At 49.2% G+C, this 144,179-nt stretch overlaps 3 protein-coding genes across 4 annotated transcripts; all 3 read right to left on the reverse strand.

The window, feature by feature from the left end:
• Positions 1-4,753: 4,753 nt before the first annotated feature.
• On the reverse strand, positions 4,754-35,674 carry si:dkey-199f5.8 (beta-1,4-galactosyltransferase 3). 2 transcript variants are annotated; one of them, XM_028822730.2, is made up of 8 exons: positions 35,412-35,674; positions 15,473-15,532; positions 12,223-12,802; positions 9,970-10,205; positions 9,698-9,885; positions 9,377-9,499; positions 7,344-7,448; positions 4,754-6,634 (listed from the first exon to the last, which is right to left on the reverse strand). In XM_028822730.2, the coding sequence occupies exons 3-8, from the start codon at positions 12,497-12,499 to the stop codon at positions 6,472-6,474; spliced, it is 1,092 nt and encodes a 363-aa protein (XP_028678563.2). In that variant the 5' UTR covers positions 12,500-12,802; positions 15,473-15,532; positions 35,412-35,674; the 3' UTR covers positions 4,754-6,471. The 2 variants fall into 2 exon arrangements, with proteins under 2 accessions (XP_028678563.2, XP_028678566.2); XM_028822733.2 differs by lacking the exon at positions 15,473-15,532.
• A 10,506-nt stretch (positions 35,675-46,180) lies between these two features.
• Positions 46,181-65,486, reverse strand: psmc4 (proteasome 26S subunit, ATPase 4). Its single transcript, XM_028822939.2, has 11 exons — positions 65,348-65,486; positions 62,964-63,062; positions 61,333-61,519; positions 56,644-56,790; positions 54,847-54,956; positions 53,259-53,352; positions 52,975-53,142; positions 52,130-52,206; positions 48,592-48,760; positions 46,794-46,849; positions 46,181-46,387 (listed from the first exon to the last, which is right to left on the reverse strand). Exons 1-11 carry the CDS (start codon positions 65,381-65,383, stop codon positions 46,274-46,276), a joined length of 1,257 nt encoding a protein of 418 aa, XP_028678772.1. The 5' UTR covers positions 65,384-65,486; the 3' UTR covers positions 46,181-46,273.
• Positions 65,487-73,253: 7,767 nt separating this feature from the next.
• LOC114667725 (uncharacterized) lies at positions 73,254-101,472 on the reverse strand. Its single transcript, XM_028823144.2, has 11 exons — positions 101,282-101,472; positions 95,176-95,215; positions 89,788-90,409; positions 89,521-89,590; positions 89,040-89,321; positions 85,806-85,835; positions 82,910-82,957; positions 79,378-79,425; positions 78,145-78,238; positions 75,670-75,719; positions 73,254-73,593 (listed from the first exon to the last, which is right to left on the reverse strand). The coding sequence occupies exons 1-11, from the start codon at positions 101,301-101,303 to the stop codon at positions 73,460-73,462; spliced, it is 1,440 nt and encodes a 479-aa protein (XP_028678977.2). The 5' UTR covers positions 101,304-101,472; the 3' UTR covers positions 73,254-73,459.
• Positions 101,473-144,179: the final 42,707 nt, after the last annotated feature.

Below are 144,179 nucleotides of genomic sequence, written 5' to 3' on the forward strand. Positions count from 1 at the left end.
GAGGGGGCCACAAATGTGCCACGCGCTGAGCAGAGAGACGACGGCAGGATGAATTTGGGTCTTTCATTCTGACTGGCCAGTCTGTCCCAGGAGCAGGACAGCATGCAATGACCAGTGCGGCACCTCGGACCCTTCTTATGGTAACCCCCCTCAGAGCCCCAGTCCTGTTTAGCCAACATCCCATAATAACAAACTATGTGCACCTTGCAGCCCTGCCAGACAGACCCCCAATGGGCTGGCACACTCCGCCAGCTGCCACCGGCCGGTCGAGGTCAGCAGGTGTGTCACCAGAGGGACAGGAGACCTTCAGGTCAGGCCCACCTCCATTCAGTCATCCAGCACTTTGCCTTCTTGCAGGAGACCACCAGGGTCACTGACCAGACCGAGCTTCTTCACACCCTGCCCACTCCCTGAAAGGCGCTATATAAGTGACTCTGTTCTATTAGCTTAGGCGGGCGCAGTGGTGTCTCCGGGTGCCTATGGTATCTCGACGTGTGTCACTGGCACGGGACACCAACAGGAGCCAGCTGACCACCTCAGGTGCCCACCACCTCCTAGTGCCAGCTGGCTGGCTGGCTGGCACTGTCCCTTCAGACTCGGACATGAAGATAAGCGAGACAAGGACTCACCTCCCTGGCGCTGGACAGGTCACCGCGTCCCCTCAGCCGCTCGCTCGCACGGCAGATCGCTCAAAGTGGAGTGGAGAAAGCCAGCGGACCACCAAGCCCCCTTCACCCCCCCTCTCTGACTCTCTCTCTCGCTCGCTCGCTCACTCGCTCTCCTTCAAAGCTGCCAGGCGCGACCAATGGGCGTCGAGGGCGGGCGTCACCTCAGAGCACCGAGTGGAAATCAAAGAAATGCCAAGCGGAGTGAGCAGCGTCTGGAGGAGTCGCTGAGGTCACCTGTGCCAGGTCCGGTGACGCAGTGGCCAGAACTACATAGCGCCTTGGCAGGGGTACACTCTTACGGTGACGCTCTCCATGTGACCCTGCACTGCCAACGCTGACAATTCTGACCCAATGAAAGTGGCAGGGGTTCAGTACAGAAAGGCGCTATATAAACATCTCTGCATTTAGTCCAGCAGGAGGCGGCGTTGTCACCCTGGCCTGTCATGTGGTGCAGTTCACAGGGGGCCAGACTTAATCTCTGGGCATCGGGGGTCCCGGTCCTCTCATACCATGCCATACCTCTCAAGACCCTCATCCGCTGGCAGTTCAGATGGCACCACACCAGGGCAGCAGGTGCCACTGCCACCCAGAGATGCCTGGAGGAGGAGGTCTTGCCACCTTACCTGCCCAAGGGCACACATGGCAGCCATCTCCTGGGAATGCTGCTGTGACTTGAGTGCAGCAGAAGTGGCACAATCCAGGGCACCACCTATGCCATGCCTGACACCCTGTGGAGGAGCAGCGGTTTGTTGCTTGACTGGATGTGCCCATTTGCCCACATGCCACAGTGCACTTTTACCGACTGCCAATGGGTGCCTGGTGATTTGCCTGTTTTGCCCAGCACAGTCACATCTGTGGTGCGTGTTTGGGGGCACTGCCAATGCCAGCACAGAGTCACAAGGCTACCGCACTAGTGCCTGACATGTGATGGCTGAGTGGAGTTGGCACTCGTGATTTTATGGGAATCCAAAACACATAATGACAGCCTGGTCCATCAGTATGTATGGCACTGCCATCTGACTGACAGGCATGAGGGTGAAGGCGTGGCAGCCGATCACAGCACAAACGGGGGTGGGGGGGTGGGGGGTGGACTGAGCTGCTGGCCGCTGGCGTTCCACCGCTCGTTCATCTGTGGGTTTCTCAACCTTACCAGCCGTGTAGCTGCCATTCTCACCTTCATCTACCCCGTCTCTGCCAAGGTGAGAGTGGCACGAGGACTGGCACCTGATTAAGGGGAGGCCGGTCTGGTTTTTTCTCCTCCTTTCCACCTCCTTGCTGGACCCTTTCATTCCCGCGGCTAATTGCCCACTCTAGCTGACCGCCTGATGAGAGGCCAGCCGTGGTGAGAGCAGGGCACTTATTTTTAGAAAGACCCTCTCTAATGAGGCGCCATGGGGGTACGAGATCAGCGCTCGCCTGAGACGACTCCCCCGGGAGCAAGAAGTGACGATGTGTGTCTGGCGACCTTCAGGGGGCTTCCAGTGCGCCACCATTACTGACGCCATTCTCACAACTGACCTGTACCTGTGGCCACCTGAGTGCCGCCAGAGTCCAGGATGGCTGGCCTTTTTTCCTGGCTTGTGGCCCAGCCTGGGGACTCTCCTGACATTGGAGCACTGGGGGTCTTTAAGTGCAGCCATTTGAGAGCGGAGGGCGCCCTCTGCTGGTGACTGTGAAAGTGGCCCGACTTGGAGTGGCTAAAATTCTGTGATGACACAAACTCAAAGCCACACCCCAAATGACTGCTCAAGGCCACCCTGAAACAGGACTGACTGGCATCAACATGGCATTCTGTGAAGAAAGTACCATTGCTTGGCACACAGTGGCCTCTCGGTCTTCTTCCATTTGCTGATCCGGAGTCGACTTTGGGGTTCGAGGTGACGGCCGCCTTCAGCTCATCCATGCCAGGACTGAGCTGCCCCGAGAGCTTCGTGCCAAGGCTGAATGGCTTTAATGGTAGCTGCCCCGCCCCTTCCACTGACTCCCCCATGACCGACTTCTCCTCATGACTCCACCCCTTCTGACTGGCCACACACACCTGAGCACCACTAGAGGGGGCTCGTCACACATAAAGAAAAGAGAAGAAGAGCCGTAAATCAGCGTGTTGGGCCAAACTCTGATGCAATACCTGCGATGTCCGCCAGATGGGGGTGTCGTCCTGCCTGGAATCGACTTTTTTTTTTTTTTTTTTGCTGAACAGACGAATGCAGCTGGCAGCCTGGCACTCCGGCGAGGTGGCGATGGTTGGTCCTTAAAATCGCCAACTCAGAGGTCCTTGTCTTGGCCTCTCTGATGTTCTGCGTGCCCACCTGGGGTCAGTGATAATGGCCAAGGGCAGCATTTGACGGAATGTCCCCTCCATACCGGCCATCTCTATCCTCACAGAGCGGCGGCTTTTGATTTTTTTTTTATGCTTCTTAAACGAAGCCCCCCCCCCCCCTTTTTTTATACGTGAAGGCGCGCGCCGTTGGCAGACAGACGATGCCAATTCGTGTCTGTGTTAAATACACCCCCCCCCCCCCCCCCCCCGGATGCTCCTCGGGTGGGCTCGTGCTAACGCTTGGTGCGTTACCTGCTGTAATACATGAGAGTGTCCACGAGAGGGGGTCTTGCTTAGCCGCTCAGTCCCCCCGTACCGTTTGAGGCCGCCGTTCGTCGCTCCTTTTTAAACGTGCCAGTCATGCCAAAGACAGCCGCGCCGCTGGCAGTGCAGAGGAGGGGACTTCATGTGGCACTTACTCTCCCTCAGCCCCCGTCTTCTAACTGAAATTACAGGCGCAGTACAAGCCAGACAACGCTAGGGGGCAGTAATGGGACAGCTTTCTCCAGTTTGTGCTTCTACTGCGACACGGGTGGTGGGCCGAGACCACCGTACACTTCTCAGTCACTCCACACAGCCATCTGCCAGAGCATTTATGCCACCGGGGCTACAATGCCAGCTGGCCCATGAGCTTAGCCAAGGCCAGGATCCTCTGGGGGCTCACCGGTACCCCACATCCACTTTGAGTTGCTTGACCCTCCACGGAGTGCCCGCCCCACCTCCCAGGCCATGTGGATGCCCAGCTGATTCCCACCGCTTCTGCCAGCATTTCTCCTACATGTGCAACCCGTGGACGTGGCACCATCCTTAAACTGAGCTGACTGACTGTTGCCCAGAGTGCCAGTCCCATTCCTGCCCCCGAGTTGCTTCTCTGTTTTCTATGCCCATGTTGGCACACCCTGCTGCTTCATTGTAATGGAACTAAAAAAAGTGTGTGGCATGAAGGGTGAGGCAGAGGTGCCCTGCAGGACTGGAGGTGCCACTGGAGTGGGCGACCTGCAGAGGAGGAACAGAAGCCCAAGCTGATTGTGACCCCGCTGGTGGGCACCAACTTCAAACACATGGCCAGGCACATCAAGGAGATGGAGGCTGCCTGGGGTGACCTGGAGAGGCAGAAGCCAAAGCTGAGCCTGGCATCTCAGTGGGCAGACAGGGGCTCCCCACAGATGGGTTGGCATTCATTTCATTCATCGTTGCAGAAGTTTGCCTTTGTGCCCGGCCCTGCACATGGTAAGTGAGTGAAGGGTGGGCTCAGCGTTGTGTATGCTCTCCTGCCCATGGCTTTGCCCAAGGTCCTGTGCCCGTCTGCAAGGTGGTCCTCTTTATTGGGTTTTGTTTCATCACAATGGCCCAGGATCTCCGCCAAGCCGACTCACTTTCTAGCAATGCTGCCATTTTGGGAATGCGTTGCTATGATGCCAGAGCTCGTTGCTAGGGGTGTGGCCTCAGACTCCCACCATGTGACATCATTGGCGTGAAGCCCACCCTGTCGTCCCTGTTTGCGGACCCCTCTGTGCCAGCGCCTTGTGTGTACAATTTGTCAATCATGAGAGCGTCCCAGCCTGTCCCCTGATGGGGGGGGGGTGGTCTCGCATTTGGACCCCAATTTGCACGGCCCTCGACTCTCTGAAGCCCCCCAGCAGGATTACCAAGTTCAGCTTCACAGGCCACTGGCCATTCTGGTGCCCCCCACCTGTGACTTGTCACAAAGAGCCACCAGCCCCCCAGTGGTGGTCACCTCACAGACACAAGGGACAGTCACACAGGCATTCAAAGTATTTTTATACATTCAATTGTTCCGAGCATTTCAGGGGTACAATAGGAGGGGGCCGCCGTGTCAGCTCGTGGTCTCCATGGCACCGGTGGGCCGCACTGCCCCCCCAGGGGTGCAGTCCCCTCATTTCAGCTCCGTTTTTGTAACATCAGCAAGCAAAATCAACAAAAAAAACAAAGTGAGCCCCCGGCATCCTCAGTGGTGTCCCCCCCCTCAGCACCCCCTTCAATCATCACGCCGACACCCCAAAGAACCCAAAAAATAAAAAAAAAAAAGGACAATCAAATAAATGGGGACAAAGGGCCCCCCCCCCCCAATTCACAAAACGATTAAATGAGCAAAGTGGGGGCGCCCCAAGAACAGCAGAGGGCCCGAGACCCCGGCCAGGTGGGAGTCAAGTCCCCAGGGGGGCCACCGTCCCCCTCAGTCCGCCAGTGGCCATCTTCCCACAATGCATCTTTAATGCTGGATGACCAGTCCCACCCCAGACTGGGGGGCTGCGCCAGGCCTGCTGGTTTTACGTGTCATGAGTGGACCCATGGGGGGGCGCCGTTCCTTCTGGTACTCCGAGGGCACAGCTGACTTGATGAGGCCTCACCAGGGATACCCAACGGGGCAGAACTGGCTGGTGTTTCAGTCGGAGGCTGCGGACCACCAATCGGCCCCCCGAGATGAACCTCATGAAAAGGCAGGTGGACTTGAAATGAAGAATGAAGTGAAGGGAGCAAAGATGAGCGGACCCTCCAGTTCTCCTGCGGCAGCACTGCGGACCCCCGTGGTCCTCGAGTTGTTCCCCTCCGCCATCCTCACTTCGCTTACCCAGTAGGACCGGCGACTGAAGCACAACGGACGCCACTGCCCACCGTGGAGTCCCCAGACTGCTTTTTAAGGCCACTTAACAAAGACCCCCACAGGGGTCCACCTGAACCATCACAAGTCTCGGCCCTGGGGGGGGGGGGGTTGACAGCATAGAAGAACCCTGAGCCCACAGCGGCACGTCGACATCTGCCAACAGCGGTCCCAGGTTTTGGTGGCAGTTAAGGCATACCTGAAGTGTGACATCCCCCCGCTCTGCCCACTCTGTAATTTAGGGCATCCATTGAGGACCCTGAAATCGCCCACTAGAAGAGTGAGGGGGCAGAGGAGGGCGGCTTATTGCGTATCGGTGGTCCGCCCAGAGGCACAGACTTAAAGCACTTTGTGAAAGGCGCCATACGGCAGCCCGGGTTGTGGCATGGGCAAGCCCGACAGAAGCTGCCCGCCCACAAGCCCACCTGCTTATTGAACTTCATGGCCAAATGTAAAGAAATTTTGAGATACAAAGAAACTTGAAGGGAACCGAGGAGTCAAAAAGAGGAATTGTGGGTAAAAAGCTGCAGAGGACCACCGCTGGGGGGGGGCGACTTGACCTCCAAATGGCACTGCGCCCTCAAAGCGGGTACAAAAAAAAAAAAAATAGATGTGGCCCAGGGTGGGCATCCGAGCCCCCCATGTCCAGAGAGTTTTAAGGCGTTTCGTAACAGACTGCTGTCCTCCAGTTCCACTTCACAAAGATTCTCAGTACAAAAAGAATTCAAGTAAAAGTGGCATCGTAAAAATGGGTGGCAGGAGCGGACGTCACTCCGCCTGGCAAAGTCCCTCCAGGAAAGTGACGGCCCCTGCGTCCCGCTCCCGTCCCCTAAAGGCGAACGTTGAATGGATGGACCTCGTCACCCGGAACCTCGCGTGTCCTTCCTGAGCCCCTTGTCGGTGCCCACGTCCACCGTGATGTTGGTGTACAAGGGCAGCACCTCCCTGGAGAGCACCGTGTACTCCATGGTGTTCATCCCGTCCTGCCTCCACGTTCGCCGCGTCTTCGCCAGAAGGTTGAACCTGCAGTGGGCACAGACACGAGGACAAGCGTGAAACAAAAGGACCCTTTCTGCAACCCCGTGCCAAGTCTGGACCCTCACCCTTCCCACCAAGAATGCGTCACCCGTTGTGAGTGGCTTTGAGGCCTGTGGTGGCAGGAATCCTGACAGGTGACATCCATGAGGGCCAGGAGTGCATTGGAGAGACTGTGACGAGAGTTCAAGGTGCAGTGCCACAGACCTCCAGACTGGCACCACAAGAACAGCCAGGACCAAAGGGGGAGGTGAAAATGAGGACTGCTGTGTGACAAAAATCAAACAGGCGACAGAGGCCTGGCATGCCTTTTAATAGTGACGTGTTCACGTCGTTTGTCACCAACCACCACACCCGAAGACCAAGAGAGAATCCAGAATTTCAGATGGGGTAGTAAAGTGGCACAGCTGCCACGTGGCACCAGCAGCACGTCGTGGCCACTTAAGTAGAAAGTCCACAGACACACAGCACTCGCAGCAGAAAAGACCCGAGTGGGGCACAGCCCACCAAAGATGACTACAGTGTAAAGCAGCCCGCTATGTCTTTGATGGGCAGAGCTGCAGGTCTCTGCCATCCTGGCACTGTCTGGGGGCACAGAACAGGCAGAAGTCCACAAACTAAACTGAAAAGGAACAAAGAGGTGGGCATCTGCTGAAGTGAAGAGGAGGGAGAGCTGGAGAGCCGAGACGCCTCTTACCTCTTGGGGTTCTCCTCGTTGCCCTTGTCGTGCTCGTGCTTGATCATTCTGTAGCGGCCCACTTGTACAGACGGGCGCGTGATGATCATGCCAGTGAGTGCCACCCTGGGGAGAGAGAGAGAGAGAGGCAGAGCGTGAGGAGGAGATACAAGACAGAGTCAACCTTTTATGTGTCCGTCACATGCAAAACCACAGAGGGGCACTGACATAGGGTCCTTCTAGCAAATCCCAGGTGAGGGTGCCAATCCATGGGAAAACACAGCATGGCACTCACAAAAGACAACATCCGACAGTGGCATCTATTGAACAACCCGATGGCTCCTCCAAAATCTTACGCCGCGGTGACCCCTGGAGTCCCAACCAAGCACTGCCCACTGAAGACCACCTGTGGTGCCCTCACCTTGGCACACGACCCTCTGCAGAGAGTGCCGCACTCTGTGAGGACCCCCTCAATGGCTCCAGAGTCTCTAGAATGTAGTAGCTGGGAGGACGTCACGTCGCTGTTTGGCTTCACTGGTAACGGGGTCTGCATGTGTGGCCCTTGAAACTCCTTACCCTCTGCACAGTGGCGCCGCTGATGCCAAAGGGGGGCTTACTCTGTGCGGCCCTCCAGAAGTCCACAGAAATCTCCTTGGTTTGAACAACTGGCCCGACAGCACAGACCATCCGAGGCTCCTCTGAGGTGCAGCCCACCACCACGGAGCTGGTGTGGAGAGGTGGGCACACAGCCCGAGGCTGGGGGTTAGGAAATGGGACGTCACCAAATAGGAAGGGGACACGGGGCCAACCTGAGCGACTGCCGGTCTGTGAGCTTAACACGAGAGAAGACCCCAGTAGGAGAGGACCGTCGAGTACCCACCATGGGGCTGATGCAGATTTAGTACCCGTCCTTCAAATGACACGTTTGGCGACAGTCACCAGCACACAGCCCGACGTCACAATCAGAACAGTCCAAGTGGGTGACTCTGCCCCCCGAGTAAATGTCACTCTTCCATAGACAGACGTGAGCCCCCATAGACCCCGTCTTGTCATTGCACTCGATCGCAAAGTCACCAGGCCTATCACAGCACTCCGGTCAGCCAGTGTCACATGCATCGGTGTCACTGTCATGCAGTTCATCTAATGGTTCAGTTTCATTTGGTTCTCAAAGTGGCCTTACAGCTTCTCGTTTACACGCCATTGGTTGGTTTGGATGCAGGCTCCGCCCCACTCATGAATATTAATGAGTGCCTAGTAATAGCTATGATTTTTGCTGCCTGGTGTTGTTATATCCACTAGATGGCAGCAGAGTGCTGTCCGCAATGTCACTCGGGCGTGACGCTGCACATCGGACCTCAACGCCCCGACTCGAGAGACCCTCAGGCTTAACCGTCTTTACATAGGAGTCGCCCAAGAGGAGGGGAGTCCGTGCAGAAAGAAACCCGTGACGTGCCCTTTGGGGGTCTAAAGCTGAGAGGAGAGGAGAGGGCAGGCTGTCCACCCTGTGAGGGAGAAGGTGGGCACTTGTGACAGGCACTTTGTTTTACAGTGCCAATGTAAAGGCCGCAGACTCCGACAAACAGACAGCATCCTCCGGGTGTGATCATCTGCCACGCCACATCACTTTGAGGCGCGCCAACAAACCCTGAGCCTGGGTTGCCCGCCTTTACGTTCATCACACATCCCTGCATGAACGTTCACTTCACAACAGCTGGGCTGGCATCACCCCCGGGTCTGCCAGAGCGGTGTGGCATTTAGACGTCACACAGAGAGCGCGGCTTCAGCTGACAGTGGCATCACCAGCCATGCCCACTTGTGCTCCTAGAGTGGCTTCTCCTGACCCTTTTTGAGGAGTGCATTGAAATTTGTGGGCTCAGAAGGCTGGCCGGCCACTTGAGACGATCGGTGGTCCTTGTCACGGCCCCCCTGTCCCCTAAGTGACTGACAGGAGGTTTACTGTATATAGCGCCTTTGCTGTGCTCAAAACCAACCCTTCACACGGGCCCAAGACCCTCATTTGCCCCCTCCGAAAGCACAGAGGCTGGCACACCCACCTGATGGCGATGTCGTCGTCCTCGCCACCCCAGCCCCAGTAGTTGTTTGGGAAGCCGTTGATCTTCATGTACTGCTCTGGCGTCAGCGCCGACACTCCGCCGAAGTACGAGTTGTAGGGGAGCCTGAAGGACACAAAAGACGAGTTTGGTCAGCAGGGAAGGAGGCCACTGGGTGGCAGGCCGGGCATCGGGAGAGAGGGGAAGATGAGGGGCACGAGCAAGAACCGCTGGTCGGGCGACCACTCCACCATGGGCAGGAAAGCTGGCGGAACGGAGCGGGTGAAGGGGCAGAGGTGGCAGCAGGCCTGCCCGCCTGCTTACTTGTAGCCGAACTTGTCCATGGCGATGGAGGCGTGCTTGGGGTGCTCGTCGCACACGTAGAGGTTGCGGTCGTCCTCCGGGATGAGGTCCACGTCATGGAAGAAGAGGCAGCTCCAGTCGTCGTCCCGCATGGCCTCCTTGAAGCCCACGTTCAGCAGCTTGGCCCGATTGAAGGTGTAGTTCCCAGCCTGAAAGGAGAGACAGACAGTGAGAATGGCGGCGAGAGGGGCACGGGGGGCGCCGAGCAAGCGAGCGCCAGCCAGGCTGCCAACCTGGTGGATGATGTAGATGGCGTAGTGGAGCTGCTGCCGCTGCAGGAAGGGGTGCAGGTAGTAGAGCAGGTACTTGAGGTGGACCTCGCGGTTGCGGTGCGGGATGATGATTGCCGTGCGGTGCTTGGACTCGCAGTCCGGGGGCTTGTAGTGGCCCCCCATCGTCACAAACGGGTTCTTCTTCTCCACGTCCGCCATGGTGAGCTTGGAGGGGAACAAGACCCTGAATGGGCCACCTGAGGAGAGGAGGAAAGAAGGACAGGATGAGGTGGGCACAGGGCATTACTTGTACAGTGCCTTTCACAACGTAGTGGGTCATATCCACTTATTATTACTGTGCCCACTCTACCCAGCTTGCCCTATAAAGTGCCTTTCACAGTCAGTGGGCACATTGGTGGAGTTTGCTGTGCCAACGTCTGCAGGTTTGGTATTTGAAAAGTGGCCTTGTTTGTCAGAGAGCGGTGCCCGTGATCCAGCAAGTGCCTGCTAGTCAGCAGACCTGGTGGTCTCTGTGGCACTGGTAAGAGTGCCCACCTCCAACTGAACAGGACCAGCCTGCCCGATGCCTGCAGCTCACCTACTCTCGAACCTGCCCGCTTTCGAGAGGTCTTGTGTGCCGCCTTCTGCCCTGTGCCACAAAGTCCACCTCAACAAGCCCTGCCCGACTGAATGACACCAAGTAGACCGGACCAGTCAGTGGGCAACATCAGGCAGACCCTCAAAAAGTCAGTCGGGCGCCAGTCCATCACAGGGCAAGCACACACATGCCAGCTTACTGACAGATGAAACCCCCAAAGGTGTCCAATCCAAAAACGAGGATGGGGTTGGCACAGCTTATAAATCACAAGGCTGCAGATTCAACTGCTGGCAATCAAACTGGGATGGCACATTGAACCCGTAGGTGAAACAATAAGGAGGCACACACGGGATGGTAAGACAGATACCGTCTTCTGACATCCGTGTGTGTGTGGGCACTCAGTGGGCAAGTCAAGCTGCGCCGCCCTAGTTGTTGGGTACTATATGAATAAAATGTCTCATCATTACTACTTCTTCATGCCAGGCCACATAAGTTACACTGTGCCACCCACTTTCTTCACCCGGGTCAGGTCCTGTGAGTCAATGCCAACATGTAAACTGAATGTGATGTAACTGAACTTGGAGGGCCTGGTGACTGCCACAGAATCTTTTGGCCAAGGTGACTGGCACGAGTCCACTAGGTGATAGTCGTGGTGGGGTGGGGGAGCGGGCAGGCCAGGGAAGGAGCTGGAGTCCAGTGTGCCCCTCAAGAAAATGAAAGATGTGGCACCTCAGACGTGACACAGCCATGCCACCGTCACACACGAGCAGTCTGGTCGCCTTAGGCAGGATGGCACACTGAGCCAGTGGTGGGCACCGATAAGCCTTTGCACTGCTCACCTGCTTAGCCACAGAAATCCTAGCGAGCTGCCAAGTGTCCCTCACTACACAGAAAATCAAGGAGCCGAGGGTCACGTGGTGGGCACAGAGCCCCAGGGAACACGTGGTGTCAACTGCCAACAGCTGGGGAGACTTGAGGGAGCCACTGCTGCTCAGCCCCCCGGTGTGGCCCGCTGCTCCCCTGAGGCCAACCACCTCAGCCTGGCGCTCCTCCACGCCAGACGTCTTGGCAGTTTCCATTCTGCTGACTTGGCAAACCACATTCAATTTCGTAAAACGCTCCGTGAGTTGGCACTGCCCTCGATGACTCACTGTAAAGGCTGGCAGGAGCCTACGGGTTCTAAAATAAAAGGTGAGGGTGGACAGGATGTGCCCGTCGGTCCTGCAGAAGTCTGGGAGACCAACAAAGATAACCTAAGAGGGCGGGCACTGCTGAGCTGAGCAGCCCACCCAGTGTGGGGGTCTCAGTCCATGATGATAGACATGGAAGAGGACAGTGAAGGGTTAATGTAGATGGCACACTAAATGACAAAACCAGAGAACATCAGCTGGGGTCTGTGATAAGGACAGTGAGGGGGACACTTACACAGACTGGCCGAGAACCTGCACCACCTGGGGGTCCACAGACGACCCGAGGGCAAGGAGGGGGCAGCACATGCACGACCACTCAGGGCCTACCAGGACTGCCCAGCCATCGGGTGGTCTATGGGACAGGCGGGCAGAGTCACAACGGGGACCTCGAAGACGAAGCTGCCCTCACAGACGGCGAGGGGCAAAGGGACTGGAAGGACACGGAGCGGACGCAGTGGCAGCGTTACCGTGGCGAGGCGTACTCACCGACGTAAGGCGACTTGTCGGGACAGAAGGGCAGGTCCTCCTTGCGCACAAACGGCTTCACTATAAGGCTCAGGTTGGCATAGATGTCCCCATGACGGCTGCGGTTTCCCGTGGCGTGCGGCTGCTCTGCCAAGTCACTGGTGACCAAGTTGTCCTTCCAGAAGATGCCAATAAAGTACGCCACCCGCTTGCGGTAGCCCTCCCGGTACAGCATGGCCATGACCACCAGCTGCACGCAGACCAGCAGCATCAGGTAGCGCGCCTTGGAGATTGGCATGGTCAGCTGCTTCAGGTGCTCATCAAGCCTTAGAAGACGACAAAGGTCCCGCTGGAGGGGGCACTGCCCTCATAAAGGCGGGTGACTCGAGTTCAACGGCCTCAAAGGCACCAAAGGGGAAAGAAAACGTCCAGCAGATTCCGTAACCAAAGATCCGTCCGTCCGCTCGGGTCCTTGGCAACGTTAAAAAGACGAGGAGGTCACCTCGGGCCTGAGGGCTTCACCAAGACGAGAGTCCCGCCACGTTGCCAAGGTCTCCCACACGCCGGTGGTCTGCTCCAGCGATCCTCCCATGGCCCAGACCTGCAGGGTGACACAAAAGGAGCAGTCAGGCACCGAGAGGGACGACGTGGCAAGAAAGAGGAGTGGCCAGCGGCCCTTAAGTGGCTTCAGTTACCACGGCAACTTGGAATTTAATGATACGCACCCGCCCTGCCACGCCCGCCCTGCCCCCGCCACTAAGATTGCCTTTCAGCGCACGACAAGTGCAGCGGTCTCAGGTGACCGGGCGAGGTGGCCATTCAGGGCATTCCACTTGACTTGTCGCTGCAGCACAGTGGCATGTGACGGCCCACCTAACTCGCCAACGACAAAGCAGACCTGTTCAGCCGCTCAGATCAGGATCACAGGGGGCCCTGCCCGGGTGGCATTTGACTCGAGGAGGGCATCAGCCCCAGACCAGTCGATTATAGTGCGCCCTCACTCAATCCGGACCACCTTAAATGGTACAAGGAGAACATGCTGGCACCACACAGGAACTGAACCTGGCACTAGATGCCAGTCTGTAACGGGGCACCCTTACCATTGCTGCTTAACCCCCTCACCTGCAGGACTCTGGGATTCGAGGCACCCTGGTATCGCCGAACCCCGTCTTCTCCCCCCGGGTTCACCCCCCAGTGGCCCAGATTTTCACATTAAATGGCTTGGGGTGGGTGACCCCCCACTGCTCAGAGACCCTGAAGGACAGCAGTGGCTCAAAAGGATGGGCAGAAGGGTATGCCAAGGGGTGAAGTGGGTGACAGGTCAGAGGACCCAGCCTGGTTAAGTCACGTCTGAAGCCGGTGACCTACGCCAACTCGTGCCCAGCTGCCCAGTGTCTGTGCTTTCTATTACTGGTACCTCTAGGAATGCCCAGAGAGTCAAATATTTTAGTAAGGATGAGCCAACCAAGCCTCTGAAATCTGCCGCGGGCACTGCTGCTTCAGTATGCCAAGCTGGCTGGAAAAGCCGGCACTGCGAGCTTCCTGGGGGCATTCCAAACGGGTTTGACCAGTGCAGCGGTCTGTCCACTGATAAGGACTTGATCTACCAGACGAACGTGTTGACTGCCGCGTCGCCAGGAATGCCAGAGTGACTGTGCGGACCGCGTGGCCTCAGGCTGCCAGCCGACTTTTATTAAGGCACTTCCTTGATGCGAGACGCGTCTCCAGCTTGGCTTAAATGGGCGCCGTCCAGCTGGAGGCCAGATGGCACAGACGTGCAGCTGCTCATAGGCCACTGGCGCAGCGGTCTGCCAGGCGGATGTCGGGCTAAGACTGGAGGACGATAGTGCCCCTTTATGTTGATGTGCCATCTAGACATGCCTGCTTACCCGTCACTCGCGTGGGCTACTCATCGTCATGGGTTCAGCTGGTGGGGGGCTAGCGAGGCACTTTGGCACTGGAGTCACAACTCAACCTGCCAACACCAAAACAAACTTGGCCTTGGAGAGTCTTCCTCAGTCCACCCAACTGGCGAGTTACCTGATGCCCACAGAGGACCATCTTTGACATGGCACCTCTCTCTCTCTCTCACCCAACCACAACCTAAAGGTATGAAGTCCATCCCACTGGGCAGTCCGCGCCAATGCCCAGCCACTCGGCCTGTATAGCGCCTTACAGCAACAGGCCGGTGTCCCACATCAGTGAATATAGCGCCTTGAAGCCTGTCAAAGTCCGCCACTATATGGCTGGCGCCTTTGACCCCCCCCCCCCCCCCAAAGTGCTTACTCTGTCAAGACTGTCGGGCTGACCAGCCTTTCAAAGTGGCACGTAGGCACCATGACTTGAAGGACCCCGACTCAAGTCACCAACGAGTAGTCGGCTGACCCCTGGACGAATATTTGGGCACCAGTCTCATGCTGGGCGTTACCATCTCAGGCCACTAGTGGGCACTGCCTGCTCATTTCCACAGCTGAAGATTCTTCTCCGAGTCTGAAGAGCAAAATCCTCGCTCCTTAAGGCCTGTGCCCTTTACCTAGGGTGGTACTTGGTACTGCGCCCAGCAGGGTTTCTAATGCCAGGTGTTGGCAACTCTGCCCACTGTGAGCTCACCTTTTGTGCTCAGACAATTTGGCAGCAAGTTGACACCTCAGGGAGTTGGAGGAACACAAGAAGCCACAGAAAAGCGAGCCGAGGCCTTTGTCAGGAACACAAAAGGCTGGCAGACCCAAGCAGGCGCCGCTGGAATCGAATTCTCCCTTCAGGCCGGTGCCCGCCTCATCTGACTCGGCGCCATGTTGCCACGCGGCTTTGTGTTTGTGTAGGCCTTGGGGCAAAGAACATCCGGTGTGCCAGGGCCAGCTAGCTAGCAAGGGGGTTGGGTGGGCTAAGAGTGAGTGCCTCGAGGGAAACAGGAGATTGCCTAGATTGGGGGGGTGCACAGCCTGGCAGGTTCTGGCGAGGGGCACACTCACCCACACATGGGCAATTTGGAAGTTCTAGTCAACACTGGGGGGTCTGTCTGTCTGTCATATAGCGCCTTTCTGGTCTCCCTTTCTATGATGTGAGGCTTCAATGAAACCCAAGGTTAATGGTCAAGGACCTGCGGGTACTGAGCCAGCCACCTCTGTGCCAACCGGTTTAAAAGCAGCTTCACACAATGCCATCCAGCCTCCAGAGTTAATCAGTGTCAGATCTGGGGGTCTCGCCCCTGCACTCTGTCCGTGACACTTGAATGAGCTGAACAGATAGACACCGAGTGGGAAGTACCAACCTGCAGGGGTCCTCAACCTCAGCGATGAAGAGGAATTCCGTCACTTGACTGGAGGCGAGTCTGGGGGGGAGATAAAGAGACACACAGATCGGTGACCATCAGGACCGTCTTTCTATTGTCACACTCCAAGCCCACCCTATCACCCCCCCAAATCTTCCTTCTTTGTGTTTCACCTCCTAGCCCCACCTTTGCCACACCCCTTTCCTGTTTCAAGCCCAACCCTCCTTCTATAGTCTCAACCCACCTCTTTTGCTGATAACGTTAGGCTCCAAGCTCCTCCCCTGCCACGCCCCAATTTTAAATGACCACGCCTTCTCCCTCGTTTCAAACCTAAGCCCCTCCTCACCTTTGTATTTAAATTCCACACCTTTTTTGTGTTTAAACTCCAAGCCCCTCCCTTGCCACACCCCACTAAGACCACCCTCATTTATCACACCAATGGCTGCGCCTTTCCAAAAAGCCCAAGAAGGGCCTTAAGGCTCCACCCATGGGGTACCAGAGGCCACACCCGCTCTCCCCGAAAGTCCCCCTGCAAAGCCACAGACCTCAAGACGACCACAATGCCAGTCGCTAGCCGCACGGTCACCCAGTCCTGTCCGTCCGATCGATGGCAGCGCATGCCAGGCAGCTTCACATCACAGGGAGCGACTCATCCCGGGAACGCCTGTGATCATCTGCTCCAGCGAGGACCCCCACACGAGACCGCCTCTTCATTCGGAGCTGCCAGACGTGAAACATCTGGAGCGCCACAGCTGTGCCAGAGGAGCCGGGGGAGGGGAGCCAGAACGGCAGGCGGGCCACAGATGGGGGGGCTCTGCGCTGCATCACCTCACCAAACGGCCCTTCTATCAAGAGCCTTGGGGTGGGGACTGGCATAATGAGCACCCACTGCCCCCCAAGGTGACCCTTGGAAAGTCTCCTCAACACGTGCACACGGGGCAAAGAAAGGCGCTACATAGACGCATAAAAGCCAAACAATATCAAGAGTGCAGATGGTCAGTGTGGCACTTTGCCAACCTGTGTGCCAACTATGGAATTAGAGTCGGTCTGAAGGTGTAAAGAGATGGCACGCATCAGTGAAGGCACTATAGAGAGTCACTGATCCACTGGAAGACCCTCGTCAAGCCCCCCAGTTGATTCCACCCTGGCCTGTCCCGATGACGCGACTCGCCAGCCTCCCCTCACGCAACGATCTCCAGCTGTCCCTCAGGAGCCCTCCTTAAGCCTCGGGCATCTCTGGCTTCGCCACTAATGGCCAATTAAATCAGAGGTCATGGGCCGCAGGGCGTGCAACACGAGAGGCGAGCCACACAATCTGGACAGCTAAATTGGCGCCAGTGGCGAGGACACATCATTAACTCTTTACAGATGGCATCCCCGATGCCCCAACAAGACCGAGGAGATGAGCAGATGGCAGTCCTGGCCACGCCCACTCTCCTGGTCCAATCGCAGCCAGACACCGACCAGCCCCGCCTCTTCACACCCTCATCTTCACACATGTGTACCTACAACAGAGAGGGCATGGTGCCACCCGTCATAGGCCTGTGACCTCCTGGTAGATGGCATGAATTTACGAAAATACACGTCCATAAAAAACTAAAAATCTGAAATGTTCAGCTGCACATTTAAAAACCACCAATGGGTTGGTACATTCAAGTGTCATTCAAGTGTCCCCTTAATGTGACCTTAAATCGCCAAAACCGGCCAAATCCAAAGGGAGCATCCGACAGGCAGCTCATCAAAACGTGGACCAAGTAGACCTGTGCCACCTGTGCCCAAGAGACCCCTGAATAAACACACAGGAATGTCGGAATGAAGCCACTAAAGCTCGCGGTCTGGTCTGGACTCGTCTGAAGTGGGTAAGTGTGGCTGCCATGCACGGGCATCAGCTGCCCAGGGGCACTGCTGAGAGCCTGGTGACTGGCACCTCGCGTATGGAAGGAGGATTCTGGAGAGCTGGGAGCAAAGCGAGGCCGAGGGTCCACGCCAACCAATGACACCGCAAGTCAAAGAAGGAAGCCCACCCGACAGCCCCTCGAGCTCCTAAAGGCCCCCAGTAGGTTTCAGTTTTCGTGTTTCTTCTCCTTACAGGCTGCTAATTACAGAAGTCGGCCACCAGCAGCCCCCCCATCACGCCGACTGACTGCAGGAAGCCGAAATAACAGTGATCACCGTAATGAGAGCCTGCAGGAGATGGCACTTCACAGGGCACCCTGGCACTTTGCTCTCGTAAGACTGGCGTGGGTTCACAGCGTGCACTTGGCCTCCAAAATGAGCAAATTGCACGTTGCGGGCACCAGGCAGAGGTGGCTCAAAATTGCAGCCCTTCAGCCGCACTCCCCCACACCAGATGACGAGAGCGGGCATGGCCTGCCAGTTTGGACTGGTATAAATCTGACTGTGCTATATGCTAGTGCTGGCCTCTCAGGGGGCCCCTAAAATGGTGGGATGGCAGGTGTGTGGTGACAGAGGGCTGGCAGTGGGGTCTGGTGGCCAAGGTGCTGCGCTATAAAGTGCACTGTAGGGGGCCACTGTATGACTCTGGGCAAGGCGCTATATACAATGTCACTTATACGTATAGACCTCTCCATCTCAGATGGTCACAAAGTGACACAGACAGTCATTATCGTCACGTGTCTTATGTGACAATCGACAGACATGAGAGGTGCTATATAAATGAGAGCGATCGAGCGATGGATGGTAAAGGTGCCATTTACAGGGTCAGGAGTGTCATATGGAGTGTCACCACACTCCAGTGCCAGTCACTGACAGGTAGGAAAGGGGCTCTATAATCTAAACAGGTACCTCTGTGTACAAAGGCGCTATATAATAACAAACTCCCAAGAATGGGCTGGATTGGCAAAGCGCAGCCCCCACGAGGTGCACCCCCTGTAGGGTCAGGGGTGAAAGGCGCCATATAAAAGAGATCTCGGCATCAAGTGCCCCTTTCCATTCTCACCGTCTCTTTATTCAGCTCAGGCACAGCAGGCCACTCAGACCAACAGCACGGGGGTCCCAAGAACACGCAGAGACCCTCAGAATGGCAGAATATAGAGAGACGGGCACAGCAGCCAAGTGCCCAGGTGAGCAGAGCTTATGCCACGGCAATCAGCAGAGTTTTAAAAAGATCAAAACAGGCAAATGTGCCAAGGCGGCCTGCAGCACAAATAAGCGGCGCTAATGCGCCTCCGCGGCGGGTTCACGGGGTCATCAGCTCGGCTTAATGTCCTCCCCGAGCTTTCAGAAGTGGCGCTAATGAAAAACAAAGTGCCAGCGATGACAAACAAACGCGCGCCTCCAATGCAGCAGGGAGCTCATTACCAGCCGAGCTGAACATCGCAGCCTCCCTGGCACCAGGGACACGAGTGCCGTCGTCTGGGGACGCCCGAGCCGGCCACCATCAGCCACTTTAAGAGCGCCTCCCGATCAGACAGCGCCCCCTGTGGTCCTCGAGACGGGCAAAGGGGCGGAGCTAGTGAGGGGAACAAATGAATGGGTGGGGACCGGCTAAGCTTAATGGGCGGAGCTAGAGAATGGCATCAGCGAGTGGGCGGGGTCACGATGGACGACGACTGGCAGGGCTACTGAGGCAGGGCAGAGACAATGACCCAGTGGTGGGACAAACGGGCGTCCAGAGAGAGACCCGTATAGCGGCGAGGGTGTGGGTGGGCTACCATGACAGAGTGTTTGGGTTGCCAGTGTCCTGCACTTGGCTTGTCTCCATGAACTGGTGGTCTTTCTGGCCCCTTCATTTGTCCACTTTACCCCGCCAACTGTTTAAACACCACGCCAATGCAGAACTTGAACAAAGCGCCTCCCAAACTGGCAGAGAAACAAACAAAGCAACAAGCCTTCTCTCTGAAGTGAAACTCGACGACGTGGCACATGACTGATACCTGGCAGGAAATGACACCGAAGCCTTCTGGCCAGAGGGGCTTTTGGTGACAGATCTGCCCCTGCAGGTCTGTCAGGATTTGATGCCAAGTGGGCGGTGATGAGTGACAGACAAAGGCAGAGGATTTGCGCCCACTAAACCTAGAGATCCTCCAAAGCGGTGAGACAGGAGCGGGCAGAGCACACCGTCCAGGTGACTTAAGAGGGGCCTCGTCATTAATAGTGCCATCAAAGAAGGCAGCCAGGTGAGGGTCGAGGGTGTGAAGCGCAGAACGGTAATACGTGTGTATCTGGGGACAAAGTGCCAACATAAGAGAGACCTCAAACAAATGAGATGTGGTGGTCCATACACCCCTCCAAAATGAGACCTGCCCCTCCCTCTGCCACCTTACCACGTCGGGCAGCCTGTCTTTGTGTGGCCAGTTTATTAGGTATGCCTCCCACTGCCACCCTAAGCCCCCCTCCATCTTCTGTCACATCTGAACAGGATCACCTGACACGTGGACGATTCTACCAATGTGTAAGTACGAGGATGGCAAGGCTATTCACGAGAGCACAAGTGGAGCACTTAGGCTAATAAATGGCGTGACTGGCACTGGGCCTGTGCCATATCAAACATGCAGGAGGCAGGCAGCCAGCCAGCCAGCCAGCCGAGGCCTTCACGTGTCACACACTTCTTTGTAAAATGAGCTCTTGGGGACATGAAATACCATCCAGTTACGACACCAGCTGGCAAGCAGACGGGCACAACAGGCCATCTCAGGGCACAGCACTTGCTGGAGTTTATCTCAAATGGGTGACAACAGCCCAGGACAAGAATGGGCACCTCTGGTGGGCATGGAGGCATCAAACTGGGACCACTGGACTGTTGGGGGGAATAAAATGGCTACCCTTTGGCATTATGCCAGGGGCCTTACGTTTTTCTGCTTCCGTTTTTTAGTTTGTGGTCTTAGGGCTTCAGCGGACAGCAACTCAAAAAGTCCAAAATCCTCGAAAGCCTAAACCGGAGCAGACTGGCATCGTCCCGTTCACTTTTCTTCTTCATCTTGGCAGGCTCCCCCTCTGTGGTGGCCTGGCAGGGTTTGCCTGGTGCCAGTCCTCTGTCCTCCAGATGCCACACTGCGGCCTTGGACTGTCCCCACGCAGCTTACTCTGGGATGGATACCACATGTGCCAAAATGAAACCAATAAAATAATAAAATGGCAATTAGGATATAATCACATGCAAAAGTTCACCGATATATATGCAAATGAGTGAATAAATTAAACAAAAGTCCTCGCATTATAATGAATGTCATCGTTTTACTCGGGTCCAAACTCCACTTGTCATACATTTTGCCAGCTGCACTGCCCGTCTGAAGTGGTCTGAAATCAAAGTAACCTCAGCGTTAATGTTTGCTGTGCACCATCTGTTGGAATGTACTTTGTAATGCATCTCGTCATCAAATGCCTCACCTTAGTCATTCCAGCAGATGGCGCATCACAAGCCTCTGTACTCATAAAGCGCATTGTGCAAGACTAGCTGTACGCCATTTGTGAAAACTGTGTTAATGTTTGGGATGTGCCACCTGTTGGAATGACAGAGCCCCTTTTGTTAAGGTGGATTACCACATCTTTTATTTCAAAATGGCCTCATTTGTAAAGCAATGTGACCTTTCCAGATGGCACTTTTAGTGCCGACGCCATTCTTTTCGTGGAGATCTCGTCGCTTGTCAATCACGACCAACAGGCTGAACCTGTTCCTTTCCAACTGGCTAATCCCTCATTGTTTAAGTTTAGCACTTCTGCATTGATGCCATCGAGGCAACAAATAAAGAGACTGGGGTGGCACAGGCAGTGGGTGCTTTCATCAAACGATACGAAAACGGACGTCCAAAGCCAAACTGCCCTGTTAGACGTTCTCACCCCTGGCAGGAGACGCCCTGCTGCTCACCTCACGCGGACCCCCGTGGGCCACAACGACAAAGGGGCGATACATCAGGGACGGACGAGTGGGCTTCCCAACATTCACATCGAAGGAGCGGCGTGTCCCCCCGTTGGAACGCAAGTTAAGGAGCGGTAAAGATCTCTGGCAGCTTACAAGCAGAGAAAGAGTCATCGACAGCAAAGGGTTAAGCGGTCTGTCTCGACTGGCAAGTGACAAAATCATCAGGAAAACTGCGCTGGCATTCACACAATGAAACAAAGACCATCTTTAAAAATGGGGCCATTCTGAAATGAAATCTGGGTGCCCATCTGGCTGCCACGTCCGTCATTCCAACAGATGGCGCATCAGGCATTGACACTGCTTTTGTGAATCCCATACCACATGGCATAGGACAGAAACCCTGTGAGGCACCATCTGTTGAAATGACAAAGCAATTTATTACGACAAGCATTACAAAGTACATTCCAACAGATGGCGCACTGCAAACACATCGACTGCTCAGCAGCGAGCTTCGTGCCAACTCCCTATTGTCTCAACACTCCTCGACTCGCTCAGAGACTTTCCTCGACTTTTGCTTGGGATTTCTTTCATTACACGCACCAGCAGCGCCTGCCAAATGCCAAGATAAAGTCCTGAGGAGACCCCCATCATCGCCCCAAATTCACAGGAATTTAAGAGGTGACAAGTGGGAACTATGAACCCCCCCGACCCCACTGGTGAACGCCATTGTACTGGGACGGTCGGACCTCTCACCACCCGCCCCACATGTGAGGCCTCAGGATGGCACATGAAGCCCCCCGCCCTGCACCGACGGCTCGCGTTTCTTCCTGCCTTTCACTGAACAAGTGGCTGCCACTTCGCGTCTGGCTCTTGTGAAAGTGACACCCTTGTCACACAGCAAAACCCTTCAGGCCGAAGCCACTGCAGGCGGCCATTTTGATTGCAGGGAGAGGACGACAACAGGACCACCAGGTCCACGAGCCACTCGGCCCAACCAGCTCAGCTGTCCTCCCCACACGAGGCTGGACGATGTGACACCAAGTGACATTCTGAAAGTCCCTCACACTACTTGGTCTTTTTGTGAAGACTGCCCACCGTGAACTGCAATCCAAGCTCAGAGTCCCACGATGCACTGAGGAGCTGCAGACCACCACACTACACTCGCCAGGAGCCCCCCCTCACCGCGCCAGCCCAGCCCGCAGATGCCAAATCCACTGCTGTCACCAAGTTGTATTTTATGAGGCAGAAACACAAAGGGGGACATTCATAAAAATAAAAGAATTAAAAGAGCTCAGCTACCCTCCCAGACTTCATCCAAACTGGCACTGCCAGTCGAGTCGCCAGGCTGCAGCACTTCACGTCAGTTATATGGCACCCTTCAGATCCCCTCCTGAATTCTACGGCGCCCACTGCATGTGTGCAGTAGGCCCGTCTGTCTGCCCGGTAGCTAAGCCTTACCATCCGCCTGGGCCATTATGCCCCCCTACACATATATAGTGCCCTTCAAGCCCAACCCCTCCACGATGTGCTTCTGTTGCCTCACACATCAGTCTGTCACACTGACGATTTCCCCAATCCCCCCGTAGTCCCACCCTAACCGATACCCAGACATAAAGGGCATCACCTAACATACCGAGACGGCAATGCAGGGACGAAAGGCGCTATATCACACACAGCCCTGGCACAAGCGAGCGTGTGGCTGCCCATTGACCCCCCTGAATCAGGATGGGCTGGCGTGTGACCGTCTGCCCCTGACCGCTGTCCTGGTGACCAACCTCAGCTTTTGTCTACGCTGAGGGGCTCTTCATGGCAGTGCCACCCCAGTGACCCTTAATCAAGAAGACCTTCTGAAAGTCACAAAAAAATGAAGAAAGTGTCCCAAAGTGTCCCGTTAGTGCGAGTCACACAGTAACACTACAACAATGAGAGCGGGGGCCCTCACTTAGTGATCTCAAATGACCCCCCCCCCCCAGTAATGCCAAGCACTGCACAGACCCCTTCACCTTCACACGGACCCCCAGCATTGACGACTGCAGGCACATCGAAGTGAAGCCAACAGAAAACGTCCTTCTGCCCAGAAAGGAGCCAACTGACTGCTGCAGCGCCACACACCACCGACCAGGCCAAGAATCACAGGACCCCGGTGCCATCTTCCTCAGCGCCCCCAAGGCAAAAAGCCCCTCATGTTCTGTTCACACACACACACAGGCCAGGCTACGGTGGTCCGCCCTTCTGGGCACTTTCTGGCTTAGACGGCACGTTGGCTCTCGCGTGCGTGGAAGACTTGAGCCTTCGTTATTTACGGCACCGAGCCACAGCGCCCGCACTCAGCTGGAAAGTAATTAGTGAAAAGTGGCGCTGCCCAGGGCACGGTACAGAGGCAAAAACAAAAGCAACAATGCCAGGGGGACGAGCGCGTGCTAAGAGACCGTCGCCAGGATACCGACACGCTCGGCGTCTGCAGCGCAGCCACCTCTGTCTTCACAAAGCGCTTCACATCTGTCTGTCACCCGGGCACAACCCGGACACTGGGGGGCACCAAAGCCAGAGTGGAAAAAGAAGTGGACGAGAACACCGAGAGAACACGCGACTCTCAACCCCACGGGCAGCGGACCACCGGACACACTGAGCCAGGCCCGAGTGGGCACTCCGTTTAGAGCTGCCATGTCAGGACCTCCCCCAGGAGGACTCAAGACGAGACCCCTGGCCCATCAAGTTTCTCCACCAATTAAATAAATGAAAAGCGCAGACCTCCAGGGACAAGGGGACAACTCCCAGCTGTTCAGGGGACGCTTCCTGGCCGGACTCCCAATCCAAATCAACTGACAATACAGTAGGGGGGCCTTCCTGTCCACACGACTGGTATACCCGTGGGCACCCTTTGTGTTTTATTGTCATCCAGAATTTATATTTCATAAATAATCGAGACCCCCCACCTCAAACCAGAAGGCGTGGACAAGAAACACATTTGTGTAACAGTCCAACATCCCATCCTGGGTCCACTACCACCAACGTGCCCACAACACCCTGGCAGATTCCTCTTCTGGCCAACCTGTGCCCTCACACAGAACAAAGGGAGCGCCACACAAATCAATCCGTCAACATGCCAACGTGCTAATCAGCGAAGGCTTTAATCTCCACAGAACAGAGGGGGCTTCACCTGAGGGTCCTTTTATCCTTTATCCACAGCACCACATGGATCAGATGAAGAGGTGCCAAGGCTGCAGACTGGCACACGGTGGGCCACACCACGGCGCCTCACAAGGGATCAAATCGTGGGGCACTTTAAAGAGGAGGAGGAGGGACAAATCAGAACGGACGAAGACCACCACAACTGAGGCGGCCAGTGGGCGGTGCGTCAGCCGGGGTTGCGCTCTTTTACGAAGGCAGAAGCGAATGGGCAGAGACGCGGGTTCAAGTCTGTCTGTCCATCGTCGTCTTCTCCTTCAGATGTTTGTCCTGCCGCTCGAAGGTTTTTGACTTCCAGAGCCATTTGTGCTCCAAGTGTCACCGCTGACAAGGAGGACAAAAAAACGTGTCACAGTCGTGTGCAGTGCCACTCCTCACCGCCAGGGTCGGCTGCTACAAACTTAGTGACTTTAATAACAGTTTAAAAAAGAAGAAGAAGGAGTCACAAGATGCCAGCTGCCCATGTGAGCGGTCAAGTTGTGAGCTGCCACTTGGCGCTTCACAGAGGAGACGTGCGCTCGGCGTAACCTCAGTGAACTGCGCCATGTGCGCCTGGCAGGCTCCGACACACTGGTTATGCTGGCATGGCTGGTCGCGTGGAATGGGCACAAGTTGTGCATTTCGGGCCCCCGTCTCGTTTCGGTTCTTTTGTTTTTATCCACCTGCGTGACTTTCGTAAACTCGCGTTGCCGCCCATAACAAAGAAACGCTCACCTGCTACGTCACACTTGACGTTTTGGTGCCCAGCACCCCTCCAGCGCAGCCTCTTCTCTTAACGCCTGGCACGTGTTGACCAAGCTGCGTGGTCTTCATTCAGAATGGACTTCGCTCCGAGCCCCACGGCGCTTCCTTTGCCCCTCCTGCCCGTCACTTCCATGCACAATGTGCCCCTTTGACTTTATTTTAACGAATGGCGGCTCATCTATTAAAATTTAACAGGCGCGTTTGTTTATTCAAATGCCCCCCTGAGCGAGTCGCACGAACGCCAAAGGCTGCAAACGTCCAGGAGGGGCACAGACACATTTCAGGGAAAATCACACCTGGCAGACTGTCCTCGGGCACCTCCTGCCAGCTTGGCTTTGTCAGGGTGCCACACGTCAGCCGAACTGTGGGGGCAACGAGGATGGCATGGGACCATGGGGGGGGGGGGGGGCTCCAGGGATCACAGGTGACACCAAGTGACAGTCTACCTTCACTTTAATACTGCAGGGGACGTGAAGGCGGCCCACCTAACTTTGGACTTCAGCCCTGCGAGTTCTGAACTTCAAATGTGCGCCCTGACTGTATGGGGGGGGGGGGGGGACCCGGGGGGGGGGGGACCTTTAACAAAGACACGTCACTTGTGATGACGAAAAAAATGAAAATCTCAAAAATAATCACAAAGCACCCAATAAATCAATCAAAGACATTGGCATCTCTGGACTTGTGCTCCCTTGCTGTTCCTTTGAGCTTTGCGTTTATTTCCACGTCTCCAGAGTTCATCAGAAGTTCCTGTCCTGCCACCTATGACACCCAAGGGTCACACCGAGTGGGTGACGAGAGCCGCCAGTTTTCCAAATGATGCCCACATACTGGAGCATGTGGTCTTTCACGAGGAACGCCTGGCATTTTGCGTGTTTTCTGTTGCCATCTTACAGTATCTCAGGGTGCCACCGTATTGAGCAGTGGCACACTTTAAAGACTGGCGCCACAGGTCCGTCACCGTCACGCCTGCGAGTTTGGGTGGTGATGAAGGAGCAGACGGACTCTGCGGGTCTCCTCCATCACTCAGCGCGAGGCTCAAGTAAAGCTAAACAGCCAGGCTGCCTCGGGCCGAGATCAGGATGGGCACCGTTATGACCATAAAGCCCCTCCGTCCGGCTCCAATAGGGGGCAGCACAACTCCTGAATCCAACAGCCGAGTGGCAAAATGGGGCAGAAGATCCAAAGGACGAGGTCAGAAGAAGAGCAGGAGAGCTCAAGGGTCACACCAGCACAGAAATGAGGAGCCGGGCGCTCCTGGCATGGAAGGGTACTGGGGGGGCAGGTGGCAAAAGTACACGCAATTTAAAAATAAAAAGGGGGAATCAGGAAACGATAAATTCTCCAAACTGAAAGCCAATCACAGCAGAGGCTCGTTCTCGGGTAACACGCCAAACCTCTCCAAACGCGGACAGACAACGCCAAGCTGTGAGCCTCCCTTGTATGTATACCTTGGTGGCATTGCTGGGTTCGGGGGCACACCTCAATGGACACCCACTTCAAACACCAAGTCCCCGTGGACTGTGGCGTCATCTCAGGGGTGACTCAGACACCACGCACAGGCTGGTATGGCACCCTGGTAAAGCAGAGGGCACAAACCAGAGAGCCGGGGCAGACCTCAGTGGCGCGATGGCACGGGAGGAAGGCGTCTGATATCTTGTGCCACCTTGTGCCCCACAGTAAGGCGTGACCCCGAGAGGCCCTGCTTGTGCCAAGCCCTGTTCAGTTTTCCGCCTTCTTTCTTTTTATTTCTTGCCCCCCCCCCCCCACTAAATTGAACTTCGCACATCGGGGTTACACGACACCAGGGTCCCCGAAACAAGCGATTCAGAGTGGGGGTCACAGGCCAAAGGCACTATATGAAGGCTGTCTGTAACGACACACAGCTGTACACAACGGCCACCCGCTCATCCAAATCCAGTTATGGACAGCATCGCGTGCCAACACCAGGTGGGCACACTCACGCTGGGCTAGTCTGGAGTCACCAGTCCACCAAACACACACGGCCCTGGGCACAAACCTGGCATCCCCGGAAGAAAACCCACAGTGGCAGGCAGTGTGGCACAGCAGTTAAGGCTTTGGACTTCAAACCCTGAGGGTGCCCTGCTGCGGGCACTGTGTGACCACGAGTGACAACAAATGGAAAAAGAAAGAATGGAACAGATGGCACCTGAGACGCTGCAGGGCACCAAAAGTAAACATTCAAGACATGGAGGGAACCCCAACAGGCTGTGGCATTTGAGCTCAGGATGGCAGCAGTGCCAACACACTGGCTGTTAGGATTTGACCAGACGTCTCGAGCCCACCAAACCACGAGGCTAAACATTTACTTTAGCAATAACTCCAGTTACTTGGGAATATGCCAGGGAGACACCCAGGCCTGCTTTTGACTTTCTCTTCCAGCCCACAAGCTCAATGTGCCCGCTGTCTGGATGAGAAGGTGGGCATCACGTCACGTCAGCCACAGCCTCCTGGTGTTGGGGATTTGTGCCAAAGTGGGAACAGACGAGTACTGAAGAGAGAGCGGCACACGTCCACCGAGACCCCTCAGACTCCAACCTGGTGCCCCTCCATGTGCCCTGACCACATGGCCTGGGGGGAGGGGGCGTGGCATGGTGAAGAAAAAGAGAATGTGATTGGCTCAGACATCGCAGTGTCTTCTGGGAGACACACCTGCTGTGAAATGTGAATGAGAGGCGCAGCGCAAAGTCTTAAAAATAAAAAATCAATCAATAAGTAATCAATCAAATCAATCAATAAGTAATCAATCACGTCCACTAAGTCACCGGCCTCAGCCCAACCTCTAAAGCTCCGGCACTCCGCACGCGAGACGAGGCCAACGAGCCCCTCAGTGAGATTGGGGGCCGACAATCAGAGTTTGGTCAAAGTCGACCCCTCAACGACCCCCTCGTCACCTTTATAGCCCCCCAAACACCGAAAGCACTTGTTGAAGCGGCTGGAATCCTGCCAGCGTCACATCAAAGAGAAGTGACACGCATTTGTCACACACCTTAGTGCTTACTGTGACTCGCCGGTCCCTGCGCTGGTCAGAGGCTACAGGGCTCCTGATGAAGACCCCCGTCCAGTCTGACCTGTGACCCCTCAGCACCGGTGGGCCACAGGGACCTCTGGTGGCGCGACTGTCAGACTTGTCAAACGTGCGCAGGTCGGCCTCGTTTCAAACAAAGCGGTGGGGGGCAGCCATCAGAATGTGGTCCTCAGCAGTGAGACCCCCAGGAGCGGTGCCATTAAGGGGTCTGGCCATTGGGATGACAGAATCGTGGAGGTCTCTGGGCCCTGTGCTGTCACACAAGCTCACCTGCGTTATTAAGAGAGCCCACCAGAGAATGGCGTCCTCGTGTCAAAGTCCCCCAAGCAGTGAGGGTCCAGTTCTACTGAGCCGTCATGGAGTCCATTCTGAGCTGGTTGGTGCCGCTCTGCTCCGACCCACCCAGGGCAGACGTCTCTGTGCAGTGAAGGGTAAGACGAGGCGCCCCCTAAAGACGAGACAGTAATGGGACTACACCTCAGGGACACCTCTCCGCCGGCGGCTTTGCTTTTTTGTGCTGCCCTCGTACCCCTCGGATCATTTTAGAGTTGATCTTCTGTATTCTGTGCAATCGAGACAAACTGCGAGCACAAAGCAGAGTTCCTGGCACATCAAGTCAACTGTCACTGTCACATTTACCTGCCCATCTGCACTTTTAATGTGCACATCTGTTCAAAGTTTAACCACAGCATCGCCACAGCAGGGCTGAATTTGGCACAAACCGAGTGACATCTCAGGACTCGAGGGACTCTGCGGTGACCTTAAGTGGGGCTGCTAACTTCAAGCTGCTCATTTAACGGGACGCCAACAAATGTAAAGTGGCACCACTGTGCAGTAATACAACGTAAGGGGGGGGGGGGGCAACGTCATATTCACGAATGAAAACTGAATGACGCCACTCCACAGCTGAAGGACTGGCACACCAGTGCCCGCTCGTTTAGATAGAGGACACACACGACAGACAGACAGATGAAGGGCACACTGTAACGGATATTCGGGTAGACATTCTAGAAACGTACAGCACACGTGACACACACCATACATCAGGCAGGTCGCTAGATGTGACAGGCACTATATATGACAGTGAGACAGGAGTTGACTCTGGACTGGCGCTCGCGGTGCGTTAGCCATCTTGTCTCAGAGCTCCTGCCCTTATTTAAGGGCGCTATATAAAATCAAGAAGGGATCCACGTCACGTAGGACTCTAATGTCGTCTTCTCCGGCCGGTGTCGCAGTTCTGATGTCACAACGCACTTACTCCACGGGTCTGTGGCTTCAGAGCACCCTGGCACGGCGCTCGTGTCACCTACAGATCGGCCTTTTGGTGTAACGGGTGAATGTGAAAGTCCATTCTTGACGCATGCGCAGGAGCGCGGCTGTCGGCCCCAGCCACCCGAAGATCAGAGTAAGGTTGAGAGCCCCGCCGCTGACTCGGGGACAGCACGACAAGTCCCTCATTTCGGAGCGACAAGCACACCGCGGTGCCGGCGCTCGTCAGCTCAGATGTTCCCAAGCCCTCTCGGGATGGTGTCGCGTGTCAGCCCGACTGCTTACTGGGGGCGGCCCTGCGCTCGGGTGGGCTCAGCGGTGCGTCTCACTTGCCAGCTCAGCGCGATTTCACGGCTGGACGCCTAAGGCGCAGGCAGGAAATGGCAGCAGCAGCAGAAGCCGAAGCCGCGACCGCCGCCTCCTTCCTCTCGGCCATATTAGCAAGAGCAGCGCGGCGGACTGGAGAGGAAGGCAGCAAAGATGGACGAGCAGTCGGGGGGCGCACGGGAACTCCGCTCACGGCTTTTAAAGTTTCGAGCTTATTAAACGGAGTCGTCTTGCAGGGGGTGGGGCAAAGCAAGCCTCTCGCTGCAGGGGTCCAGAAGACCCCCCCACACACGCGCTTTAAAAACCCGCAAGGAACACGCGATGACATCTAAAGGCCATCTTATCCAAACTGTCCATCAACTCCAAGTTGTCGCCGAATTTAACCGAAATAAGTGACAGCGACGGGCACGTAGAGGGTCTGTGAAAAGTCTCATTCGTAAAACCAGAAGCAATGATCCTTGAGATTCACCCCCCCCCCCCCCATCTGTGAGGCACAAGACTGTAATGACACGTGGCACGGGAGAGGGGGGCAGTCCATGATACCCCCGAGTTAAAAGTGGGGGCTCAATCAGGGGTCCCGTTGTTCTTTTGCTGTTGCTGGACTGTCCTTCATGTTTCTTCTTTTTCAAAGTGGCACCTGTGCAAAGTTGAGGCCCCCTGCCACCCATCACGGTGCTCTGCCAACCCGCTGTACCCTCCGAGATATCCTCAATCACCACGAGGAGGTTCTTGGTGCAAAGTGAACCTCGGGCAGCGAGAATGAAGCCCCCAATGCGGTCAACAGTGCAGGCAGAGGTCAGCTGCCAGTCTGCTGGAAAGCCATCAGGGGGCAACTTCCTTGTGGTCTGTCATCGATGTCCGGCTAAGCTCTTATATTGGGGGGGGGGATCAAAGTCACAGTTTGAGGAAGTCATAAATCTAATTAACATAAGAACTGTGACAAACGACAGGACAGCACCCGGGCCATTTGTCACCACTTTGTTTGTCCCCACGTCTCCTTCAGATCCTCCTTAAAGGCTCTTGAGGTTTCTGTTCAACTCCACAGCCCAGCAGTTTCTCGGAGATTCCCACAACTCTTTGTGTAAAGAAGCCCCTCAAGTCCTCAACGCACGTCCCCTTCATTGGCACAAAAACATAAAAATGCCGGAAAGAGACAGAAACTGGAAATGCCACCCAGCCGAATCGTGAAGAAGGCACTCCAGGCAGGCCTCTGCACCAGCACTGGCCACCGGTGGGCTTCCTAAAGGATCCTGGCTGGCATCCGTTCACAGAGTTGGCTTATTCACAATTTGTCACCTCCGAGCCCGAGTGAGGCGACGCTGGCAGCGAGAAACGTCTGTGGACGTGAATAGTGCAGAGAGAGAGAGAGAGACGTGGAAAGAGGGGGCATACAAAGTCAGGAGCGTCACCAAGGAAGAAGGAGCCCCACGTCACCCACCCTAACACCCCCTAACCTGGCGATGACAATATGCAGCGGTAGTCGTTGAGCCCACGTCCGATTACAAAGTACAAAGTAAAATACCAAAGTGTGGCACACGGAGGACGTGCTCAGCAAAGGCGGCCATCACGTGTCCTCGGCTCGAGGCAAAGCCTCCCGACATGTCACCTCACAGCAGGAACAACAAAAGGACACAGAGAGAGCAACGCCATGAACACGAGGACAAGCTCCGTTAATGGGACACCACCCAGGGGTCTTCATGGAGCAGAAAATGAAGACAAAGCAAGCAGGGGGCGTCATGAATGACGAGCAACACGGGGACGGGGACAGGGACGGGGACACCTCTTTATCACAGCTGCTTGGTTTGTTATGATGATTACTTGTCAGATAATTTCTTAAGTTTCTGGACCGTGTCGGCCATCATGGAAGAAAATGACACCATGGACCCCTGGGGCGCCCCCCCCGGCACATGGAATGCTGAAGAAGGGTCCTGAGGTTCAGTTAGCCAATGAGCTTCTGTAAAAAGGCAACGTCCTCGTGGGGTTAAATAAAGTGCAGAGACTGAGAAACGGACACTGCAGGCAGACAGACAGAGTGACAGACACTATAGAGTGACAGACGTGAAAGGGACTATAGAGTGACAGACATGAAAGGGCACTATAGAGTGACAGACAGGCAGCTCTCTCTCTATTGACACACGCGGCCCCCCCGGGGGTCTATACTCCCCCCTCTCTCCAGCCAGGTGTCCTGTGCAGGTCTGCACGTCTGGCCTACGGAGTTCCTGTCCTTTTCCTGTCATTCCCAGTCAGTTTAGTGACATTTTGCTGTCCTTGTTTTATTATTTTATTTATTTTAACTTTTATTGGCTTGAACTCCTCAACGCGGGCACAGTGTGTACGAAACACGGGCGAGGACCCTCAGGCCCCACCGTTAGACTGCAGTGTCGGAGGGGCACTAAAACTGTGACTTGGGTGTCACTCGCAGCTCCTGGACTGCTATACCGGTGCCAACATGGACCAAAGCAAATGACAAACGACTCCCCCCAGTCTCACGGCCCGCTCCATACATCAATGACAGGGGCCTCCTCTTTGGACCCTCCGGCAAGTTTACGTTAAAATATCATTGGGGGGTCTGAACTGGGACCCCCTTGGAGTTCCGATCACACTTACACCCCAAGCACATGCTGCCCCTCCTCAACTGCACTCCATAAACCGGTGAGGGGTCTCCTCAGCTTGTCTGAAGAGGGGGCCAGGCCCTCAAACAGCGGACACCCCCCCCCCCATTGGAGGTCTGATTACACCTCAACACCACTCAGCGGGACGTGAGGGGCTTCAAAGCTGCCACTTACTTCTGGTACCAAAAAAAACAAAAGGCTGGGCTGGCGCCATTGTAAAATCTGGGCTTTTGGGCATCTTCAGTACCAGCGTGCCACGTAACCCCAAACAGGGCTCTTCAGGCGGACCCACACACACACACAGCCGAGGGCACGGAGGACACTGCAGGACCACCACCATGAACCCGTCGACTTGGGCATCCATGGACCTGTGAAGGCCACCGAGGGAGGAAGTCAAAGGTACGGCCATCTGGTGTCGAGCTTCAGGAGCGCCAACTAACAAAACTTCAGCGAGACGAAGAAGCGAGAAGACCACTCAGTCTGTCTGTCTGTCTGTCTGCCCATCCCACTTCCTAACTTCCTAAGCCAATCCCAGCAAGCACTGGGCACAAAGCAGGAACATCATCTGAAGGGGGCACCAGTCCATCTCACACTCACACACACGTGCCAGTCCTCCAAACCCGCATGTCTTTGGACCGTGCGAGGAAATGCCAACTGACTTCAGGACCCCAAGTTTGACTTTGCTGTTATATCCCCCCAGTCCTACCACAAATAGCCCCGCCCTCCTGTGAACGACCCCCCAGTGCACCCCAATCTTTGGACTGTGAACAGCTGGCAGCGGGCCCAAGGGGTCCTTCTTAGTCGGGGGGCTGTAGACCCAGAAATCACCACTGAGAACCAAGATGAGGGGGCGGCACACCACCCTGCTGTTCACTGACCTGCCATTTCAAGAAGCACCTTTCATAATTTGGAGTCTCCAAACGGAACCAGCCCTGGATGGCAATGCCAATCCAGTGCAGGGCACACCCACAGACAAGGCCAGTTCTGAGATGCCAGTCAGGCCAAGTGCTGTATAATATGAGACAGGACTGGACGAGTGGCAAGAGAAAATCAACATGGGTACAGGGGGCACACAGACCTTGGCACTGTGCTTCCACAGGCAGCGGCCCCTGAAATTCTTCAAAGTCAACACAGAAGGTTGGGCATCAGCCGTGTTGACCATAAAAGGACTTCCGTGGTGTGCCAACGCACTGTGATAATTACAAGTGAACGCCATTGTGAGAAAGCGTGCAATGACAGGTCAGCCACCTGAATGCAGCGCCACGCCTCAATGACGGGAGGAAAATGAAGACACCCCAAGAAGCACCCAGCGGGCATCGCCGGGCGAGTCGCCTCACCACACCTGAACAACCGCACGACCCTGGAAATGAAAAATGAGGCGGACCGACTCCCGACACACAGTCCCACCTCACTGCCACCGGACCCAAAAACAATGGGCAAAACTCAGCAGGAGCAGAACATGGCACAGGGCAGGCATGGCACTCGCCACAAAGCTGGGTGAGGAGAACGGAAGGGCAGGCCGCTGGCCAGGGAAGAGCAAAACGTCCAACTTACTACTGCTAAGGACACTGAGGTGACAGACAGGACAGGTGCTTATGGTAGGCAGAGGGTGGTAAAGGGCGCTACGTCACGGAGAGAATGATGGATTTGAAAGGTGCGATAGGACTGATTGATATGAAAGGCGCTATAGCAGACTGAAGGGCGGGCACACAGACAGACTGGCAGAGGAAAGCCAGCTCATAAGGGCTAGACTGAGGCAAGGCACCATATAATGGACAGACTTAAAAAGAGTTCTATAAAACAGCTAACGGGTAAGTAGGTGGCACTGCCAGCATTAAATGGGCAGACAGCAGAGCCTGGGGTTTGAACCCATGCCCAGTTGTTTTGAGTACATGTTTCATGTGCCCACTCAGGTTTTTGTGTCCAGCTTGATTGTGTGCTTCTTGCAATGGACTGGCACCTCATCCTAATGCCAGCACTGGCACCAGCTCCTGGAAGCCTGAACTTGACTGAGCACAATGTGTTCTGAACGGAGAGGCGCTTCATACACTCGAGCCTGCTCACTGATGCACGACCTACCAAATGTCTGTGATGAAAGCTGGCACCACGACCGCTGCAGGGGTCCACATAAGCTGTTTGGGGCCATGGAGTCTATCCTGGCAGCACTCGGGGTAAGGCAGGAATGAGCCCTGGGTGGCAGGTCGCTCCTCGCACACTTCGAATGGCCGATGCCCGTAAGCTTCTCGTCTTTGACGACGTGGGAGGGTCGCTGGTTGAGAACATGCAGGGTCCGCACTCCTGCAACTCGAGCCCCCCAAAACACCGCAGCCTACCAGCCGTCCCCGTGTATACGCCATGCCCGCCGCAAGTGCAATACAAGCCCAGACGGAGAGAAACTTGAGAGGTGCCCTGCGGCGGAGGAGAAGGAAATCCCGAGCACTAACAGGGCCATGCGAAAGCACGAGCTCCGGTCTGCGAAACGGTGTCGCTGGGCGCGTGTGACCTCGACGTCATCCAGCAAACTGTCCCTGGCCGGACCCTCCATACGCAGATCATCGCGGAGGGCTCGAGGGAAGGACTGAACTGGTTAATACCGGAGAGGAACGGAAGCGCCACGAGGGATCAGCACACCGCTCGTTACGGCAACTTTCCGTTAACAGAACGACCGGGCAACCACGGAGCCCAGCGCCGCCGAACGAAGCTCGTTCGCTCACTTCAGGGAACGCCGGTCGAACGACTTCAACCCGCAGGGGAAGTGGAGACCACGGACTCCGACAAAGGCGGTGACTCGGGTGGTCTCTGCTCAACTACTCAACAGCCGTCCCGAGCGGTGCGAGTAAAGAGCAGCCCGCCGGACACGGGACCGGACAGCGCGGCTACTTCGCCCCCTTGGCGAGCGGACGAACAAGCGGGACACAAGTTTAGCCTTACCTTTAATTGGCGGCCCGTCACCGACACTTTTCGATATCAGCTGCCAGAATTCCAGGCGCCACTTCGCCTCAAGCGCATCTTCGAGAAATCACAACGAATTACGTAACGAGGGAGGGAGGGAGAGAGAGAGCGGCGAGCGGCGCTCCACTTCAAGTCTCCCTCTTCGCCGAGTCGCAGGCAGACGCCGGGAAGCCGAGGGAGCGCGAGGCGAGCCACAATGAGCCAGAGCGCGGACGCGCGTCCTGTCAAAATAGAAGTCCTCGCTTAACTTGAGGGGGGAAGGCGCACTCGTCAACTTTTAACAGCGGGGCGTCACCGAAACGGGAAAGGAATGCGGGCGAAGGGAAAGAATAAAAGAAAAATAAACACACACGCCCTGGGAACACTTCGAATGTCCGCCTTTAATCCGGACGGCATGGTGGCGCAGTGGTTTGCACGACAGTCGCTTGACGCACCGCGATGACACTTCGATATCGCGTAGACGGGCTTGGTTTTAAATGGCGACTCTAAATGGTTTCAGCCTTAGTGTCATGGGTGCATAACACAAGGTAACGTACTTTCATGTCACCTCAGATTAGTGACAGTACAAAAAGACATAAGAGAAAGAATACGAGGAACGCAACATATGTACAACATATAGACATAAATAGATAGCACATTATTTGTCATCGAGGTGAAATTTGGCTGATTACAAAAACCCAAATAAATAAATGTATTAAATTGTAACACCCAGCAGCCCCTCTCAAATACACCAGAACACGACTAAAGGAGAAGAAAACCTAAAAGCAAAGAACGTCTAACTCGGCTAAAGGCAAAAAGAGCGGTGACAGTCACGGAGGTGGCACGAATGTCATCGGTCCAGCCGAATGGAGTGACCCGCCGAATGGGATGAACAGAAGGACGCTCGTCTTTATTCACTGAACCCTTTTCTCCACCTTTGCCTAAACTGTTGAATCAGCTCAGGGCTGCGGAATTGGGGGGTGCGGGTGCTGTGGCCCACGAGCTGATCAATTAGGGGAGTTCGACCACAAAAAGGGGGGCTCCTGGCAGATGTGTTATTAATGTTGTTGTATTTCATCCATCCATCCATTTTCCAACCCGCTGTATCCGAACAAAGGGTCACGGGGGTCTGCTGGAGCCAATCCCAGCCAACACAGGGCAGGAACCAATCCCGGGCAGGGCTTTTCATTTATTGTTAGAAGAGGTGACTGGTGGGCTATACTGGGGTGGACTGTGCCAAACGAACCGTCCCACTGGGAACTGCCGCTTCGCGTTCATAAGAAACCAACTCGTTACTCCTCGTGTGCCCAGGGCACCTGAACTCAGCAAATGCACAGGTAGGTGACACTCGAGCTAGAAGAGGACACTTCGTGCTGTCCGGCCGTGTCCCGTTTCGAGCGGAGCCACCACACCAACAGCAAAGGCCGGAGACGATACTATGGAATTAAAATCTGTTCATCCAACTCTCTTATATAGCGCCTTTCATTTCATGTTGGGATCTTTATTATTATTATTATTATTATTATTATGTAAACATACACAGGCCTGTTACCAGGAAAACAGCTCCCATCTATCTATCTATCTATTATATAGTGCCTTCTATCTATCTACAGTGGGGGAAATAAGGATTTGATCCCCTGCTAAATTTGTAAGTTTGCTCGACTCGTGATGTTTATAAAGCCCACCTGTCCACAGAATCCCTTTCTTCCATTCCAACCTCTCCACCACCACGAGAAACACAAACGAGCTATCAAAGGACGTCAGGGACAAGACTGTAGACCTGGATAAGATCAGGAATATCTGTCATTTATTAATTCATTCATTGATTGTAATCTGCGTGCCAGGTGGGCACACTGCCAATCTGTGGGTGCCAGAATTCTGGGTTGTAGGGGATCCAATCCTTATTTCACTCAATGACATGCAAATCAATTTATACTTTTTCTGTAATGTGTTTTTTCTGGGTTTTTGGTTGATCTTACCATCAAAATGAGAGACCGTTCATTTCATTGTAAGTGAGCAAACGCCCACTCTATCTATCTATTATTATATAGTGCCTTTCCTTTCCTATCTATCTATCTTGAAATGCCACAAAGCGAGTGGGCAGAGAGAACTGCGCGGGTGTTCCGGGTGCCCGAAGAGTCCAAAGTGCCGTCCTAAGGCAGCGGGACCCCGTGGCGCTCACGGACGGCCATTGCGGTTCCAGCGCGGCTCGTGTTCTAAACGTTTTCAAGTAGAAGCTGTAAATGTGTACAGTTCGGTAGTTGGGGGTCTCTGTTCGACTGACATAATGGCAGACCTCTTTCCAAACAACACGATGCCAGGTTTTCGATGTCACGTTTGCACGTACGATTGCAGACTTTAGGACGTTCGCGTACTTCTGGTATTCTCAGAAGGTTTTTTTTTTTTTAGTCCCGGTAAAAGTCCTTCACGGTAATCCCCCTTTAAAGACCCCACACGTTCGAGCAAAGTTTTTGCCCAAAGTTTCCTACCCAGTTGGAGTGCAGGTCGGCTGCGGGGGTCTTCGGTGTCGTTAGTGGCAGTGGGTGGGCGCACGAGGGGCGGACTCTTAACGCGACACAACAACTTCCCGAGATGTGTCCCGGAAGTGATCGGGCGTGCGCGTGCGCGTGATGTTGTTGTTTCCAAGTCTACAATTCGGAAGTTAACGGCTTGGGAGAGCCGCGCGAAAGGGGTGTCCCGTGGAGGGGACGTTGCGCTGCTTGTTTCCGTGTGTCGCCGTTCGCGCCGGTCCTGTGGCTGAGGTGTCGGCGCAAGTATAGCAGGCGAGCGACCTCACCGACGGCGGACCCCGGGGGTCTCCAGGTTTAGGGTCGCTGGTCGCTGCCGTTACCTCTCAGTTTCCCAGTCGGTCCCAGTCGGTTTTAGATCTTGCCGGTGTTCTTCTTCGTTGTATTCTCCACTCGTCTGAATTCGCTGTATTTGTTCCTTCACGTTGTCGCCGACGTTTCCACACCATCCCCGTCCTTCGCGTGTGAATTCAGTTTTTTGCGTGGAGTTTGCTACAATTAATGAGAACGACATTCAGCGCAGTGGGCACGGCGACAAGCGACATGGCATGAAGAAGAGCGGCAGACCCACCAGGGAGCCCCTCAGCAGCAGACCACCTGCACACGTGGGGACAAAATCCCAAAGAGGACAAATTGTAAAAGCAAGATAGGCGGTGACCCCCAAACAGACTGGGGGCGCCATCTGCTTGTAGCGGACGTCACGAATACGCGGAACGAAGGAAACCCGAAACGAAACTCCTCGCGTCGTCATGACTGGGGGTCCCCAGAGGGTACGGTGGGGTTTGTGAGAAATGACAAACTGTGAATGTAAGAAGGTGTATGTGACAACTGAAGTGCATCATCCTCATCCTCACATTCCGGTAGAATCCAGCAAAGCCAAGCGTCGAGCCCTTCGTCTTTGTGACTTGTTTGCCCCCCGTGTCGACTTTGTTTCACCCGAGTGGTCACAGGGTTGGGGAACGTGGCCTTAAGGATGGAGACGCAGAGAGAGAATGAAGAAGGCGGAACGTCAGCGGTGGTCCTCACGAAGTGAAGTGCTGGAGGAGCAGTGCGGATGGAGTTGGCCGAGAAGCAGCTGCTCGTCTTCTTCTTTTGTCCTCTCTGTCGTGTTTTTGTCGTCTTCTTCTGTCAGTTTCTCCCGTTAGGGTCACCACAGCGGATCATCTGTGTCCATCTCTTCCTGTCCTCGTCATCTTGCTCTGTCACCTGCATGTCCTGTCTCATCTCATCCATAGACCTCCTCTTAGGCCTTCCTCTTCTCCCCTTGCCTGGCAGCTCTATCCCTGGTACCCTTATCTCATTATACCAGCATCTCTCCAGACCAACACCATCACACCTCTAATGTCCTCGTTTCTAATCCTCGTCACACCCAATGCCACCTCCAGCTCGGTCTCCTGTGCCACCGTCACCAGCCCATATAACACAGGTGGTCTCGCTGCCGTCCTGTAGACCTTCCCTGTCACTCTTACTGGTGCCCGTCCGTCCCCACTCACTCCTGGCACGCCACCTCGTCACCCCTCTGCCACACTCCGTGTTATTCCGTATTGCTGATCCCACCTCTGACTGCCCTCTCATTGACACGCGTGTATTCTGTCGTGGTGGTCCTACAGACCATCATTGCTCACCAGGGTCTCCTCGACCAGCTCCCTTTTGTCACTACAATGTCACCCGCAAACCTCCAGGCTCCTGCCTGGTCTCGTCTGTCCATCACCCCTGCCCCCCCCACACCTTGAAGGTGTCTGTCACTCCTCGTCACTGTCACTCTGTCCTCACACATACCCTCTTACAGACCACAGCTCCTCTCTGGGCACCCAGTCCTGTGCCTTCTCCAGGCTGGTTTTGTTTTGGCTGGCATTATAACCACACCCTTTTTGTCCTGGCAGGGGCTGCTCTGTGATGCCAGCTGCTGCCCATGTGAGGCTCTCTTGTTTCGTGAGATTTCTTGGCCACTGCTGGTGTGCCCGGCCTGGCAGCACCTCATTCCTTAACACACTGGAGTGCTGCTTGCGAAATGTTGACTTGGGTTAAACATTAATGGGCGCCTGAGTGACCTCTGCTTAGTCATTGGTGCCCTTAGAACTTCAAATCTGACTTTCCCATTGGCACCGTTGGTCCTGCTTCAAACCACCTGAACAGCAAAAAACAAAAAGATAAAACGAGCAAACAGACGTCACCAGCAGAGGAAGGGTGCTGCCATCAAGGCTGTGATGTGTGTGCAGGGCAGGACCCGGGCACCCTCCACTTTAAGATGCCCACCTCCCAGACTTCAGCTGTCCTCCATGTTCACACACCGTCCCCTCCTGGCCTGCCTGGCTGCCACCTCATCCAGCTCAGGTGTCCAGTGAGGCCACTTCTAAAACCCGTCACCAGCGCCATCATCATTACGAGTTGTGCCACCTTTAAGGACTCGGCTGTCCTCAGGCTCAGGGGGTGACCGAGCGAGGTGGCGCTAATGAAGTGTTTGCAGGTCACTTTGGGTAGAAGAGTCCCCAAAGCTAAGGAGCGGGCACCGACCGGCAGCCTGGGCTCCTACTGCCTGGGGGGGGACTCAGTGGTCTGTGCCAGGACCCTCATTAATGACGTTAGCAAACTCACGACATCCTCAGATGACGCAAAGACTGGCGGAGTGGGCGACACCGAGGGGGCTCGAGAGGAGCTGAGTGCCATGCTTGACATGGAGGTGAAGGTAGAAAAGAGCCACACGGGGGCAACAGGAAGGTCACCTCGAAATACGAGACCCGCAGCTACGACAAGAAGCATTTAGGGAGTCACTTCGACACGCCGTGTGCCCCCAGGAGTGCCATGCAGACGCGGGTGGGCAATGGCCTAAAGGAAAGTGTTGGGTGTGCCACCGCTCAGACGGGGGTCCTGCAGGTCTGGACCTTTGGTGCCACACCCAACCCCACCAAAGTGTTTAATATCCGTCATGGCACTGATGACGACTTCTAGAAAATGGCCTGGCCACATTCCTAAAAAAGAGCGAAGGGAGGAACAAAGGCGCGCAGCCCAGCGATGGGTGACACGACACAAAGGTCTCAGGGGGCCGACATGTCACGAAATGTAAAGTGCGCCCACCGTGTGGCCACCGCTCCACCCGCACAGTCACCTGACACGTGAACTCCACCTGCTTATCACCGCGTGCAGTGTGACTTCAGAAATGTCCGGGGGGCGAGGGGACATGCAAATGACATACAGGGACCACCCGGTGTCCAGATTGGAGAGGCGCCATATAAAAGATGGACAGGAATGTGAAGGGCGCTATATGGAGACTTCAGCACAGGGCCGCTGCAGGCCGGGGTGTCATTTCTACTCTCGTCGTGTCTTCTTCATTTCCAGGCAGTTACGTCCCACCTAAGGCGCTATATCTCCATGGCCGTGGCACCTCAGGAGTCGCGGTGGGCCTCGTGATTTCCAGCCCTCTGATAAAAGCCGAGAGTGAGGGTCCCGCGGTCAGGAGTTTCCGTCACGATGGGGTTTCCGAGGTCACGTCCTTTGCTATCGTAGCTTCTGATCGGCACATGAGGGCTTTCCTGAAAGGCGACAACAGCGCCGTCACCTAACGGCAAAGAACAGGAAAAACAAAAGGGCACATTCCGGTGACATTAGCCAGTCACACACGACCGCACACTCCGTCACCTCGGCCGAGCTTTACACAAACAGTGCAGCGGCCGTGCCTTCACTCGGGGGCGGGGGGAGTGAGAGAGTCATTACAAAATTTGTGAATTTCCCCCTGGGATTAATAAAGTATCTATCTATCTAAAATACGAGTGACCTGGAGGTGACAAGGTGACAGCTCAGTGACACGCCAGCCCCGGGCTGCGGAATTCACTTTGGGTTATTGGAGTTTATAGCGCCCTCGAACAAACCTGTTCCCAAACTCATCCCTTGCCCCCCCCCCCCCCCCCAGCACAGCCTGGCTCGCTGCCCGCCGCTGCTCGTCCCCGCCGATGCGCTGGCCCGTGTGTTCGCGTGCACGGGCAAAGACCAAAAACGCCTTCAGACAGAACTTGACAACTGTAATAAAATAAAATTTAATAAAGAAACACCGAAAACAAGAACAAAAATCTTAAAGGCCAGAGACAGTAATGCCAAACTTGAAAAAGACCCTCGTGCCAAACTTTCAAAGGTGCTATATAAATGTATTATTATTTCAAAAGGGACAAAGCTAAACATACAGTAGTAGAAAAGCACAAAGTACCGCAGAAGACATAAAGTTCAAACATGGAAATAATAAAAACAAAAATCAGAAGTCTAAGAGCTGAAAAGGACCACCAGGTTTACAAAAAGGGCAAGTGAAGAAGACGAGCAGCGCAGCCCTAAGGAGCTCTGTGCCCACTGTGGCCTCTCGTGGGTCACTTAATGGTGCCATGTTGTGTGCCGTGATGGCAGGGGAAATACATTTAATGGAGAACGGAGATCCCAAAGTCATATGGGGGGCTTCAATGGGGGCCACATCAGAAGGTCCGTGACATGTCACTTGTGCTGCATAATCAACGTGTCCCCAAATCAAATCTTCAAGTGACACACCAGACTCCCAGGGTCATCCAGGAACTGCAGGGCATTTTGTGCCACCTGTGGCTGAGCATTGACTTCTGCAGGTTGGGTCAACCCCTCTGTGACGCACCGCTGGCCCCCTCTTGCCACCCATCCGTCTGAGCGGCTCATCTTCTTTTCTGGCCTGCTCGTTTGCCAGAGAAGGTGGTGGCCTTAAGCCCACCGGCCCCAACATCCCCCCACCTATCTGAGTAGGGTCTGTGTGTCGGAGACCCCTCAACAGCACCTTCTTCCTCCTAAGAACCAAACCCCAGTTTCCCACATACTGGGACTGGACGAGCCTTCAGAACCAGAGTGCATCTCCGTCCACCCCAACTCTTCACAAAGGGACCCATTAGGGACAATGCCACCTTCTTAAATGGCTCTCGCACCGCTGGCACAGGACCTTCTGCCACTTCATCCCTGCGTTTCACTCCTGCAGGCACTCTGTGCACCCTCTGGCCCACCCCATGGTCTTCACCCACCCTTAATGACCTAACCCAGGATACTAGAACTATGACTCTTCCCACCTGCTGGCACACTCAGGTTGGCAGTACCAGTCCTCGCCCCTCTCGCCCCTGTGGCATAACGCAGCAAAGAGAGATTCACTGATCTTGAGTTTGCTGACGATGCTGTGATCTTCAAGGGAGGCTCTGATGGGGGTCTCGAGAGACTGAGTGAGGGTCCTGATAAAAACCAAAGAGCCAGGCCTTTAATGACCTCTTGGGCACAGCCATCAGCAGAGAGTGTCGAGCTCGTCATTGACAGGTTTACTTACCACGGCAGTGACATTCATGTGACTCTTCCTGTGAAGTCAGTAGATGGATTGGGACAGCATGGGGGTCATGAGGACACTTTAAAAGGGTGTGTAGTGGTCCTGATATCTGCTAAAGGACAAAGGTCCAAGTCTTCAGAGTCCTGCTGCTTCCAGTTTGTGACACAAGGATGCCATCCAGTGACCTGAGATGAAGACTGGACTCCTGTGTCTCTTTGGAGGGTCCTTGGGTCCTGCTGGTTTGGCATTGTGTTGGTCATGGTGTCCCAAATGAGGCACATGACCCGCATTGTGAGGGGGCGTCAGTTACCCGAGGGTGACCTTCATTGTTGAGGACCCTAGCGGCTGGACCAGGCCAAGGGGATGCCCATGTGACACCATGTGTCTGCCAGGGGGGTTACCAACCAGGACCTGAGCTGTTTGGTGGTGTGGCGACACGCTGTGCCAGTGCACGCCCTCCTCATGCCAACCATCCAAAGGGGCAAGACTGGCACCTCCGAAAGCAAACCAAAGCCATGCATGCCCATGTCTGAGGAGTTGTGCCAAGGTGCTTTACTTGTTTAATATGGTGCCAGGTCAGGGGTCCACCCTGCTGAACAGCTGAGCCCGAGTTTGTTAGAAACGTGACAAAGAAATGAACTTCACAAAATAATAAGAGTCTGGGACAACAGAAAGGCACTATATAAAATGAATGCCAGCAGCCCACCGACCGTACCCGACGGCACATTCATAAGCGCTACCCAGACACACAGAGCTGAAACCTCTCCACTATAGCGCCTTTAGGTGGCACATCATGGCTTCAGGACCCCGAGTTCCGGGTGACAAGCGCAGCTTTAGTTTCTTTTTAAATGTCCCGCCGGAGATGAAACAGAATCGCAGATCGGCAGACGTCAAGTGGTGGGCAGGTGAAGACCCCCGGGGGGTCACTGGCGAGCCGCTCAGTCACATCACAATGACGTGGCCCCCTTGTGTGAAATCGCAGGGCGGGCTGCACGTCGTTTCTGCTCCAGCTGTTGGAAAAGCCACAGAGCAGCCCCCCCAAACTCAGTCGTCAGCCCACCGCAGATTAAATATTAATGGAAACAGGAGAGGAAAGGCTCATTAAAAATGAAACGCGCACACCAATGGCCTTTGTGCCCCAGCGGACCACCGCTGCTCTTACAGCCTTTCACTTGTGGCTGACGGGCCTTGAAGAGCGAGAGGGCACTGGCACACGACGGCCAGGAGGAGGCGAGGGGCAGCGGACCCCCACCGATCAATAACGAGGGTGAAGACGGCGAGAGGACGTCACACGGAGTCGCAGTCCAGGCTTTAGTGGCCGTTCACACACACACACACACACACGACGTCACCGGGATAACAGGACTTGAGCAGGGACACGAGGTGACAGCTCTGACAAACAAGTGTCACCGAGGCACCAATGCACTCCCCAGAGTCTGTCATTAGGGAAGAAACGCAGGGTCAGAGGGACACCAGGGCCTTTACTGTAAGCCTTGAGGACCCCCACCGATCAATAACGAGGGTGAAGACGGCGAGGGGACGTCACACGGAGTCACAGTCCAGGCTTTAGTGGCCGTTCACACACACACACACACACGACGTCACCGGGATAACAGGACTTGAGCAGGGACACGAGGTGACAGCTCTGACAAACAAGTGTCACCGAGGCACCAATGCACTCCCCAGAGTCTGTCATTAGGGAAGAAACGCAGGGTCAGAGGGACACCAGGGCCTTTACTGTAAGCGCTGAGGACCCCCAAAGCAGAACAATCTGGACGTGTAAATGGGGCCGGCTGACTGGGGAGATGACAATGACGTGCAAGCTTCCGAGGCCCCTTCTCCAGAAGTGGCTGTCAGGGCCCCTCACTCTGCCACTAAGAATCAGCCGAGCAGCAGGGTGGTGCGGCCCACAGACCCTCCTCCTTACGCGGGTTTGGGAAAGGACACCCCGGATGAGTCCGGGCACTCGCCGGTCCTCGTCACTCTACCTTGGCCTCGGAGCGAGGAGACACCGGCGGGCGTTTGTATGAACTCCGCGCTCACCTCCTCACCCATCAGCCCAGTTGCTCTCCGCCGGACCCTCTCTGTAAGACGGAGGCCACACATAGGGGGCGCTACATCACCTAACATCTCCCACCGACCCCAGCGCGTTTGTCCGCATGTAACCCCCAAAGTCTCGTTCGTTTGACCAGTGTGATCGCTGAATATGCCCTGCCCGCTTAGAAGGGGTGTTTGGTGGCATCGCTGCATGTGCCCGAGCTCCGATAACAGGTGGGACAAGTCAGACAGTGAGGGTCTCAATCGAGGTTTGTATTGTCACCTCACACCTGAACGTGAATTGAAGTTGGCAAGAAAAGCCCCCAACATCACTCGTCACCAAGCAGCACGCTGCGCCACACACTCAGTAAATCTGTAAGGGGGCAGAGTGTCCCCCTGCCACACACAAAGCCCCTTTGACATGCAGGCTGTCACTCCGTGTTCAGATCTTGGTGTGGCTTTACACAAAGTCACAACGTCATGACGAAAGTGCGCCCATTATGTGCCATGGGAGTGGGCAATCATGTGTGGGCACGGAACTGAACAAACAGGCCAGTGGGAGCCCACCCTCGGTGGTCCTCAGGTTTTACTGATCACGACACAAGCCAAGCATTCCAGAAATACAAAGAGGTCCACGGCAGACGTGACGTGCAAGAAAATCCCAATAAAGACCACGTGGCACGTCTGGAGGAAGGCAACGCAACGGCGGAATCGGTCAAGTAGACCCCGCGTGCCACCCTGCTGTCGGCTTCAATACAAACACGCCGAGGTCCTAACTGTCACGTGTGTCCGCCTTCCTTAGCTGAAGTCTCCAACAGCGTCACTACACAGACAGGCCGGTGCGGCCCTCCCGGCGGACCCCGCACACGCTTCATAGAACAAGCAGCCCCCCGAAATCAGTGGAAAAGCAAATCTCTTTATTTCACATACGATGAGCAGAGAGACGGCAACACGAGCGCACAACAAGTGACAAAATGGCCAGCGTCCCCCTACTTGTAGAACTCGTGCTCCTGCTCGTCCTTCTTGATGACCGTCTTGTAGGCCTTCTCGAAGTCTTTGGCCAGCACGATGTATCTGTTCTCTCGGACCGCCAGCATGCCGGCCTGTGGGGTCAAGTCAGAAGACATCAGGAGTTACACGCGGTGCAGAAATGAAGCAGACACCAAGGAAGGGACCACCGTAAGTAAGTTGTCATCGGCACTGGGGGTGACAGTCCAGACAGTCCCCAACACTAGCCCTTAGCACTCGTGAACACACTGCGGTGTAACCACGGCAACTTTGAGATGTGGGAGGAAAACAAAGGGGGGGTGTTGGGGGGTCCCACTAAAACCTCCCCAGAGACACAGAAAAAGCATGCAGGCTTTGAACCCAGACACGAGCGAGACCACCACATGACACTTCAGCAGAAGCTGGGCACGTGGGCACCTCAAGGGGGCACAGACTGTGCAGAGGAAGACGAGCATTCAAAGTGAGGGGGCAAAAAGAGCAGAACAAAGACGGCGACCGTACCTCCTGGCAGATGGAGTTGATGTCCGCCCCTGATATTTTGTCTGGTCGAGCAACATCTGAAGATGGCGTTGAGGAAAATTCACATGAAGGAACACCAGATAGCCCTTCCAGCTGCCGAGGGGCACGGCCTACCGCGGTGGGCCATTTCGGGGCTGCCCTCAACAGAGAGGTTCACTTTGTCACAAACTGCTGTGGCACTGCAGTGAAATTTAGGAGTGCGGGTCCACTGAAACTCACAGCTTGGATCATAAAAAGTGTGGAGTAGAAATCGAGGGATGTTACCCTCAGACTGTAGGTGGCACTAGTGAGACCAGTGCAGAGTGCCGTGTGTGGCACATCAACCAGAGGCAATGTGGGACTGTGCCAGCCTCAGAGAAGTGAGCCCGTTTAGTCTGAGCAGGGGAGTCCTCCAGGCGTTGGTCAAGTAGACCCAGTTGACTAATCGGTTTAAGGAGAAGCGCATTGAGGGCTGAAGTCAGGAGGTGGCACTTCTTGACACAAAGAGTTGGGGGAATCAAAAAACAAACTAGCAAGTCGTGGAGTTGAAGACGAAGCCTCGACCACCTTTAAGTAAGGGGGACCTGGATGAGCTCTTTGGTACAAGGGTGCCGTTAGCCGTCCGGGAACGAGGGCTTGGTGGAGTGTGCGGTTCAGACCACTCAAAAAGTGTCATCGTGAATGACGAGTGGGCCGGGGCCCAATGGTATCAGTTTAAAGCCAAACACTCCAAGGGCACCAGGCATTCACGGAGACCCTTTTGAGGTTTAGACCGCCACCCTGACAGGGTCCGCTTCATTTAGAGACACACACTCAGTCCTTTGAACGTTGGCAGCCCAGAAATGTGACTTTGGGGCTGGGCTGCCTGCCGTGATGCCCACAACAAGTGGCGCTCACTCATTTTAAGGGCTGCTCAGCCTTTTGGCTACTTTGGCACTTCTGAAGCTCAATGAACTCTCCTTTAGAATACGGAGGCATGTTGTGTGACTGCGTAATGAGCCCCGAGTGTCCCGTCTGGCGCTTACCCGGTTCAGTCTGAAAATACCAAAGTCCCACTGACTGATCAGCTTGAACCCCCAACTGCAGTAGACGTGTCTGCCCTGACCTCCCTTTACCAGTAAAAGGCACACATATTTTAAATGTGGGATCAGGAGATGGAAGCGCAAGTCTAACCGGAGCCAAAGTTCACAACCAAAAAGTCCAGTCCTCTCGTTGGCCGACGTCCAATCAGAAGCACTTTGGGAAGTCTAAATAACCAAAAAGCAAAGCGCACACCACACAGACAAATAAAAGGCACTCCTGTGTGACCCGAGAGTGCACGGCGGTGACCTTTAATAATACAGTCACACAACCGATGGCACTCCCGGTCAGTAACCATAGTAATGGATCTGCAAGTACCAAAAAGTGGTGATGCCACACAAAAAACAAGATGGCACAGAACAAAAAGAAACAAATATCCTCAGTAAACGTCACACACGTTTGTAAAGAGCCGAATCAGACTCCGCACGTGTCAAAGCCAGCAAAACAAAAAATAAAATTAAAAAACAAGAAACCCGAGCAGGACGTACCACAGAGCAGAATGCCAGGGCGGCCAATGGCGCCATCTGCTGGACAGACATGTTAACTGCGGCCACTCAGTGCACCGACTGTACTGATAGGCAAACACGACAGGACACACGCTGGGCACAGTTGGTGGCTCTCTCATTTATAAAGCAGTTCACTGAATTATTTCTCCAGTTTTCATACCCGGGTGCCCGTCTGCTTTCCCAACTACCCTTGCACATGACAGGTTAAAGGATACAGTCTTCCAGGTCGACCTCCTCAGACAGGTTCATCTTGCTCGTGATAGTAGAGAAGACTAAACGCTTTTGGCGTCGGTCAGGAAGTGGGAACTCGATTTTCCTGTCCAGTCGCCCCGGTCTGAGCAGTGCAGGGTCCAGAGTGTCGGCTCGGTTGGTGGCCATGATAACCTGAAAGACAAAGAGGCCTTCAGAGCAGTCAAGCAAAAGACGTCACAACGGCTCGTGGGGGCCAGAAAGAGATGAAGATGACACAACAGCAGCAGGAAAACATCTGAAATGAACCCGTAATGGAGACGACGCGTCAAAACTGGGGGCACACAAACAGAATAATGAAAGTGCTCGGAGACTGAATGGAGTACAAATATTGGTACGTTAAGTGGAAAAATATTATTAATACCTCATTTGAGCACCGTGATGTAAAAATGGCTGCTTCAATGAATGGCTGTTCAGGCATCACTCAGAGCTGGCCCGTCCTGTGCCCGCGTCACGCTACGAGACTCTTCTAGGAATTCTCACTCGTGGCCTAATCTTAGCAGTGAGCCCCCCCGTGAAGGCCAGTCGTCCACTCCAGCTAGCCTGTGCCCGCCCAGGAGGTGGGCCTACCATTAGCAAAGTCAGCAATCAGTGCAAGACTTCATGAATGTAAAATCTGAGAGGGCACCCCAAGGTGCCAGCCTCAAAAACACGAAGGCAGGATTGGCAGAGCGCACCTAAAGGCGGCGGCCTGCCCTGCTCTGGGCCAAAACTGAAACAAAGACCAACGTGTGTCAGGATGAAGAGTGGAGAGACGGCACCACATGACCATCTGTGAAACTTGGAGGAGGCAGTGCCATGGTATGGCCACGTGCGACTGGGTCAGCGGTGACTGCCAACAGAAACCGGAGGGGACATTCTGAGGTGCGCCAGGCCAGACTACCTGCTCCGGTTCGGCCAAATGCTGCAAATCCGACAGGACAGACAGGGTGGCAAATGAGGCGGAATATTCGACCAGGGCTGTGCCACTCGTCTGACCTGAACCCATTTCACTTACCGAAGACCAACGAGCAAGAAGGCCTGGCAAAACATCACTAAGGCAGCGCGCCAGCATTCGGTGACGTTCACGTGTCCCACTGATCGTCACATTTAGGATTACGGTGGTCTGTCCAATTAGTGGAAATGGAGGGGCTACGTACCCAAATGGCTGTCACTCCTAAACGGCTTGTATAATATTTGTGATCATCGTCCAGAATTAAAACTGCAATTCTACCCTTCAATCGCGTCTTGATGGCTTAACGTGAAATGCACTGTGGTGGACTACGCAGCCAAAATGACAGCGAGAGGCGAGTTATGAAGAAAACTCAGTTTAAAGCCGGGGTGGGGAACCTCCAAGCTGAACGTGTCTGCAGGACAGTCGGGTCCACCCCACCAGACAACTCCTTATTATCTTTCCTTTCTCGTATATGAAGTACGGGGCAAGTGTTGTAATTGTCCGAAAACCCAAAGTCGAAATTGTGATGAATTTCAACGTTTTAGACCGCCATTTGTAGAATTGTGTCCGTCTGTGTGTACAAACACGATAACGTGAGGACGCTTTCACTCCGGTCAACCAAATTCTGCATACAAGTATTGGGTACAAACGTAGATTTTGGTCAACTTTTCAACTATGTCCGCTAACCGGAGGTGGTATTTTACTTTTTATTCATGAAGCCACAGAGTCCGATTTATTCAGCTTTACTTTTCTAATAACTGTTCAATATATTATTAATTTGATTTGTGGTTGATGCTTCTTTAATGTACGTAATTTAAAAATATCATCCTGGTCTTGTGGTTTACTCCTCAATTATCCATCTCCATACCCGAGTATACGAGAGAGGAGAGCACACCTGATCTTATCATTAATACAAAAACAGGAACTTAGGACAATAACCTATAAACAGTAGAGACGGTCGTTATGTTCTCCCTGAAATTAAATCAGACGCTCTCACTTCATCAGTCCACCACGCTGTGCCGCTTCTCTTTAGGCCGGTCAGCCCAACGATGGGACTTTGTGGGGGCTTCTTGCCGCTAAGCTTGGCTTCACACAGGGCTCTTCTGATTGTAACTCGGGTGCTCACAGGTGACTTTCGATCTTCTTTGGTCTTCGTGGAGATGGCCGCTGGCCGAGTCTTTGCCGTTTTGGCTGTTCTTGATCCACTCCAATGGCAGTTTTCCCGTTGTCTTCCACGTCTTTCAGGTTTTGGTCGCCATCTGTGATCATTTCAGCTGAGCACTTCTTTATACGTTTTCCCCTCTCCTTTTTAATCCAAGTTGTTCTGAGTGGCTCATTTAACTCTGATCTTCAGAGAGAGGTGCACTCTGACCAGCAGGTACGACATTTGCTGCCTTCCTTCCTTACATGAGGGCCGTAACTGACGCAGAATGAATGAATGACCTCACTAGTTCAACTCCACCCTGCTGTAATTTTGAATTAATAATTCGGTTACACAGAAGCAGCGGCGCGGCGCACACGTCATAACTCTACGACACCTACTAGTAAACTACCGTATGTAGTCATGTATACGTCGGGTCTTGAAACCCAAAAAATTGATCATAAAATTGGACCCCGACTTATACGCCCGTTCAAAAACACGACTTATTTTTTTTCATCTTCTCGCCTCCTCCAATCTCTCATCAGTTTCTCAGACACATTGCATTTTGTCGTAGCAGCGCAGTTACCAATTTCTTTTGCCACTTCAACGACTTTTAATTTAAAACCAGCTTCATATGTTCTTCTGATCGAACGCTTCATCGTAGATAAGGGATGCTCTTATGATAAAGGTGTGTGAGGGTGTGAGACACAAAAAACACAAATCAGTGCAAACATCGCTTCAGAATAGTGCGGGTATCACCATGTGGTCACGTAGGCACAATACGTAGAAAACAAAGGCTGTGTGCCCCGTGGTTACTCTCTCAGGTGGGCAGGCGTTAGCATATTATAGTCTCTTGGACCAATAGCGGGAGTCTTCTGCATTTGACTTATACGACCGACATTATAAAATACCAGAAACTATACGATAAAATCAAGGCCCGACTTATCCGCGGGAGAACTTAAACGCGAATGCCACCTAGAAGTAGAATTTCTACTAAACACGGTGACTGGTCAGGTAGGTTAGTGATGTCGGACTGCTTTTATTTTGAACACAATTGTGCAGGCTTACTGTATCTTTTCTTTTTATTTATTTATTTTTGAGGCTTCAGAGTGGGTGACGGATTTATAAAAAAAAGATCTGAAAATGCTCATATGGATGGAGAAACTGCAAACCAAACCACATCCGTGGCCGAGTGGGCTGAGTGACTCTGTGAACGTCAGGGCCCTGTGTCCCTTGGCCATCTCGAGGCAGTGTGTCGCTTAAGGCTTTGCTCCCAACGCTCTGTGCCTCCTGAGCAGCTCCCTTCACCTGCCTGCCAAAAAGCATAACCAGCTGGGACTCTCAACCCTGGACAAGAATACGTCACAAATACATTCCAGTGCCACAGAGAAAGCACATGGAGGCCGAGGCGGGCTTCATTCTTCCTTACCTTTACGTTAACATTTTGGTCAAAGCCGTCCATCTGATTGAGAAGCTCTAGAAGTATTCGCTGGACTTCTCGGTCAGCTGTAAGAAGCCACACATCAAACAGTTAATCGGAGTGTGAACGGGGAGCAGGAGAACAATTTAAAAATCAAGGAGATCAGCAGATTGTGAAAGTGGGGCAAGGCGTTCTATTAAAAAACAGAAATTAACCAACAGAAAGCACTTCTGACTCACTGCTTGCTTGTGTGAGGAGGGAAAAAAATGAATAAAGACGCCTTTTATCTTCTACATGATGGTTTCCTAGGCAATAAATAACCCCCTAAGAACACTTGAAGGCCAAACGCGCTTCATCTTCATCGCCAAGTAATTCCTCAGGCACACATTAGCATTCAATGCAATTAAAATGACTCCTCCAATCCTCAAATGGACTGAGAATCTTTAAAGGTGGCTTCACTGACGCTTCTCACTGCTTCAAGTAAACCATAAAGCTAAAACCGTAACACATTTTGAAAAACATGGCAGCTCACACGAGATCACTACCAGCGCGCCTGTCATGGTGACATTTGTGTCCCGAAAGCCACAGGCGCATTTCTCGTCTCGCAATGATTTTTGCTGCATGAGAAGTTAGAAATTGTGCTGCTCTGCCTGATGGGTGTTTTGTTCTTTAATTTGTCACCCTGGGACCCAGCCAGGATTTCTGCAAAGAAGCCACACACGTGACACGGCCACCTTTGTGACATGCCAGCACCACAATGAGCAGACGTGTTTGACGTTCCACAAAAAACAAACGCAAGGCAAAGTTTTAACAAGCTGGAGCCATCGCCACAGATCAGCGATCTTAATGTGTACCTCCTGTCTGCGCGTCGAATCGTTTAGTGGCAATAGCGTCAATCTCATCGATGAAGATGATGGCCGGTGCATTCTCTTTGGCCAATCTGAAGACATCTCTGACCATGCGAGGCCCTTCACCCAGGTACTTCTGGACAAACTCCGAGCCGACCACCCTGATGAAGGCCGCTACAGGAAAGAAAAAGAAAAAAAAAAATAGACGCACAGTGACAAGTTGGGCCACACTTCATAAAACACGTGTCTAACAAAAAAGGCGATGAAGTCACAGAGACGGACAAACTCACCCGTTGTGTGATGTGCAACTGCTTTAGCCAGCATTGTTTTGCCACAGCCAGGGGGTCCATACATCAACACTCCTCGTGGGGGATCAATTCCAATCTGAGGTGGGAGAGGACAAGCAACCTGAATGAAGATTACTCTTGGAAATGCATTTCAAGATGATTATGAAGAGAAACGCAGAGATATTTCAAACACTCAAACGCCACTGCTTAGGAGCAAACACAAACTACACCATTACACGGCTCCAGTATTAACACTGCAATGCCAATGTGGCCGTTTTCAGAATGGCATTCCCAGGCACCACATTTTTAAAACAGCGGGCAGGCCACTGGGCAAAGGCAGCACAGGAAGTCCGGCAGCGCATGGAGCGGGTGGTCACTGGAGCGAGGACATGAGTCGAACAGCCTGAGCCGTGTTTACTGCTGCCCGGGCAAACCAAATGGGGTTTTACAGAGAAGTGGAATGTACGCCATGCCAGCGTCAGGCCAGAAGAGAAGCAGAATGTTTGCCATGCCAGAAGAGAAGCAGTACTGTGCTGAGCGCGCCTGTGGAGACATGAATTTGTGCGATTCTGTAGCTGGTAACGGCCTCGTGAGGCTTCTTCAGCACTTTTGACACTGCAGCTTGGCTTTCTTTCCTTTTAATATTTCTCAGTTAGGGGGGCACAATGGACTGAATTCATTACCAAACGGCCCACCACTTGAGAGCAGTCATCTGATTAACACACATCCTGGGGCTGCGCTGGCACACAGTGTCGCTCCGTAACTTTACTTGTGTGTCCCGCTTGTACTGCGCACCTTAAATTAGTTGGAATGCCCAGCACAACTGCAGGTGCCAACATACCTAAGTTAGCTTTAAACCAAATCACACTTGCAGTTGGCATATCAATAGGTTTTTATTACACGACAAACCAAAACTGACAGGTTGGACGACTAGCCTTGGATGTCCTGCCTTACTAAAGCACTGGAGACTTGGGGGCTGAAGTCGGTTAAGAATTTCACAATTCTGATGCCACAACAGAGGAAGGCACTCCAAGGCCGCGACTTTGAGTTGGCAGCCCTGTTGTGAAAAATGTGTGAGGCCTTCTGCTCGCCTCGTCTTTGCTGTCAATGCTCCATTTTATGTAGGATTCTGAACATCTGATACTTCATGCTCGCCCTTTGCACAACGCCATTCTGATGACGCATGCTGTTAACTGTGCCACACAAAGTTAAAGCTGATGGTCCAATTCCTGGTCCTCTACTCAGGTCGCCTATTGAATGTCATCTGGTGATGACACCAAATCTCCGTCACTATCCTCACGGGTCGCTCTGAGCTGGTAGAGCCTCGCTGTGTTTAAGAAGCGTCCAAAGACTTTTGTTCTGTGAACGTCAGGCTAACTGAGAAGAGCTTGGATAGCAGTTGGGAACTGCGACTCACCTTGGGGCGTCTCGTTCGCTTTAGAGATCTTCACTTGTGACGGTCAATTGTGCCCTGTAACTCCTGCTTCACCCCAGTGCCCAGGCTGATGTCTACTTGAATATGAGCTGCTTTGCATAAAAATGTCTGCTAAGGGAAGACACGTAAAACGACTCCAAATGTAAAAAGGGGCACCTGTTTGTAGAGTTCAAAGTGAGTCAATGGAAGCTCCACAGCTTCTCGGACTTCTTGCTTCTGGATGTCCATCCCTCCTATGTCAGAGTACATCACATCTGGCTTCTGGTCTGTAAAATAAGAGAGACATTTGATTTGATATAGCGGGTTGGAAAATGACTGACTGACTGTGATAAAGATGTACATTTAAAAAATTAGGGAAACCTCAACCTTTGTCACCTCAGTGTCACACCCTGCTCTGTCTTTCCTTTCTCTAGAGTGACTATTGTCACATAACTATGAACTTCACAGGGCTTTGTACAAATATGCTGACCAGCATGCAACACGTCACCGGTCTCCAGCGCCATCACCAGTGAGTAGAAGTAGCTCACCTCAAAATGTCAGACAGATGTGAATAGGACTGTACAAGGGGGTCCCAAAAATGTCATGGCATCAGTCAACAGCACGGGAGTAGGATGCAGATCTCAAATATGCCGCAAGGCCCCCCTGGTTAGTCGGTCTGCCGACTGGCATCGTGTCGAGTTCATCGAGTGTGTATTTAGGGAGTTTATTCTACAACCGTGTATGTGACTTTCCCCAAGACGCCATGGCAGACTTTCAATACACACCGATGACGTCGCTCGTCAACATTGATGGACTCGGCCATTAAGAGTTTGATCCCAGCGGAGAGACTGACGATCAGAGACATTACATTGAACTGTCGAGGCATCTGCTGGAAAACATCAGGAAATAAACTAATGTCCAGTGAAGGGGCAGAAAAAACTGAATTCTGCACACTCTGTCTTGAGTTTGTGACCCAAAACCACGTGCACCCTTCGTATTCACCAGATCTCACTCCTTGTGGCTTCTTCTTGCCCTAAATTAAAACTGAGACTGAAGATTTGCTACCATGGAAGATGGAAAGGGAGAAAAAAAACAAAAAACACAGCAGACCTTACACATGGAAGCAGAAAAGGATTATGGGAAGTGGGAGAAGCACTGGGACAAGTGCACTGCATCTCGAGGACAGCACACTCTCAAGGTGACCAAAAGGGAAGTGCTTTAAGTTTTATAATAAAGGGGTTTTATTCTTAACAGTCAAGGGGATGTCTGTGTCCCCCTTGCAAGAGAGTCACTGCTGTCAAACGTACAGAGAATGGTGAAACTCTCCAGTGCCACGGTGGCGAAGTAAAACTGGCATCTCAAGACTTCCGTCAAACTGTAGGAAATTCACATTCTCACACATGGTGTGAGAGTCAGGTTTAATAGATAGATGGATAGACAGCGTAGATGGCAGGATTAGATATACTGTGTAGATGGCAGGATTAGATAGATAGATAGACAGCATAGATGGCAGGATTAGATAGATAGATAGACAGCATAGATGGCAGGATTAGATAGATAGACAGCGTAGATGGCAGGATTAGATATACCGTGTAGATGGCAGGATTAGATAGATAGACAGCGTAGATGGCAGGATTAGATAGATAGATAGATAGATAGCATAGATGGCAGGATTAGATAGATAGACAACATAGATGGCAGGATTAGATAGATAGACAACATAGATGGCAGGATTAGATAGATGGACAGCATAGATGGCAGGATTAGATAGACAGCGTAGATGGCAGGATTAGATAGATAGACAGCATAGATGGCAGGATTAGATAGATAGACAGCGTAGATGGCAGGATTAGATAGATAGACAGCGTAGATGGCAGGATTAGATAGATAGACAGCGTAGATGGCAGGATTAGATAGACAAAGATAGACAGACAGGAAGGCAGACAAACAGACAGACTTCTAAAAACACCTCACCAGAGGTCAACATCATGATGCTGCTGTCTGCTTCAGGGGGCAACACGTCCACCAGGGCATTGCTGTGTTTGTGGAGGGCCACAGATGCATTGGGCTTCAGAAGCTCCCGATCAATGGTGCTCAGGATACGTACGTAGTAATTAGAACCTGACAAGACAACAGGAAAAGAGAGCATTAATTAAATTAAAAAAAGACCCAAATGAACCAAAAATGAGCCAGTGGCGCCGCTCAGCAGGACATGGGAGCTTTAATCCATAATGAAAAACAAAGTACAACGGCGAATATCAAAGAAACTGAAGATGCCATTTCTCAGGCACAGCTTAAAGCTGGGAAAGGTGAAAGAAAAAATGACTAAGAAAAGCGCAGAAACAGAAAGCATCAAATTCTTGCCGTTTTCATTTGATCTAATTAATGGCTGCCTGCCTAATGCCTCCATAATGAATAGTTCTTAGAGTTAGTTGAGAATCCACATAATTGTATTTCATGCTTGTTGGTTTGTGATATAATGAACTAAAGCTTAATAAAAAACAAAAACCAAAGCCAGGCTCTTGTAGAATTACTGTGAATGACTGAGTAGCCAGGGGGTGTTAACTCATTAAGATGCATATAACAAAGACAAGCAGAGCGTAAAAGTCAACCAACAAATGCCCAGAAGTTAAATATCAATGTGCGGTTTACAAAAAACGGTTTCAATAAGGTGTCACAAGTAACAAATGAAAGACACACACACACACACACGGTCACTGGAAGGAGTCCTGAAGAAAGCACCAGTCGTAATCGAAGGCATGGTACTGTAGCAATGGCAGAAGAAGCAGAAAACTACCAAGAGTCTCCTTACTCAGTAATTATGAAATAAACCACAAGCTACAAAACAATTTAACAGCAAATCACACAAAAAAACAGAAACAGACAAGACAAGCAGGTGAGCCCAGCAGCCACACACTTTGACCAAAGGACTGACGAGCAGAGAATTAGAGAGTGAAAACGGAGGACATACTGTGGGGTTAAGGCCCTGTCACATTACATGACTTATCCGGTGACGTGATTAGTGACTTGGGGGCAGCCAGGACAAGTTCCCATGACCGCCGTCTTCTCAGTTACTCGATGGGCTGATTCTGATTTTTTTTCCTTCTTTATCCCTTTAACAACGTTTCACATTAAGTTCCTGCATAAGCAGAGCCACAGAAGCCTTATGTCGCATATTCAAATGTATGTTCATAATTAAACTCTGCACCACTGGTGCTAACTGTTCATAATTCTGAAGGCTTATTGTTAACATACTAAAATAAATACAATTTCCTTAAAATACATACTTTAATCTCTCTTTCTTATATATATATATATATATATATATATATATATATATATATATATATATATATATATATATATAGTGAGATATGTCCGGCTATTTATCCCGGCCAATACCCCCAGGCCGCCAGAAGGAGCCCTCCTTGCAGCATGGAGCTACCCCGAATGCCAGCAGGGAATTATGGGCAGTGGACTTTTATCTGACCCGGAAGTGTCCCATGTCACATGGAGAGAGAAGGCGAAACACTTCTGGGTCAAGGACTATAAAAGGATTGTGGGAAATCCCAGACATTGAGCTGAGCTGGGTGGAAGGGTGGCAACGCGTCTGGGAGTGGAGGATTGACAATTGTTATTGATTAGTGATTGTGTATTATAGGAGTATAGTGGAGTGTAGAGTGCTTGGTGCAGATTATTATTATAAAATAAAGTCATATTGGACTTTTATCTGGTGTCTGACGTCTGGTCTGAGGGTTCAAGAGATCAACAGTGCCTCTATTTGTCACAATATATATTATATATAAATAATCCAACATCTGTCTGTCCGCTTTTCACTGCTTCACGGATTGAGATCGGGTTTTTATTTTCTATAATTTGCTTGAACTTTCCAGCTGATTTTACGACTTCTCTCACTGCCCTCAGTGTCACAGTTCAGCTGTGGCACCGATTAATTTGCATGAATCTGAGAGAGAGGCTGCGGGCTGAGGGGAGGCGGAGGCGGGACCTCAGGCGTAGGGAGCTGGGCGGGGCCTCCTCACTCCCATGCCAGCCTCCATTTGAGTTGCTCTCCCTCTTGTCTCCACTTAGCTAGCGATTCCTGTTTGTTCAGCAGACATCATCATCTACAGATTGTTAAGGAGTAACGTTTGACGTTTTTGAGAGAGATCAGAGCTTCCGTGTGTTTTAGAGGGTAGCTGCTGACTGGCAGAGATACCACAACCATGTGCTCTCCCGTCAGATCTGAACACCATCAGACACAGTGCCAGCGTTTGATGTCTGAGTGTGCCCACTTTCCGCTTAACCAGAGATGCCTTGCCAACTTTCTACGTTTTTGGCTAAGAGATCACTGCTAAATTCTCACTTCGATAGCAAAACCAAACATATTGGATATCAAGAGGCCCTCGGATATGAAAGCTATCAGCATCAATTCTTCTCAATACAAATGATTATATTTTTGTATTGACTTTTAAAGTTTGTCCTGTTTCACTACTATGTGGGCGGAGCCACGGGGGACAGCTAGAAGTGGCATAAAAAAGTAAAATGCTTCTCGTAATTACAAGCCGTCATATTGTTTCTTCGTGCCGCTCCCAAGCCCAGACAAATGGGGAGGATTACGTCGCAAAGGGCACTGGGTGTAAAATTTTGCCAAATCAACAAGCAGACCAAACTCTGATGTGGCGTGAAGGCTAAAACACCAACCGCCTCCCTTCACTGACACAGAAAGCCTCCACTCGCTGCTCTTTGTTTACACTGCAGGACATTCACCACTGGCCCGACTACCGTATTACCTCACGTAGACAAGCACTGCAACTAAATCACCGTAAAGCAGGGGCTGAAAATATCGGTTTTGGTGATCAGCCTTTTTACCGGTCATTGATCGTCTTATCTGAGTGAAAAATCATCTGCTTCTGATCAGTGGCCCATCCCCAATAGCCAGCCACTCTGACCTACTGCTATGTGACGCTCCTCCATAAAATCCTACAGGTTTGAGTATGAGCGCCAACAACCAATGAGCGCTCACCAGAAGGGGGGACACACCGGCGTTGCAGCCCTCCCAACCTGCAGAGAGCCTCGTTTGTCTGATGTCTCGTGTTTCACATACCAAGACAGAATGGAGAGGGCTGGAAAGGACCAAGACTGTGACTGGACTCACCTGGAAGGCCTTCATGCAGGGACGAGACTGAAAAACTCTGGAAATATCAAACTGTGCTGAAATGTCGTCATAGCAGGATAGGCATGCTGGTGACAGCAAATACCAAAGAATCAGATGAATCGTTACAGAGGGACCAGGACAACACTGAAATTGAAGCCAAGTGTCACATCACAGGAGACCTGCCAGTGGTTATAGGCAACGGCTCACTCAAATACCCCTTATGAGAAGGTGGACTCCTCACTATGTACGTCCAGACCGTGGACAGAAGCCGTTAAGAGGGCTAACAGGATGTTAGGTTAGGCTCAGGCCCCAAAGTGTGGAGCTTACTCTTAACCTCACTGGTAAGGCCCCACCTGGAGTGCCATATGCAGCTTCGGCCTCCACATTACATAAAAGACAAAGGACCACCAGAGCAAGTCCAGAGAAAAGCGACCAGGATGATTCAGAACTAAGGAGGAACGCCTGGAGGAGCAGTTTAACAAAATGGAGAGGACTATAAGGAGACCTGAACGAACAGTTCAAAACGTCAAAGTCAATTAGCACGGCAGACCCCAGCTCTTACTGTATATTCAGCTCTGTAATAAGAACGCAGGGATTGTTCTGCACAAACTTTTGAAACTTTTTCTTCACACACAGAACCATAAACCATGTTGAACAGGTGACCATGGAGTGTGGTAGAACGTGGAAGTTGGGGACGTTCAAAACTCAACTCAATGTTTCTGCTAGAAAAATTAGGCAAATAGTGCTGGGGGTCTTTGTTAGGTGCAGTGAAAACTGTTCAAATGGTAACAGTGGTGATGTTCTCATCTTATTAGAGCTTTACTCTGACTTTATATACAGTGTGGCATGCAGGGGGGGTGGGGGCCTTGCCTGACCGGGACGCCTCCATGCTGGCAGGACTGGGGGAGGGAGCGTATCCAGAACGCTAGTGCCCCATGGGAAGTGAAGTCTGGTGCAGCCCTGTTGGGATCCATGGACACCGCCAGGGGGTGCTGTAGCAGCTGCTGTGCTTTTGGTTAAAGCACTGGTGCCTGAAGAAGGTCAACCAGTGCCTGGAATGCTGCTGGAGAAAGAAAGAAAGAAAGAAAGAAAGAAAGAAAGAAAGAAAGAAAGAAAGAAAGAAAGAAAGAAAGAAAGAAAGAAAGGTTTGGTGTCAGCTGCACTGGCGTTTCCCACGGGTGCTGAACTTGTGTCTCCTGCGTCTCTCTGTGTCGAGTTTGGGTGGCAGGAGCGCCCTCTGCAGGCCACAATGTGAACATATCAGCAAGTTGAATTTTAAGTAATGACAAGTGGGTTATAAAAATTAAAATTCAGCTTTGCCAGATTGTCATGGGTACATAAAACTTCAAAAAGGTCCCTGAAAATGTCCTTTCACATGCATTATGTCTTCTCATTCCATCACACCAGTTACTTGTTTTCTGTTTCAATGCTTTCTCATCAGCTTTTACTTACACCAAGAGCAGCATTACAAGAAGAAGCCCCTAACTCAGGCGGACCCTTCCCATTACCTGTGGTGGAGCCAACGATGGCTGTATTCTGATCGACGGCCTCCAGGAACTGCCCAATGACCAGCGGGATGCTCTGAATTCTCTTCACCTCCTCCTGCGCGTGCAGGAACTCCTTCTTGAGGTTCTTCTGCTCATCTTTGATGTATTCTTCTTGGACCTCCAGGAATTCCAACTCTTGCTGGAGTTTCTAAATGGAACAAATCAAAAAGGCATTGGCCCGATTCAAACGGCACATGACAAGCACAGACCGAGACTTTCAGAGAGCTTGTACTTAACTGGCCTCAGGGGGGATTTGTTTGTTCTTTGTGCCCATGGAAGTTGTTCAAGTACTGTGAATGAACACACTTGGCAGGGAACACCTCTTTTTTTTTTTCAATCCACAGTAAACTCCTGGAATATTTTGATCCAAACTTTTTGGTCTTCTCTCCTATTCATCAGCTGCTCTGCTGTGACTCACACTGGAGTGTAATTTCTCTCGACACGGCCGCCATTATATGTAGGAATGTTTTGTGCACAAACCCTCATCGACGTCCCATAGGAGAACCGCAGGCCGATGGCCGACACACACACACAAGCGCAGTCCTCGTCCCACTCACAGTACCCGTGATGCCCACTTGACTGGCATTCCCTTTGTATTCAGACCTCTGCAGTTTCCCCAACCTCATAAAATATTCAGCTGAGCCATCGGCTAGGAGCTTTACGTGGCACACTTAAGGTGAGAATGGCAGATAACAAACGACCCTGGATATCTCCGCCCTGACGTCCCGTCTGTGCCAGGGCATCTCTTGTACCCTGTTAGGTTATTTTGAAAATGTCAGGGTCAGAGAAGCACTGGCCTGAAGAACCAGAGAGGAGGAAGTGCAACCAGAAAACCTGTGCTGAGAGGAAGAACAGCAGGAGGACCGGTGGGACGCGAAAAAAAAAATACATCAAAATAAATTGTTTATTAAAAGGTCTGTTATGTGAAGAAGAGCCGAGAAACGGGCAGCTGTCCTGAACCAAAAAGGGCGAGAGGACCAAGCAAAGAAAATCACAAGAGACAACAGAATCAGCGCCCCTGAAACAGTAAAGAGTGGCATACGGAGTCCATGTTGTGCCATGTGCAGAGTCAACGTGTCACACGGGTGGCGTCAGGAGCAGCGAGTAGGACCACCTGACCTCAGAACTTGTGTTCTTACTTGACAAACCTTAGAAGGCCCACCTGTGTGGTGTGGGGGTCCTAATTTGGGATCCTCAGGTGGTTCGTCGTGTGGTGAGTGTGGCAGCGCTCTGTATCACTGCAGACTATAAAACCTCTTCGTCCTCCTCCTCCTCCTCTCATTAGAAGGTGTAGAAGAGTAATAAAAGTCTTGCTAGATGACCTCAAGAGCAGAGAACTCTCATGTTAAGTTTTGAGATCGACTGTGGCCCCCTGGTGCCATTACATACAGAGAGGGGGCTGACCGGGAGTGACACACTTTGAAGTGGCTGTCCTTGAACGTGGCAGAGGTAAAGGGGTTGGGGGTTGTGGTGGTCTCTCTCTCAAAGTGCTAAGGAGCTATGACCCAAACACTGCCAGTTTATGATGGCTGACTGCCAACGCCCCAGGTCAATCTTCCTAATGGGACCCTCCGAATGACTGATGCACCCACCTTATAGCGAGTGTAGAGATCCTCCAAGTCCTCTGGCTCCGGGGCTAAAAACGAGAGGCCCGTCTGAGGTCGAGAGCTCGCCAGTATCGGTACCTCGTCCTGAAAAGAGACACACATTTGAGTAAACATTTAGAGGCCTCAACACCTTAAAATAAATTAAAGAAAGAAAGAACTGCGTCTGTACTAAAACAAAAGACGAGGGAGAGCACAAGACCACCCTCACCTGCTGCTGCCATGTGCCCCGAGTGACATCTCAGACCCTCGACGAGGCCAGCCCTAATCTCTAAATCCAGCAGGGAGACCCGAAATGAGGAGCCCCTCGACCCCCCGTGTGCCGACCTCTTCACTTCCAGGTCAGTCAGGTTTGAATGAATAGTGGGACGAAATCAGGCCACGGGTCTTACCTGAACATCCAGCGGCTGATCCCTTTGATTGGTGGGATTAAGAATGGAGGCGGTGGCACTGTCACACCTGAAGGCCGGATGACGTCACACAAATGATTTTTATATTGTGTGCTTCACCGAGTGCGGGCGCAGAGGGCTACACAGTGTAGGCCACACTAATGACTGAGTACACAACGAGAGCACAGACAACAAAAAGAAAAACCGATTAACAAAAGGACACCAGCCGTCCATGTCCAGCCACTAATGAACTGCTGAACTGTGTGTGGACAACATGGGAGAGGAAAACTGTAAGAAAGTTAACGACAAAGTCAGACAGCGTGACAGCCATGGAGAACTCGGCCAACTAGCGGCCAACCAGCTAAACGTATTCACAGGCCCCCTCTGAAAGAGACTAAAACACACACACACACACAAATAGTCAGACATTTGGGGAGCTTGGAGTTCACGTCTAAGGAAGCCTCCTGGTGCGACGATCCTTACGGTGACCAACGAGTCTCGAAGAGGACTCTCCCTCAGTCTGTGATTACGACTTGAACAATTCTTATTATTACTGTTGTTATGCTGTGTAGTGAGACCTCGGAGCAGACCCTGGACATGCCGGACAGCTGGCCTGGAGACACCTCAGTATCGACGGCTGGGCATCTTTGCTCAGACTGCTGTCCTCATGGTCCAGACAAGCCACCAAAAATAAACGGGTGGCTGCTGCTGAGCTCCATTTCCAGACCCAAGGTTACTTCACAAGATTAAATGGGACAAATAAAGTTCTACCTACCAAACATATAAATAGAAAAATAAGGACAGCACAAAAAAAAGACCTAAACAGAACAAAAGAACAAGTGCACTGAATGTATGAAGTATAAATAAAACTGCTAGGACTCGCCATTTCAGGTCTTTATCACTTCTGGTCACTTCTAGTAATGCAGACGGAGTCTTGGAGGTTTACACATTTCACTTTCTCTAGTGCTGGGCACAGAAACCCCTCAATATGTGCCAACTTGGATTGGATTTAATAAAAGGTGTGGCAGCACTGGGCCAATGGCCACGAGGGAGGACTTCTTCAAAATGAAAGGACTGTGCAGCCTCCGAGCTACCGAGGAGGGGAGGCCCGTCTTGGTTTCATTACTTCCTTGATGGGGTCTGCAGCTTTCCTGGCGGCTCAGTGGGTCTGAACGGCCGCCCACCATCAGCGTGTGCAGTGCCAGTTCGAACTGTTTAACGACTGCCTTCCAGATCTTCCTCCTCAACAGCTAACGGTGCCGGTGACACTTTCGACAGTGGCAAGCTTTGGTCCAGCAAGTCAGGTCTCATTCGGCCTTCACACGTTCATTTTCTGAGAGAAGTTGACCGGCCCCTCCATTCTTCTCTAAAGTCAGCCTTCCTGTCATCTTCAGCGCATACTCGGCTTGAATGGACTCGTCTGCTGACCTCCCCTCATGGACACCCAGCGCAGATGCCACTCAAGTGCCCAACCTGATTTATTTATCTGTGCGGACACAGGAAGAAAAGCGTCGGCGCTGAGGCTGCCCAAGCAGGCTTCTCCTTTCCCGACTGTGAACCGAGCCGTGACGCTGCAGCAAACCGAACTGACGAATTCAAATCGGCGGTCCGTCCGGATTCACTAATTCCGAATTCGCTCAGAATGCGCCAATCGGCAGACTCGTTTGCGGGTGTAAACGACGACAAGGTTGCGGACGTTATAGAAGAGGGTCCCGTTAACTCACTTCTTACCCGTTTCAGCGCTAAATAAATGACTACTTGATATTAAATTATGAAGGCAGTGAACGCAGGCCCAGGCCTCCCGGGCAGCCCACAATGAATCTGCAGCTTTACTAACCGAGAATCGCGGTCAATGGGCTCACGCCGTGTAACGCAAAACATTGGCATATAAACGACTCTCCTCTCGAGTAATAGTCCTGTCGTAATAACTGTGTCATAATCGTACACAGAATCACAAACAGTTATAAGAGATAAAAACTTTACCTGGTTTTTCTCTACAATGATTCCAATTTCCTCCATGTTGACTGTTTCGTTGTGGAAAGAGCATGCGCATACTTGGCCGTATGTGACGTCTGAATAAGCGTCAGGTCCGAAGCATTCTGGGATTTGTAGTCGAGTACGTTTATTTTTATTTTTTAACAACTTGGAAAACGCGCACATGCTGCAAAACTGCTCCACCGTACATTATTATGTAGCATCAGTTTTTTCCAACGTGCTTTAGCCAAGGTAGAGAGATGGTGGAGCCTACCCGGGCAGAAAAGTGCACACATTATCACAAAGCTTACACACATAGGCTCAGTTTAGCAATGCCAATCAACCTGACAAGCATGGCTTTGGGGATGTGGGAAGGAAAACCCACAGAGACGAGAGGAGGGCAGGCAGAGACTCCACATGGACTACAACCAGCTGCAGCATTTGAACCCAGGATGCTACAGCCATGAACCAACAGTGTGGACCGCTGCACCACTATTTTTGTTCTCCTCTTAGTTCTCATTCCTGTATAAGTCAGTTCTGGGTACAAGGCAGGGATGAGTGACAGATTCGGTGCCAGGCATAGCTGTGGAGGGGCAGATTATTTGGATATGAACCCCCAACTGAAGTGACAGTTAACTAAGTACACCAGATTAAGTCCTAGCTAAATGTGTGACCCTTACTCAGGGCACATGGGCATCTGTTTGCCAGTCAACTTAAGTGGCATGTCTATGGGAATGTGGGTGGAAAGCCCAGGGAGACCATGAAAACATGACATGGATTGGGATCAGGGTTAGGATTAGGGTCTATCTATCTATTATATAGTGCCCTGACCTGTCTCTGCCCAATTCCTCTTGGGTACTTCATCTCCTGGTCATTTATTTCCCACTCTGCCTTCTCTTCTGCCACTTGTGCCCCCCTCATTTTCCTTCAGAGCAGATGAATGCAGACTTCACTCCCTGGGGTTCAAGAGCTTCATTGCCATTAATAGAGTCGTGCCCATGGCAATGCCAAGTGGCAGACCTGCAGCTGGGCAGACCAGCACACTGGCACTGATGTGGAGCGGTGCCCCCTAGGTGCCCGGCCTGAAGTAATGCTCCTAATTTTGCGACAAAGTGGTTGGCTCTTTGTGGTTCTAGTCGAACAAATCCTCTCATAGCGGGAACGTCCTAACATCATGGTGGACCTGTCGAGGTACGGACAGCTGGGTGTGTGCATTCAGATTTGAACCCAAGGTGGCAGGGGTTGAGAGTGTCAGGTGTGGGAGACCACAGCAGAGGACTTTCAGGTGACTCATTAGGTGGCACACTCGGGGACACTCGTGTCTTTCTTTATAGGCATTCCTTCTTTGAAATGGCGAGAGTCATAAATGGGGTCCTAATTACAAACCTCAGGTTTCCACTCATTTTTGAACCCGCTTTTCCAATCAGACCCATTCTAAGTGGCGGTGGGTGCCTGGCAGCAGTTGGCTCTGCTTTCATTGCCACTCCGTCCACAAGGACCAGAACTGAACACACAAAGACAAGGAGGTCTCGACACATGGAAGCTCACCAAGGGGTGATTTGAAGTGAGGCCCCAGCATGGCACTTAATCTCTCGCCCATAGGGTTTATTGGAGCAGCGATGGCATGGTGGCACAGTGCTTAACCCTCTGCCTGACCCCTCCAGGGTCAAATTCAAGGCTGATCCACGAACATTCGGTCAAAGCAGCCTTTGAGTAGCCATTGCCTTGTCTCAGCTGTCACCATCATAGTGATCGAGGTGCCACCAACATGGGGACAGAGGGTTCAGTTTTGTGACTAAGTCGACAATCAAAGGTAGTCACTCACAGTTCGGCCTCCCATCTCCTGCCGAGTGCCCACCATCACTGAGCCCCAGGATTCTCTTCACGTTTAAGCACCAGAGCTGCCACTGAGGTGGTTGTGCCCGCTCAGAATGAAGCGCTGGTGCCATCTGCACACTTTGCATGCTGCATTGATGCTGTTTGTGGTTTGCTTTTCATCTAATAAACAGGAAGTGTGAGCACCCGCCAATGTGACCAGCTTTGACACCTTCACCTTCTGCAGTCAAACTGCCTGGCTGAGGCACGCTTGCTGAACTTCCTTGATAAAGATTTTACATCACCATTATCATCATCATCATCGTTTTTTATATTTGAATTTCTTCTCCCCAGCCGTCAGGTTCAGTAGAGCTGAGAGAAACCAACATGGTGGCTGAAATGCCAGCCTTGGCGCTGCTTCTTCTGGCCATGCACGGTAAGAGCCCCTCTTGGCCCGTCGGCCCGTCTTTGATTTCTTTAGTGTGGCATTGGGTGGCATTCTGTGTGCTTCTGATTATGAGGACGCCCCTCACGCTTACCTTCGCTGAGGCCTCACTGGGGGAATGAGCCCACCTGAAACACAAAGGGCTGACTGAAGGCCATTTAATAAACACGCAGCTGCCCGCAGGATGAGCCAAAAAGCTGAATGTGCCACCTGTACTGGGTGTACACGACTGGGGGGCACCGCTGGGTGATTTTAAACTTATAAACAAAATACTCATTGTGATGGCTGGGGACACCGGAGTGCGAGTGAAGACCGAGCGCCATAAGAGGAGCCGTCTGCAGCTCAGATAAATGAGGGGAGCAGAACAGGGTCCAAGGCAGCCCCCCATCTGAGGCTTTAGTGGCACGTGTGCTCGGCCCGTTCGGGTTAAAGTGAGAAAGTCAAAGAGCAGACGGACTCAAGAAATCACTTCTTATATCAGCGTAAGGAGAACAAGAGCAGGTCGCATCTTAAAAATAATCACAAAGCAAATAACTCATCACGTGTGGTGCGGAAAATCATCAGAGAAAGGGGAAGGCGAGCATCGGAGACAAACGGGCGTGAAAGGTGACTGACGTCACTGAGTGCACAGTACGAAAAATAAGAAAAGTCAGCAGAATTAATGAGCTGCGTTAACATAGCTGAGTACACGCTGTGTGTGCCTGAGATACAGTAACGAGAATCACAGGAAACGATCCAAAATAAGGGAAAAGGGGAAATGAAATCATAAGAAATAAACAGCCTAGAAAAAAAATAAATGAATAAAATGACACGCAGTTTGTGAAATTCTGATACAAAGGGAAATGAAATCAACAGAAACAGATGAGGCGTGAAAGACGAAACGGAAAAGCACCTCATTATCACCAAGTCATCACTCATCTACTGTGCAGCGCAATAAAACACTCCGGTCTGTGTGTGTGCGTGTGTGTGTGTGTGTGGGTGGGTCCCTCTGACTAATCTGATTGGTCAGTTTGTGTGTGTTTGGTCCCTCCAAGTAATCTGATTGGTCAGTTTTTGTGTGTCCAGTCCCTCTGAGTAATCTGATTGGTCAGTTTGTGTGTGTTTTGTCCCTCCAAATAATCTGATTGGTCAGCTTGATTTTGGTGATGCGAGCGTGAGACATGTGAGGAGGAGTAAAGGGTTAGGAGGCCTGCTGAGAGTCGCCTCCAAAGACACGACGCATAAAAATTGGACAGGAGGCGGGCGAGGTGCCTTGAAGTGACAGTCGGAGAAGCTGCAGGGTCTATGGGGCTGCAGTGGAGAGACGGACCACCAGTGATGAGAAGTTCAGAAGCCTGAGGGTACTGAGGAGCGGCGCTGAAGGTTCACGTAGGCCAAGAGACAGCAAATGCCTGTAAGTTTACTCCGCTACTTGGCCTCAGCAGGTACCAAGACTGGCATGTTATGAATGACAATAATAATTTAGTGTGTTAAGTAAATCAACTCAGTGGAGTCAGTGACCTGTAATAAAGCAGCACTAATGACAAATGAAATCAGTGGGCTTTATTAAGAGTAGCCGATGACAGGCAGTACGTATGTAAACTATGAGACTTATGAAGTACATGACTTATCAGAAAATGTCATTTATTACATGCAGCCTGCTAAATCACGATATAATAAATCAAGTCCTATGAAGTTAATAAGCCGCCTTGAAATAATGGACTTAGTTTTGATATCCAGAAACTGAAGGTCTGTCTGTCTGTCTGTCTGTCCGCCCATCATACTGATTGACATGTAATCTGCAGACCAGTGCGGCGTTCTGACGTGTCATTAATAACACGAGACCCCTGCCTCGTCCCCCTACAGCTATCCTAAACGACTTCGATTTCACGCTCAGTTGAGCGCCGGCTGCTGCCTCGCACCTGACACTGCTAAGTTTGGCTCCAGCCCTGCGACTTTAGGAAATGAGAGGATGGAGAGGAATGTGCATTTTAATGATATAATACAAGGCAGAATGTGATCTCCAGGTGGTCTCTGCTCTTTTACTAATGAGCTCCAATGTGGGGTCGACTTTCGTGTACAAATCCCTGCAACATAAGGCGTCACGTCACATCACGTCACAACACAACACTCTCCCGACGCCTTAATTCGGCTCTGAGGTGTCTGGGCATGTGGGTGGGTTGCCAGTCTATTGGAGGGCTGACTGCTGCGCACACCCACAGGCCCAAGTTCGGACCACCGATGAAGTGAGCGATGTGGACGTCTATCGTATGCTGTGGAGTAAGTAATCCAGAAGGTCAAGTGAGTCACACATGCACTGCATGGCCTGAGATCTTAAAATAAATGAAGAGATGAGTGGCGCCAGTCATTTTATTAAAGGTAGTAAGATGCCCACCATGCCGCGCAGTAAACACTCAGTACCCTGTCATCATTTAGACTGCATAACCTGAGACAGACTGAAGTAAATCTTGTACTGTGTGCCATAAATATGCTATGAATGGCCATTAAATGGGGTCCATGGGGCTGGGGGGCCGCGCTGGCATCGTGGCTGTTATCTCACAGGGCTTGACTTGCTATGGAGCTGCTCGTCTACTCGTCATTGGACCACTAAGGCTCCTGGTGTTCTCGTTCCCACAACTCCTGACTGCTGACCTCGTATACGGAGCTCGTATGCTTGACGTATCTCCTTGGTGGTGGTCTTTTTAGAATTGGATATCACATGACCTGGGGGGGTCTCATTTATTTTTTACTCTCCCCCCTCTATGTGATCTTGTGGACTAAATCTTGGAATACACAAGATGGATGCTAAGTGGCACCTAGTGTTAGTGGAATACGTCACCTGGGATTCACACCGACACATCACATGTCATGACGGACCCTCTGGAATGCAATGGAGGACCCCTCTGTGGTGCCTCAAACGCTGCTAGTTTCCGTCTCCCATATTGACCGTGTCCTTTTCTCACAGGTGTCCTCGGTAAGGTGGAGGTCTCCCAGCAGCCATTTGCAGTGGCTGAGGTCTCACAAAATGCCACCCTGAACTGCTCCTTCAACACCGGCGGGGTGACGATGGGCAGACAGATCCTGTACTGGTACACTCTCAATGTCAGCACCATGGAGGAAACGTACCTTCACCCACAACCCGAGGGGCCATTCAAGGCGAAGGTGAAACTCGGCCCCATGGGGTCACCGCGAGACAAATCCATCGAGCTGCTGAATGTCCAGATGGGGGACTCCGGCGTCTACTTCTGCCTGATGTCCTACTTGAACGGACCACTCCCAGAACGTAAGAAAGGCAACGGGACCAAGCTGACTGTCCACGGTAACGTATGGGCGACAGATGAGGTACTGCGGGGCGTTACATACATGATATGAGGGGTTAAGAGACCCAGGTGTGCTTCAGCTTACAGACAGGGGGGCTCAAAGTGGACTGGACATCAGAAATGAAGACCACCCCACCGGTGTCAAGAAGACCACGTAATCTAAAAGAATGCATTAAAGAACGAGGGAGGGAGAAACACAAAGACACCTCTAAATGGTCACAACCCTGAGTGGTCCTGGGCCCAGAGACCGTGGGGTTGAAGCCCCCCTCTACTGCCCACTCGATTACCTCCTAAGAAACATAAGAATCTCCACCTTCACATCAGGCGTATTAAACATCTGGCCTGAGGGTCCTGATGTCACATCATGGGTCGGGGTGAGTCGTTCTGATGACAGGGATGCCCACATGAGTGGCCCCCCATTGCCCCTGCACCCCTGAGTCTCTCTGGCCGTTTCAGCTGTGCCCGCCTTAAGTGACGGCTTAGGACTGGTGACGTTAGGGTGGCCCTGTCCACAAAGAGCATGACGACTTTTGATGAGACGTATTATCAGGTCACATAGAAAAAGTAAGATAAGAACACAAGAAATTATATTAAAAAAATTAGGGTTAGGGTTAGGGTTAGGGTTAGGACAAAAAGACACTTGAAAGAGATGCGTGACAAAAGCAAATCCAATGTGGGGCTGGGGGTCCGCTGCTAGGCCTGATGCGCTTGTGTTTTGCAGGTCCCTTGATCTTTGGCCCTTTAAGTGAGAACAGCACTGCCCTCCAGTGTGAGGTGGACATCGGTGACCCTGATGACTTCCGTCTGCTGCTGAAACGAGACAGCGGGGCTGAGCTGGAGGGGAACAACGTGAGCCGCAATGAGGATGGCTCATTTAAATTGGCCGCGGCGCTGGATGCTGACCCGTCGGACAGACACACTTACCGATGCACGCTGATACACGAGAGACTCGGAGTCGTCCTCCAGCAGGCCTTCAACACAGGTAAGTGACATCTGTGGGCAGCAGTGACGTAAAGTAAGCAACAAATGACAAGGCGGCAATGATCTGAGGGGCACGGTGACCACACACCCCCAGCAAACAGGGTTCAGATCCCGGCCTTGTCCCGGTGGTTGGCTCCCTGGGGGTCACAGTCTGTTTGTCCTTCCACACCCCAAAGATCTGCAGGTTCGGCTTGTTGGCATTGTGGCTGCTGACGTGTGTGCGAGGGGCCCAGTGGTGGCCGAGTGCCTCCTCCATTGATGGCCCTGCTTTGGACGTGGTGCCGCCTCCATCATCCATAACTGGACACAGCAGACCTGATTTAGATGAGCCTACCCACCCATCCTCATCGAGGACGTTTAGTGATTGATTCCAAAGATGTTGGTACCTTTGCCCACACGCCTGAGCTCAGGGGCACTTGTAAGGGACGGGACTGAAGGGATGGAACTGGCGCCGCTGAGCCTTCCTGGTGTTAGAGCTGGCAGCCAACCCCAACCCTAACCCATGAAAAATGCACAGAGATTGTGGTGCGCTGCCCTCTACATGTTAATACATCGTGTAACACGTGGGGTACCCACTCTGTTAGCGACATCCACGCTGCTTGGCCATCCAAATGGACACAAAATAGAGTTGGGACAGGAAGATAAAGAGCTCTGGGTGAAAGAAACAAGAGAATGTCAAAAAAAATAACAAAACCAAAATGAGGGTCCAAACCAAATGGTGGGATCGAGTAATCAAAGAAACCAAAGGTGCCACCCGTAACGGAGATTCCTCTCCCTAACTATGATTACGTTTCTGTAGATTTGTGACTCTTTTAATTCAATTCACAAGCCTGGTGAAGAATCACGTGTGCCACCATCTTACATAGGGTTGGGCGACACAACAACAGAACAGGTCACATGACTGGCACCGGGAAGTGAGAGCCCCAAAGTGGCAACGGCCAAGAGACAGAAATCAAGAACAGGAAAACCAAAGTCTGAAATAACGACGTGGGACAGGCTGGCTAGCAGGTACACAAATGAGCCTGGTGGGCTTAACGGCTTCTTCTTCTGCTCCTAATTCTAATAATTTGAAATCACAACGGGACAAGAAAACCATAAAAGTAGAAGTAAAGACGGCACAAAGCAGAGCAGCTACACCTCGTAACTCAAAAGCCTTCAGACCTGCCATTGATTGTCATTCCAGTTGTTTCCCCCTCGCTCTTAGGGTCTGTGCTATTGGGATCTTCAACCCAAATGAAGAGAAAAAAAAAAAACATCAAAAAAGCTGCCCTCTATGGACACATTTTTTTGTAATAATTTTTTATTGATGACAAAAACAAAAATTAAGGAACCAAAAAAATGGAAAGACCCCCCCACCACCATACCCCCTGCAAACACCGGTCAAATCAATTGAATACAATTATAGCAAGAAAGTTCTATCTCCTATTAACTTACAGGGGGTCCTTGTCTAGGACTATGAAAGATTCAAATTAAGTTGAACTCTCTGAGATTGGCTCTTAGACCACCAGAAAGTCAAACATGATTCTCCTCTAAATGCCCACGGTGCCCCTGGCATGAAGAAGGCGGCTGAAGTGGTGTCGATTAGCCCATGGGTGCCTCAGGGGTGTCGGCGCTCTGATGGTTTGTCAGCTCCATCTCGTCCCTTGGCTGTGCTGTGCTGGTACCATTCCTCTCACTGCCGTTGGCAGTTACTTCTATCAACAGCCTGGTGCCGCCTGTAAAAAAATGGGAATAAGAATCGGTAAGATCTCATACAACAACAGTGCAGACCCCCAAAATGAGCCAACACAAATCTTGGTCTTCTAAAATGAGTTGTAACAGGAAAAACAACGGCAACCATGAGATAAAAGACATCTGAGCGTCTACCAGTGATGCCCTTCCTGGATGAGGTGCCAGTTCATCATAGAAGAAAGTGAAAATGAGGTGGGCAGCCAGGACTAAGGGTGGCAGGAGTGGGCTACAGTTGGGGTTCAAGCCGTGAAGATCTGAACTTGATAATGCAGTTGTGTTTCCTCCTACACTCCCAGGGCAGACAGCTTAGCTTGACTGGCACCTCCAGATGGGCACAGCGAGGATGAACATGTGAATGAGTGTGCTACGGACTGGCATCCAGGCTTGTTTTAAAGATGGCGCTCAGAGGACTGATGTGCCAGGAATGTGTCACATGCAGTGTTGCTTAGCAACAGGAAATGCTGCTGGCTAGTTGGGGCACGGCTGCCGTTTGCCACGCTGCGGCCTGCTGTGTTCCCTGGCTCAGGTTTATGCTCTTTGTCTTTTTCAGGTATGCGTTGTATTTGTGTTCTGTTTGTTACTTTTGTTCGTTCCTCTCTGTGTGGCACTTGTTCTCCTGCGCTCATTGTATCCACGTATCGAGCTTCTGGATTGTTCTTGCTTCTGTCTTTAGTTCTCGACTGCTGAATTTCATTTCCAATTTTGTGCAATGAGTTGCCTTTTTAGGACAATCCTGCCGCCTTAGTTTTCTTTATTTGCTTCCCCTTTTAAATTGTGCCATATTCCTTCTGTAATGGTGATTTTGTTCTGAATTTGTCTTATGAAGCCAGAGTTTGTTCAGTTCCTCTCCCCAGAGGGGCATTTTTGTGTTTTTGAGACATTTACGATAGATTTTCAACTTTTAATGCACAAACCCCATTTAGGCCTGTGTAGGCCGAAGCAGGCCAGTAGAGTACAGGACCAGGCTGCCTGAGGTGAGGCCTACTCCTGGGCAGCCCGGGCACAGCCCTGGGCCGGTTTATGGATCTTTTTGAAGGCCTGGCACCATTTTTCTATTTTTGTGGGTTGCTCTCCATAACATTATTGGGGACGGGCCCAAGTATTTTCATTGCTGTTTATCTTTATGTTTTTCAGGTCCTGGAGGTCTTCCTGTTCCACCCCATCCCATAATTATATACGTTTTCTTTCTGCTTTTTCCCTTCCTAACCCTCCTTGCCATCATACTCGTTTTTATGGTAAAGTTCAAAGACATTAAAAAGTCAAAGCTGAGCAGCAGGAGGTGAACTGGAGGTGAGGCCGCCGTGCAGGACTCTCAGGGTCAGGTCAGCTTTCTGGTTTTATTCTTCTGTCTGCTTCTGTTCATTGGACCTTTGATATTTAAGAGTCGAGGAGAGCTCTGACCTCACGCAAGTCTTCATTTCTATGTGCCTTCCACCTTAGCCATAGGGGCACATCAAGACCTGCCACCCTGCTTCTCTCAGGCCTCAAATGACTAAACTCCACTGCTGGACAGGAGGCCGCATAGGGACCTCGTCCAGATCTTCAAGGTTCTCAAAGGCATTTCAACTTAAGAGTGAGTCACGTACTCGAGGACACCTGCTGGAGACTAAGGGGAGTGCATTTGGGACTCAAGCCAATGAGAAGTCAAGCAAAATGAGCCCTTTAAAAAGATTACAACGTGAAAGCTTGCGAGGCAACTCAGGCCGCTTCTTCAGGTAGGATGTAAAGCATCCGAAACACTACCGAGACGTGGAGTTGAAGCAGGAACCTTGAGAACCTTCCAGAAGGATGTGGAGGACATGTTGGGACTGTTGGGCTATCAGCTAAACAAGCGGGCGATGAATGGAGTGAGTGGGCTCCTCTCATTTGTCAAAGTTCTTATGTTCTTTTAATGAATTCTATGTTAGTAGACCTTTGAGGTATCTGTGGGTCAGTCTGTGTTTGGGGGTGGCTCAAGAGCGTCCCCTTGTGGTCACCACATGAACACACGTGGAAAAGAAATAAAAATAAATGAAATGAATTTAACATGAAAAGAATCCGAGGCTGGGTCCTCTACTCACTGGGGTCTCCACGCTCTGCCGTGATGTCCTCTGCTCCTCCGTCTTGACCCCTGTAACATGACACATGGTGTTAGCACACGGGCCCCTGACGTGGACATTCAGGACACACAGTTTATTAAATGACAACATTCAAGTGACAACATTAACACTGTGACCCAAAAGGTCAGTAAGTGTACACAGTGTGAAAATGAAAGCAGTCATCGGCGTACTCCACCAGTAGGGGGCATCGGAGTCCTGTCACTGCCAACTGTGAGGAGTCACGCAGTAAGGACATCCATCCATCCATCCATCCATCCATTTTCCAACCCACTAAATTCGAACACAGGGTTACGGGGGTCTGCCAATCCCAGCCAACACAGGGCGCAAGGCAGGAACCAATCCTGGGCAGGGCGCCAACCCACCACAGACAGTAAGGACAATAACATTGAAATTACAAACTCAAAGTGTACGACTTCTCAATGGTGAGGTCTACCATTATGGTGCACATCCTCCCTAACATCTGTACGTCTGTCTTGGCGGGGTCTTTCGTAACGACTGGCCTGGAGCTCAGTGCTGCAGGCCTCACATCCCGTGTCACAACTCAGAAACTGCGTCTCCGACACGTAACCCCCTGCCCTGGCCCTGTGCCTCTCATGCACATCTCACTGTTTTCAAACAGACTGCATGAATGTGCCCAGGAAAGGGAACAGGGCCGCCCTGCACCTTCATAATCCCACAATACTTTGCAGTGCACTGATGAAGGAGAACATAAGAGGGCTGACTTGGAGACTTTTGGTCAGCTAGGACTAAAGGACTATGACTTGGAGATGTGACTGTACAAGACGAGCTTGGGACCCCCGAGCAGCTAGGTGGCAGTGTTGTGATTTTTCTTCATTTTGCAGGAGTTACTCATCTCTCGGAGCTGCGGGTATTGCACGATGTATCAGGATTGGAGTTGTGTGGTGTGCCGGTACAGAGAAGGTCTGACAAACCCCAATTTAAAGCGCCTCTCTACCAGCAAGGCACCCCCTGCTCTGTCGTATACCGCCATCAGAACTCCAAAGTGGACCCCTCCTGTTCATGTAATACACACACACACTCAAAATAGCAAGGGGGTCCACACACCATCCCACCCCGCATACTGGCATGCTGGAAACTCCGAGGGGGCGCATGCACTTGGTTATGACATGTGGGGTGTGATGGAGCACAGAGGTGCAGCAGGGTGTGGTGGGATGGGGTTATCAAAAAGCTGGTTCTGGGAAGTTGCCTGCCATTTGCTTTGGCATCCTTTCAGTGCCCATACTGAGGTACATAAGCTGGTATCAGCAGCCCAGTCCAGCACTAAGCTCGTTGCGAGTTTCTGGGGTCTCAGAACTGAATTTGGATCAGACATTGTTTTCTAATTGTCGTGTATCTTTTGTAATCCAAAGAGCTCGCAGCACAGATCGGCTGTCACCCTGAGCACAGACAAGGTGACCCCCATTCATGGGGGGCTCCTTCAACTCAAAGAAGCAGCACAGAGTCACCATGTGAGCTCGCCAGCCTCAAGGTGAATGGGCAGGGTGGGTGATGGAGATGGAGACTTAGCTGTAACTTGACAATCTTCAAAAAGTATCTGGATAAGGAACTGGGACAACTGAGCAAACGAGCTTAACTGGCTAAGGGGTCTCCTCCTGTTAGTCAAAGCCGTGATGTTCTTAGAATGGGAGAGCGAGAGGCACACCGGACATCTCAGCAGCTGATGGAGACTGGGGGGCCCAGCTTGGCGTGACCACCTTGAACCTCGCAGAGTGTAGACCATAATTTACAGGTACTTATCTGGGACCACCATCAAGTCAATGTGACGTCCTCAGAGTCTGTGAGAAAATGTTATGAAACACACATGGACTTGTGCCCATCCTGGTATTTGGCAACAATTTCAAATATTTGTGCCCGCGGCGACGGAGCTCATAAGGGGTGCACCTCAGCCAGCCGAGCGAGGTGAGCAACGCTTCTGTGAACAGGAGTGCCAGCTGCGGCATTTCTGGGAATCTCCTACAATGAGAATGGCTGTGTCGGAGGTAAAGTGCTGGGTGACAGACTCCCAAAGAGACAAGGTAGGCGTCGTAAGCTGGCCAGGCTGGTGGTCAGCGGGTGTACAAACGTCTCATGTCCTTTGATTTTGTTCTGTGGATCAGGGCAGATTTATTTGTAGCTTCAGGGAACTTCCAAGGGAATTTATAACAATGCATGTGGAGGCCAAGGGGATTGGTGGGGTTCTCATGGGCTGAGGGCTCCGGTGGTCCCACCTCCATGACTGCCTCCTTCCTGCCAGTCGCCCCCCTGTGCATCATGAGGTCCTCACAAGTGACGTTTATGGATGACCCGGAGCTCAACAAGCCACACGGACTAGACATGGCCAGGCAGCAGCCCAGACCTCATCAACTCACATCTCACTTTAAGAAGGAAATTGAGGAGTGTGACAGGCGGCCATTAATAATAAGCAATACATACTACCTCCTGCATTTGATGAAGTGCCACACTCCAGCTGCAATAATGATGATGAGGATGATGGGAACTACAACTCCAATTATTATCTTCACTAGTCGATCTGAATAAACAAACAACAAAAAAGTAATTTAATAAAAGGCTCCAGTGCCAGAGTGCCACTGAAGATCTGTGCTGTCTGGTGGTCTCACTGCATGGCACTGTCTGTCTGCCCAGGCTCTCCTCCACAGTCTGCACTTTCCTGGAGACCCCCAGCTGATGTGTGTGTGTTAGGAACTGGACTCCCCCCCCCCTCACTTTGTCCACTTATTTGGGGACAGACAGCACAAGGCCTTAAGGACAAGGGGACTGCAGATGAACCCAATTCATATGTGGATGGTAAGGTAGCAGGACCAATGGAGGCACAGACAGCTGACTGTCATCACATCATATAAAATGTCAGCACAGAGATGACTGACAGCTCGCCATTTCTTTTATTATTATCCCAGTCAGATCTCTGCACAGCCATTTTGAGCGACCATTTTGTTTTTCTCACAGCCATGACCAAGCAGTCATTGACATCGCCATCCAATTGCCATCACATGACCACCGGGAGCATGACATAAGATGGCTATGGGGGCTTATGTTAGCCGAACTGCTCATCTGGAGTAGAGTGGTAGAGAAGCGGGAGCCCACCTGAGCGATCATCAGATGTAAGGCAGGGACAGTCTCTGGAGGGGTGCCATGCCAGTGCATGGTGACCACACACACAAACCAGGGACCCATTAGGTCCATCTAACCTGCGGGTCTTTGGACTTTGGGAGGAACCTGGAGCACCAGAAGGAAACCCCACAAAGGCACACACGGGCAGAACTCCATACCGGGAACCCTGGTCTCCATATTGTGAGGCATCCGCAGTGAAGCCTTTCTGCGACTTTTTAATGAGGGACATGCAGGTGGTGGCTGGGCTGGGGATGAAGATGTAGAAGCCCAGACGGACTTACTTCAGATTAAAGGCAAATAAAAAGGTGCAAGTAAACGGCAGCCATCTGGGGTTGTTGTTGTGATGTAATCCAAAATCATTTGATGGTAAAACCAGTGGTGCCCTGGGGGTCTTAGAAATGCCATCTGCATGTCCCCCTGACCAAATGCAAGTAGACCTTTACTGGATGAGCCTCAGTCTCCATCTGCACTGTTTGGTGACCCAGTGACCATGTGGCCCTTCTCTGTCTGCCCATAAAGCTGCACCAGGCTGGTACTCACCTCTTGCCAGAGGGTCCGGAGTGGGAGTGGGAGATGAAGACCTCAGGCCTGTAGGACAAACACAAAGATGGTTAGTCACGTCATATTTGGTGACACATCTGATGAACTCTGCGGTTCAGCTGGCTCACACTGAGACATGGATGCTGTCACCTTGTCATAGTTTGGATAGATAGATAGATAGATAGATAGATAGATAGATAGATAGATAGATAGATAGATAGATAGATAGATATTTATTGAGTTTATTAACAGCATGTAACATTCCATACAAGCAAGTCAGACCTGATAGAACGTCAAATCAAATGAACCTTCACCCATGAGAATGAGAGCAAGAGTAGGGAAAAAATAAAAAGGGGAGAGAATCCATGTCCTCAATTAAAATTCTTATTCTAAAATGTCATTAATGAGATCCTGCCAGGTTTTAAGAAAGTTGGAGCAGATCCTCCAAGTGAGAATTTGATTTATTCCAATTTCAAATAGTAGATAACATCAGTGACCTGCTGACTTAACTGAGGAGAGTTAGGATTCTTCTAGCTTACAAGTCTACATGCTAATAGTGAAGGCCATTACAGTTTGTTTGTCCTCCTCCACTTTAAGCCCCTCTGTGAGCCCACCAGACACGGCTGTTAGTGAATTAGGAGGGATTGGGACACCAAGACTGTCTGAGAGGCTTTTAAAGATTTTGGTCCAGAATGATGTGAATTTGGTGCAGGCCCAAAACATGTGGCTCAGTGAGGCTGGAGCTCGACTGCAATGTTTGCAGGTTGAATCTCGGCCTGGAAACCTTTTGGACAATTTTAAATGAGACAGATGTGCTCCATAGATGATTTGAAGTTAAATAATTGTATGCTTTGCACATATGGAGCTCGAGTGGATTCTGTGCATTGCTGCCTTCCACTCCTTTCTGAGATGTTGAGAGAGAGATCTTTTTCTGTTTTATATGTTACAGAAATGCTGTCTGAATCCCCAAGACGGATCAATATCTCATCTGGAATAGAAATGGGTGGGAGGCGAGGAAAATGGGGCAGGATTAGTTTAGCAAAATTTCTGATTTGGAGGTTGTGAAAGAAATGTGTGGATGGGAGACTATATTTGGAGTGTAACTGTTCACAGGATGTGAAGACGTCACCTATGTACAGATCTCTAACTGATTTACTCCTGAATGCTTTCCAGACATTAAAAACTCTGCAGGACAATTGGGTTGTTAGTATATTGGAGATGACTTGTACTTACTGGGGTACAAAGCAAGGACTATGAAGACATGCTGCAGGATTTTACTTCTGTTGTGGACCAAGCCTGTGTGTGCTTATCTATTTGTGTCAATGTCAGGTTTTTATAGCTTGAATGTCTGCCACCCAGTAATAAAACTGAAAGACGGTAATTAATGCTTGGCGCAAAGTTTGAGGTAGAATTTTATTGTCTGTAGCTTCTGTAAATGTTGCTAATAAAAGGGGAGCTAGCTGAGTTGAGAATTTTTATAAAATTCGGCAGGGTAGCCATCAGGGCCTGCTGCTTTCCCACTCTGAAGTGAGGTTATAGCATCTAGTAATTCTGATAGTGCCAGAGGTGTATCCAATTCCTCTGCACTGAGAGTATCTAGTTGGGGTATCTGTAATGTATCCAAAAACACATTAGGTTGTGTCTTGTCTTCTTTAAACTGAGTAGAGTATAAGGACTTATAGTAATCTCTAAATGTGTGCATTATATTTTTATGGTCAATGATTTTGTCTCCGTCTGTGTTGGCGATTGGTGGGATTGCATTGTGAACTTCCTGCTTGTGGATTTGTTCAGCTAAAATCTTATTAGCTTTCTCTCTGTGTTCACAGTAATGATGTCTTGATTTTAAAATGAGTTGTTCTGTTTCTTTAGTTGTTAAGAGGTTGAGTTCTGCCTTTACCTATGAAGTACCTCATTTGGACACCTGGCATGTTCTTGATCTATTCTGGTAATTTCACTGATTAGCTCTGAGGCCTTCTTGGTTTCCAAATTATTTTTGTGGTAATGATATGAGATAATCTGTCCTCTTAAGGAAGCCTTCAGAATTTCCCAGAGTATTCATGCAGAGACCTCTGAGGATGTATTTGTCTAAAATAAAATCAAGTTGCTTGGATAGAAATTCTGTACAGTTCTCATCTGTTAATAAAAGTGAATTAAGATGCCAGCTGAGAGATGAGTATGTGGGGCATAGTGATTTGACCACCATGATCAAAGGGGCGTGGTCAGAGATAACAATAGCGTCATACTTACAAGATTTAATCATAGACAAGAAATTGTTATCTAAAAAGAAATAATCAATTTTTGAGTAGCAGTGATGCACTGGTGAGTAGAAGGAATATGCTCTTGAGTTGGGGTTTAGAAATCTCCAGGGGTGTGATAAGTTATGATCAGTTACAAACTGAGTAATTGTCTTTACAGTATTAGACATCATTGCCGCTGTGCTTTCTGTAATATTTGGCCAGTCCAGTCTTTGTGCAGCTGAGACTGATCCTTGCTTACTAAGTGGGTCTCCTGTAAAAATCCTATTTTAGTTTTAGACCTGTCAGGCGAGAGAATACTTTCCTTCTCTTTAATTCATGATTGAGACCTTTAACATTCCAGCTCACAAAGTTAACTGTCCCATCACGGAGACATTGCTTCTAAACTTTAGTTGTCATTTTGTAGTCTTAACTGACAATACGACAGCTTTGATCTTAATTTCCAATTTTCCAAGGAGTTATTGCCGTGAAGCCTATTGTTATGTTGGATTAAAGGATTTAAAGGATAGATTAGAGATAACTTGCTCTCTTTCTCTCCTCCCCCCCAGTCCCTCCAGTTTGCCTCCCCACGTGAGGCTGGACCCCACTTCACAAAGTCCGAGTCCTGTGACAGAGCACGTCCAGATCAAAACAAGCCCCGCAGCAGATCTTAATAGAGATATCTATTGACAGTACAGTCCAACTACTATAAACATAAAATATAATCTTAAACTGTCTTGAGAGAGTAAACTCAGTGAGTGATGGTAAACAGCAGCCCTGGATAAGCTGATAACGTTTGATGGTAGGCCATAACACAATAAACCAAGGGTATCACGCTGAACAAAAAAAAAAGATACAGTGTATAAATATAGAAATAAATATTTACAGGGTGTCCATAAAGTCCGTGTGCAGTTTCAAATAGGTGTAACTTTGTAAGCGTACAGTATGTGATAGAAAGAATTCGTAAAAAGGATTAGAATGCTTGGTGTATCTAGTTTTGCTTTTCTTTTGTCTTTACAAGTTTTATTTTTGCCATATTTGGGGAACTGAAAATCCACAGGAGTCCGTCAAACATGAAAGAGATTCTCCCAAAGTGAATGTGTGCTGTGCTTTGTGAGAGAATTGAGTCGAGTCACAGGGCCATTCTTTTTTGAAGGGAGTGTTGTTAATGGTGACAGCTGTTTTAGAAATGCTGCAGAATGACTTTATTCCTCAACTTGTACAGTTAGGACTGATAGAGAATATCGTGTTTCAACAAGATGGTGCTCCTTGTCACTCTGCACCAGGCTGGTACTCACCTTGTGCCGTAGGGTCCGGAGTGGGAGCGGAGGGTGAAGACGTCAGGCCTGTAGGACAAACACAGAGGCGGTTAGTCACTCTACATTTGTCACATTTGGTGACACATCTGATGATCTCTGCTGTTCAGCAGGCTCACACTGAGAGATGGATGCTGTCACCTTGTCATGGTTTGGAGGGTCTTCTTGGGATGGTGGTGGGCACAGTAGTTAGCAGTACATGCCCAGAAGTTGTCTGTGTGGGACTCCAGAGTTCACCCCACATTCAGGTTAAGTGAATGGGCGCACTATGAGTGGGCTCTGTGATGGACTGGTGGTCTGTCTAGGGCTTGTTCCAGCCTTGTGCTCAATACTGTCGGGTCCTCTGTGACCCTGAACTGGATGAAGCGGATGACGAGTGCTGGTGCTTGGTCAGCATGTACATGACAGATGATGTGGTCAGACCCCTCTGTGTGAGACCCCCAGGAAGTGATTGTGCTACATCAGCATAAATAAGGAAACCCAACCATGAACTGGATCTGCAAAGGGTGAGGACCACCACAATGGCTCCTTTAACATTCTAGAGTCATGGACTTTTACCACAGTGACAAATCTGTGACAACAGACATCACTCAAAACACAGCCGTCATGAGAGACCCTCATCAGGACGGTGGGCTGCTCGAGTTTCAAAGCTGGCACATGACAGGTGGAGCTTTAGGGGGTTCCAACGGACTGCTTGTGGGCAGAATCACCACACGTGTAGCCCCTGAAACCAACGGCCCCCCGCTTGGCTGTTGCAGGCTCAGCCCGTCAGTGGTCCGTGTGGACAGGAGGCGGCCATTCCATTGGCTTTACTGCTTTCATCCTTTCAGATTCCTGATTTATTTGGTTTGTCTACAGGATTAGGGATTGGGAAGGCCGCTGGGGGACTTGGGGGGCACTCTGATCACCTCGTTCATGTACGTATGATTTAATGATTCATACAACTGACCCCAATAAAGGACATTTAAAGGGAACACATTGGAGGTTTAGAATGTGAGGCAATGAAAGTGAAAATCATTTCAGGGGGCTGCAGCCTTTCGGTTTTTCCAGGCTCTTTATTTTTTTAATTGGTCAGCAGACGTTGGGCACACACTTGTTTGTATTTCTCACATTGTTGCATTTTCTGAAAGCACATGGTGGCATGTGTGGCCCCCGTGCCCCCTGCCACCACCCATCCTCGTCTTGTCATTCTACAGAACAACAGCGGCAAAGACAAAATGCTGGCCTGGTGAAGCCCCCGATGTTAGGACTGACCGAGGGCCCTTATGGGCAGGAGGAGTTGATTTGGAGACGTCAAAGAAGCCTTTTGGGTGGGATGTGAAGTGCTGGGCCAAGCTGCCTGGTGGTAAAGACAATGGCGTGAAGAGCAGTGACAGCTCTGAGCCAGCAGCGAGGCTACGGCGCACATGAAACGCGTTACAGGTGATGAAGCGACAGGCGAGTCATATCTGGAAGGCAACGCCTCGACCATCAGCAAGGGGCTCAAAGCAGGAACCGACCCCAGATGGGATAACTTCTGGGCACTCGCTGCTGCAGGTCACTCTGGGGTCTAACATGGGCACCTCGGCCAGACACATACCAGCTGTGCACAGGGCACTGGCACCTGAAGCTGCAACCCGGCCGTCCATCTTTATTTTACATATAACCTGCGGGCATCACAAGTATCCCAGATGTGTTCTGTGTTGGTGGCTACAAACTTGGATGGCGCTTGGGGGCCCCGACTTCTTCTGATTTATTTAGGGCTCCTTACATACTTGAAACCCAGGAGACAAGCAGGCAATCGAGAGGCCCCCTTCATGGTTAGTGCCCCCTCTGCCTTCAGGTCACACAAGGGTGGTGGGCAAGCACTGTGGGCAGAGAGAGGGCTGGACAGAATGCAGTAGTGGGGTATGGAGGGCTTTAGACCACCCGCATCCTGAAGAAGATGATGATGTGAGAAAAGGTGAAATCATCGCCAGCCACCGTCTGTTTGTCCAGGCACTGAAACGGAGGTCAGTGCTGCAGGGGGAATGGCCTGGCAGTGCTCCACCTTGACAGGGTACCATGCCAGTTCCTGTTGTCTCTTTAGCTCATGCCAGCCTAGTCCTCTGCTATTAACACTGGTTGTGGAAGTGGGGAGGATGCCAGGCCCTGCTTTACCCATCTAACATGCCACACAAAAGGTCCTCTGAGTGCCAGTTAAGTGAAGCCATTCAGTGAATCTGTGGGCAGTTGCCAGCTGCCTGGCTTTGCACTGACCAGACGCTCCAAACTCGCTTCCAGACTCAAGCGGAGTCTTCAAGGTACAGGATGAAGGCTAACCTGCTGGGCGCACCTCAGAGCAGCCCTGGTCCTCGTGTTTCTGACACCACTGGCCATGAAGACTCCTCTGCTTTGGTCACCTTCCTCCTGGTGCTCAGGTCATTGGCTCTTGAGATCCTGACGGCCACATTTAGTTAGCACTTTGCTCCTGGTGTCTCCACTGATTGAACTTCTGCGCTATGCCATTTTATCAGCCCTGTAACGGCGTGGAAAGACTTCAAAGCCTGGGAATCCCAGCGTGTCTCCTCGTCTTAGCGCTCAGATGTTTGGGTGCGCTTTGAATTTGGCTAAAGACCCCCAGCTGGCCATTCCACTAAGCTGGCTCCATTTACCACTGTCAGCACATGACATGCCATCCCAGCTGGGACGCCCACCCATGTGCATGCTGGGACCTGTAGTCCTGTAGGGCAGCCCTTGGACAGCCACCCAAGTCCAGGCTCTGTGTGTCCCCATTCTTAACCACAAAAATGCCCCCGATCTCCTGAGTTAGCAACTTCAAAGTTGAGCTTCTTTTTCAGGAGGGGTTCGTTATTTTGTCAAATAAATTTAAAAATAAAATAAAACAAAGTAAACTTACCTCCTTCTTGCCTTGGTTTCTGCTTGCAATCTGAAACAAAGTGACAAAGCACAAAATCTGAATGTCATGGTCTCCGTTAACACAAGGCCGAGACAGAAATGTGATGTGCCAATGCAATGCCAGGGGGAAAACGTTATTGAGGGCAGTGTCCACCAGGGGGCGCTGTGCACAGCAGGATGGAGACCCCTGTGCTTAGGGTTTTAAACTGGGGGAAGGCTGAAGCCCCCCACAAGGAGTCGCTCGTCCCCTGCGCCCAACGCTACACTCTTTCCTTTTGGCTTCTTCTGTTTCTCCATCCGCTCACCGAGTCTGCCCAGTGGACCTTTTAAGCTCAGGCTGCCCCATTAAAGGCTCTGGTTGAGGTGAAGCTTCTGTTATGGGTGGGCGGGTGGTACGCAGTATTGACCTCCCCAGCTGGGGCAGATGATTTGCAGTTCTTGAGTATGTTGAGTGTGTGTCTGCCTCCTCAGTTGGGGTCCGGCTGGGCTACTTGTATTGTACTGCTAGGAATGCTGGGGTTTTGGACAAGGGCCGCGTCTTATGGTGGGAATGGAGTTGGAGTTACTGGCTCCCCTCACGCTCCCCTTGTAGTCACCTTTGGCCTTGTGGGCTGACATTGGGCTAACACAGCTGAAGACCCTCATGTTCCAGTAGGCTTTGTGAATGGCTTAGATCTTGGAGATGCAGCCCCCTTGCCTCTAAGCTCCAGCTTTTCGTTATCCCCACCACGGTGACACTCGAGAGGGTCTCCCAAGTTACGATTTGTATATTCAGACTCTTTTTATATTTTATTTCCATTTTTTTTGCATATGTGTGCATTTAAACAACAACAACATTTATTTCTATAGCACATTTTCATACAAAAAGTAGCTCAAAGTGCTTTACATAATGAAGAGAAGAAAAATAAAAGATAAAATAAGAAATTAAAATAAGACAACATTAATTAACATAGAAAGGAGTAAGGTCCGATGGCCAGGGTGGACAGAAAAAACAAAAAAAAAACTCCAGAAGGCTGGAGAAAAAAAATAAAATCTGCAGGGGTTCCAGGCCACGAGACCGCCCAGTCCCCTCTGGGCAAACGTTACTTTCTATAGGACAGAGGACTGCTGCCTGCCGATGACCTGATCTTGAGCTCCTTCCATGGTCCATGTCTACGATGCTGTTTCTTACCCAAGTCTTCCTAAGCTCAGCCATTTGTGTTTGCAGTCAGAATAGACAAGAGGACCACCAGGATCTGCAGAGCTGCTTTAATAAAAGACGCAGCTGCAGAACTGCAACAGGGGGGCCTCGGTGAAGATGTAAAAAGAAATCTAGAACAAATGGTGGGCTTCAGCTGCGGGTCCTCTGCTTACATTGGCAAGGGTGGCATAAAGGTGGTCTTGTTTTGTTTAAACTGGTGCCATGTTAAGCCTTCTTATAATTGAGCCTTTTAGAGCATGAGACCCCCGACACCCACTACAGAGGTCACTCTGGTGACACTGATCTGTCATTCACACTTCTTATTAGTTGTCTATTTAGCTGACTCTTTTATCCACGGTGACTTACAACATTTGACATACAATTGGTTGCATTTCCTTTGTTCTTCCAAGTGGAGCCCAGGCGGGTGAAGTCACTTGCTGAGGGTCACACACTGGTGTCAGTGATGGGATCTGCAGCCTTGGCCACTGTGTCACACTGCAGTGACATTCCCATCACTGACACTAAAGGACCAAAAGACAGCAAGCAAGATGGCAAACTGCACAAACAAGGAACGGAGGAAGGGCCTCGTCCAAATACAGGTTGTCACTGCGATGTCACCGACGTGTTTCTGTTCCTGACGATTATTATGTAGAGGCTGATAGGGAAAGAAAGAAGCCACCAGAGGACTACTGAGTCTATAGGGAGACACTGGTCCAGATGCTGCGAAACAGCAGACCTAACGCTGCTTGGACAGGCGAGTCACACCACTCTAAACCAACGTGCGTCACAAGATGTCTGAGGTGGGGCGAGGCCAGATGGGCACTTTGGACCATTCACACAATGGAGCACACCAAGTGGGGACAAATGATTACACTTCTCAGGTGTGCTTTTCCTTCTCTTTCTTTCTTTCCATATCTATCTATCATATAGTGCCTTTCACATTTATCTATCTACCGTTGTCATGCATGTGCACCTGGGGATTACCATCCTGGCTCTGGCAAGGTAAGGAGTTCCACCCCAGGACGAGAGGGGGCGCTGATGCTAACAGTATCGTCTCTTTCCTCAGCTGCCTCGATGTCCCACCCAAAGAAAAAGCCTGGCACCGCCCCTGCCCCTCTGAGAAGACTCCGCCCCTTCCAGCTCCAATAGAAAAGCCAGAGCAGCAGGGAGCCTGGCGTCAGGTGCGGAGCGGTGAGAGAAGCGGACAGAGAAATCCGAATGCCGAGGTTCAACACAAGTCTGCCCATCAAGGCTAACTGAAGCCAGTTGTTGTTTTCTTTGTGCCGCTGCATTTTTGTTGCTATTAAATGGGGAGACCCGGCTGCTGCCTATGACAATCTGTTCTTGGCCAGGTTACACCATTCATTGTTTGTTTATCTATTATATAGTGCCTTTCATGCCTGTGTCTCTATTATGTAATGCTTTCCATACCTATTCATTATATAGTACCTTGCATGTGTACCTATCTATTATGCTCCGTATATTATTTATCCTCCTTTCTGTTATATAGTGACTTTCACATCTCTCTCTCTATCTGTAATGGCTATCATGTCTCTCTGTTATGCTGTGTGTTTATACCCATCTTCCTCTTATATAGCGCCTTTCACGTCTATCTATCTGTTCCACAGAGGTTTTTCGTGTCAATCTGTCCTTGTAACGTACTACCTTTTACATCGGCATTAAGAGACTTTCTTCCTTTCAGACACTTTGGTCGGTGAGCCATTGATGGCTCTTACTGTTTCTGTGTTTCAAACTCAAAGGCAGCTACAGCTTCACGGCTCTCCAGGTGACGCGACGTTAAATGAAATTCCATAAAAGCCACATGTTTCATGAAAAATGTGAAGGGACTCTTGATGATGATGATGATAAGGAGTAGGAGGAGGAGTCTTCTCACACTACAAGGCCTTGGTGGCCTCACTCAGTTTATTCACAGGGGTTACACTATGGTGGGCTGGGGGTGGTGGACACAGGTGACAGAACTGCCGTCACTATGTCCTCACTTATGTGACAGTTCTTTTCAGTTAGCAGACTACCAAGGAGTGACAATGTGCTCACCTGTAATCTTGATCTGCTTGGGTTCTGACCCGTGGTCCGTTTCCAGCACAATGCGCCCATTGTCTTCTTCAGAAGCGTCGTTTATGATGTAAACAAGGTTCCCGTACTCCTGGCACAGACTTGTGCCATCTTTCATGCACTTGGCACTTCCATGGCTACACTCCATAATGTTTTCAGGTGACACGTGGCACAGCTGCTCATCATTCCTGTACAGCGTTACAGCATTTTGGAGGCCCAAGGCTGATGAAGGAAATGTCACCCTGTGGGGCTCACCTGCACAGGCTGAAGTGAAGGAAGAGAAGGACAAAGAAAAGTTACGGATTGTGTTGGTCACGAGAGGCACCACATTGAGGACTTTCTACAGTCTGCGAGATGCCCACCCACCCGCTTGCCCCTTCATTCTCAAGGATTTACTTTGAACATCAGGGCCCCAATGCCACACTCTGCCCACAGCCTCCACATTTAGACCTCAGCCACTTACCCAGCTTGTTGGAACTGGCGTCCACACCCCGAATCGTCACCAGGCAGAGGAGACACAAAGCGAGCCACACCTTGGTGGGGGTGGGGGGGGGGGGGGGGGGGGGGGGTGAGAAGAAGACAAAAGAGAAGATAAATGAGGTCTCAATGAGCAGCTAAGCAAAGACCACCCCGTCTCTGCCCTTTTAAACACCCCTAGATGATGGACATTACAGAGGTAGGCTGCACTGCAGGCCCACGTGGGTGGCGCTCTCTCTGATGCTTTACTTACCACTGAGATGCCAGGATCTCTGCGGTGCCATCGCTCTTTTTTCATTTTGGTGGAGATCTCTTTAGATGCTCTGGACCCCCTTGTCCTGCGTTTCTTTTTCTTTTCTTCACAAATGCCTGGTGTGGTGGGCTGCGGCCCGTTGTGCCCCACTTCTCTGCTGTTGCCTGCCCCCTTACGTGTGCCATGGCGCTGTCTGACTTTTACATCCCGTGCCGCGGTTTTCAGATTTTCTTTTTCTGCTCTTCTCTTGCTGTAATGGAGCTTCGCTTTGTCCTCAGCACGGGGGGCTCTGATCAGCGGCTCATGTGCACGGCTCTCGTCTTCCAAACTCCTCAGATGTTGATCCTCAGTGGGCAGCGACACGAGCTTGGGAGGATCAGGGGGGTCAATGGGTAGCTTTCCATCCACCAGGTCTTCAGTTGGCACAAGCTTGAAAGGGTGAGGGGGGGCATATGTGGGCAAAAGTGAGCCCATCGACTCCTCTGAGAAGGAGAACCTGCTCCCATATGGCGCACTGCTGGACGAATCCCCATCACGAATGACTTGGCAGCTGCTTTGCTTTTCCAGGACCGGGCAGCTTTCTTGTACTGGAAAACTGAGCAATTCCTGCTGTTCTGGAGAGCTGGAGGACAACAAAAAAAGAAAGAGTGACAAATGGTGGCCTCGTGCGGCTAATCAGGGCCTGTGACTTACAGTATATGGGGAGGGCCCTCTGGGGGTCCGGACCCTTCCAAACACCGGCAAACACCATAACAGAGGTCTTGTCTTTAAAACACACACATGAGCCAAGGGAGTGCTTGGGGGTCCCGAGCCCAGGAAGGCTGTGAGTGTCTCGACCCAACTAAAAGTGCATGTGAGGTGGAGGTCCACAGACAGGGGGTTGAACATGCCAGGGCCGTGTAGACGAAAATGGAGAGCAAGGCCAGCAGTGTGGACGTGTGGAGGACGATAAGGAGGTGGCAGGCAGAGTGGCAGAGGAGGATAAAGCCCCAGAGGACCCTTGACCACCCTGACTTGAGAAGCCCTGTCCCCTCGTGGCCCTTCTACCCAACATGATGGACCCACCTGAGTGGAAGCAACTCATGATGGCCATGGAAGCCGTGGTTTGGACCAGGTGCCTTCTGCGTTGATTGATTTTCTGGGGGAAGAATTAACCAGGACATCTCTGCTGGGCCCTTTAACTGCTCTGGTCTCCGATTGTTACAACGTCTGTATTTGACATCCTGTCACGTGTGCCCCCAGCTTAAAGGCTCTGGTGGTGGTCGTTACCTGCCAGGCCAGGGGTTGGCACTGTGTTCTAATGCCTTAACGAAGGTTGGTGTACAGATGTCACAGTACTAATCAAAACATGCAGCCCTCACTTAGAGTCTTTTTTCATTGACTGTAAACCGTTCTATTCACCGCGGGAGTTTTCCTCGTTTATTCTGGTTGGTGTTTACATCCCACCTCAGGCCTGTGTTAGTGAAGCTTTACAACACCTGGCTGACCAGATAACTAACATGGAGCACAAACACCCGGACTCCCTGCTCATTGTTCTTGGTGATTTTAACAGAGCAAACCTCAGGCAAGAACTGCCAAAATTCAGTCAGCATATTAAGTGTCCTACCAGGGACAAAAACACACTGGACCACTGCTACACTACATTAAATGATGCTTATTGCTCTGTCCCTCATGCTGCCCTGGGACTCTCTGACCACTGTTTGGTTCATCTTCTCCCGACTTACAGGCAGAACTTAAGATCTGCAAAGCCTGTGGTGAAAACGGTGAAGAGATGGACCAACGAGGCAAAGCTGGAACTACAAGCCTGCTTTGACTGTACTGATTGGAGTGTTTTTGAGTCTGCAGCGACTGACCTGGATGAGCTTACTGACACTGTGACATCCTACGTCAGTTTTTGTGAGGATATGTGTGTGCCCATGAAAACTTTTCGCACATACAACAACAACAAACCCTGGTTTACTACAAAACTCAGGCAGCTTCGTAAGGCTAAGGAGAAGGCCTACAGAAGTGGGGACAGAATCCTGTATAATCAGGCCAGAAACACATTGACAAAGGAGATCAGAGTAGCAAAGAGGTGCTACACTGAAAAGCTGGAAAATAGGTTTACAGCCAACGACCCTGCATCAGTGTGGAGAGGTTTGAAAGACATCACCAACTACAGAAAACCATCCCCCCATACTGAAGAGAACCATCAACTGGCCAACGAGCTGAATTTGTTCTACTGCAGGTTTGATAAACCCTCTTTCACACCTCTCACCCACGCCAATCAAAATACAGTCCCAGCACTCACTACCAAGCCCCTGCCCCTCCCCACTGACACCATACCTGCACTCAGGATCTGTGAAGGGGACGCGAGTCAGCTCTTCAGGAGACAGAAGATCAGGAAGGCACCAGGTCCAGATGGTGTGTCACCCTCCTGTCTTAAAGTCTGTGCTGATCAGCTGGCCCCCATATTTACACAGATCTTCAACAGATCACTGGAGCTATGTGAAGTTCCCTCCTGCCTTAAGCGTTCCACGATTATCCCGGTTCCAAAGAAAACCTCCATTGCAGGGTTAAATGACTACAGGCCAGTCGCCCTGACGTCTGTGGTCATGAAATCCTTTGAAAGACTGGTGTTGACCTACCTGAAGGACATTACAGACCCCCTGCTTGACCCCCTACAGTTTGCTTACCGAGCAAACAGGTCAGTGGATGATGCAATCAACATGGGACTGCACTACATCCTGCAACATCTCGACTCTCCAGGGACATATGCTAGGATCCTGTTTGTGGACTTCAGCTCGGCGTTCAACACTATCATTCCAGAAGTCCTCCACACCAAACTCACTTGGCTCACTGTACCAGCTCCCATCTCCCAGTGGATCAAAAACTTCCTGACAGATAGGAAGCAGCAAGTGAGACTGGGAAAAATCACATCCAGCACACGAACAGTCAGCACTGGCGCCCCCCAGGGATGTGTCCTCTCTCCTCTGCTCTTCTCCCTCTACACAAATGACTGCACCTCAAGAGACCCGTCTGTTAAAATCCTGAAGTTCGCAGATGATATGACAGTCATTGGCCTCATCAAGGACAGTGATGAGTCTGTATACAGACGAGAGGTCGAACAGCTGGCCCTCTGGTGCGGTCAAAACAACCTGGAGCTGAACAAGCTTAAAACTGTGGAGATGACAGTGGACTTCAGGAGGAGCCCCCCAGTGCTGCCCCCTCTCACACTACTCAACAGCATTGTGTCCGCTGTGGAAAACTTTAGGTTTCTGGGATCCACAATTTCCCAGGACCTAAAGTGGGAACTAAACATAAACACAATTGTTAAAAAGGCCCAGCAGAGGTTGTACTTCCTGCGCCAGCTCAGAAAGTTCAACCTGCCTCAGGAGCTGCTCATCCAATTTTTCCAAGTAATCCAGTCTGTTCTCTGTTCATCTATCACAGTCTGGTTTGGCTCAGCCACAAAACAGGACAGGAACAGACTTCAACGGACAGTCAGGATTGCAGAAAAAATCATTGGTGTTGATCTGCTCTCCATTCAAGACTTATACAGATCTCGAGTCAGGAAATGGGCAGAAAACATCATTGCAGACCCATCACACCCTGGTTACAACCTTTTTCAACTTCTTCCCTCTGGTAGGCACTACAGAGCACTGTACGCCAAAACTACCTGACATGTGAACAGTTTCTTTCCTCAGGCCATCACTCTCATGAACACTTAAGTCAATCTCACAGCATCAGGGACAATACTAGGTAAAACCGGAGTCCAATTCCTTGTATGTGTATATATACTTGGCCAATAAAGCTGATTCTGATTCTGATTCTCTTCTTGTGGGACACAAGACTGGCATCCACTCCTTTGGTAACGTCACTTCCGGCCTCATGAACAGGAAATCGGCCATCTTGTGTCAGTTCAATTGAGTACACATTTATTACACGTTTTCTTTGTAGTTTTTTTATCTACTTATGCAGTATCACCAAGGTGGTGCCCCACCTCTTTATCTTCCTTGGGGTCCTCTTTTATATTATACTCACTGTGAGGGATGGCCTGTGTATTGGAAGGAGCATTATCTCCCCCGGAGTGCTAGATGGCAGTCCCCCAGGGTGCCACAGTTTCCCACATGGAAATCGGAATCGGAGTTCTGTTGGGTGCATTGGGCACCACCAGGGGGTGCTGCAGGGACTGGGGATGCCCACTTCATGGGGCTCCAGCCTTACCTGGCATTGCCAGGCCTTCGGGACACCAGAAGTGATTTTCGGGGCTCACTACTCAGAGAGCCAGAGACGGAGAGAGAGAGAGAGAGAGAAACAGAGGAAGAGGAAGAGAGAAGAGCATTGGTAGGAATCGACTGGAAAGCGTTTCCCACAGCTAAAGAGAAGCCATGTGTGCTGCTGGGCTTGTGCCCTTAGTGTGTCTGTGTCGGGTTTGGGGAGCTGGAGCCCCCCCGCAGGCCACAGCACATACATAAAAGAATCATCCAGTCTGATAGGGTGGGCACTGCCCCGTGAAGACCCCCAATGATTTGTCTGATTTCCAAATATCTCAAAATGCGTTTCTTTACATTTTCAGGTATCCTCTGTATTCTCGATTGCATTTCAAGGCCCCTCTAAGTGACTTTGTGTGCATCTAAAATTAATTTGAAGTGTCACGTCCAGCAAGACCACCCGTTCTTTAATTCAGTATAAACTCACTGTAATAGTGCTGAGGACTTTGATTTTTAGCGCATCTTTCTTCTCCTTTATAAAGCCAACTTGGATCGAAGATGAAGAGCAGTGGAGCACATGTCACTGGCAGGTGTGGGTGGCCGTGACACTGAGTGACCCGCCACCACCACAATAACATCCCGTCTGCAGGACCACCAGGACCCTTGAATGAGGGAGTGAGAGCTGAGCGAGGGAATGTTTCAGAGTCATGAGCGCCACTTTGTGGTGACAAGTAGTAGTTCGGGTGGTAAAGGGCAACAGTGACTGGGGGGTTTTGAACCCGACCTGAACGTGACATGAAAATCAGCAAAATGAAATCAAGATAAGACGTAATGAAAGCGGGCACAAGTGCCTCCTGTTCACACGAGACCACCGGGAAGTCATTTCTCAATCGCAGCCAAAGAGAGAAAAGAGTGAGAAGTTAAAACGTCTCACGGAAACACTCAAGAGCGGCTCGGCATTGGTGGTCTCCACACAGACCTGGCATCCTGGTGCTGTGTGGCAGCCTCATGTCATCGCCAAGCACAGTTTAGAGTCCACAATTCCTCAGCCGCTGTCGATACTAATTATGTAATTAATTGATGTGAATTTCCCCTTGGGATTAATAAAGTATCTATCTATCTATCTATCTATCGATACAGTAAATGACCAGGCAAATAAAGAGCCCCCACGAGAGCAAAGAAAGAGTCAACTCACCTCTGTGGAACAGAAGACCCCTGAAGACCCTCTCCAGCACCTGTGGGAATCAAACAGTAGAGCTCTTAGAACAAATAAGAAGGAGTGATGAGAATTAGAACTCCGCCCTAAGATGGCTCTTGGCCACGCCCCCATCACCACACACAACGCCCCGTTATGCTAATTCCCCCGCAGTCACGTGACCCCCCCCCCCCCCCAACAACATCGACTCCCACCACACAATGAACCACCCATTTTGGGACAGAGTGCGATGGGTGACACCTCAGCACCACGCTGAGACAGTGGGAGGTTTTCATGGTGGCTGGAGTGCCAATCCTGCCAGCAACCCCCAGATTTTCCCTATAAGTTGGAGGACCTGCCAGCAGAGCTGGACGCAGATGAACGTTACACGATGGGCACAGCACATGCAGGACATAAGAGATGAAGAAACCTGGACTCGACCCGAGCTGCTGGACATATGCAGTGAGGGTCCCTTGAAGTCGCGACCCACCTGGACTACTTCACAGGTTGGTTACCATCTCATCCTGGTTATTTACTTTCATTTAAATCAATTAATGGTTCTTACTGGACCCTTCATGTGGACGGGTCTTTTGGAAACCAAAATGGCTGCCCTATGGCATTGCCCTGAAGAAGCACCCTGGCACCTTCATTTTTAAGAGAGCAGTCTTTCTCTTGTCCCTTTCTGAAGACCCTCACTGTGCTTCTGTTCTACATTTCACATCCTCTGCCTCCTTTGGATTCTGCCAGTGCTTTTTGTTGTTTTACCAGGCAGTGTGCCCGACACCTGTGCCATCTTTACCCAAGCCACTCCTGGGCCTGCCTATTGTGCCTTCTGATGTGCACAACGCTTGATCAGACTCTGCCCTCAAATGTCCTTCTGGGGTCTTCTTCATGCCTCCAAGAGGGCAGCACGCCAGCTGGCATGTATGCCATTTGTGTTTGTTAAACGTCCCTTCACTTTAAATGGGATGCCAGGCTGACACGCTGGGCATCACTGGCTGCTCTGGCCTTGTCCTTTAGGTGTGTGTCCAGCAGGGGGTGCTTTCTGCCTCGGACCCTGTTCTCATTGCTTGAACCTCTATATGAACACCCCCCTTCAGTAACCATGGTGGGCATATCAAGACAAGAGAAATGGGGGTGGGGGTGGGGGGGTTAGGGCTTTAAAATATCGCCGTCACCCCGAATACACAGCGAGTGCAGTGACATCATTTCAAAATGCCATTGGAGGGGTGCAGTCATCGTCCGGCTCTTCACTGGGGGTCGTTGATGGGTGCAGTCGATCTGCTGGCAGTGAGGGGCCTGGTTGTTGGCACAGAGTTGATGTCACATCTGTGCCGGTGGTCTTCTGCCTTGAGGGGTCTGGAGAGGCCTTAAATACGCACATTCAGTGCACTATAAGTGATGAAGAGCAGGCAGCCGGGGGAACTACCAGCAGAGCTGCCTCTATGCAGTCGGCCCTGTAAGACCCCAATACAGGAGGCAGAGCACCCGCTCTAATCACACGAGGTCCCTGCCTGAAGCAACTGTCCTCATGTCAGCTACATTTAATGTCTAAAGACGTACAAATCACAATCTCCAGATGTTCACCTGTCACATCTTTAAAAAGACCCCCACCCAGGGCCAGCGTAGAACTGACAAGCGTATGGAGGGACAAACCGGAGTGAGGGGACGGAGGACCAGTGCGGGGTGAGGGGGTCTTGACTTCATGGCTACGGTCATATCGGCGATCACATTTTCACCTGTGGACACACACGTACAGTACAGCGGACGGCACTCGTACAGATACAGTACACTGGATGGGCTTCACGTATTTTTTCCGTTGTATTTGTTTTACGTCAAATTGCAAACACATTGCCTGCACACAGAGGGGCGCGCCTGTTGTCTCATTAACTAAACTTTCTAACACGACGGCACTTTGCTCAAAATCCCCCAGAGGTCGCGTGAACGCATCGAACTGAAGCTGAAAAACGACAGGAATGGACTGCGATATTAAAAGTTAAAATAACAGAATACAACAACACAGAGAAATAGCAGCGCCTCTCAGGACGGACTAAGATCATAAATAACAATGCTAGTAATCCCAGAGTCTTAGTCTCAACGACTGATTGTCTGCTAAACCAGGTAACTCGAAGGAATGCCTCCTAAGTACTTCAAGTAAAACCTGTGAGGCTATTGCTGTATATTTCAATCAAAAAATTAATGATATTAGAAATAACATGGGGCGGCACGGTGGCGCAGTGGGTGGCGCTGCTGCCTCGTAGTTAGGAGATCCTTAAGGGTTCACTTCCCAGGTCCTCCCTACGTGGAGTTTGCATGTCCTCCCCGTGTCTGTGTGGGTTTCCTCCCACAGTCCAAAGACAAGCAGGTTAGGTGGATTGGTGATTCTACAGTGTGTGTGTGTGCCCTGCGGTGGGCTGGCGCCCTGCCCGGGGTTTGTTTCATGCCTTGTGCCCTGTGTTGGCAGGAATTGGCTCCAGCAGACCCCTGTGACCCTGTAGTTAGGATATAGATGGATGGATAATGGATGGATACAAATAACATAGTATATCTCTTCAACACTAAGGATCCTCCGAAACCCCAGTATTCCGTTATAAACAAATTAAAGTCTTTCACTAGGATAGATTTACCTGATTTACATAAAATAATTTCTCAAATGAAACCCTCCACCTGCGTCCTTGACCCAATACCAACAAATTTTTTCAAAGAAGTATCGGGCGTGCTTAGTGATAATGTTCTTGACATAGTAAATTCGTCATTAGATACGGGGGTCTTCCCAGACTGTCTTAAGACTGCGGTAGTTAAACCGACCCCTCTGCACTTAAAAATTATAGACCCATCTCTAACCTGCCTTTCTTAAGTAAAATTCCAGAGAAGGCAGTCATTATACAGTTAAATGAGCACCTCAATAAACCTGCTATTCTTGATAAATTTCAGTCAGGTTTTAGAACAAATCACAGCACAGAAACTGCACTCGTTAAAGTAGTAAATGACTTGCGGGTAAATGCAGACAGAGGCCATTTATCTGTTCTCATCCTCTTAGATCTGAGTGCCGCATTTGACACCATTGATCACAATATTTTTAAGAATCGCCTTAGTCAATGGGTGGGCCTCTCTGGCAGTGTCTTAAATTGGTTTGAATCCTACCTGGCAGGGAGAAAATTCTTTGTTAGTTGTGGTAATTACAACTCAAAGACACATGATATTCTATATGGTGTTCCACAAGGCTCTATCCTGGGTCCACTGCTCTTCTCAATCTACATGCTTCCATTAGGTCAGATTATCTCAGGGCACAATGTGAGCTACCACAGCTATGCTGAGGACACACAGCTGTATGTATCAATAGCACCTGATGACCCTGATTCTCTTGATTCGCTAACACAATGTCTAACTTGTATCTCAGAATGGATGAATAGTAACTTTCTCAAGTTAAATAAAGAAAAAACTGAAATCTTAGTGATTGCCAATAATGAATACAATGAGGCTATTAGAAATAAACTGGATGCATTAGGATTAAAAGTCAAATCGAAGGTAAAAAGCTTAGGGGTAACTGTTGACTGTAATCTGAATTTTAAATCGCATATTAATCAGATCACTAGGACAGCATTTTTTCACCTAAGAAACATAGCAAAAGTTAGACCTCTTATATCATTGAAAGATGCTGAGAAATTAGTTCATGCGTTTGTCTTTAGTCGGCTAGATTACTGTAATGCACTCCTCTCAGGTCTACCCAAAAAAGACATCAATCGTTTGCAACTAGTGCAGAATGCAGCTGCTAGAATCCTTACCAGGAAAAGAAAATCCGAACACATTTCTACAGTTTTGATGTCACTACACTGGTTACCTGTGTCATTCAGAATTGACTTTAAAATTCTGCTTATGGTTTATAAAGCCTTAAATAATCTCGCCCCGGCTTATATATCGGAATGTCTGACACCTTATATTCCAAATCGCAACCTCAGATCCTCAACTGAGTGTCTCCTTAGAATTCCAAGAGCAAAACTTAAAAGAAGTGGTGAGGTGGGCGACCTTCTGCTGTTATGCACCTAAAATCTGGAATAGCCTGCCAGTAGGAATTCGCCAGGCTAATACAGTGGAGCACTTTAAAAAACTGCTGAAAACACATTACTGTAACATGGCCTTCTCATAACTTCACTGTAATTTAATCCTGACACTCTGTATATCCAACTCATTATCATTACTATTCATGGTGGCTCCATACTAACCCCTACTCTCTCTTCTGTTTCTTTTCCCAGTTTTCTGTGGTGGCGACCTGCACCCCCACCACCTGATCAAAGCACCGTGATGTCCCTCCATTGATGTGACCGTCGTCATCAAGTCCTTCCATGAGAACCCTAAATACAAAGAGGACTGTTCATTTATGTCAGGTAGAATGTCTAGAGGGGGCTGGCTGGGTGGTCTTGTGGCCTCGGACCCCCTGCAGATTTTATTTTTTTCTCCATCCATCTGGAGTTTTTTTTTTTGTTTGTTCTGTCCCCCCCTGGCCATCAGACCTTACTCTTATTCTGTTAATTAGTGTTCTCTTATTTTAATTTTGACTTTGTCTTTTTTTTCTTTTCTTCATTATGTAAAGCACTTTGAGCTACATGATCTGTATGAAAATGTGCGACAGAAATAAAATGTTGTTGTGCCTCAGGGTCTGCAGGACCACCACACAGCTTCACGTTCAACTCCCACTGCTCGGCGACACTCTGCTGAACTTTAAAGCAGAACTTTCTCGATGCACACCTAACTTTACTTCATCGAACTTACACCGAGTTCCTAGTTTAGTTTTACATACACGACTACCGCATTTTTTCCATCAAGCCTGACCTGCTCCATTGCATTGGGGTCCAAAGGACACCCCACTTTTGGAGAGAAAGTTCCACACTTCTCAGAAGCTGATGATTGCTTTTCTGAATGCTGTTGTGGAAGTTGATTTTATTTATTTATTAATTTATTTATTTTAGAAGCTGGCAAACTTATCGCCCACCTGACCTCACAAGAACGGCTTCTTCTTTACTTCTATACTTGAGCAGGATATAATTACAAATCAACCAAAATAATAAATAAGTAAATAAATAAATAGTGTTTCGTTAATCTTTGTGCTGATGTATTATAAATTGTTATTTGAGTGTTTATTACACCCCCTTTCTTTAAAAGGTTACTATTATTTTTTATTGAATTCACCTACAGGTGTGAATCGACTAATTTTATCATATTAAAATAACAGACTTCAAATATACTTAGTGCACACAACATATTAGTTTAAGTACGATTTACTTAATTTATTTAGGTTGAAAAATGTGAAATAAAAAAAAATTAATCAAGTGCCCAAATGTCATTTTTCTGAATAAGTTGCCAATTATTCTCATTGTAGTCAACTCTACTCAAAATACTTGAGGTGGTACAACTGAAAAGCAACTGGCAATCAAAATGCGAATATAAACCTGCGGGTTTACATAAAAATAATAATAATAATAAAGTGCCACCACTTACCTTTAAAAAATGAACATTTCCAAAAGTCATTTTTCCCCCATCAGTGCAGGGGCTTTGAGTCAATGCAGATGTTAGGGTTAGAGAGTTCCAGCGCGCTTCATCCATGGGAGCGTCGCCAGAGGACGCGGCCTTCCCGGGAGCATCGGCCGTGCCAAGATGACTAAAGTCGGGGGGCTCGCGCCGGTGCCTCGCGTTACTTACTCGCTTACTGCCGGTTGTCCCCGTTTGCTCGACTTTTTAATGTGAGAGTAGACCGAGGAGACACCGTCAGAAATCTTATAATGACTGTGGGAAAACTTTATAGTTTTGCACAAATTAAGAAGATGGGAAGGAATCGGCCATTTTGAGCAAAATCGAAAGTAAACAACAAATTAAGAATATGATTTTTTGTCCGCTGATCTTTTAAATAATAATGTTAATACGGCAGCGGTTATTTCAAAGAAGGCAGCGATGCAGCTCTGTAGTTTTTCCCTTAGAAATCTAAGCAAGTGCACGAAATAATGACGTCTGAAAGAGTCGAGCTGCAGGACGAAATCGTCCAACGTGCACCCGAAACAGAATCAGGAGAAAAATAAACGAAGGAATTCGTTAAAATTAAGTGACGAGTTACCTGATCGTGCAATTTTGGCCATTTCTGACAGCCCCCCGCGTTTCCACAGCAGCTTCTTGAGACTTCGTCCCGATCGCAAGCTCAGCTGTCAATCGTCTTTAATGGAAATCACAAGCGGAAACTAGAAGTTTAAAAAAAAAAAACAAAAAACAGAACTTCTGACGGTCCGGTAGACCCGTTAGCTATGAAGACCCTCACTGAATGAAGTGAACCGAGAAGCCGGCTCTTGCAACGCCGCAAACTTTAGCCCCGCCCTTTCCGGTTACGCCACTAGCACCGCCCCTCAGTCCACAGACACTGATTGCTTTTTGTTTGAAGCTCGCAGCTTTAAGTCTTCATTCGAAGAAATTGATCAGAGTTTAAGAGAAGGTAACGAGCCCACTAATCCAATCTAAAGGCAGGCTAGGAGTCCGCTGATGACCTCGTCACATAACGTGACAGTCTGAAACACGCAGGGGCCACAAAGCGGGAACCACCCACCCCGGACGGGACGCAGCGTCACGCACAGCGCCGATTCAGAGCAGCCAGCGAGTCGCCGGAGTGGAGCTGCCCGCTTGTGTGATGAGGACAGTGATGTCCAGTACGGATTTCTTAATCAGCCCCTCACCTTAAATGAGATGCCAGGCCAACGCACCGGACATTCACTTGTTGGTCTTCTTCTTGTTTTACCTTCAGGCGCCTTACAAATGTTTAAGGAGAAGTGAACGGGGCGCTGGTCCACTACCACTGGCACCCACCCTGTGCCAGTTTAGCATTGACCTAACAGGTATATGGGGGGTGAATTATGGGTTGGAATCTCATAGAGACTGGGGGATAGGGGGGTGACTGGGCACAGAATCTGAGAACAAAGCATCTGTGAGAAGTGAAGGATGAGGGAGCCTGGGGCGCTTCTAGGGTCTGCAGGTATCAGGGTGTTAGCCCACTCTGTGATTACTGCATGAGACCTCACATGTAGAAACAGAGCTGGGGGGACCCCCGCCTTGGAGTTTCAGGAACATTCATACAATGATATTGATCTGGGACTTATAAGATCAGGGGCTAAAGCCTGTGAAGCCCACCCTCCTGATGCCACTGCTACCATCCACATAATAACAATTAGAATCCATCTTCATATGCAGCTTATCCAGGGCAGCTGGAGCCGGTCTCAGCAGTCATCAGGTGCAAGGCAGGAACGACACGCGGAGAGGGCAGACACTCACCACCCTAACAGCCAGTTTAGTGATGCCAGTCCACCGAACCTGCAGGAGACACGCACACCTGGAGAAGACCCACATGGACATGGGAAGAATATGCCAACTCCACAAGGGAACACGCGAGGCACAAAGCCCAGTCTCCTTATTGTGAGGCAGCAATGCTACCAATTATAAAATAATAATAATAATCATAATAGTAATAAAATGAAGGCCACCATAAGCAGTTCTTTGCTCAAAAGGTTCAAGTTTTCATCCTTTAGAGTGAGAACTTCCAATGCCACGGGCATTTCTGGCCCACCTCATGCAGCAGAGCACCATTTTTATAATAAGGTGGCCTTGGCCGCTTGGTGGCTCAGTGGCTGGCGATGTCTTCACAAACTGTTTGGGTGCCAATCAGTGTGTGGAGTTTGCACGTTCTCCATCTATGCTGTTTTTTCTTTTTCATTTCCCAAAAACACACACATGATGTGAGTGGCTAAGACTAAACTGGCACTGTGTGTGTGCCCAGGGCCAGACTGGCACCTGCTTATTTAGGCCGGGGTCTGCCTTAGTGTCCCTGAACTGAATTCAGATGCACTGCTTTAATTCTCGCTGGGCACGTTTCTGTGATTTTTCAAATGTGTACTTTATGAGGACGACACAAGCACGATTACTGCAGGATACTCACAAAGATCTGATGAAAGGTCTGCTATGTGTGGCATGACATGGCACACCCAGCCATCATTTTTTCCAAACTGCTTACGCAGGGCAGAGCAGGGTCGTGGGGCAGCTGGAGCCAATCTGGTGGTCATCAGGTGGAAGGCAGGAGCAACACCTGGGCAGGGCGGCAGAGTCCTGAAGTGCCAGGCGGGCACAGCCCCTGCACAACTACGAGCCGACAGCTCGAACAGAGGAGCCCCTCATGTAGTAAAAGGAGGGCTGTATTTGGGATGAGCTCAGGACTTGAAGTGTCGGTCAGGACACTGGTAAATGAAACTAGGACTGAGATATTCGAGGAGATACACCTGGATTTGAATTGGCGATCTGTGCTCTACAATTAAAAAAGGATAAACTTCGAGTGAATTCCACAGATGACCACAAGGTGGCAGTATTATACACATTAGCTTGGCAGCAGCATAAACTCCAAATCAATCAAGTGCACCAATAAATTTACAGTAAAGTGTATTAATGTATCATGATAAAGTATTATGGAAATAATAACATTAAGGAGCCTCCCCAACACACGGCGCGCTTTACACAGCTTCACGAGGACCAAACACGCGGTGCAAGTCAAGCTGCACTCCGTGACTGAAGATTTCAAACTGCTCAGCTGTCGCAGTTATCGCAACTTCCAGGCTGGATTACTGTAATGCGCTCCTCATTGGGATTCCTGGCAAGAGTATCCAGAGACTCCAGTATATTCAGAACAGCGCTGCCAGGATCCTGATGAGGGTGCGAAAGTATGATCACATCACCCCAATCCTGAAAACCCTTCACTGGCTCCCTGTTTCATTCAGAATAGAGTACAAGGTCTCCCTTCTTACCCATCAGTGCATTTATGGACATGCCCCTCTTTATCTACAGGAACTCCTTACCCCCCATAACTCCTTACGTTCCCTCCGCTCTGTACTCACTAACACCCTTCAAGTCCCCAGAACTAAGCTCAGCAGCATGGGTGACAGGGCGTTTTCATCGGTGGCGCCGAGGCTGTGGAATGCCCTCCCTGATTACCTGAGAGCCCCACAGTCGACTGAGGCCTTTAAGCGAAACCTAAAAACTCATCTTTTTAGAAAGTCATTTTGTTAAAGTATTTTATAGACTCTTCTGTTTTTTTTTATTTATTATTCTATTCTTACTCTGTAGCACTTTGGGATTGCTAAAATATAAAGTGCAATATAAATAAAATGTATTGTTATTATTATTACTAACTCCTGACGGGAATAGCAAACACACACTCACACACTCACACAAACACACTCACACAAACACACACACTCACACACGCACACACGCGCACACACACACACACACTTACCTTTCATCTCCGCTAACATCCCATAATGCGCGCTCTCCTGTTTGCTGGACACCCTGAAATGTCTCAGTTGTCGCCGTCTCTCTTAACGCCACACCTGGCGACCTCCGTGTCCGCTGTGGAGGGACTGCAGGTCCTGGTGGGTTCGTCGGATCTTTGAGTTCTTGGACTGACCGCCACACTGAAACGTGGAAACTGGGAGGAATACGTGATCAGTATCGGCGGGGATCAGTACCCCCATTTCATAAAACACTCGGGGTCTTCAAGGACAAAGATCAGCAGACGAGCAGGCGAAACGAAAACGAATACAAAAACACGACAGACAGACAGACACGGAATGGCGACGCCTCAGTCGGCGGTGAACGAAACGGTGCGCTAATCAGCAGCTGGGCCCGCGCAGAAGGTTTCTTTGACTTTTAATGGGAGTTTCACATTTTCAAATATTTGAAGATTGTGCTCCCAAATTTGAATGATCACAAACAATTTAAACTTCCCTGACAAATTTCATTGGAGAAATAAATGTGCCGAATTTCAACAAAGTCGCTCCGCTGGGACCAGACTCGTGTCAGACAGACAGACAGACAGACAGACAGAGCTCATCTGCTGCTGAAATGTCAATAAATAAATACATAAATACGCAAAAAGAAAAAAAATATGAACAAACTTACATGAAATCCGCACGCGGGGCGACTTTGACGACTCGCCACCCAAATGTGTCAACGGGGGGCATGAAAAGTGAAAACAGCACAGTGGGCCTGCAAGAATGGACCTCATGGCTGCGCACCAAACCCGCGGACGTGGAGCCTCCATGACTTACAGATTAAGGTCTGTTATTAATATTATTATCAGCATTATGTTCAGTCAAAGCTCTGATTATTTTCCTTCAGCAGAGCGCACATAAATGAATTCATTCAATCAATTAATAGAATAGCGACTTTCATCATAAAATATATAAAAAACAACAACATTGTAATTCCCCAACATGCTAAACAAATTTAAAAAATGTTTTGAATCAATTAATTTATGTGCGTCCCACGATTTTATTTAGTCACATATAACTACGAAAACTGTGGTTAAAGAAAAAAATGTACTTTTACTTTTTAGTGCATTTATAACTAAAGTAAATAAAACCTTTTAACTTAAAATTTATATACACGGGGTGGGCAAAAGCAGATTTTCAGTTGTTCGTACAGTGAAAAAAAATGTCATATTAGATTAAAATAAAAATAAAAAATATGTACATCGGTTGCGCATAATAACATTGTCTTTATCAAAAATAAGTTAATGATTCTTAATGCACTAAATTATATCCTGAAACAACATGATATTTTTATATAAAATGAATGAAACTTTTCCATTCTCTGTTAAATTAATTATGTTATGGTAAATGAACACGACTCTTGTCAATAAAGCTTCATATTTTAACATTTTGTAAACTTTTTAAAAAACGCACCTCACCGAGTTACTTGGCTATAATCTTTTTAGTTTATTAATTGTATACTTGGTCCACTGTCATTTTATAGTTCATGTTCAAAATTATTAATAAAAAATAAACGTGCAGGTTTGCTTACACCAAAACTACTTTAATTTGGTAAAAACAATACAAAGCAACAGAAATACAAAAGATTAATATTGAAAAACTGAAATGTCTAACAGAATGCCATGACCAGTGTAGAACTAAATATGAACACAAAATGCACCTTGGATAGAGTGTTATATTATAAAATACATTTAAAATTTATTATAGAATAAATGTTAAATATTAGTAAAATTTAAAGTGCAAAAATTGCTGCTTGGCACCTTCTTTCACTGTATATATATATATATATATATATATATATATATATATATTTTTTTTTTTTTTCAAACGAGCACATTCGGCAAGTACATTGTATTGTGTCCGGGTGTGTTATTTATTTGTCAGTATTAATAGTATTTTTGAGTAATGTTATGATAATGCTAATGAACAGCAATGCTGAAGGTTGTTGACTCGTAAAGACAGTCAGAAGTTTAATTTTTTTTAAGTACATAAAGCGAGTAAATCTAAACAACTTCCTGGTATATTTAGTGAGTTGTGATGGTGTAGTCAGTGAGCACAGTTTGATAAAACATTAAAACAGAATACAAGGAAAAAGACAAAACGGAGTAACGTTCGTGTGTGTGATGAAATGAATCTCTGAATATTTGTCGTGTGTGTTTTTTTTACTTTTATTTCACTGACCTTTTGCTTTTAACCGGCGACAGAAACTCAAACCCACAACCTGTCGCTTCTTTGCAAGTCACGTGACTCTACCGGCCGGTTATCCGACCTCCGCTGACGGCGAATCCGCTCGGTGCTCTTATTAATTTCCGACGAGGACTGAATAGAACTATTTTGACTTCTACCTAAATGACTGAAATTTGTAAATTGCACATCGCACAACATTCAATACATTAAACGTGATCGAGTTAAGTCAATACATGTACTATAAAGTAAATACATAAATGTAACAACCTGCCATTTCCCTTTTTTCAGTGAATATGTAAGATGACATACTGTACAGGTTATGATGATTACAATAGCTTTATTACTCATTAATGTTACGTAGAAGAAGACAAATAATAAAAATAAACGATACAATAATTAATAAATAGACGGTGAACTCCCAACTGTAAACCTACTTTTGCCCACCCCCAGATATATACATCTAGATTTATTTATTTTTTTATTTATTTACCCGTTAATGAGCTGTTTCTATTGGGGGTGTTTTCGGTTTGGTTTGAAGTTCGAGTTGACGATCTGCGGGTCATTTGTGCGTTCAGAGCGCGTTGCTGTTTTGTCTCCGAATATCCCGAGATGAGCGCCCCCGCCGCCCCCGCCGCTCCTGCGTTTTCAGGCCTCGCCATCTTTGGAAGCGCCTGCTCTTTTCAGTGGGGTGTCGTCTTGCTGGCTTTGTCACAATGTCAGCTTTAATATACATTTGAGTTTTATACTGAGGCCTACTTGCTGCTGCTGTACTTGTTACACAACATTTGTGAAAGATGTTAAAAATGTCGAAGTGCACCGTGATATTTCACAACGAAGTACATTTTGAAACATTTCCTTTCTACACGTGACTGTAGTTTTAAGATTTAATAAATAAATAAACTAATTAATTAAAACAAAAACACTACTTTGACCAACTTAATTTTTTTACATCGTCACAACTTTGAAATAGTATTAATAACTAAGCACACAACTTAAAATAGTCTTTAAAAATGTAAGGTAGATTAGTTGGGCAGCTTCATTTTTATGCGCACTCAGTTTTAAAGAGCGCATGCGTGTCTCCTATCGTTGTTTTAGGTAGATGGTACTTAAAAGTATACTTACTAAAAAATGAAAGCGATTTGTGTGACCCAAAGAGTCCAACGACCCTGTAAACGGGAGAGGGAACTGCTGACAGAAAGACTTCTCTGCTAAGACGGATTGGGGTCTTCGGGTAAGAAATGAAAACGAACGAACTCTTCTTAACGAAACTGCTCTTGTTGTGTGCAGTGATAGGATTGTATTTTTTTTTTTTTGTAATGTGGAATAAAATATTTTTTTTTACAAAAACCAAAACCAAAAGGCTTTCATGGGAATTGATCTTAAACCAACGTTTATGTGAGTGGAGTGGAAGTTTGGGAAATAGCAGGCTGTTCCTCTTACTTCATATTACATGTATTGCTGTTCCACTTTGAACACAACGCGATCACGTTTAATTTAGTGAATCTTAAGTGGGGTGTACAATACAATATACTCATTTCAGTCAGAAGTCTAAATAGTTCTGTTTAGTCCTCACCGTAAATTAATAAGAACCAAGCCAGTCAAGAGCAAAGAGTCAGTTAGTTAATGAAAGTTCAGAGACAGACACGAGACACCTTCAGATATTCACTTCGGACACTTCATCGGCTAACGTTACACCGCTTTGTGATTTTCCTCGTGTTCTCTTTAAACGTTTGATCAAATCGTCACAAGTCAGTAAACGTACTGTTGAGGTGTAGCGATGTATTCGTTCTGTACGGTTATGAACTTAAAGAACCCCAAAAAGTCCTGACTTCCATGACGGCTCAACTCCTCTCAGCATTGCGGTATCATCATAACATCGCTCAACCAGATCAATACTATTAATATAAAAATCAATAATACACACCCAATACAATACAATACAATACAATACAATACAATACAATGCAGTCGCCGAATTTGCGCATTTAAAAAAAAAAATTGTGAACGAAGGTGCAAAGCAGCAATTTGTGCACTTTATATAACATGCAGTTACATAAATATAAATGAATATATTTTATAATGTAACGCTCTCTCCAAGGTGCCTTTGAGTTTCTGGCACAGCCACAGCAGCGGTGTTCTTGTACATTTCAGCTTTTCAATATTAATCTTTTGTATTTTTGCTGTTTGTATTGTTTTTACCAATATAAAAGTAGTTTTGGTACAAGCAAACCTGTTTATTTCTTATTAATAACTTTGAACATGAACTATAAAATGATACAATAATTGACAACATATATACATTTGTACATTTTTTAAAAGGTTTGTAAAGCAATTGCTAAAATATTATGCTTTACTGACCTGTTCATTTAACATAATACTACTAAGTTCACAGAGAATGAAAAAGTTTCATTAATTTTATATAAAAATATCATATTGTATCCGGATATATTAATTTAGCGTACTAAGCATCATTAAATTATTTTTGATAAAAAAAACAATTGTAAGATCCAATCTTAGAAAGTTCAAGCTTTGAGTTAAACTCGGATTAAATGGAATATTTAATTATTTAATATTTTCTTATAGACAGTGGTGTCGTCTTTTCCCCCTGGGACTTTCTGCTCAAATATATACGGGGGTGTTAATTGTTTTCGTTGCTATTTCGAAGACGTGCGGTCCCAATGCACGGGGGCTTCAAAGACTCATTTTCAGCACAGAGATGGGATCGGCACGATTACAAGATGACTCAGCCTCGCCTGACTTGCCTCGAAAGCTCGCATATTGTAATCTTTTTAGTCATTTTCTTTGACTTTTCTCTAACCGTCATTCAGTTTCAGAAACGTTTAGATTTAATTTGTAACGATTAAAATTGTAACCAGATTTAAGCTCAACAGAACTTTTCTCATCAAGAACCTTTTCTCTTTTTTTGCTATTTTAATTTTGTCGTTTTTGTGTGAACTCTTTGACTTTGAATTTTAAGTAAATCTTTTGAAAACGAAGACATTTTGTCTGTGGAATCATCTCCGCGCGTCAGGCCTTTGTTGAATCCCATTTTTAAGCTATAGAGCTGCTGAACTTTGGTAATTTTGGACAAACGCAGCTATAACAATGTTATTATGTGCAGCTGATGCACATTTTGTTTTATTTCGGCCTGTCGTGCCATTTTTATGCCAGCCTGCACGGGGTCTCGAACTCAAGAGGCCTTTTCTGAGGTCTGGTGGCCGGCGCAGGTCTGCCAGTCCATCCAAGCCAACGTGTCGCCTGTCGGCTTCCTGTAGTTGACGGACTTTGCTGCAGACTTGGACTTTCTTTCTGGCGGTGCAGATGTGAACCTCAAATACACCGACAGGAAGAGCGCAGTCGAGAAAACGGAGAGAAGGCTTTTTAAAGGGTCGCACGCATGCCAGCTCCATGTTGAAATGCGGTCTTGAATGGCACGCGCTGCGGCTCCGCACTGCTTGGCAAACAGACATTTCATATATGAAGGGTTCGTGCTGGCACTTGAAGGTCAGGCTTTGAAAATGTCCTAAATTAGGGTAAAATAGAAAAGCTGTAATGTGCGGTCAGAACTCGCAGAGATCAAGAAAAGCTAAGCTGAGCCTGCAGTGCCGGGGGTCCTGCGCATATCAGCGACCCCTTAGTGCACACACCACAAACCAGCGACTATTGATGACTAAGGTCGCTGTACCAAGAAAACCTTCATGTCTGACTGCATGTTACGTGATGCCATCCGAATAAAATAATCTTTGACGTCGAGTTATAGTAACTCGGTATAAATTCAATCAAATAACATTTAAAAGCTTCATCGGGTAAACGGGCCACAGTCTCCAGGGGGATTTCATTTGTCGCCGGCCGTTATTTTAAACTTATGAAGGAGTTCCGACGGTGTCCTGTTTTCTTCTTCAACTCGGACCCGACAGATGAGACGGAATGGCCGCGGAGGTCCAATACGTTAAAAATTGGGAAAGCTTAAGGCTGGACTTCAAGCAAATCGACGAAAGGAGGAAAAAAGAACCCCGAAAAAACCTCACAGGTCCCATCCCCGACCGGAATCGCCGTCATTTCTTATGGGCGCTGCCCGGTGTGTCCAGCCGTCCGGAGGTCCTTTCTGGAGCCATTCGCAGGTCGACCTCCGTTTTTGTTTCAGTTTTTTGATGAAGATCGACCGTCCATGAAGGCACCACGCACATCTCTCCGATGATGAGGAGGCTGAAGTTGGACGGAAGGACGGATGTCGCAAATAAAGGCGAAGCAAACGTCTGGTGAATGAAGTCAAAATCAAGAATGAAAACTGAATGAAGACTCGTGCCCGTCCTACACGAATTGCCTCTTCGAGTGACTTATGATTGACGTGAACTGATCAAAGAGTCCCATTTACAGCAATCTGGAAGAACACAAAGACGGCTCAGGGTCTTCATGGTATCTCACGGGTCCGGTCTTCACTGTTGTTGGTCCACTGACTGGCTGTCCTCAGTGTGTCCGAAAGCTGGGAAGACGTTTGCCGAGAGGTGACCATTACGAAGAAAGGGAAGCCAAGCGAAGACCTTCACACAGATGCTGCAGGCTCTCAGCTTTAAAGTGTCCACATGGAAATGCGGTGGGAACCTGCGGTCTTCACAGATCCACTTTAAAAGTCAATCTTATTGTGCACAGAATGTGACACAAGGGGCCTGTTTGGAAAAACCCCTCGCTTTTAGATCATTGGCATCCTCGGAAGACTTTGTCACTTCTGATTCAGTTTATGTCTGTCCTGAAGTGGCCTCCTGCGGAAATCACATGTGTGTGTGCCCTCCAGACAGCCCACCGCCCAGCCGTCCTGCCCTTCACTCCCAGTTTCTCCGAATCCATCAGCCGTTTCATGTTCGAGGAGACATTTCCAGTAAACAGAAACATTACACAAGTCATCGGAGTACCACACCCAAGCAGGCGGCTGCCAGAAGGTATTACGACTGTCTGGCACAGTCCAGCCATCCTTCAGGAGACGGCATTCATTTATTCACTCATCCATCCATCCATCCATCCATCCATTTTCCAACCCGCTGAATCTGAACACAGGGTCACGGGGGTCTGCTGGAGCCAATCCCAGCCAACACAGGGCACAAGGCAGGAACCAATCCCGGGCAGGGTGCCAACCCACCGCAGGACACACACAAACACACCAACACACCAAGCACACACTATGCCAATTTAGAATCGCCAATCCACCTAACCTGCATATCTTTAGATTGTGGGAGGAAACCCACGCAGACACGGGGAGAACATCCAAACTCCACGCAGGGAGGACCCGGGAAGCGAACCCGGGTCCCCAGGTCTCCCAACTGCGAGGCAGCAGCGCTACCCACTGCGCCACCGTGCCGTCCCATCCATTCATTCAAACCCAAAATTATTATAGAGAAAAACTGAAAGAGCGACATCAGGCATAAACCGCAAGTAGGTCGGCAGAGACCGGTATGAACGACGAGGTGACAGAGAGAATGACATCACACGGCAGGAGGAAATGAGCCAACCAACCGCAGAAAAGAAAACCGTTGTATGATGTGAAAATGAAACGTGCGTGTGTAGAGATGAGCGGACTGAAGCACATTCTGCTAATTAAAAACCTAAACTACAGCAGCACCCTTCATAGCCATCGAAATCAGAACTTTGACAACAAGAACAATAACAAGGACAATAGCAGTAATTAGGGAGCCGCCCGTCAGGACCCCACAGTCTAGGAGAGGAACACGCTCTTCAGGGCACAGCTAAGTGCTCAGTGCTACAGTCCTGACACGGGACTCGACGGTGGGCTTCTACTTCTGGAGTTTAGTCCTCGAGCACGCCGCCCAGGTCTTACCCAGCACTCTCTGCTCTTAACGTGTACTTCACTGTAAAAAAAATGTCAGTAAATTTAACGGTAAAAATACTGTAAATGGTGAAAGTAAAAGACCTTTTCTGAAAAAAAGGAAAGTTACCTTATATATACTGAAGATTACCTGTGTATCTTAAACAATACATTTCATTATTTTTAACAGCCAAGTTCTGTAAAATCGATATTTTTCTACCTTCAAAATATGCTAAATACCGTTTATTGATGCATTACAGTTACACTGAAAAAATCAGTTAATTTTACAGTGTAAAACAAGCGTAAAATGTAAAACGGTAAAGCGCTGTTTCAGTAAAACCGGTTACGATATTTGCATAAGGACACGCCCCTTTCAGCACATTGTTTCCGGTGCAGCGCATACCTGTGAATAGCTGGGAAAAAAACTTCATCTAAGTTAGCAGACTTATTTTTCCCTGCGTGCTGAAGATTTTTTGAGGATATGGAAGCTGATTTATGGTGGGTTGTATTCGATAAGTAGGACACCATACACCACAAAAGCAAACTTCACTTCCCCACAAGACAACGTGCCATAACTTCCTTAAACATTTAATTGTTTTCAAGGTGTATAATTAAATGGTCCTTGTTTGCTATTGATTGTTGTTACTTTACTGATGCGAACTGTGTACTGGGGTTTGACCCTGACAATACATATTGTTTATTGATTGGCAGATTTATTACACAACATGAATTGCTGGTTATGGTTAAACATTCCCTTCTGTTGGAATTTATTGCAAAGAGCAAATAGTTTTTACTACAAAATTATACTGTAGACCAAAAAATATTGTCACCTGCTTTTTTACGGTAAAATTCTGGCAACCCCAGCTGCCGGTATTTTACCGTAAATTTAACATTTTTTTTTTTTTTACAGTGTAGCCCCCTCAGGGACCGTCGTGCGCAGTCTGACAAGGGTGTCAAATTGAAGAGCACGAGGGGTTCACGCGGGTCTTATAGATACAGTTGACCTGTATGTGTGTGTGGGTGGGTGTGTGTGAGAGTGTTGGAGTTCCCCGGGTGTTTTGTGAACGTCGGCATTCTGTTTGAAGTGGGAAATTGGGATTTTCAACTGCAGCACCCACTTAAGTTTTTTTTAAGCGCCCACACATTTCGGGACTGGCCTGTCAAGTCCGATGTTGTCCGACTTCAAATGTTAACGCTGCGTTCCGTTAATGAGGCCAGGGAGAACAAAAAAAAATAATCATAAGCTTCAGGGAGGCTAAAAGAGAGGAATAGAGCAGATAAGGCGAGAGAAGACCCTAAGAGATTCTTTCAGTGTTTTAGTAGTAAAAGAACAGCCAAGGAGGAGGCGAAGTGTATCAGGAATAGTAATAGTTTTTTCACATCTTTGCGCACCCCTAAGGGGGCCCACCCCACAGTTTGAGAGCCACTGCCCTAAACTTACATTTTTCTGAGGTGTTCACAAGTGAGCAAGTGGATAACCTCAGAGCAGTAACAGGGACTACTAAGGAGGTGCTGAGGGAGTTGGAAATTGTAAAGAGAGAGAAGAGCTGCTCAGATTAAATAGGCTGAAATCAAACAAATCACCAGGAGCAGATCATACTGACCCTCGAGTTCTTAAGGAGGCCAGCGAGTGCAGATAGAAACCCTTGGCACATATTTTTAGGAAGTCACTGCGCAGTGGAGAGATTCAGAAGGACTGGAAAATGGCAAATATCATCCCATTATATAAGAAGGGTGACAGGGCAGATCAGAGCAACTATAGGCCAGTAACCTTAGGAAGCATCACAGGAAAATTAATGAAAGGAATTATTAAGGAGAAGATTGAGCAACACCTGGCAAGGACAGGAGTTATTAGGAACAGTCAGCGTGGGGTCAGAAGAGGGAGGTCGTGTTTTACTAACAGGCTGGACTTCTATGAGGAGGCAACAAAAGGATACAAGCAGAGTGGAGCAGATGAGATTATTGATGTGGACTTTCAGAAAGCATTTGATAAGGTGCCACATGAGTGGTGGGCATCAAACTAAAAGAAGTGGCAGTTCAGGGTGATGTTTTTAGATGGGTGCAGAATTGGCTCAGACACAGGAAGCAGAGGGTGATGATGTGAGGAACCTCATCAGATTAGGCCGATGTTAAGAGTGGTGACCAGCAGGGGGCAGTGCAGGGGCCGCTGCTATTTTTAATAAATATAAATGATTTAGATAGGAATATAAGTGACAAGCTGGTGAAGTTTGCAGATGATACCAAGATAAGTGGATTAGCAGGTAATTTGTAATCCGTTATATCATCACAGAAGGACTTGGACAGCAAACAGACTAGGGCAGATTTGTGGCAGATGAAATTTAATGTCAGTAAATGTAAAGAATTACACATAGGAAGTAAAAATGTGAGGTTTGAATACACAACATCTGAACATCGAGAGTCCACCTTATGAGAAGGATTTAGGAGTCACAGTGGACTCTAAGCTATCGATGTCCAGACAGTGTTGAGAAGCCATTAACAGACTGTCAGGTTATATAGCGCCTTGATGTGTGCAGTACAAGTTACAGGAGGTTCTGCTCAAGCTTTATAACACACTGGTGAGGCCTCATCTGGAGTCCTGGGTGCAGTTTTGGTCTCCATAAAGACATAGCAGCACTAGAAAAGGTCCAGAGAGGAGTGATGAGGCTGATTCAGGGCTACAGGGGATGAGTGAGATGAAAAGAGCTGAGCCTTTATAGGAGATGAAGAGGAGACCTGAGTGAAGTGTTTAAAATTATGAAGGGAATTAGTCCAGTGGGTCGAGACAGTGACTTTAAAATGAGTTCATCAAGAACACGGGGACACAGTTGGAAACTTGTGAAGGGTAAATGTCACACAAACATTAAGGAGTTTTCCTTCACACAGAGAACCACAGACACTTGGAATAAGTGACCAACAACAACAACATTTATTTCTAGAGCACATTTTCATACAAAAAGTAGCTCAAAGTGCTTTAAATAATGAAGAAAAGAAAAATAAAAGACAAAATAAGAAATTAAAATAAGGCAACATTAGTTGTGGACCAAGAAGTGTGGTGGACAGGAGGACTTTAGGGAGCATCAAAACTCGACTTGATGTTATTTTGGAGGAGTTAAGTGGACAGGACTGGTGAGGTTTGATGGGCCGAATGGCCTGTTCTTGTCTCGATTGTTCTGATGTTCAGGGATTCTAGTGTTAAACCTCGGAGGCCGGAGTTGGGAATGACGTCACACCTGAGTTGGCTGCGTTAAAACATTCGTGAAAACCAACGTAGACACAATCAGGAAAACCTTTGCTGTGTTTGCTCCATTGGAAAATAAATACATACATAAATAAATAAATACATAAATAAATAAATACATAAATAAATAAATAAATACAGGAGGTGTTTCTAAAATGAATACTTGAAGAATAAATACATACATTAGGGTTGCATCCTGCAGTATATCGCGGTGTTTGCTTGTGTGTATTTATTTAGCATCACACTTCACAATGTCTTCATTTATTGGAGTTTGTATTGTCCACCCATCACATGTCCTCTTTAACCCACCGGTCCTGGTCATGTCTGTCTGCTCCTCCAGCACTCGGCTGCTTCCCCAACGTCTTCATCAGGGCTGTCACTTTGGTCCACACATGTGATGGGTGGCTGGCAAACCCATCGTACTGTTGGCTGGTTTGTGGGCACAGGGAGGTCGATTAAGCTGAGCTCAGGGTATTGCCGGGGCACACAAGCGACGTTGGTGTAAACTCAGTGGGTCTTAAATGGTCCTTCACTGGGCTGACTGTTTCAGTATCTGAAGGCCTGTCAGCCTGTGGCTTTGAGGGGCTCTTCATATGCGGTCACAATGGAGGTCTTTACCTACACTAACAGGATGTGACAGATGAAGACCACCTGAGCCGTGTGATTGTGTGCAGTGATTTGACGGGTATCTCACAAATCGCTTATCATCTGTTATTTTTATTTTAATGAATCCTGTTGTAGATGTAAATCAATTATTAAGGCTCCTTGACGGCCTGTGTTTGAAGTGGAAGCAGAGTCCTACTGGCACAGTTTTCATGGCAATGCAGTGACGTTTGAATGCCAGGAACTACAAGGAGATTGTGGAGCTCACCTAAACATTAAAATGGGTGCCAGGATGGCGTAACTTCAATTGATTGTCACAAGGCTGTGAACGGCGGATGGGGGGGGGTGGTCCCCCTTGAAGATTGTCAAAGTGGTGCCAGGGCTCACTGGTACTCGATGTTGAAACTGCGTCTTGGTGGGCTCCGGCCCACTTTACACAGTGTTTAATAAACAAGTTACAGTTGAAGGGGTCACAAACAGTTTGTGGAAAGCCTTACGTTGGGTCATCGCCCGCATGGCTGAAGCAAACCCCTTAAACCCCCTGGACGTCGTTTGTCAGCAATTCCTCAAGGAAAAAAAACCCACCCCTGGCTCTTCTCCGAGGCGGAGGGAGGTGTGACGTTCAAAGAAGCCCACATTTGCAGCCCCTCCATTCTGCAGGGTGGATTTGGTTTTGCAAGTAGAAGTTTCAATGGACCTCATGGTGGTCTGAGCACAATTACGTTAAAATGTTTACAGAAATGGTGGGCTTTGTGTGATTCATTTTCTCTAAGCAATTACAAACCACTTGCTCCTTTCAGCTTCACGCAGTTTGAATATCAAGATGGAGGGACTGATCTGACAGTGCAGCAGGGGGCGCCCTTATCTGACGATGTCACCCCGTCAAGCCTGATGTCTCACTTTCTCGCTCTTATGGGCCTGGGGAGACCTGGCACAACTGTTCTAGCGCTGTCTGCCATCATGTGGCACAGCTGTCCTTCCACGGTCGCGCCCTGTGACTCTTTGAAGCCGCCATGCTGTGTGACCCTCAACACAAGAAGACAGTGGCTGGTGGGCTCACTTCCTTTCTCTGGTTTAGATAACAGCAGGCCTGTTCCTGTCCTGGCAGTGTTGGGCACGTCTACCACAGGGCACACAAACTGGCCACAGTCACTGCCACCGATTAGCCTGTCATGTGTGTGTGTTTGAAAACCAATGTGGATGAGCTTGCACGCCATGGACTCACAGTGAAGGCTCTGAAGCTGAGAGACGATGACGCTAACCGCTGTGCCACCACACCAATGCAATGGCCCTTGTAAGGTGGTTTCTCAAACCTGTCACGGCTTCTGATTTACACAGTTTAACCGCTTTAACCTCAGGACACACTCTAGGAATAACTGAGGGGCTCCTACTCTGTTGTGGTGTGCAATTCAAGACATCCGAGTGCTGACAGCCCCCCGTCGCCACTTCTTCCTCCTCCTCTGTGGTCTGCGAAGTATCAGACATTCCGTAAAGCAGCACAGAATGCCAATTATTTAGATGTAAAAGTGCCAGGAGGGAGGATCTCTCAGTGCTTTGCAAAATTAGAGAAATCGCTCTGACTGCCGTGTGACAAGCGAGCAACTGCCGTGTGGGACTGACGTGCAAATGGACAGAATGGCCTTCATCATCATCATCATCATTGGATTTAATATGGCACAAATGGGCATCTGGCACGAGAACGGCAGCAGACATTGGGCACAAAGACAGCAAATGGAAACAGAGGGTGACCCCTGGCCCAGCACTTTGTGCCATAAAAGTCTAGCGAAGGTCTCCCTGACCTGCTGACGAGTGATGGACTAGAAGACCAAAAGCCCTTCAATGAACATTACAACAAAACAAGAGCTGAGCATCGACGCAGACTTGAATTGGTGACATTCATGGAAGAAGATTAAGGTAAATGACGGCTGACCACATGATGAAACAGAACAAAACTGAGAACACAGCTGGGGGGCTTCACCCTGGTCCCATAGTGGATGCTCAGAGCTCTTCATGCTACTCTTTCATTTCATCTTCATCATCACAATCTGCCATGAATGGAGAGTTTGGAGGGGCTGAACATTCACATTTGGCTTTCTAGCACATCACCACGTCTGAAGTGCCTGATGGGTCAGACATTTGGCCTGCGCTATTAAACATAGTAGCCTGGTGGTGGCACTGCTAGGGCACAAGAGCCGAGGTAGCCACCTGGGCTGCAAAAGACCACCTTAAGATCAGTGAGTGAGGGTCACTTGTGTCTAAGGTGGGCTGATGGACTGAAGTCCAATCCCAGGATGGACAAAAGCGTAGCGGTGCGCAGGGACACCGCCACATGTCTGTATGGCGAAGAACCGCGGCTTTGTAGGTGGGCATTAAACATGGCTGCACATGAAAGCTTTCAGTTCAGTTCACTTCATTTAAGTGTGGCATAAATAATAAGTTTTAGAAATGATATAAAATAGAGATTTAGCCAAACACTCCAACGGGGGGCATACGCCATATTAGAACATTAGAAAAACTGTGGTGAGCACAGAGCCTTCATCTCAAGAAGTTGAGGATGAGGATGTGGGCCGACTGGTAAACAGAGTTTTGTCCTTAGACTCATCCTGCTTCACCACCACTTCAGTTCTGCTTGTCAGTCTCAGGTTTCTGTTCTCCATCACTCGTGAACAAGATCTCGAGATGCTGGAGCTCCTCCACTAAGGGCAGCCTCATTTTGTTTTCTTGTGGGCGCTACTTTGTGGTGAGGTTGTTGCTAGGGAATGATGATAGGTGTTAGGGGAAGAAGTCGTGTCACGTGATACAAGCAGGACCTACAGGGAAGTCATTGTCCAAGATTGTGGATCTTCTCAGAAACATTTCTCACATGTGCTTTTGCTTCACCGATTGGCTTAAATGACAGAGTGGTTGGAGTTTTGGTTTTCAACCTTCACTAACCTTCATGATCAGGCTTTACATTTTCATTTCTTTCCAGCTGTTTCTTGGCTTTTAAAAATGAATTGATTGTTGTTTCTGAGGTTGTGCAGCTCAACGAGTCCGTTGGTTTCATTTGGTTTGCGTCCCCACATTTTCTTGGCATTGCTGAGGGTTGTTCGCGTGTCGTGGTTTGATTACGGGTGCTATCATTTTGGGATGGTATGGTTGACAGTTGCTATGCCATTGCCAAGACAGATGACCAGGGGTATTCAGCAGGTGACATTGCAGTCATGATGGCTTAAAAGCCAGTATGTGTCCTTTTCTTTACTACGACTTGCCATTCTATTCTTTGACCACAATTCTGGCTGCGAGTACTGAGGTTCTTCATTTAATTCCAGGTTATGATTGCTGCTTGAATTCAGACCCTTGGGTGACATCTTCAGTTAATATTTAACATTATACATAGTTATTGTCTGTTTTTTTCACCTGTATTATTATCATTCTTTAATTTAATATTATTTATTGTATCAGTATGCTGCTGCTGAAGAATGTGAATTTCCCATCGGGATTAATAAAGTATCTATCTATCTATCTATCTATCTATCTATCTATCTATCTATCTATCTATCTATCTATCTATCTATCTATCTATCTATCTATCTATCTATCTATCTATCTATCTATCTATCTATCTATCTATCTATCTATCTATCTATCTATCTATCTATCTATCTATCTATCTATCTATCTATCTATCTATCTATCTATCTATCTATCTATCTATCTATCTATCTATCTAGATTCCTTTCTCTCTCAAATGTCCTGTCATAGGAATACAAGAACCTGAGAAATTTGGCATACGAGAGGAGCCCATTCAGTCCATTGGTCCGCCGTTTGTTTAGCTAATAGCTCAAGTCTCCTCGCATCTCCTCCAGATCCTTCTTAAAGGTGGTCAGGGTTTCCATGTCTTGGTAGTTTGTTCAGGCTTCCCACATATCTTTAAGTAAACAAGAGCTTCCTGGCTTCCCCTTAGTCACCACTAGGTGTCCTCGAGTTCTGTACGTGATTCACCGTTAGACCCACCTGATCAAAGCCTTTGAGGATTTTAAAGTCCTGGATGAGGTCCTCACACAGTCTCCTCTGCTCAGATTGAACAGATTTAATTCTCTGAGCCGGTCACACTATGACGTGTCCTGCAGTCCCATGATGCACCAGGTTGCTCTCCTCTGCACAGCTTCATGTGCTGCTGTGTCTTTTCTGTACTTCATTGACCAGAACTACACACAGCACTCCAGATGTGGTGCCACTATGTAGTCTGAGCATAACATCCCTCCATTTATATTCAACCTGCAGGTGCCGCAAAAGTTCTACCTGAGGCCACACACTTGGCTGAGTTCCTTCTGATCCTGTCTCGCCTTTACAACGTAGCAGTTAAACTGGGCAACCTGGCTGGACCCCCACCATCTGCCTTGACTCTCCTTGTCTGCTTTATAATCCGCATATGCGCCTCTAAAGCTAAGCTCACCGAAAACTCGGCCTAGACGTGTGACAGCATTGACTCAGATCTGGGGTTGGTTATCAACCCAGGGGTTATCTGTACATCTGCCCTTAACCACATCACTAATGTCAGTCACATCAGTCTCTTCTCTATGTGACTTCAAGTCACAGCTTAATATGAGGGCAGATGACACAGAAGCCATCCACTTTGTGAATCTGCTTCCAAAGAGGTGAGGTCTCAGAAAGGAAGGACCCCCGTAACGCTGTGATGGTGCGGAAGGCAGAGACCATGTGCATGTGGGCAGTGCAGGCCTCCAGTCACAAGGTGTCATCCTGCTCTCAAACACGTTGACGATTTCTATGGGACTGCTGCTCTTGCCACCTTCCTCACCCATAAGGCCAATCTGGATTACTTAAATGTTTTAAAGTCAATGGAAACAGGCCTGGTGGGCCCAAAGGTCAGGGCGGCCCACTAGAAATGAAGCCAGCTGACTCTCAGAAACAAAGCCCAGGTGCAGTGATATGGATTTTGGGCAACCACCTCTAGTTTTCACCTGGGTCTTCCCTGCGTGTGGTTTGTTCTGTAGATAGATAGAAAAAAAAATGAAAGGCACTAGATAGATAGATAGATAGATAGATAGATAGATAGATAGATAGATAGATAGATAGATAGATAGATAGATAGATAGATAGATAGATAGATAGATAGATGTGAAAGGCACTATATAATAGGGTCATATGTATGTCGTTTTTTTCGTGACATTCCGACTTGCATGTTCTAATCATCACGTCTCACACACACATCGCCACTCGTCTGCGCTGTCACATCATTTTCTTTTCTGTTGGCCGGTTGTCATTTTGAGAAGTGACTTCTGTAAATGTTTGACAAGATGAGGGCTATTTGTGACCCAGTTCGGTCAGGGTGCCATAAACATCACAGCCCAGTCTTTTCACAACAGCCTACTTACATTTGAACTGATTGTGTTGATTTTTTAAAGCACTGATGATGCCTTTTCCACTTCTTCTCCTTTCTAATTGGTGGACATCTTTCAGTCTGAGCTCCAGATTCCATACAGAAGTCATCTCCGAAGTCCTTCCTAGCTTGGACTCACCTGAATGTTTGGCGCATGTACAGCACACTGAAGGATAAACAAAGAGAGTGTTTTCTGGATTGAGAGGACTCGTGTTTTAGCGTTTGCTTTGCCTTCTCTCCGTCAGTCCCCCTTGTGCTGTGAGGCTTTGCTACTCACCAAACACACAAAAGTTTGTCACCCAATGCAGTCCAGGATGAGCAACACCTGATGGCGCCAACTTTAAAAATGTCACCGGAGCTAACATATATGAAATCTAAACACACTCACACACATACAGTAGATTGTGCATCCTTTAGAGGTAAGCACTGTGCTCATCCGAGGAAGTGAAGGGTCTGACAGCGTATGACATTTCGGGGTGCCAACTCTGCCCTCCTCATTTACCTCCAGTCTCTTAGCCAAATACACGATGGCATAAAGAATCAAAACAAAAACAGTCAGTCGCCCCGTAAGAAGAGTGCCAGTAACTAAGCCAGCTCTTCTCTTGGGTCAGTTGGCACGGAGCTCCTTTGCTCAGGTCGTTGCCCTGTTAAGTGACACCTCTATCTGGGTGGGATGGGTGGGTCAGTTGCCTTCACTGGGTGTTTTTTTTGAACTGTGAAAATGACAATCTTGGCATAGCGTTGCATTGCATTGCTAAGAAGAAATTGCATGATAGTCCTCAGTCATGCATTATGTGACAGATATCAGTGCATGCTCTTGTCCAACGTGACCTGAAACAACCTGTCTTGGGACCGTCCCTGGTCAAGTGGGGCTTTTTCCCTCCGTGCAAGCAAATTACTTGAAGCTGCTTTCTGATTCACGCTGCCAAGGAGACGAGGAAGCTTATTTCTACCACATGGTACATCAACAGTTTTCAAAAGTGCTGTGGCTCAGGTCATGGCATTATGATGGGTGGGTGGGGGGAGGCGAGGGGCATGAGGTCCCTCGTCCAGAGAGCTGACATGACGGCCATGAAGCATTTAGTGGAGCTGATTGCTACTTCACGTGTGGGTGCAACCAGCACAGCCACTCCCCAGTGATGCTCTGTGGGTCGTTAGTGAAAGCACCTGCACCCCCAAGGATGAAGGGGGTCCGAGAAAGAAAGAAAGAAAGAAAGAAAGAAAGAAAGAAAGAAAGAAAGAAAGAAAGACATTGAGAAGAAAGTGGCAGACTCAGGGAGCAGAGGAAAGCAGGCGAGGTGGTCAGGGTGTCCCACGGGGAGCGAGAAGATCGGTGGTCTAGGGTGAGGTCACTCCTATTGAGCAGCCGATTGCTCCCAGGATCGTCCTACATAAGCTGATGGGTGGTGGTGGGATGAGAGTCCCGGCCGGTGAGCACGGGAGATGGGGAAGTGAGAGGGGGGCACTGGGGCTCAAGTGGAAGGCAGTTAGGCCGAGTTGGACTCTGCTTTTACTCTTTTGAATTTCATGTATTTATTGGGATTTGTTTTTAACTCCCACTAGTTCAGTTTTTCTAGAGAGGATTATTTAGTGAAGACCTGCACAGCATGTGTTGAACACAATGTGGCTCTTTGATTGTTGTGTGCACTGTGCTCTGTTTTTTCAGTTATGACTATTGATGTCCCGGGAGACAGAAGATGCCAAGGTTGTGGGCAGACTAGGGCATCACATTTGGGTGAGAAATCCACTGAATGGATGGAGAACAGTCATTAGGCCAACAAGAAGGTGAGGTGCTTAGAGCTCTTCACAACTCTGCCGCTCGCGTGTGGGGAAGCGGATGTACAATTTAAACAGATTGTTATATTCATGGGAATTGTTCCATACGCATAATAGACCTGACTGTTTTACATTACAGTGAGTAATTAACCGTATTAAAAAATAGTAAAACTTAATACATTGAAAGAGAATTCTGTTTCATGTTGCGTTAGAGGTATTCATTGCTTTATACAATTTCGACCTGTTTGGCTTTGAAATTAACGCCCAAATACTTTTTAAACTTACACTTTTAGTGTAAAACTTCAGTAAAGACAATATTTGGAATTAACTTTTCGTCAAGATCGCTTTGAATTTTGATTCTGTGTTTGGACTTTCATCGTGACAACGCAGCGTATAACTGCCTGTGAGTGACTTTCGTTTCTTTCTCTAATAAATAAACTGACTTTTTTGAATGTTTGTCCCTGTGATTTGTTAATTGTCTTTGCCAAAGCGATTCTAACAGAAACTGTTAACGTCTTAACAGAGGGCTTGAAGGCACATCGAGATCTCCTTTGGTGTCTCATGGTATCCCCTGAAGATGTGCTCCATTACCATTCTTGGATTCATCCTTCTTTCTACAGTAATTTGGCCGGTGGAAGACCTGATGGTGTTAACGGTTGTATTTATTCTTCATGATGTTGTAAGTTGATGTTTTCATCTTCCTCACCATCACCACCAACTGTCTCAGCAGAGTCTATTGATACGCATTTAACCAATTTGCCGTGTAACAGATCGACATTTTTGGCATTAATTCATTTGACTTCATCGTTTCTCACTGCTAGGATTGCCCGTGTACTCATTTCTTCTGTTGATAACCCTTCAGGATGAAATTCTTCAATAAGATTTGGACAGAATACGTCTTCTTTTATTGGGAACTTAAAGTGAGGAAAACGTAAAAATGTATGAGAGCAGAGAGCACAGGAACTGAGTCTGACCTGAGCATTCACACCAATGAGAGGTGAGAGGACCGCAGGTGTGGGCCGTGAAACAGAAATGGTGGAGAGGAGGGCGGCACTTGAAAAAAATCTCATGGCAATAGTCTCGTCTCGTCTCAGGATTGTCTGTTATAATAGAGAGACCTGTTTGCTGCTCTTCAGGATGGGCAGCCATTGAAGGCCACTGTATCAGGAATCGTGTCCTCCATGAAATCAAACAAATCACCAGGACCAGATCATATTGACCCTCGAGTTCATAAGGAGGCTAGCGAGTGCAGATATAAACACTTGGCACATATTTTTAGGAAGTTACTGCGCACTGGAGAGATTCTGAAGGACTGTGAAATGGCAAATGTCATCCCATTATATAAAAAGGGTGACAGGGCAGATCAGAGCAACTAGAGGCCAGTAAGCTTAACATGAAACATCACAGGAAAATGAATGGAAGGAATTATTAAGGAGAAGATGGAGCAGCACCTGGCAAGGACAGGACAGTCAGCATGGGGTCAGAAGAAGAAGGTCGTGTTTTACTGACAGGCTGGAATTTTATGAGGAGGCAACAAAAGGATAAGAGCAGAGTGGAGCAGATGAGATTATTGATGTGGACTTTCAGAAAGCATCTGATAAGGTGCCACATGAGAGAGTGGGCATCAAACTAAAAGAAGTGGCAGTGCAGGGTGATGTTTGTAGGTGGGTGCAGAATTGACTCAGACACAGTAAGCAGAGGGTGATGATGTGAGGAACCTCATCAGAACTGGGTGATGTTAAGAGTGGTGACCAGCAGGGGGCAGTGGTGGGGCTGCTGCTATTGTTAATATATATAAATGATTTAAGTAGGAATATAAGTAACAAGCTGGTGAAGTTGTTAGATGATACCAAGATAGGTGGATCAGCAGATAATTTGGAATCCGTTATATCATCACAGAGGGACTTGGACAGCAGACAGGCTTGGGCAGAATTGTGGCAGATGAAATTTAATGTCAGTAAATGTAAAGAATTATACATAAGAAGTAGAAATGTGAGGTTTGAATACACAATGGGCTGCCTGAACATCGAGAGTCCACCTTATGAGAAGGATTTAGGAGTCATAGTGGACTCTAAGCTATCGATGTCTAGACAGTGTTGAGAAGCCATTAACAGACTGTCAGGTTATATAGCGCCTTGATGTGTGCAGTACAAGTCACAGGAGGTTCTGCTCAAGCTTTATAACACACTGGTGAGGCCTCATCTGGAGTCCTGGGTGCAGTTTGGGTCTTCATAAAGACATAGCAGCACTAGAGAAGGTCCAGAGAGGAGCAACTAGGCTGATTCAGGGCTACAGGGGATGAGTGAGATAAAAAGAGCTGAGCCTTTATAGGAGATGAAGAGGAGACCTGAGTGAAGTGTTTAAAATGATGAAGAGAATTAGTCCAGTGGATCGAGACGGTGACTTTAAAATGAGTTCATCAAGAACACGGGGACACAGTTGGAAACTTGTGAAGGGTAAATTTCAGACAAACATTAGGAAGTTTTACTTTACACAAAGAACGACAGACACTTGGAATAAGCGACCAAGTAGTGTGGTAGACAATAGGACTTTAGGGACTTTCAAAACTCAACTTGATGTTTTTTTAGAAGAAATAAGTGGACAGGACTGGCAAGCTTTGTGGGGCTGAATGGCCTGTTCTTGTCTCGATTGTTCTGATGTTCAGGGATTCTAGTGTTAAACCTCGGAGGCCAGAGTTGGGAATGACGTCACACCTGAGTTGGCTGCGTTAAAACATTCATGAAAACCAACGTGCTCTAATGTTCTAATATTCTAATGAAAACAATGCCACCAGTATAAACATCGAGGGGTAAGTAACGGGCACCACAGTCACCATTTAACAGATTCCCCTGTCTTAATGGGGGCCCCCTACTACTCACCTCTGCTTGGTGGTCTGGCTGAAGACCCAGCTGTCCTTCCTCTTCCTGTCACCATCCTCTTTGAATCCCCTTGTCCTGCCAGGCATTGTGACATTCACTCCTGGTTACTCCTTTCAAAATGTTAGGTTCTTATGTCATGGAGTGAAAGCTCTGAGTAGAGTGGGGGGTCCCAGCATCTGATTAAAGGGGGCCACAGCTCAGTATGTGTGGGCCACATGCTAAGAAGTCAACATGTTTCTGTGGAAAGGGCCTGTAATGTGAGGCTTGCACAGAATCACGGCGGACATGTTCAGAGGGATAAAACAGCAGACTGAGTGAACCTGAGAATCACATCGATATTTAAGCAAAATGACCTTAGAATTTTGGGTACTTTTGAACAAAGAAATATCAAACAAAAATCTGCATAAATGCTTCATAAGCACTCATCTTGAAATACCCATGACATTTGAAATTTCAGCAAGTGAGGCGCGTGCGTTGTGATTCACTTTACTGATTTCATTCATCTCAGCTGCCTGTTTATGTAATTTGATTTTTTTTTATTTGATTCATCACAACGGTGAAACAATGGAAGCAACATTGTAATGCCCAGGGTCTGGACCCGAGAGGGGACCTTCTCCTCAGGTGACCACAGTCTGTCCGAAGTGGTGGAGGTAAACTCAACCTGAAGAAGTCATGACACATCGTCACATGTCCTAATAAACTGAATCCCCAGAGGATTACCAGCCTTTACGCAAAAATGTTCACATGACACGCTTTAGAGCAACCTGTGGGTCACAGCTGACCCCGGACGAAACCCCACCAACTGCTCCACCGACAGCGCTCAGTTCACAGCAGCAGCAGCATCGTGAGTGCCAGTCCTGGACGACCTCTCCAGACCCCGCTCTGATGAGTCACCTGACACTCTGGCGATCACACGTAACCCGGCCACTTTGATTCATGGAGGGGGACCACCCCACTCAGGTGATCGAGTGGAATTCACAGAAGGAGGCCAACCACCACATGGTAGGTCGCAAACACAATGGCATATGAACAACAGGGTCATGACACTGCAAAGATTGGGAGACGCTGCTTGAGGACATCCACTAATCACAAACGTGCGGGTACATCAATTCATTTCAGGTTAGTTCTGCCAGTCCATCGCTGTCCATCTGTGATGTCAGGATAAATGGATGGCAGCATGCGTGTCCATTTGCATCCTTCCATTCTGGAATTCTGGAATCTCCATCCATCTGTGGTCAGGGTGCCAGTCCGTCCATTATGTCATTCACAACAGCTTTAAAATGTCAAAAACTCCCATTGAAAAGTGTTGGTGAACCTGCAAACTCATCTAACCTCAAAACAAAGAAACATTCTGTGCAACGTCCGCTACCAATGAGTTTACGTTTCTCTTGACAGCAGTTACAGCAGTGTGTGTATTTTGTATAGTTGGCTGTTTTTTACCTCTGCTGACGGCAAACAGACCCCCAGTACAAGTTAATGAGACAGCAGCAGACTGTCATTGGCTGGCTGAACGCAGGCAGAAGAGAAGCAGTGGATCAGCGCCTCACCTCGTCTTCCCGACGCCTTCACGTGTAACCGCTAAGTTAAATGACCTTCCTAAATGTAAAAGTTTAAAATGCAATTACGGAAAACAAAACGTGATCGAAGTATGAATGAAGTACCCTGTGGCGTGTAAGCCGTTACGCACACAGCAAATGAACATTTACTCGTGTTAACGTTACACTAAAACAACCTCACACCTCCATTACCTGCAGATTATAATGATTCGCTGCTTCACTGACATCATAATTTACTAAGCTGACCAGACGTCCTAGTGACGAGGACAGCCTCAGTTTCACACTATGTGTCCCCATGAATAACTGAAGTATGTCCAGTTGTCCCGCTTTTAACAGGCTACACATCTAATAAAAGTTTTTAGTGCCACAAATATAATCACAAAGCATTTACAACACCAAACTCCAAGGGGGAACTCCAAAGGGGGAACTCCAAAGGGGGAACTCCAAGGGGGAACTCCAAGGGGGACGGTGTCAAGTTTGAAGAGCATCGCGAGGAAGACCGAAAAGCACCCAGAAACAGGTGGCCCAGTGGGCATTGGTTTGTGTCTAGTCAGACGTGTTTACTGCAGAAAATGTTCTGTGACTTTTTGATGTTTTTTTCCCATGTCCTCATCCCTCTCTGATGATGATGATGATGATGATGATGATGAGATAAAGCAGCCATCAAATAAACTAGGCTCAATGTGTGGGCATTCGTGTGGCACAAGTGTCCAAGTTTGGGACTTTGAAAACGTGCTGCCCCTATGATTTACCATCAGACTGCCACAATGGTCAGTCGCTCTGATAAAGTTTGCCTTTTGCTTCCTCTTCTTCTTTTTCTTCTTCATCTTTTCCCACGTTATTCCCTAATATTTGCAATAACTGAAAATCTCTGCACGTCCCATTTTATGAAAATAACAACGGCCAGACACGTTCACGCAAAGAGGGAATTCGTTACAAAATGGTTTGTTGTTTTTTTGTCTGTTAATTGGCAACTGTGTGTGACTAAGGTGTGTGTGTGTGTGAGTGAGTGTGAGTGAGTGACGGACTAGAAGTCCATCCAGTCATCTCTGCAGCCTTTTGCCTAACCCTGGTGGGATAGCCTGAGATGGACTGAGATGTTTCTGTAGCCCACCTGCTGAGGCCAGTCCATTTGGGGGCCTGCACAGCCCTTGAACGCACCTGAGTGTTATGCCGGGTGGACATCGTTGAACTCACTTTAATTGTGAAGCGCGATAGCCCGCGATTGCCCATCGTTTCTGTTCAGTTTCCTCTCCAAACCCCTTGAAAGTGATAAGACCTGCGGTCTGGCAAGTTAGAGTGAATTCAGAGCATCTCAAAATTATTTCCAAGAAACCAAACTCATACTCATTAAGTGCGAGTACTTCTGGCAAAATTGCTTCCTCTCCCCTGAGCGTGTGGCGGTTCAGATTGATGCGAGTAAACAGTACATCAGTGGTTGGCAACCTGTCAGCCTAGTTAAAGAAATGAGCAACGCAAATCATTTCAGGACGCTCTTGTGTATTACTGTACGGTATGTTTTCACAATACATTGATTTATTTATTCATTTGCATAGGACCCCTGCAGAGTCACACTAGACAATGTATGGAAGGAGGTCTCACCAGTCACAGAGCGGGGGGCAAACACACCAGGGCACTGAAATGTGGCAGTGGGCAGACATGCAGCTCTAATGCCAAAAAACAAACCTGATTGTTCTTCAAATGACAGAAATGAGCAAATCAAACGTTCTTGACAGTGAAGGTGTTTTTAGTGCAGGATGTTCTTGACTGACTGCATGGACATTTCTGCTTTTAGAAGATCGAGTGGCACTCATCAAAGAGTGTAGGATCACATTAGGTCTGGTCATTGCACTCAGCGGCCCCACGCTAATTGTGCTGCACTCCCCCACAGAAATCAAACCGGACCCCGACCTGAACACTTTGATGGACCACTCAACATCGGCCTCAATTCAAATGGGTCCTTCTACAGTAGTGTGCTTTACCACCATTGCTGGTGAATTCAAAGACTTTGTCCATAAACATAATGGTGGTACCTGCAGTATGCCGTGGACATGTGGGACTGTCATTCAGCCTTGGAGTGGCCCGATTAGATCAGATAAACTTTATTAATCCCATGGGGATAGAGACAAGGCCACCTCCACTTCCTGGACATGAGGTTGCCACGGTAACTCACTGCCACCCAAAGAAAACAGTCGTTCACCTCCTGCTCTGCTCATGTAGGTGATGGAGCAACACGTGGCCATCGTCAAGAGTGCAGCGTACCCTCGATGGTTCATTCCTGTCACATCCACAACACGCTCATAGGAGGTGAGAGCAGAAATCCACATGGAGATCTCTGGACTGGCAATGCGCAAGGTCATCAGAGCTGGTGTTCCATCCATCTGCCCGCGTGTCTCTTCCATTGTCCTCCTCAGCTGTTGTCACCTCTGTCATGTACCCAGACGTCTGACCCTCTCTTGTTTCTCGCTTGGACTCTGCAGTTAATCTAACGTCCTCTCGTCTCACAGGATGAGCCTCATCTTTAATAACAAATGAATCGACTAATTCTTGGGCTTCTACTACTGTATGTGACGGGTATTGCTATGTGCCGGCCAATTGCGACGTTACCACACATAATACGTGATAATGTCTGTGTGGCTCTAATTTATGACTGCATGTCCTTCCAGAGACAATTTAAAAACATTTCACACAAGTCCTACAAGTTTCTGTTATGCTGATCAATACCCAGATCCTCCATGCCATCAGCGCACACTGCACCGCCATGCCTCACCCACCTGCCGCTGTCCACCTCCTGCCCGGTCTCATCACCGTCACTGAACTGGCTCTCTGTGGCTGCCAGCAGGAGCAGGACTGGCACACACGGCCAGCGTTTTGTTCTCCATGGACATTCCTAGCAGGTAGAGTTTTGGTTGCTTAACACTTGCCTTGTAAACATTTGGATTTTCTTAGTGGGCTGCACAAAGCTGACATTCCAAAGCCTAAAGGGACCCCATGAAAGCGGGACACTGGCACTAAGTTATCTGAAAGGCCATGTGAAACTGCATGACTTGTGCTCAGCTCACCTCGAGTGATTATTTACTGCACTGACGTGACCAGAGTGACATCGATGTCAGGTGACACAGCATGTTAGTGATGCTAGAACGTCAGTGTGACAGACTGGAGGGGGGGCCAGCCACACTTGATACTGCAGAGATTTGCCTACTTTGTTGTCCCCTGAGCTCCAATGGCGTGTTGTGAAGTTACTGGATGACAACATTTGTCACCTGTTCTAAATAAAGCCAACATATTGTCACTTCGTTCTGCTCCAGCGTGGTCTGACCCCCCGTTGAAGCCTCAGCACCTCCCTTCTTTTCTCTTCTGGCTTTGGGGTCCACTGTAAAACGGTGAAAGGCAGCGAGCAGGTTAATAGCCTGGAGGGACGGTTGGCTGTACAGTTTAAATTTCACACACACAGGGTTGTACCGCAGCGTGGAGGGTCGGCTCCTCTTCCCAGAATGCAAAGCAATGTTATACCACCTGGGGTGGGGGGCATTATGGAAAATAAAGAGGCATGTATTAGCATAAATAGATATAAACCTAATATGAACTTCTGTAAGAATTAAACTTAAGGTGAACTTTTACATGAAGCAGGTATGCCAAGTGAATAGTTAGATAAAGGAATAGGCCCGGTTTCTTTTTTAATTGAGTTCAGAGAGAAACCACCAATATGTAATAACCTAAAGGACGGAGACGGGGGAGAATAATGAATGGAGACCACCTGAGGTCAGAGAAGGGGGAACACCTGCTGGATGAGGGCCGGTTAGGAAATACAGTGAAATAAAAAAGTTTGGGAGCCCCTCTTAATTCTTTGGATTTTTGTTTCTCATTGGCTGAACTTCCTTTTAATATCTGACCTGCCTTATGGAGACAGTAGTATTTCAGCAGTGACGTTAAGTTTATTGGATTAACAGAAAATATGAAATATGCATCATAACAAAATTAGACAGGTGCATAAATGTGGGCACCACAACAGAGATATGACATCAATACTCGGGTGAGCCTCCTTTGTCCTCTAGACGCTGTCCTCCTATAGCCTCTGATGAGTGTCTAATTCTGGATGCAGGTCTTGTTCACCATTCTTCATACAAAATCTCTCCAGTTCAGTTCACAGCCTGCTTCAAATCATCCCATAGATTTTCGATGATATTCAAGTCAGGGGACTGTGACGGCCATTCCAGAACATTGTACTTCTCCCTCTGCATGAATGCCTTTGTAGATTTCCAACTGTGTTTTGGGTCATTGTCTTGTTGGAATATCCAACCCCTGCGTAACTTCAACTTTGTGACTGATGCTTGAACATTATCCTGAAGAATTTGTTGATATTGAGTTGAATTCATCCGACCCTCGACTTTAACAAGGGCCCCAGTCCCTGAACTTGCCACACACCCCACAGCATGATGGAATCTCCACCAAATGTGACAGTAGGTAGCAGGTGTTTGTCTTGGAATGCGGTGTTCTTCTTCCACCCTGCAAAGCGCTTTTTGTTCTGACCAAATAACTCCATTTGTGTCTCATCAGTCCAAAGTACTTTGTTCCAAAATGAATCTGGCTTGTCTAAATGAGCATTGGCATACAACAAGCGACTCTGTTTGTGGCGTGAGTGCAGAAAAGGGCTTCTTTCTCAGCACCCTGCCATACAGATGTTTGAATTGTAGAACGATGTACAGATACACAATCTGCAGCCAGATGTTCTTGCAGGTCTTTGGAGGTGATCTGTGGGTTGTCTGTCACCATTCTCACAATCCTGCTCATATGACACTCCTGTATTTTTCTTGGCCTGCCAGACCTGCTGGTTTAACAGCAACTGTGCCTGTGGCCTTCCATCTCCTGATTCCACTCCTTACAGTTACAGAAACTGACAGTTTAAACCTCTGAGATGTCTTTTTGTAGCCTTCCCCTAAACCAGGAGACTCAACAATCTTTGTTTTCAGATCTTTGGAGAGTTGCTTTGAGGATCCCATGCTGTCTGTCACTCTTCAGAGGAGAGTCAAAGTGAAGGAAGCCCAACTTGTAATTGACCACCTTAAATACCTTTATATCTCATGATTGGACACACTGGTCTATGAAGTTCAAGGCTTAATGAGCTCATCCAACCAATCAGCATTGAGCAGTGACAGGCATTCAAATCAGCACAATGACAAGGGGACCCACATTTGTGCACAGCCAGTTTTTCACATTTGATTTAATTTCATACAACTAAATACTGCGTCACTAAAAGTCTTTGTTAGGAAAACACCGCAGTACTCAGATGTTCATAGGAAATGAAAGACGTAGCACTGTTATCTTTAGTGTTGAAAGGAGAGAGGTTCCCAAACTTTTTCATATGATTGTAAGGGAAGTGAGGAATGATACTGAGGGACGAGGTACGAGGAATATTGGTGGCTACAGGAAGGTCCCACGAGAATCCAGCTGGATTGCGGAGTCAGAATTAGCAGTGAATGACTTATGACAAGCGAAGTCAAGATGAGAAGACGCTCAGTCCGTGTTGTTGTTTATTACAATTACACAAAGGATTCTGTTTGCCTGTCCTCTGACTCCTAGAGCCTGATGAGGGCTGATGAGAATCTTCTGTATATTCTACACCTCAACAACATCTTTTTATGGATTTACTAAATGTGTGAGTGTTTGTTTATGAGAATTTCAAAGGTGTGCATGGCAGCTCGTCCACCCTAGAAATGTCACAGCCCACCGTTCCAGACCTCTCTTCAAAACTCACCTTCTTTTGCTCCTATCCGCATTTTTCCACTTTCAAAGGAGGTATAAATGTAATCCAATAAACAAGAAACAAAAGACGTCTTTGGTCTCATAATGCTGGTAAAAAAAGGAAAAACAGAAGTGTTTACGCCATAAAGTGCCGTCAGGAGTTCGTCACAGTTATCTTGTACTTGAGGCCACTTGCAGCTTGCTTTTCACTGCAGTATTGTACTCCTCAAATGATCCTGGTGTCCCTCCTGAACACTCCACCCCTTGGTCAGTGGGCCTTTCAAGCCGTCCAGCTGGACAGCGTAGTCCCCTAACCTCTCAGTCACCTCCACTGCCAGGCAGACAATCCTCTAAACTGGTTGGGCTCACCAAGGACTCTTGAACAAGCACCTCACCAGAATAAATGTTATCGGGCCACTGAGTTCTTCCAGTGGGATCCTGTACTGCAAAGTTTGTCACTCAAATTGACTCCATGAGCATCTCAAACTGCTTACTGTTACGACTCAGGAGTCCCAAAAGCACTGAAGTCCCTCAGATACTTTCAAAATGTGCCTTCTAGCAGGGGATTTATTGTCCAAAGCCTGACTAGAAACTAATGGGCCCAGAAGAATCTTCATGAAACGAAAAGATCTATTTAGACATAAATCTCTGTGGTCCAAAAAGCTACTCTAGGCACAAAAGGAATTGCCTGAGAAGACAAGGCAAACCACAGCAGACTCCGTCCAAATACAGAATCCAGAAGAGAGCACTGGAGCCAACAATCCAGAAAATCACAAAAGCAAAATAAAAAGCCCAGTGACCACAAGTAACACTCCACTCCCGAGCACCTTTGAAAGGAACCGGCAGGAACTGTGGCAGACCCTCCAATACTGAAGGTGGTGATGGGCAGGTGGCTTCACCCCTTGGAGGACCACCCACAAAACACATGGGACATAATAATCTACATCAGAAAAAAAGAAAAATCATAAATAAATGGCACAAAATTGGACAAAACAGACAAGAAACACAACTTTGAACCCCAGCAAGAGGAGAAATGCTGGCTGAAACCTGCCACTTACTTTCACAGAATCAACTTCCACTTTCAGCAGAAGAGACTGAAGTTCTTGCTGGGATCTATGAATTCATTTCTTCAAAGTAAGTAGGATGCTGTGGGTGGGAGTCCCCAAATCTCAAACAGTCATTCTAAATTCAAGTGACGCGTCTCATTGCCTGGCATTCCACCCCTGGCTCCTCTAGAACAAGTCCATCAGACGTCTCCCAGATGGGATTTGGCCATTAAATGCCCTCAAGATTGCTTTTTTAAAGTAGTGTCTGTTGTTCTACAATTGCAATTCTGTCCCTGCAGAACACGGGGCAATATGGGAAGGCACTACATAATATTTTCCAGCACCCCCTGTGACCCTGGTCTAGATGGATGAATGACATGACATGACTCTATGACATGACTATACGATATGTTGCAAGTGAATTGATATATCCAGTGAAAGCAGTGGCGGACCGTGCATTGCACACCTAGGCCTTCAGTAGTGCTCCGTCTGAATCAACCCGCCCCTCAAAAACTAATTTATGGTTATAAAAAACATCTTAATATGCAGAAATACAGTATAAAGAGCCATTGCATCGCAGATAGATAACTCCTATAGCCACAATAAATGCCTTTATTGAATAGACAAACCAGGGGTGAACAAGTTCCTTTCTACTGCAGCTACAGCCCACGACACACATATAAAACATCAATAATAACTCATAAACTTGCAATATTATTTAGGAAAATCACAACATTTTACTCACCAAAAATTTGGATTATTTGTAAACAAAATCCATCCTCCTCTCTTTCCTCAAAAACAGTTCAATTCCTCTGTCGTACAGATTATCCGTGCGCTTCAGTTCCATCACAAAGTCCCTTTCTGTTGCCATCGAAGCTAATGCTGAAAGTCAAACCTGCCCTGTCGTATTTCTGGCATTAGTTTAAATTCGCTTTAGGGCTGAAAATGTCCGCTCGACAGAAGCAGTGGACACAGGAATTATACCATCTTATCCAATCAACGGCTCTGAATACGGTGACGTTGGCGTACGCCTGCTAGAGGGCCCTAGTGACACCAACTCAAAATCTGATTGGTTGAAGCAACAGTTTAATCGACATTTATTTTGTGTTAGAGGGCCTGCAGAATGGATTGTGAAGGCCTCCCGGGCAGACTTCTTTGACTTTGACCCTGCCTGGCAACAAATGATGGCTGAAATGTGATTGGTTAAATGATTTAATGTGAAAATACATGTCTGGAAGGAGCACAGCCATCGGAAAAGCTATGAAAGGAAGCGGCAGACTATTTGGAATTATTTAGTAAGTATTCATGGACAAAAAATATTTAACATTAGTTTGTGATTCAGATATTTTTTAGGCCAGCAGAGAAGGCCTTGCAGGCCCTGACGGCCCACCACTGAGTGACAGTATAGAAACTGCAAGACCTCCAGCTTCATTCAGAAGGACCCCTCTGTATGGTAAAGACCCCTGAGCCTGTGGGGACATAAGGGTGCTTCACTGTCTCAATGCAAACCTTCTTCATGTTAAGGACCTCAGGAGATGTGTGGCTGGCATGGTGGCCACCTGCCCAGTCAGCTGCCCAATCCAATCTTCTTAATGCACTCGGTGAAAATGAGGGACTGTAGACTGAGGTGACCAAATCTCATTGTATGGTGCCCAGTGACAATAAAGGAATTCAATTCAAAGCACCAGTCGTGTATTGAAAAGGACACAGAGGCACTGAGAGTCTTCAAGTACAAAATAACAACCACGTGTCGACGTCATGCACACAATATAATCCTGACGGCTGACCACTTCTTGTCACCTTCGATGTTTTTGAATCACAAAGATTTCTAAGAAAGTCATAGCTCACTTCAGGGGTGAGGGTGACAAACTGAAATGGAAGACATTGTGTGTCACACTGCTATTGGCTGAGCCCAGTGCCATAATTGAAGTTGCAGTTCTTAAAATGGTCAGGGGTAGAGGGTACTAGCCAAGGCTGTAGGTGGGGTCACCATCAGTGAGATGCTCAGTGGACAGACTGACAAACAATTGAACATCTCTATAAAAGGTGCTATATAAAAAGTGAGCTGATTAGAAGGTCGACATCAGGCAGGCTTTAATGTCACTTGTGAATGAGGCGCTATATACACACCCAGCCTGGCACAGATTCACACAGAGGCACATGTCAAACACAGCAGATTTTTATTGCTCTTCACCTGTGGGGCACGTCTTCCCCGTGAACCCCACAGGCAATACACAGTCCAAAAAGCACTCACAGTAATCAAAAACCCTTCTTCAGGCGGCACCACCACTCCACCCAGGTAACCTCGTCCTCTTCCTCCTGATTCTGGCCCTGAGTAGTGGCTGCAGGCTCTTTCTGTAGCCCTCCCAGACGTGCTCCAGGTGGTAATTGGCCTAATTAGGCTGCACTTCCGGGTGTGGCTGCCTTCCAGCCCACAGAGGCTCGTTAAGCCATGCAGCTCCTCCGGGTGGTGGCCACGGAGCCCAACAGGTCTGAGTACTGAAGTCCCACCTCTGTGGCCCCGATGTAACCCAGGAGGGCTGCCACCAAGTGTCCCGGGGGACATAGAGTGCATCCCATGGCTGCTCCCCCGGATCCAGTGTTGAAGGGGCGTCCCGGCCCAGCATGGGACCAGGCCGCCCGTCACACACTCCTGTTTAAAGTCACAAGTCAAACCCTTAGCACTTGACCACCTGCGTGACACTGACTTATGTTGTACGAAAAAAATACACAAACAGTTTTTACCTTCTAAGGGCTATGATGGCATTTACTGGGTGATGCATTTTCTGAAATACACACTGATAGACTGGTGTGAGGGGCTCGACAGAAAATAAGGTGGTCCCAGATCCATCTCATGGCACTTCACGTCTGCAGCCTGTGGTCATCTATGTATATAAAATGCTAATGGCTGTGTCTGTCTGTCACTCAATCACTCATGGACCACTGGGGCTACAGACTTGATCTTGGCTTTAATCAAAAGCTGATGATGGGATTCAGGCTGCTGAAGCATAACATGTGGCTGATGGCAACCCCTCTGAAGTTATCAGGGGTCACATTTAGCTTAGAGAAAACTCCACAGGCAAACTTCTGGGGAAGGTGATGTGGCAGAGTGATAAAGAAGAGAGGCGACATCTGCTGCACGTGAAGCAGGTCTATCTATCTACCCATCTATCTGTTATATAGTGCCTTTCACATCTATCTATCTATCTATCTATCTATCTATCTATCTATCTATCTATCTATCTATCTATCTATCTATCTATCTATCTATCTATCTATCTATCTATCTATCTATCTATCTATCTTCTGTATCACTTATCCTGATGCTGGAGGCTGGTGACGTGTAAATAAGAATTTCTCTAAACTCTGTATATGTGACAACAAGGACCCTAGAAACCAATAAATGAAGAAGTTCCATTAGAAGACCCCCCCTCCCCTTGATACCCTGCAGTGTGCTGCTGGTCTTTCTCAGCTGGAGGTCTCGTAGCCCACCCAATGTCTTGTACGACTGAAGTAGAAATGTTTAGATCAGCTTTACCAGGGCTGCTGTGAACTTGTTCAGAATTTGGCAGGAGTTTTAAGCAAAAACCTTCCAGGCAGACCTCAGCTTCTGTTTTGCTTTTCTTCATCAGATGATGAATCTCCTCACCCGTGACTGACTGTGACACAAACAGCAGGCCGAGGGTGTGGAGTGTTGATGGAGAAACAATTCTGTTTGGAACAACAAAGAAGAAAAAAAAAGAAGAGGAAGGGCAACCTCCTCAGGCAGAAGAGGAACACAGAAGGACAGCCTGGCAGGACAGAGAGGTGCTAGGTGGTGGCTGCTCAAATCGAGGAGGACTGAGGTTGCGGGATACAAGAAAAAGGCAGGTGAGAATAAACAGAAGCCCCCAAGCCTGATGGTTGGCTTCTCTAAGAGGTTTGTGAAGGTTTTCAGCAGCCGCACTTGACTCACAGCACCAGAAAACTCTGGATGGAGCCTCGTCCCATCAGGGGGTTGATTTCCTCACTCACACTACTGCGCGATCAAAACAGATGTGGCGTACATGGTGGAAAGCCATAGCAACCCAAGGAGAACATGCAAACTCCTCATAGAAGAAGACTGGCATCATTTGAACTGCATCTCTGAGGCAGTGTGCCACCCTGGCAGGGAGCAGTCAGATGAAATCAGAGAACGATGGAGAAATGCGCCACTTGTTGAACGTCCATTATGGTGCTGCTTTTTGTGTTTGACTTTTGACACGGACTGGCCTGCCTGCCGCTGCTTGCTGAGGCTCGAGCTTCTCCGCCACCCTGCTCTGAATAAGTTGATTTGGGTGGATGAATGGCAATGGCATGGTGGACTTCTCTTAATGAAAGGATGAATGGATGGATAAAGACAAGGTGCAGTAGTCGGTGTATGAGTCCTACTGACATGGGTGCTGAGTATGCTTGTTCTCCTCGGGTCCTCCAAGCTCAACTCCAGCCACTTCCTCATCTCAAAGACAGGCGGTTTGTTTAAGTTGTGTGTGTGTGAACAGGGAGTGACACTGCTGAAGACACCATCTTACCTGGCATGACACCGAGGAGGTCAGACAAGAACTGAAGACAGGGATGGGCACACGCAGGAAACGCATGAAATCATAGCTGACCAGGAGCTCCTCTCCCAACCCAACTCTTTTTTCTTTTTCTCCTCTTTCAGTTTCTTTTCATTTTTAAAAATGTGTTTCGGATTGAGCTGGAGGGGGGTGGGCCCTCCACAGATTCCCAGGGCGCTGCCCATCTTGGCGTCTTCCGAGAATTCATCCAGCTTGTGGGCAGCACTAGTCACCTGCTTGTCTGGTGTTTGATGTTTGGGTGTCGCACTTCTGATCTTAAATTAGTTTGTGCTTTTCAGGCAATAAAAAGAAGAATAAGAAGGAGAAGAAAAAGAATTGGGGGCTCTGAACTGTTCTGGAGGACTGGGCTCACGAGGTCTTTGGCTTTCTATCTCTCTTTGCTTTTCTGCCCTTAAGAGTTTTGTTCTTTTGTCTTGGGCGCCGTTTTCTTAACGAGTTTCATGTCTGATTGTACTCTCATTCTCTCTCCTTTGTTCTGTTAATTATTCGTCAGTTAAATGAGTGTATTGCTGAATTTTATTATTATGAAATGTTTGTCACGTTGCTAAGATTTGGGGGCTTTATCTGATTTTGTTTTCCAGGTTTTCCCATCTCAGATCCTAGAATTTCAGACCCGTGTTTTGAGTCACTGAAGCACTTTCTGACATCCAGTCTTAGAAATTCCTTTTCTAAAGTTGTGGTTGTAATTAATTCTATTGGCCTGATTTGTCTGTCATTCTGTGTTTTCACAGTTGTCGCTCTTTTGTTCTCTTGTTGCTAGGACAAACAATCTGGTCGTTAAGGGTGTGTCCTCTGAGGTCGTGAACTTTAATAACAACGCAGTGGGATAGAAGGCCATCTGTGGAGACACTTCTTCACCTGACCTGATTCGATTCTTTACTTGCATCGTTCCTCTGCTGTTTCAACTTTTGCCTCCCATTTTGCCCTGGCCATACATTTGCTCTGATCCTCTGGTTTGGAACTGAATCTCCCGTCCCAGTCCTGGGACTGCGCTGATGTTCCTGTCACAACGAAGGAGCTCAATAATCGAGCTGACAGAATGAGCGACCGCATTCACAGATGCTCAGACATGTCCACACTGATGGAGGACTGCAAGATGTGTCCGATTTCTACGTGTTGAGACATTAAAGTGCTGTTTTCAGGGTTTGGCCACTCCTTCTGCCTGTAATGGGAGGGGCTACGCACATGAAAGTGACAGCTCGGTGGAGGCTCCTCCCCCACACACTGAGCAGCCTGCCTTCATGATGGCTGCTGCTGTCGAGCTCTCCTGGTGCTTTTGTGTGTTTTGGCCTCCTGACTGTTTTTTTGGATTTTTTTTCCTTTGTCTCCTGTTTTTGGTTCCTTTGTTCTTTTCTTTGTTGTATCACCTGCTGCCTGCTTACATTGACAACTCTTTAGGATAAACGATGGCAGAAAAATCCTGGGGGGCCACATGGAATAAAAATAGAGAGAGAGAGAGAGAGAGAGAGAGGGAGAGACTTTCAGAAGGGGCGGGGCCATCCTGAGAATGGCACTTTAGTGTGAGAGAGAGAGAGAGAGAGAGACTTTCAGAAGGGGCGGGGCCGGGAAGACAAGCTCTGTCGGAAGGGGCGGGGCCATCCTGAGAATGGCACTTTAGTGTGAGAGAGAGAGACTTTCAGAAGGGGCGGGGCCGGGAAGACAAGCTCTGTCAGAAGGGGCGGGGCCATCCTGAGAAGGGCGTGTGTATGTGAGAGAGAGAGAGAGAGAGAGCGAGAGCGAGATGATGAAGCCTTACAGAGCACAACGTCTGAGTGATGCCCGTCTGCTCAGATCCATTGGCCTGAGCACATGGCTGCCACCAAGGAGGATCCTGGCTTGGCTCGGCTGACAGACTTGGGAAACATCAATGCCGATGGTGTTGTTGATGGTCACAAATGAACGATGTGAGGTGGACTTGGTGTCATTAACATTCAGGGAATGGACAGAGCAGAGAAATGACCATTAGAACTGCATGGATGGAGCTGTAGAAGATGAGACCATCAGCAGCATGATGGACGATAGCTTAGGATGGAGGTGATGATCAGTAAGCCTCTTAGAAGGAAGTGAGAGAAAGAGTGACATGGCATTGGACAATCTGTAAGGTGACCAGCAGCAGTGATAATGAATCCCGACATAATACACAAAATGAAGATCTATGGACATATTGGCATATGGCACAACCATCAAAGGACCAAATTAATTGATATCTCAACAGCAGCATCAGAAACTCAACACTGAAAGCAGAAACACAAGTGACAGACGCTCTGATACGGTAAGCACTACCGGCCTGGGACGAGAGGGGGCGCTGTCGCTCACACGCTTGTCTTGCCATTTACAGCTCTGAAGGTCCGAAGCCACAAGATGCCTGGCCACACACCACACAGACCTCACACGCCATGCTCTTTTTGGGCTCAGGGCTATATATACCAGGCCCTGACGGAGTTTGGGGGTCCGTCATTTGACCCTCGAGTGAGACTGAGTGAGACACAGAGAGAGAGATTTCTCTCTTGCCATTCAAAGCGGTCATGCTCCGATTTCTTTACTTTTTTATTGTTGCCGTTTCTTTGCGACACTTAACCAGGGTTCCCAGGCTGGTACCCCAAATCCGGGACCTGTGTTGGACCGCTCTGTTCACAGTATTCACAAATTGCCCATCTTTGTTCAGTGTTCAAAGTGCTCAGTGACATTGCAGAGCCGTAATCGATGGGATGACAACTCAGAAACAGCAAGGCGCCCAAACTCACGCCACAACAATTCAACCGATGAGCCTCTTTAAAGGGCTCAGCCCTCGAGTTCACGCTGTGCACACCTGGGCACAGGTATGAAGAGGACCCTGAAAGGGGTGAGTGGTGCCAGGCACAAAGGAAAGGTCCCAGGCTCCACTCAGTGAGAAATGGCACTGAAAACTGGAAAGTGCTGAATAAGATGACGATGACAATGACAACAAAGTGGAACTTACTGTAAACGTTTTAACAGTACAAGAAATGACCAAGGTGTGTGGGGGGGGGGGGGGGGGGGGGGGGGGGCGTGTACTACTAATTTAGTTTGGGTGACGAGGGCAGTGCCCCACCTGCTTTTCAATCAGAAGGCACACACCCTCTGATTCCTGCCCCCTACCACAGCCCGGCTTCTCCTCTATGAAGGCTGGCACTGAGGAGCTGCACTGTGCCCTCTCCTGTGTCTATGGGCACACTGGGGGTGTCATGAAAACTGCAGTCAGTGGCAGGGCAGTCCACAGGTTACACCTCAAATGTCAAAGCCCCTGGTCGTTGTGTGCCCACCTGTTAGGGCAGCAGTGCTCTGTAAGAATGTCTTGTAATGTCACAGCTGCTCCTGGAAGGGCGCTATATGATTTGGCTCACACTGCCAGGCTGAGGCCTCGGGCGCTCTCTCACACACACTCGTCACACGCGCTCGTCACTCGTCATCTTCTCGGCTCTTCCTGTCTGTCTGTGTGCCTGCTGATGTTCTACACACACGCGAGTGTGCAAGTCACAGACCTCAAACCACAACTGCAGGGACAGATGCCAGGCGCCCTCCTAGACGGACTTTCCCGCCCCGTTCCATTTTTGTTTTTTTTTTTTGTTTTTGTTTTTAATGTCCCTGACAGGATGTCCCACCCACTAAAGTGAAGCATATCATTGATAGGCTACATGACAACGAGGCTGCCTCGGCTGATTGGTCAAACACCTGCCATCTTCAGTTCAAAAATTGCCGGGACTGGCATTAACTGCTAAGTGATTCTCACCAACCATTTTATTCACTACGATGGATTATCTTTAGACTCTTGAGGTGGCACCAGAGTGGGACCCTACAGGCACAGACATGACAACAGAAAGCGGGCGCTCCGGTTGGAGCTGTGAGTATCTTTGTGACTCATTTTGTTTTTTAATTCTCATTTAAATTACACGGATGACTCAGGTCTCAGATGGCAAGCATGACACACAATGTTTTGCTGTGCAGGAGAATTTTGAAGTGACACGGAGTCCATTAGGTGGCCTCGTCTGTCAGATCAGAGTCGTTTTGGGCAGGCAGGATGACGCTGGGGGTCTCCACCCTCTTACTGTGCACCTCCTCAGTCAGTTAAAGCCGCTGCTCGTGGGCCTCGGTTAGGAGTGGTGGGTTGGCAGGGTCCTCATTGTCACGTGTTCAGATTACAGGGAAACTGTCACATGTAGAGGGGGCGGGCGGCTGGGCAGTGCAAGTGCCCAGAACTGAACTCTGGGAAAATAGTGGATCTGAAAGTGACCCTAAGGCTGGCCCTACCCCAAGTCCTAATGTGCCCAAGCTGGCATTTGTGTCTCGCCACCTTGATGGAAATTCAGGCCAGCAGCTACCTGAGCTCATAATCTGCAGGCATAAAAGTCACACAAGGCACCCAGTGGGAATCGTGAGGTGACACCTCAGTGGTGGGTAGCGGCCAGTTATTTAGGACTGGGTGGGCAATGGGCAGGGTGTACCAAACTTGAAGGCACAACCTCAAGTGAGAGAGGCTGTCATTGATATCCTCTCTGACAGGAGGGCACCCACTATGGACCTCGTCGAGCTGCATGCTGGGTACAGGCCTCCGAACAGACATACTCATCGAGAAACGAAACCGACATCTTGATGGAATTGGGGGCTTGCGTTTCACAGATTGAACTCATCCTCATAAAGCAAAATGTAATTTCCAACGTGCCACCTTCTGATTAATGATATTAAAAACAAAAAAGAAAATTGCCAGTCCGTCACGGGGCACACCCTGGCGCACATACCCTGGGGTGGTGACAGAAAAACTGCATGGATAATCACATGTGATTTGAATTTCTTTGATTCAAAGAGCATCACA

Source organism: Erpetoichthys calabaricus, chromosome 17, assembly GCF_900747795.2.
Source record: "Erpetoichthys calabaricus chromosome 17, fErpCal1.3, whole genome shotgun sequence".
Lineage (NCBI taxonomy): Eukaryota > Metazoa > Chordata > Cladistia > Polypteriformes > Polypteridae > Erpetoichthys > Erpetoichthys calabaricus.

Bases quoted from the DNA above. Each gene is read 5' to 3' on its own strand.
- si:dkey-199f5.8 (XM_028822733.2), bottom strand. From the start codon at position 12,499: ATGCCAATCTCCAAGGCGCGCTACCTGATGCTGCTGGTCTGCGTGCAG. The intron at 10,206-12,222 runs GTGAGTACGCCT...TCCTCTCCTCAG, and splicing joins CGACAAGTCGCCTTACGTCG to GTGGCCCATTCAGGGTCTTG. The intron at 9,886-9,969 runs GTTGGCAGCCTG...CTCTCCTTTCAG, and splicing joins CCATCTACATCATCCACCAG to GCTGGGAACTACACCTTCAA.
- psmc4 (XM_028822939.2), bottom strand. From the start codon at position 65,383: ATGGAGGAAATTGGAATCATTGTAGAGAAAAACCAG. The intron at 53,143-53,258 runs GTGAGTTTGTCC...TCTTTCCTGTAG, and splicing joins AGTTGCACATCACACAACGG to CGGCCTTCATCAGGGTGGTC. The intron at 48,761-52,129 runs GTAAGGAAGAAT...TTTGTCTTTCAG, and splicing joins ACCAAAATGTTAACGTAAAG to GTTATCATGGCCACCAACCG.
- LOC114667725 (XM_028823144.2), bottom strand. From the start codon at position 101,303: ATGGCCAAAATTGCACGATCAG. The intron at 89,591-89,787 runs GTAAGTAAAGCA...ACCCCCACCAAG, and splicing joins GAGATCCTGGCATCTCAGTG to GTGTGGCTCGCTTTGTGTCT. The intron at 73,594-75,669 runs GTGAGTAGAGGA...ATTTTTTTACAG, and splicing joins GGCAGAGCGTGGAGACCCCA to GCGGCACCAGGCTGTTGATA.